We start from the raw sequence: 103,982 nt of genomic DNA, 5'->3' as shown, positions 1-103,982 counted from the left end.
AGAAATCATGTAAACATTTATAGCAGCTATAATACGCTCTAAGGATTGCTATGGAAAACAATTGAGAAGAACTGAATATGTAAGAAAAAATTTCAATGTTTAATATTTCTTATGTATACTCTGATTTTCCTGCCACTAATCTCCCATTTGAGCAATAGATTCTTTTGACAGTAATTGGGGGATGAAAATGGTGAGGTCAATGAATGAAAATTGGCATCACTGCCACCCCAAATACTTTATAGTATTCATATCTGATTTCAGAATGGGCCAACAAAGGCCAAAATGTCCCATTCCTAATTCACCCTTGGTAGAAAAATGATTGGTAGGAAAAGATAGAAATTTTCAGAATGGGTGTATGGTACCTTGATTAAGTATCTTGATAAGCACTTTCCCAAAATAATGTTTTAAATTACTCTTTGGGGCCCTGGGAGGTTTATATACCCTAGGACAATGCACCAGAGTGAGATTTAGAATGTGTGATGGGTGGTGGGCTTTTCTTTTGAAAAGTGGGAGAAGAATGACAAAGGAGACCCTTGAAGAGGTAACAGATGAGACCCATGTGTTATTAGGAAGGACCACATATGAAAGTTGACACTCTAGAAATGCATTAAAAACTTCCATTTCCATATGGCACTTGGAAATCTTCACATACCCCTGGGTACATGTATTATGATTTTAAAACTACTACCCTAAATCATTAATGCTAGGCTAAGGAAGCTCCAAAAAGGAGGTTACATCTGAACGATATTAAAAGGGTGACTATATTTGCCTCCACTGGAGAGCGGCAAAGAACCTCTCCAACATCTGAAACATCCATAAAGATTGAAAGAAAGGATAATTTTTTTTTTCCCTTCCTGGAATGTGACTTAACATTTTGAATTCCTATTAAATCTCTGGGTACACCCAAAGACCTCAGAAAGCACTCTACAGAGACAGCAAACATCCTCCTGTACTTGGCAAACGAAGAAACGGATGCTTGGGCGGTTTACAGGCTCAGCTGCTCAAGGCTGCTCTGTGGAAGAGGACCAGTGAACCTAGGATGCCAGAAAAAATGTTAATGTTGCGTTGGAAATAAGCATTTGCACTTTGAAAGCGATCAACCGATCTGCAGGACACAAGGAAGTTCAACAGAACCGCTGAACTGCCCTGCAGAGATAAGGGAGAGGCAGTTACTGGCTTTGGGATCACCCAGCAGAAGCCTAAGAAAGGATAATATTTTGTAAACAATATTATTCAAGGAGGGATGGGTGTGAGGGGCTGTTGGGAACAGTGGCTGAAGATAAGGCTGGAAAAGCGGACAGTTCTCTAAGGACATTAAGGCATAGTTTTCCTTGTATTTATTTGCATATTCCAGGAATAGTTACAGAGCAGAAAACAAGGTCCTGAGGCACAGAAAGACTGTTGGATTGTATGGCGCAGTGGTTCTCAACCTCATCTGTACATTACATTAATTTGGGAAAACCAAAACAGATCACCCCTACCACATATCCTGGTTAAGTGATCTGGGGTGGGGTCCAGGCATGAATAACTAAAAAATGCATGCTTGGTGATTGTAAGGTGCACCCAGTTGAGATACAGGAATGGAACCTGTTGGGAAAGGTCCAGGTCAGGCAAAGGAAAAATTGCAGGCAATGAGAGGCCCTCTGAATTTTAGGGAAGCATGAAGTCCTAGAGCACTCAGGGGTGTAGAGGGTACTCAACTGAAGGAGAAGGTGAGGGTGCTTAACTATTTTAAATCTAATTTTGATAAGAGCTGCCCTTCTTAGTTTAGACTTATTGATCATCCAGCTAATTTCAAGATTATACTTAACTTTGAGATCATGATTAGATGATGACCATAATATAATTTCATTTTTATGAAGACACTAAGGTGTCTTCTCCATGCTGAGGATTCATGGAGTCTCTTTTCTTTTTTTCCTCTCTAACAACTATTTACAGGGTAATCTTTCTTTCATTTCTGGAAGCTTGCTTGAAAGGGCCTATCCTCATTGATTGTGTATCTGTGTATCTGCCACTGGGGTTTCCCAGAAGTTCACAGCCATGCAAAGGATTTGAAAATTTGCTTTAGTGGACTCTCAAGCATTTCTTCTGCTCATCCTGTTTTACCAGTGGGGAAATTTGAACTACTGTAGAGATAACTTCTAAAACCCTTAAAAGACTAATAAAGGCGATGGTGGAATCCAGGATGAATGGCTTCTCACTGACAGTTCACAACAACCTCCAGCCCACAGCTTTAAAAGAAAAATGGTCCATTAGTTGTTTAAGGACTGATTTAGTAATCAATTCTAAAAAGAAAAAAGTGCCTCCTTCTCTGCTGATTCTATCTGAAATATGAAAATGCCTCAGATAAGACAAACCACTGCATGGGCTCCTGGGTAACTGAGAGAGCTCAAGTACGCAGTTGGGCACACTCAATGTCATCTTGCCACATCATCCAAGGGAACTGTGGGTGAATCTCTGTCAGCTTTGCAACAACTAGCATCTTCACAAAATACACGTTTCTGGCTTTATATAGTTGCTATTTGTTTTCTTTCACGTAAGGGCTGTAAAGAACTCACCTCCAGAACCTTATTTCATGAACATGTATGAATCAGGTATCCAGAAAAGAATAACAAGCCAAATGCACCAATCTAAAACCAGGAGATGTTAAGTTTGTCTCACCATTCATATTGTCCTACCATTAATCTTTTAATAGGGATTCTTCTAATTTGTGGTTGTTTTAGATTTTTCAGTTACTAATAGCACTCTCCTTACCGTTTAATCTAGTTGTTCTCAACTGGGGGTTGAACCTCCCATGGAGCTTTAAAAAAATACAGATGTCCAGTCTGTAACCCAGACCTTCACAACTTGAAATCTTGGGTTGGTGCTGGGTACCCATACATTTTTTAATATCTACTCAGGATTCTGAAGTGATTTCCTGGTTAAAACTTCCTTCCTAATGCTAATCATTTAGCTTCCTAATTCATTTATCACTTGTGCTTGTTTGAAAGGATTTTATATCCTGGAAAAACCATGTTTTAAATCCTGATCCATCTTGTGGAGGCAGTCATTTCTTTTCTATTCAGCACTATAGGTTGGAACCTTTAGTAGATTATCTCCACGGAGATGTGACACACCCAATTGTGGGTATTAATCTTTGATTAGAGGGAAATGTGACTCCACCCATTCAAGGTGGGTCTTGATTAGTTTACTGGAAACCTTTGAAAGAGGAAACATTTTGGAAAAAGCTTGAGAGCCACGAGAACCACCAGAGCCCATGCAGCCAGAGACCTTTGGAGATGAAGAAGAAAAATGCCTGGGGGAGCTTCATGAAACAGGAAGCCTGGAGAGAAAGCTAGCCGACCTTGCCATGTTCACCATGTCCCTTTCCAGTTGAGAGAGAGACCCTGAACTTCATTGGCCTTCTTGAACCAATGTATCTTTCCCTGGATGCCTTAGATTGGACATTTTCACAGCTTAGAACTGTAAACTTGCAGCTTAATAAATTTCCCTTTTTAAAAGCCATTCATTCTGTTTCTGGTATATCAAATTCTGGCAGCTAACAAACTTGAACTTACCTCTAAGTGGTCAATGCAGATTCACCCATCTCAAATTTACTTTCTACCAAACAATACTAGACTTTAATTCTTTAGGAGGGGCAAATATTAACCCAAATGAGACTTTTTAAAGATGATGAAAATTTTAAGTGAGAATATTTGTTTGTGGTTAAGCAAAGAAACTGGTTATTCTTTGAAATAATGAAAACAGGGTTTCTTTTTCTTTTGCAATTTAAGTTTAATTGATAATTCAGCTTCAGAAATAAAAATAACTGCTAAAATGAGAGTATAAACATGTTTATTAAATGTTTTCAGAGTTTATTTCTTTTGTTTATTTATTAGCAAATAGTATTGATCCATTCTCTTGCCTGAATATTGTAAAGAACTTAAAATTTTAGGTGGATGACCTACCTATAGCCATCCTAAAAACACCACAAATCCCCCAAGTATCCTCAAAGGAAGAACAACTTCCAACTTTTTTTTCCTTAATGTTTATGGCTGGAATATAGCACCTGCTCGAAATAAAATAGAGTTCATCTAAACACCACCCCAAAAGTGTTTGGCATTAAACTCAAGGACTCAAATATTTCAGAAATTTAGCAACTATCAACTACTTAATAATGAAGCAAATTAAATGAAATTTATAAAGGTCAAAGATTGTAAATGGGCCAATGTAGTAACAATATTAAATTTCCAGACAGTTAAGAATGAAAAATATCATATTTCACCAGCACTATAAAAATGTAAGGAAACAGACTGTAGGTAATAGGCACAGTACTGCTTTTCTAGTAACACTTTAATTGCTGTTTGCAACTGTTTTTGTTTGTTTATAATCCATTTCCTAATCATTAAGGACTCGGATATAAAAAGAATTCCTGCTTTACTCTCTACAAGCTGTCAACAAGATGGAAAAACAAAGGAAGGAGTTATAGCATATGGTAGCATAAGCAGAAGAATTAATGAACACTCAACAAATCAGGACGATGGCTAAGTGTACATGTACTATCTTCTAGAATGGAGCATGGCTTTAGACACTGCCAGAACCAGACTCAGCATTTGTTAGGATGCACTGTCAGGTCACAGTGGTGGGCACAAATTGAATGTTACTAAAAATATCTAGTATTTTATATCGCACAAAAAGAATTCACCCAAAAGGCATATAAAGTTCTAGAATGAAAGAACTTACCTCTCCTGTTGAAAATTAGGCCTTTCCTACTAACTCTCATTTATGTAAGTTCTCCTTTGGCTTCTCCTTAATAGGTCATAAAATTAAAGGCATAAAGGAGGTCTGTTTGGGAGCGCTCTAAGAGTACAGGTTTCTGACTTGTCTCTTGTTATAAATTATTATTACAGAAACCCGTTTATTTACACACACAGACGATATAGGGTCATCTCTTGAGAACCTGTACTAACAAGCTCTATAAAAAGCATGAAAACTTGTAATAAATAATTCTAAAAATCACTTTACCTAGCAACTTCATCTTCCTCTATGGCAATTAAACTGACTGCAGTGTTTCTGCATCCTTTGAAGGATAAATAAGGCATCACAACTCCAATAATTGGTCTATGTCATCCTAAATAATGAAAAGCTGACTATAATCTCTATTTTTAAAAATCTAAGTATTAAAGATCTTTTGGGTAGTCTGTTCTCTTCCCTGGAAATGCTATCTCACAATATTAAATTCAGCTGAAGAAACTATAGTACCATTTATATAGTACCATTTATGGCTTTATACTTTATACTTAAATATAGCTAATCTTTGGATAAGCAAGTAAATAAAAACACTAACATCCCAAACATATTCCCCTATTGTTAAGGACATAGGCGCATTAGATATGAAGAACTTTTTAAAAATATCAAGCATTTGCCACTTTGTGATTCCTCCTCTCCCCTTCTCCATCTTCAATCATGGGTATTTTGATATTCACATTTTTTCACTCTCTTTCTCCCTAGATCTTCCTAATTTCATTCTCAAGCAATTTACATTGTGTTAATCAAAGAAACCTGATATTTCATTGCATTTAGCTAAAAATTAGGAAATAAAACTATTTATTAAGCACACTGTCATATACTATAGAAACTTCATATCGGACGGACAGATTACATTGCTGGCAATTAATGAGCTTAGATTTTTTTTCCCTGTTAATAAACCTTATCAAAGTTTCCAGGAAACAAACTGTGACTTCAGCTTTTATTGTATTCTAAAGAGATCAATGACTATAGAGCCTCAGAATCACAGATCACTTTCCCCATAGAGTGCCGAGGAGAATGCGGTATAATCCAGGGCACCAGGCACACTGCCAGGGCCCGAGTAGGCAGGCATTCTCTTGATGCAGTACTGGGCCTGATCTGGGGGCAGCTCTCGACGCAGCTCTTCCGCCAGGATGTAGGGCTGGAAAAAAATACAGAAATGTTGCAAAATAAATCACAGAAAACAATGGAACATAATATTTACATATTTCTTACATTTGTCTAATTTTCAAAAAAGGATTAAAGGGAGGGAGTCCAATGGGCATAGTACCAGACAACCAACAAAAGGATGAGTTTTACTTGTAGGAGCATCTCCATATTCACCACAAAGAAATTTGCCACAAAGAAATTTACTATGGTTTATAAAGGCAAATACAGCTTTATCATCAATATTTCTCAAACTGAACCATAATATGAATAAAAAAGAAAACTCTGATCTAAAATTCATACCAAAAAGGTAAACAGACAGGGACAAAAATCAAAATCTGATGAAAACATAGGGATATTTAACATGGCATGATTTATTTTTTTTTAAAAATGGATATGCTATGTGCTTTTAGAAAATGAAACTGTTCTCCTACTGAGTTTATTAAAACCTAGACATATATTGCTACTGGAGAAAACCTCTCTCTAAGACAAAATAAAATGGACATTTAACAAAGGGGCATTTTTTTTTTAAATGGCCAATAGGAAACAGGACAATTCTGGTAAAACAGACTGGCTTGGAAGAAAAGTCAAAATAATTAGATCATAAATAACATAATTTATAGTTGGAAGTTTTCAAGGGGTTGGATGGTTTATTACCTTCTAAATCAGTTGGCTTCTGTCTCCTCCACCCCCATTCCCATGACAAATGACTCATTTTAGAACAAACTTTTAAATTATTGTTCAGATAGTTTACCTTGTCTGACTTTTTTAGGGGTGTAACTATGGCTCTGCCGATGCGTGCTAGTGTACTAACTTCTTTGTGATAATGTTCTTTCCCCTCTCGGCTAGAACTCAGGATAAAAGAATCATGTCCCAAAGTGAATTTATACATAGTGAGAGGCTGTTACTGTTCTGGAAAAAGAGTAAAACTTCTGAACTTAAATTAAGCCCCTACTTAATTTCTAGGCTATGTGTAATGAAGAGCTTGCCAAATTTTTCAATGATTGAATGTCTACATTTAACTTTGTTCCAGAGGCTGGGCGTGATGCCAGGAACACTGGTCTAGCTCCATAACTTCTAAATTGCAAGGTTTCTTCCTTCTGAGTCAAATCTACCACCCACAATATAAAATGGGGTTGAGCCAGTAAAATAGGAAAAAAGAAGACAAAACTACAAATCACACCCTATTGATTCCTTCTGTAAAATTCAATGTGAGGCTCATACACAAATGCCAGGAACACAATGTCTGTTTTCTCCGTTCTGGGGACATGTCTGTTATGTTTATGGGCTACTTTCTGAATTCAGTGCTGATTTTGTACAAAATGCACTAGTTTGAAAATGGTTTTTATTTGCAGCACTGTTTCTTTTTTGTCAGGATAATACAATGGACTGTTGCTTTAAAAACAGGAGAAAAACCTGTTAATGCAGACCTTGTCTGAAGCTAGGATTCGGAAGGAGGCGATGACCTGCTCAGCAGTGTCGGTGTCAGCGGTCTCTCTCGTCATGAAGTCAATGAAGGATTGGAAGGTGACTGTGCCTTGTCCGTTGGGGTCAACCAGGGTCATAATGCGGGCAAATTCAGCTTCACCCTGAGGCAAGTTACGGAGAAACATTTACTTTGACCATTCACAACTCTCAACAGTGTGATTCTTATTTTTTTTACCTACCAACCTGTAAATTCCTTCTGTTTGAAAATTTAAATATTCCCTATTTCCCTGCAGTCTTTGGGTGGCATAGGTTTATTGGTATCAGATAATTTTTAAAGTTGCTGCAGCATTAAGCTGGAACTCTTGAATATCAGAATTCTTTCTTCTCTGAGACCCAGGCTGCCCAGACCTCAGCATAATTATGGAAGAGTAATGCAAAGACAGAGTTGAGCTTTTCCTCAGATTAAAGCCGAGAAGAATGCTATTGCTAAACAAAAGAAGTCAGTTAAGAAGATGGCTCTAAAGATTTTATTTTAAAGGTCTGAAAGGGCTCAAAGCCACTTAATGTTCAAAATATGCCTTAGTGGGCAGTGGAGAAGTATGGGTATACCGGGACCCATAAATCTTATAAATCTTAGCTGATTTATAACTCAAAACTTTTTAATCTTCTAAAATATTAGAGGAAAAAAAACACCTTAAAAGCATCAGTGGTATTAGGGACACCCAAATCAATAAGCCAAGCCCTTGATCTTGAAGTTTGCTCTTGTGAAGCTTATGTATGTAGTAGAGAAAGCTAACTTATCTATAAGGTATGCCTAAGATTCACCTTCAGAGGATCTCTTTTATTGCTCAGACATGGCCTCGCTCTCTCTAAGCTCAACTCTGCAAGTGAAACCATTGCCCTCCCCGATACGTGGGACATGACATCCAGGGGTGAAAGTCTCCTTGGAAGCATGGGAGATGACTCCTAGGGATAAGTCAGGCCTTGGCACTGTGGGATCAACAATGCCACCTGACAAATAGGGGGGAAAGAAGTGTAACAAATAACATATCAGTGGCTGAGAGAGTTCAAATAGCATTAAGAGGCTACACTGGAGGTTACTCTTATGCAAGCTTCAGCTAGACATTGCCAGCTATCATAACTTGGCAAACCCCAACCAAAACCATTCCTGCCAATCCTAAAGAACACCTAGGGCATTATATAAGATTCTACAAAGGTAGAATCATGCACAAGGGTAACTTTCCAAAACCTACAATCTCCAGATGAGTCCCTGGACCAGATAAGTCCTGAAATGCAGAGGGGCCAGCCTTTCTAGAACATCAACTAGTCCATCGCCCTATCCTATATTATTGACAGCCCCTTCCAACCTGAAAAAGTTAGAATGGGCATAGCCCAAATACCCCTAAAGAGTGGGAGAAAGATTAAAAAGGTGATAGTGGAGTTATACAGAGAAGGTTGGGTTTAACAAATGAGTATGAGTGCTGAATCATTATACTGATATTTCTTTTAGCCTCCCATACCTTAGAGCAGCTAGAAATAAAAACCTAAAATGGTGGAATTGTAAACCATACCAAACTCAGAAATCTGTTCTACAACTAATTGTTGTAATGTACTTTGAAATTTATTGCTTATATATATATATATATATATATATGTTTTTTAAAAAGAAGGAGTGTAACAGAGAAGATAGGATTTAACAAATGAGTATGACTGCTGAATCATTATATTGATATTTCTGTTGGTCTCCAGTGTCTTGGAGCAGCTAGAAGGAAAAACAAAAATTGTGGAACTGTAACATATACCAAACTTTAAAATCTGTTCTATAACTACCTGTTAAAATGTACTTGGGAATTTATTGCTTTTATGTATATGTGTAATGTTTCACAATAAAAAAAAATCACATACACAAAAAGTCATCAGTGGTTACATAAGGGATTATCTTTGCTCTCAAAAATGTACATGGAAATACTGAGTGTCCAAGGAGAATGACTCCACAACCTACTGTCAAATGTTTAGAACATACCCAGCTAGCCAGCTAGATGGATAGAGGGATACAGGGATGGACATACAGAATGAGATAGCAAAGTGGTGAAATGTTAAAAGCTGGTGGGTCTGGTTGTTTTGTGGGGTATATGTTGGAGTTCTTCTTATGGGTTTCACATTATTTATTTATTTTTTTACATGGGCAGGCACCGGGAATCGAACCCGGGTCCTCTGGCATGGCAGGCGAGCATTCTTGCCTGCTAAGCCACTGTGACCCACCCTTGCATTATTTTTTAAACTGACCTGTAAATGTGAAATTGTTTCGAAACAAAATTTTTAAAAAAATCATCAGGATACTAAAATCCATTGAACTGTGTACTTTAAGTGGGTGAATTGTATGGTGTGTAAATTAGATCTCAGTAAAGCTATTAAAACGAGAAATGATCAGGAAGTCTTATTATGTTCTCTCTTCCTTCATTGGGAAAGATCTGACCAATTACTGAATAAAAATACATGTTTGATTCGGTGCAGTTATTTTTATATACTAGCAGACAGATGTTTTAAAAACAATTTTTCCTGCACAATGAAAACTAACCAATCACAAATGTGCTATATACTATAAAAAGAGCTTTATGCTATTCATCTCTTACAATATAAATCCAATCTCAATAACATAGCAAATCTTAGTTAAATTTCTGTTTCTGCCCTACCAGGTCATATCCCATGGAAATCAGGCAAGCTCTGAAATCTTCATGATCCATCAGTCCGTTCTTCCTCTGTAGACAAATACAAAAAGCAGAGTAGGTGGAAATGAGAGGTGAGATGACAATACTAATTGGTAAAGTGAGAATATTACTATGAACAAAATCCAATAAGAGGAGGGTATCCTAAAGTTCTGCCAAGGAGATCATCAAGTCACCAGTGACTCACTTGAAGGAGGGATGGAGCCAACACAGGGTTGTTACAAAATAATTTCTTGAAAAAGAAAAAACAGGAGGTGTTAGAGGGAGGTAAAGACCAGACAAAAATGAAAGGAGACCATTCAAGAAAAAGCAGCAAAAGGAACTAACTACAGCCATGTACAGTGTTGATGGCAGAACATATCATAAATGTTCTGAGACTTTATAATGCTCTTATTGCCCTGAGTTGTCATCATTTGTAAAATTCCCCCAAAGATGCCAACATTCCTAGAACACCTGGAACGTTGGTCCTCAAATTCTCTCAGGCCTTGGATCAGTATGGAGCGGGCCCTCAGTCTGGTAAACTCAGCCCCACCCAAAAATCAAATGAGGGTCAACACAAACCAGCGTGCAAAAATGCCCAAATGGACACCAGCTTTCAGAGCTGAGAAAAGGCCAGTTCAGGACACACAGCAGCCCAAACTCTACGGAAACAGAAGTCTTAACATAAAGCCCTAAATGTGATAAGGAGAGTATAGCGGTTCTTGAGGCTTTGGAAGGGATAGCTAAGGTTCGGGCATTGATATAAATTTGAAGATGAGAAAACACTTTTATTGGTCAACTCCAATACTAAATAGAAGATATTTTCAGTAGAGAAGGCCCAGGAACCCACTGAAGCAAATAGACCCTGGGTAGTTATAAGTACAGTTCTAATGCTTCAGGCTGTAGCCCGTGGGAGTCACAACACAACGGTGATGATTTGCCAGAGAGAGTCTGAAAGTGAGGGGCCTGAGTCCTAGGGAATTATTGCACTTAAAGGAGGTATATGAGCTAGAGAAGAAATGCCAAGGGAAGTCAGCATAGAACAGACTGTCAGTCAGGTAGGGAGGCATCCGCTTTATTAACTGCTGCTGAGAGGGGAGGGGATAGTGACGAGAACTAGACACGTAGGTATGTCAAGAGGCACACAAAGTTTAGGTTCCACGGGGAAGAGACCTTCTGATGTTAGCTTTGGATTGGCTCTTTCATAGGCAAAAAAAGACAGTTTCATTACCCTGGATTCAAATAAATGTGGTTTTCTACAAGGTGGCTAAAATAAGTAAGAAATGTCCTCCAGCAAGCCCAGATGGATTTAAGCATGGGTGATGATCAAGTATTTCCCTCCACAGGAGAAAAATGAATTGAACTTCAATAGCTGAAATCAAGTGAGATAATTATAGCATGTTTCACATAATTAAGTTGTGTTGAAGCCATGCTAACTTTAATATCTACCTCTGTATATAATTCTTTATGCATCGGTTTTCCTCCCTGAATTATTTAGTAGTCCCAAATCTGGCTGTCCTAATCAGGAAGCATTTGAGGAACTATTTACTGATATTTGCAAATCAAAACAGATCCTTGTACAAAATAATGGAATGTCCATTTTAGTAATCCTTAAAATTGGAATGTGACCTTAAAAGTAACCTTTAGCTATATGATTAGTAAATGGGAAATTTTCTTATAAAGAAGTGGTTTTACTCAATATTGTTCAAATCAAACTACTAATATTTGAAAAGCAACACTTAGCTTTTTATACCTATTTACTGTGAAAATTACCATGATTTTGTTGATACATTTTCTTTAACACATATCATGAGTCAATTTTGTTAGTTAAAAAAGAAATTTAAGTTTTATATGTTGAAAAAGTAGGTTAAATTTTCATCAGGTGCTTTACCTATAATAGTTACATAGGAAAAGTACATCAGAGTTTTGTCTAAACCTTTAAAAGGACTTAAATCCATCAACCACAGTTTGTTAGGATACACTTTCATTTAAAACAAAGCTAGTTTTGATATCAACTATAAATGTGTTCATTAAGTGATATGTATAAAAACGCAAACTTAGATTTCGGGTCATCTCAAGCAATATCAGAGTTTTAAAACTAACGGTTCATTTTAATACCATTTTTCTTTGGCCTGAATCATTGCTTCCTTGTCAACTTTTTAAAGCATTAAGAGTTAAAATGATAGCATGAAGGTATTAATAGGGAAGATGGCCGACTAGAGTGGCTCGAGATTAGCCTTGCTCCACGGCAAGGTTGGAGAGGGGACAGGCGGGTGACTGAGGTGGTGATTCGGGAGTGCGGCTGACCTGGGAGAGCCTTCTGCACCACATGCAGCAGCCCTGGTTGCGGAGGCCAGGGCACTAAGAGGCAGAAGGCTGGAGCCTGGCACAGAGGCACGGAGCTCTGCAGCCGGCAGAAGTGCACAGATGGGAGTGCACGACTAGGGAATAAACCAGGCTGCGTTCCTTGGGCGTGCTACCCTCATCAGTGCAGCCCTGTGACTGGCAACTCACCCCATACCCCACACACCTGAACCCCATCACCCTCTCCTGTTCCCCGTGCTCCAGGCACCTCCATGCCACCAGCCCCCAGTGCACGTACCTGCCCCCCACCCTCACCCCAAGTGCAGCCCAACCCACCTCTCCTGCACACTTCCCGAGCACTACCTTCCCTTCCTTGTTCCCTGTAGGCTGTTGCTAGCATATAAAGGTTGCAGGCAGTAACCTCCATACCTAGGCTACCTTCACCCCATGCCCATAGCATTGCACAGTCTCAGCACTCCCTGCCTGAGCTCAGCGCATCCCTTTACGGCACTCCTAGGCCCACACATGCGCACAGGCCCCAAATCAAGTCATTCAGCTCTGGTAAATGCACTTTACAGCAGTCCTAGAACTGCACATGCACACAGTCTTCAGCCTCACTTCCCAGCTCTGAGAAAGTGCTGACCTGTGCAGCCAGGTCACATCTGCCCACAATCCATGAAGGCATAATGCCGACCTGCTGTCACAGCTCTATGCATGCACACAAAGGGCCTCATGCCTTAGACCAGCATCCACCAGGGTTACACCCCCCAGACCTGTGCACCTGCACAACTACATCCTCCCTGACCTCTGGGCACCCACTTTCACAAGCATCAGCTTAACATCCCCATCCTGCGCCCAAACCTGCCATGAAACAAATCACTGTGCTGAGTGCTCCACCCTGTGCCCTTCTCCCTGCTGCACAACCATCCCGAAAACACAAGACCTTAGACTACTGAAAAAAATCAACTCTGAAAGTAATCTACCAAGATATTTACATCTGATGAAGACAGCAGATCACTAAGCATATCACAATGCAGACAGATAAAGCCCTGCCTAATGACCAAACTAAAACACCAGAGGAGACACAGACGTTGGAACAACTAATCAAAGATGTTCATACAACTCTACTTAATAAAATAAGTGGGATAGCAAATGACATAAAGGAGACCAAGAAGACAGTAGAAGAGCACAAAGAGGAATTTGAAAGAATAAATAGAAAAATAGCAGAAACACAGAGATTAGAGATTCTGTTGACCAAATTAAAAACATACTAGAGGCACACAACACCAGATTTGAAGAGACAGAAGAAAGAATTCCTAGGCTACCCCCGCCCCATGGCTACAGCGTTGCACAGCCTAGCACACCCTCTCTGAACTCAGCACATCCCTGATATAGAGGGCAGAATGATTGAATTCGAAGACTCAAAACAGCAAATGGCAAAAAAGATGGAAAAAATTGAATGGGAAATCATAGAAGAAAAGTGCACAAATATAAGAATCACTGGTGTCCCAGAAGGAGAAAAGAGGAGTAAAGAGTTAGGAAGAGTAGTTGAGGATATGATGGGGAAACTTCCCAACCCTTATAAAGGATATAAATATACAAGTCAAAGAAGCCCAAAGAACCCCAAACAGAATAAAATCCCAATAGGCCTTCCCCAAGGCACATACTCACCAGTCTGTCAAATGTTGAAGAGAAGCAGAAAATCCTGAGAGCAGCAAGAGAAAAACAATCTACTCCAAACAAGGGAAACCTGATAAGACTGAGTTCAGACTACTCAACTAGCACCCTGGAGGTGAGAAGGCAGTGGTATGATATATTCAAGATCCTGAAAGAGGAAAGACTTCTAGCCAAGAATTCTGTACCCAGCCAAACTGTCCTTCAAAATTGAGGAAGAGACTAAAGTTTTCACAGAAAAAGAAACCCTGAAAGAATTTGTCAACAAGAGACCAGCCCTACAAGAAATACTAAAAGGAGTTCTGCTGGCTGAGAAAAATAAAAGACAGGAGAGGGAGGTCTGGATGAGGGCACAAAAGTGAAGAGTACCACTAAGGGCAATTTAAAGAATACAAAAAGAAAGAGGGATAAGAATATATAGATCTGACAAATAAAATAAAAAAGATAAGAGGGTGGAATCAAGAAACACCTTTTCAGTAATAACATTGAATGTTAACGGACTAAACTTACCAATTAAAAGATACAAATTGGCAGAATGGACTAAGAAACATAATCTAGCTATATGCTGCTTACTAGAGACTCACCTTAGACACAAAGTACAAATAGATTGAAAGTGAGAGGATGGAAAAAGATTTACCATGCAAGTTGTAACCAAAAGAAATCAGGAGTACCTATGCTATTACTATATTGGACAAAATAGACTTTAAATGTAAAGACATCATAAGAGACAAAGAAGGACACTATATACTAGTTAAAGGGTCAATTCACCAAGAAGATATAACAGTTATAAATGTTTATGCTCCCAATTAAGGGGCTCCAAAGTACATGAGACAGACATTGACAAAACTGAAGGGAGTGATAGATGTTTCAACATAATAATAGGAGACTTCAATACACCACTCTCCTCTGTAGATAGAACAACCAGACATAAGATCTACAAGGAAACAGAGAAGTAAATTAACTTGAAAAATGAATTAGACCTAATAGACATATATAGGCCATTGTACCCCAAAGCACAAGGTTACACATTCTTCTCTAGTGCTCATGGAACATTCTCCAGGATAGATCATATGCTGGGGCACAAAAAAGGTCTCAATAAATTTAAAAATATTGAAATTATTCAAAGCACTTTCTCTGATCACAATGGGATGAAGCTGGATCCCAATAACTATCAAAGGACGAGAACATTCGCAAATATATGGAGATTAAATAACATACTCTTAAACAACCAGTGAGGCAAAGAAGAAATTGCTAGAGAAATCAGTAACTATCTGGAGATGAATGAAAATGAGAATACAACTTATCAGAATGTATGGGATGTGGCAAAGGCTGTGCTGAGAGGGAAATTTATTGCCTTAAATACCTATATTAAAAAAATAAAAAGAGTAAAAATCAAGGATTAACAGCACACCTGGAGGAACTTAAGAAAGAACAGCAAACGAACCCCAAAGCAAATTGGAGAAGAGAAATAACAAAGATTAGAGCAGAAATAAATGAATAGGCGAACAAGATAACAACAGAAAGATCAATAAAACCAAAAGTTGGTTTCTTGAGAAAATCAATAAAATTGATGGACCACTAGCAAGAAAAAAAGACAAAGGGAAAAAGAGAGAGGATGCAAATAAACAAAAGCAGAGATGAGAAGGGGTGTGTTACCACAGAGCCTGAAGAAATAAAAGAAATCATAAGAGGATGCTATGAACAACTATACGCCAACAAATTAGACATCTTAGATGAAATGGACGAACTCCTGGAGACACACAAACAAGCTACACTGACTCAGGAAGAAATAGAAGATCTCAACAAACCAATCACAAGTAAAGAGATTCAATCAGTCATCAAAAATCTTCCTACGAAGAAAAGCCCAGGGTCAGATGGCTTCACAGGGGATTTTATCAAACATTCCAGAAAGAATCAATACCAATCCTGCTCAAACTTTTCCAAAAAGTTGAGGAAAAAGGAACTCTGCCTAGCTCATTTTATGAAGTTAATATTATTTTGATACCAAAACTGGGTAAAGATTCTATAAGAAAGGAAAACTACAGGCCAATCTCCCTAATGAACATAGATGCAAAAATTCTTAATAAAATATTAGCAAATAGAATCCAACAGCACATTAAAAGAGTTATACACCACGACCAAGTGGGGTTTATACCAGGAATGAAAAGATGGTTCAACCAAGAAAATCAATTAATGTAATATAGCATATTAACAAATCAAAAGGGAAAAATCACAGGATCGTCTCAATTGATGCTGAAAAAGCAATCGACAAAATTCAGCATCCTTTTCTGATAAAAACACTCGAAAAGATAGGAATCAAAGGTAATTACCTCACTGTAATAGAGGGAATATATGAAAAACCAATAGCCAGCATTGTACTCAATGGAGAGAGACTGAAAGCCTTCCTCCTAAGATCAGGTACAAGACAAGGATACCCAGTGTCACCAACTATTATTCAACATTGTGCTAGAAGTTCTAGCTAGAGCAATCAGACAGGACAGAGAAATAAAAGGTATCCAAATTGGAAAGGAAGAAGTAAAACTCTCATTATTTGCAGATGATATGACACTATACTTGGGAGATCCTGAGAAATCTACAGCAAAGTTACTTGAGCTAATAAACAAATTCAGCAAGGTGGCAGGATATAAAAGTAATTGCAAAAATCAGAAAGATTTCTATACACAAGCAATGAGCTAGCTGAAGGGTCCGTTAAGGAAAAAATTCCATTCACAATAGCAACTAAAAGAATCAAATCCTTAGGAATGAACTTAACTAGGGCTGTAAAGGACTGATATACAGAAAACTATACAACGTTGCTAAAAGAAATCAAAGTAGATCTAAATAGGTGGAAAGACATTCTAAAATAAAGATAAGAAGGTGGAATCAAGAAATGCCTTTTCAGTAATACCTTTGAATGTTAATGGACTAAACTTACCAATTAAAAGATACAGATTGGCAGAATGGACTAAGAAACATAATCTACAACTAATTGTGGTGCTGTACTTTGAAATTCATAGCTTTTTTGTATATATGTCATTGTTCACAAAAAAAAAGAAGGAAAAAAAGTCGATTGTGATTATAAAAACGTATTTAAGCCCTCTAGCCTCCTATATTCTGGAGCAGCTAGAAGGAAAAATATGAGAGGATTATATAGTAGCCCATCACAAACTCTGGGTTCTGTCCTATAACTCCTTGCTGAAGAGTGCTTTGAAAACTATTGCTTTTTTCATTTCTTTGCTTTGTATATATGTTATACTACACAATAAAAAAAAGTTAAAAAAAATGAAGGGAAAAATGATAGCATGAATATTATCTCATAAATTTTTTTTTATGTCCCCAATACTGCCTTTGAAATAACTAGAAAAACAACTGTACCCTGTCAAAGTGGTTGAAAGAAGCTCTGAATTCATTCATTTGTTCCTGGGTGATGCCCTTGGCATCTCTTGTGAGGATCTGGGTCTCAACTTCATTGATGGTTCTGGCAATGGTTGTCAGCAGCAATTCCCATCCAACGCGAATGTGCTACCAAGGAAGAAAAGGAAACAATCAACTCCAGGCTTTTCAGCACATCAATCTTGCCTCTTCATTTTCATAATAAGAGAGTCAATCCAAAGGGATGAGCTTTCAAGAGACTCTTCTACAGTTTTTATTCTACTTTTCTACTTTTTGCATGATTCTGTAGTAGGAAGTACTCAGAAGTGAGGCCAGGGTTCTAACAGTGATGATTGGCACTAGATTAAATATACAATGTGCACCCTATTTGTCACCAAAAATATCTTTCCATGTACCAAGTAGCAGAATGGGCCTTGGATTACATCCACTGGCTTTCAGGGATTAAATTGGGCAAAATTGGAGGAAATGAAGCAGTCCAGTCTGTGGTACGTGTAATTCTGTAGAAGTGTAATTGGTTCATTGTGGTGACAAGACTAATATGTTGCTGCAGCTGTTGCTACTAACATTTAGATAGTGCTTGATAGAATTTGCAAAGCTTTTGCCTATATACTGAGAGGAACAGGCGTAAAGATCCCTAGCTTTTACACTTGTAAAACTTAGGAGAAAATAAGCAAGTGTGTGAAAAAAGCATCCTGAAAGGTGACATGGTCACAACCAGAAACAACAGAAGTAAACGCCGATTCGCCTGCTGTACCTCCATGGTGTAGTTAGTGTGCTTGTTGTCGAAGACTAGAGCCTCCTGGATAAGCTGGTGGTCTCCTTCCAGCTTGTCAATGTTGTTTTTGTAGTTGATGATGTTGTGCTCATATTGCTTCAGCTGGTTCATCTGGTCTTCCAGGGCTCCTGTGATCTGTATGGAGCTCCGGGCAATCTCCTGATGGGTGAAAAGGGACACGCAAGAATAGGGAGAAAAATAAAGTGAGTCAACTTCTAAGGTAACTTTGTGGGAGTCACTCCTTATTTACCTTCAGATACTAAGCGAGACTAGGCAGCAGCCAAAGTCGCTTGATTTTCTCAGATGAAGCGGAAAATAGAGGTGGGATACAGGATAAAATGCACTCTAATCCTACTCGGTCCAGAGAACGGGAAAAAAGTCAATCAAGACCCAAAAAAGAAAAGCCAGAGGGGTGAGAAATCAGTCATTCCCACCTCATTGCAGTGAGGATGAAAATCTCCCTTAGTTGGGCATGTCCTGCGGAGGTGGCTGGGGGATATGCTGCATGAGCAGAGTTGCCAGAGATTTAAGACCACTGGATGCCTTCTCTATCAGGAGAATATCTTATTTTTAGATGCTCTCTGCTTTAAGAAAAAAGTACAATGCTATCACTAAAAGAAATAGGTCAACCAATAAATGTCTCTTGGTTGTTCTTGGTGATAGGATAAACCCAGAAATCAGTGTCATTCAAAGACCACTTTTCCAAAATGCAAAGTGTGTGTGACTCTTCACATGTCCTCCTTAGGGATGGAGTAGCTTCAAGCCTAGGTCTTTATATAGATCGAAAAATCAAGATCACAAAATGAACAGATTGCAGCCAGAACAACTTATCCTCCTTTCATGGATCCTTTCATATGCTCTGAAGTACTGATGCCCAGATATGCACACTGTCTTCAAAAGCCCAGGGGTTGGAGATAGTAAAAATCAAAATGACAATAGAAAGTTGCTTTTACAGCACTGAGCGTGACTACCAGAAACTCTAGCAGAGGATGTATCATTTCTGCGATGATTGTGTCAGCTAATGGACTTATTTCAAGGTGTTTAAAAACCTCTCTGATGGGTGCAGACCCACCTCCATCTTGTTCTGGATCCAAGGCCCGATGGCATTGGCCTGTGCAGCAAACTGGCGCCGCAGGCGCTCATTAGCATGCTGGCGAGCCAGTTCCTCTTGCAGGGACTGATCCCGGACTGGCACAAGCTGCTTCACCTGTGAGGGCCCAACAACAGCAGGGGTTAGATTCTGGCTTGGGTCCAGTAGGAGTGACCACAAGATAATGTAGCAGTCCAAGGGGAGCAGAGAGGGAAGAAGGGAAAGAGGGTGGGGTGGGATAGAGATGAGTAGGTGGGGAGAAAAGGGAAGAGGGGACTAAAGGAGAGACTAAGAGAAGAGATGGCAAAGGCCAAAGGGGATACAGGAAAAAAAGGAAGGAAGAGATAAAAATGGAAGACAAGGAGGAAGAAAAGGAAGACGGCCGGAGGAGGAGGAGGGGACTAACATTTATTGACAGCCTACTCTGTAAGCCAGCACTTCACATGCATTTATGAAGCACAAAGCGTTGGGCTCTTTATTGCTCATTCCAGAATGTCCATTTTGCTGTCTGAGAGTCCAGCATCTAAAGGAGATGAATCTTGTTTCAAATTTACTAAGTGTCCCTACTCTAGAGGGAGAGCTCTATCCAGTGTGGACTGCAACCTAGTGACCCCTAGGGCCTGCTGAAAGAGTGAATAAGATGAAGAATAATCACAAGCTGGAATTTGGGACACGATCTGTCCCTCCAGCCAGGGGCTCTCAGCTTGCAGCACCAACCCCATGGGGTCTGGATCCCAAGTGCAGAGGATTTCTTAACTTGGATGAGGGAAAATGACATCTTTATTTTCTCAATCTTTTATTGAAATTTAACATTTCCTTCACTTAAGGACATGGGAAGCAAATCCACAGTAGTATCGAGCAGTAACTGCGACTATCACAATAGAAATTACATTCTCATATAACATTACAGCTATTGCCTGGATCTCAAAATATGTACACTCATCACTACTTCAAAATTATATTGAGATCTGCTGTTAGATATTCTTTTTAAATATGTTAATAAAGCACAAATTATATTCCAACTTTGTTTTTAAATATTTTAATAACCACATTTCAATGTAAATTGTTTCCTTTGTAATCTTTTTATGCATTTTATTTATTTTTAATGCATATTTTTATGCATTTTCAACCATTATTATCAGAAATGATCCATGACACAAAAAAATTAGGAACTTCTGCTATGTTTTATGAACTCAATTCCCATCTATCATGGACAGCTGGAAAAGACTGTACCTGGCTTACATCTTTTCCATTCAGTTTAGAAATGTGCCCTGTAAATTATATTTTAACTATATGCCTCATTTCTCTTTGAATCAACAAACAAAAGAGCTACTTAAGAAATCTTTTTTTATCTTCTGCAAAACTGCTACAAAGACATTATTATTCAGTGCCCCTTTTACAAAATATATGACCAAATTGTTTTATAACTTCGGGGGAAATTTTGTCTCACTTTAAGAATTGATGTGTTTCCCTTTTTTCGATGAAACTAATTAGCTCAACATGTTTCCCTTTTTACTTTGGCTGCCAGGAAGGCCAGAGCTAAATCTAAAGCTCAAATGCAATAACTAAGTACTCTCTCTCAGAAGAATGCTCTCTTTGTCCCCATAAATTTATATATATATATATTTAAATTTCTCTTCTTCATTGCTTATAACTAGCTTGCTGCATGTGTGTTTTTATAGTAAGCCACCTCAAATCCACAGGACAGACTTATTTCTTATAGACTATGTAGTAGCATACTGAGATGACTCTGCTAAAATTTAAACCCATGAAAATAAATTACTCTTCAGAATGAGATAAGACCCCAATTTTCACATTTTGATTGCAATTAAATGTGTGGATGTTTCCCAAAATTTAAAAGGCAGCAAATTAGTAGGAAAAATTTAGTTCCCCGGGCTGAGTATGGTTTTCTAAATGCTTTTCCACACTTAAATGTATGCCCATTTGGAATATTATCCATCCCATATTCTCTAACACTCTTTAATGAAGTATTGATTCCACCAAATTTTCAGTTGGGGGTTTCAAAAATTTCCCTTATGGTATTATGAACATAACCTGTCCTGTTTTGCAAACATTTGTAAGGTTGTTGTTTTTTTTTAAGAAAAATAACTGCTGTTGCTTTCTCCACAAACTGCAGAAGCTGCTGAATGGCATTTAAGAGTTTAACACATTTTGTCTGTGAAATCAGAAATACATTTGGATAAATAAAAGTCCTGATCATGACACAAGACCAGAAGGTTACTTTAATTGTTCAACATTTAAACCTCCTCCCTCAACTTAGGCTTTAAGAAATACCCCTATCCCCCCACACCCAATCCTCCAAATCACCCACCTTGTCCCACTTGGCCCGGAGTTCGTCCATGGTAACGGTGCTGTACGGATTGCTGGAGCTGATCCTGATGTTGTAGCTCTGAATCACCTTCTCCACCTCATTCTGGATGGCCATGATGGACTGCCTTTCCCCATCCGCCTCTGGCAACGTGGCCTTGAACTGCTCGTGGGCAGTGATTAGACTCTAATTCAGAGACAGAAGTAGGGAAAACCTGATCTTATTTAGTGTTACTTTTACAGGCTTCAATGTTCTCTTCTGCACACAAGTAAATGTCTTCGTAATTTCAGAAATCTTTGGAGGAAAACAAATTCTGGATGTTTTAGGAAAGCTATGTGATGTACAGAAATCAAGTTCCTTAGAAAAATGGACAAAAGTTATCACAGTGACTATTCAACAATCTAATGGCCACTTAACTGCTCCCGAGTCTTCTTTTCTTTTTTTAAACTATGCTTGCTTTTATTACTTTTGATCCCCAACTATTGTGTATATTTTACTCTCCACGGATAAGCAGAATTTGACTTAGCTGCCCTTTCCAAATACTAGTTTTGTATTTGTAGTGCCACAAGAGAACATAACATTTTGCTGTCTTTATACCTAAAGACAATAAGGAAGTACATCTTTACTCCTCAAAAAGAAAAGGTCACAGATTCCCATTAGGCTCTATAAGACCTACATTTATCAAACCTATACTTTAGCCCTACTATGTAAGACAGCAGCCCTTTAAACTCAACTGCACAAAGATCTCATGGCCATGTTGGACCACCTTCAAGTGAGATGCTAATGTTCACTTCAGGGCTGCAACAAGTCAGTTGCCTAACAGATCTTTCACCAAGCAAAGAAAAAACTTCGTGCATTGAGTATAGCTTTCAAGGTATACTCAGAAGTTTCATTTATTCCAAAACAAAAAATTTTAATCTGTTAATCTGTTCTTAAGAGTGCATGCAAGAAATACCACTGAAACCTCTTTTGAACTGTAAAACAATTGCCATGTTTAAGAAAGTAATATCCTTCCCCTTACATGCAGGTGAAAACCTTCCTAGACTGTTTCTTGGTAGGCAGTTATGGGTTCAAATCCCAACCTTCAAAATTCATTACTTTTTATTCTTTTTGATGACATCTATTTTAGACAAGGAAGAATAAGAAGTCATTTCTCTTGATATTCGATTATATATGTAATTCACTATACAATGGTCTCTAAATAAACTGGGTCCTGGCTATTTGAGAGCAGTAACTCTTCTTCCTATAAGATGACCATTTAGAAGGTCTCTTTACAACATTAAAGTTCCAGAAGAAATTCTAAGTAGGACATTTTGGACTGGTGAGAGGCAGAAGATGCTAATTCGTGATGATTTATGATCTGAAGAAACTTTTATGTCTTAATAAACAGGCATATGCATGCATTTAGAAAAGTAGTTAATTCAACAGCCAATAAACTCATATCTTTCCATGAATAACACCAAGAGTATATGCATATATGAATAGTTATATTTTGCTTAATGAATCACCATTTTTTAAATTAAAGAACAGACCCTTTTTAGATATGGTCACCAATATTTGATTGATGTTAACTTGGTTGCAGAAAATAGTAAAACACATTTTTAAGCTACGGATCAAAGAGTAATTTGGCTTTCCTGTCACATTTTCCTAGTAAAAAACAAATTACAAATAAGCAGAACTCCAAATTTAAATTACAATTCATTTCTGATGCAGTAAGAGTGCAGAGTTAGAGTTCAGTTACCTGGATTTCCTCAATGCTATGGACAATAAACATGTCTTGCAGATCCTCCATCGCTCCTTCCATCCAGTTGTTGAAAGGAGCAGCTCTCTTGGCAAATTCCAGGTGAAGCTGATCTATGGTTTCTAGCAATTTCTCAGTTCTCTGATGATTAAAAGAAGCATCATCAGAGACTAAATATTAAAAAATCCTTTGAAAATGTTAATATGTATTTCAGAACAGTAAACTAGTGTTTGGCATTTTGTTAATCACTACTTTCTCATCATTAACGTGTTTGCACAAGATTAACACATACTCAAACGATCAGGCTGTAGTTTTCTGAAATATCTTCTGAATCAAAGAAGGATTTAATAACATCCAGTGTAACCTTATTTTTAAAGTACTTAAAGTTCTCTACTATATGCTACTGTTTGGAAAACTGAGAATCCATACATAATATATACAGGAACTTGCTTTCAAATTAAGCAGTGCTTTATAAATTGGAGGGTCTGATTCCCTAACTGTGCTAGATAACAGAAAATTCCAAGTATCTTCCTCACTGCATAGTCAACAGTGTGCAGAGAAGCATCCCCAGATTCACCTACCTAGCAAAGACCAAGGAATTAGTTTAATGCTCTTAAAGCATCTTTCAGGATTTAACGCAGATTTCTAGGCTTCAAGCGACAGAGAATAGTGTGCTTATCTCATATAGCAAAGGTGATGGAGAACGGAAAGGGGAAGTATTTGTATCTATAAATCTTTCACACTTAATTTCAGTTTTTCTCCTGTTCTAAAATATTTGCGCTGTCTCTGTTTCATGCCTGGTCCTTTATCTCTCTCAACATTTCTTTCTTTACACAGATGTTCTTTTTGCCTTCAGTGATGAGATTAGCTACAGTTAAAGTATCAGCTACTCACTGCTATATATCCACGTCTTCTAATGGGAGAAGGCCACATTCAACTTGATTCTGTTTCCTATCAATTTTTCCTTACTTCAACATTTGTTGCCATTTTCCCCTTGCACATCTAAACAGGTTTTTCCTGATTTCCTGAATCAGTCACAGCTCAGTTTACTCTTATATAAGAACTTTTGGAAATTCACTATAATTATTATTTGATACAAAATGGGTTTATACCATAATCGAAATTTTTTTTTATTCGAAAGTATGCTTCACTACTGTATGGATAAACTATAGCATGAAGCTTAACAACTTTCCATCCCCTTCTTTCCCCCATTTTCATATTTTCTTTAGAGGCTCCTAAACTAAAATCTGTTTAGTTTTATATATATAAAGCCATAGAAGACCAAAGAATTAGTAACAGTGACTTAATTAAGAATGTCTATTAAAAGATTTCATGTCAACAGGTGTGTAAAGACTTAACCTCCAGGGCTTCTCTCCTTTTCTGAGTAAGCGTTCCCAATCTGTCCCACTGGTCACAAATTTTCTGGCACCGATCATTGACATTCACAGCGTCGTGATAATCCAGCTCACTATTAAAAGCAAAAATAAAGATTAATGTTCCAAGGTGATATGAGGAAAATTGGACACAGCCTCAAAGTAAACAGGTATGAATTTTGCTTGTTTTTAAAGATCTGAAAGTGAGAGAATTGTCATGGTATTGCAGGCTGTTTTTAATCATTGCCACTGCGAGAACTGTCATCATTGTCTGATAATGATGCCAGCCAAAAGACTTCTAAACAGAGAGAAACTGTCTTTTTGGCCAGGCCTCCAAAAAGCATTGTTTATAAATGGCAATGCATCTGTAAATTAAGCCAACTATCTGACCTGGAAGACAGTCCTTTGGGCTGTGCTGAAGCCACAGTGACTAGAACATCAAAATGAGTCAAGAGGTGCAGGAGGTATCAGCTTGCACTGCATTGTGTCCTTGGCTGCTCTCAAAGGGCACTGTGGTTGTGCAGCTCACGGCCAGCAGAGGCGCTGTGACTAATGTGGGAGTGATTTCTAAAGTGCAAGCAGAACGAAGCCCTTCTACTTATGGACAAAGAGAAAGGTTTTACACCACTAAGGAGAAAGGCAAAAAACAAAATGATCTCTTACTAAATATTTACTTTTCCTCATGAGACGTGTCTATACATCCTTTATGAGGTGAAATAATTTGAAATTAATATTAAAGTTTGAATAGAAGGTTAATTTAAGTATCTCAAGGAACAAGTTTGAATCCTATATAATATTCAGTCAACTTTTTATTTATAATTAAAAACGAGGCTCAGTAAATCTGCATCGAATATTCTAGCATAAAATAATACAAACGGGTAGATTGTCATCTGTCAGGAGGTTTAAAGATCTCTTCAGGAGACAGTCCAAGATAAGACAACTTTCAGGAAATTCCCCCTTAGGTTACCAAATCTACTTCCCTGAGGCTTAAGTTAATTTATTTCTTCTTTCAACCTTAAATTTAAGGCAAAGGTGGTTTGTTGCTTTTTTCAAAAAATAATATTAAGCGTGTCCTTATTGAGTTTTACTATTTCTGTCACTGAATAAAGGGGATGCATATGTTGCATCTGATCCCTGTCACCTGATGCCTGTCACCTAATTAAAGCTTGTCTAGTCCCCAGAGCAAACAGTAGCTTTTTACACGGCTATGCTTTTCACTAGCTGAGAGCAACTAAGATGCATGTGCTTATGGTTACAGCCAAAAAACTAAAACAGACCAGTAGTTTGCACAAGACCTAACTCAGGGTTTTAAGTGTGCATAACAAGGTTTCTTTTTTTTTTTTTAATGCACTTTGAGAATTGCACAAAAACTTCAATTTGTTATTTCAGATAAGGTCTAAAGGAAAGCACCTTAATAAACAGCAGCATGATGTGCACAGATTTAAAGTCCATAAATGGTCATCTCTCGACTATATGGAAAAACAGGCACTGGGGATACCAGGAATAATAAAATAATAATAATAATAATATAAAATTATTACTTAAATTTTATGGGCAACACCTAAAACCATGCCAAATTCCTGTGGAAAATATTATAGAGTGATTAAATAGCTTGAGTCTCTTTTCAGCCCCTCATTTTATTTTCAAGTAGCTGTTAATGAGCAACTAAACAGCCAACATACAAGAGACACGAGAAAGAAGACACCACAGAAACCACGAATACTGTATACAAATCAGATACATACGAAGACATCAAATAATTAAGGGTTTCTTTGGATTAGACTAAAAATGCACTCAAAAATACATTTTAAGGAGCCCATGTCTGTTAATTAAGGGGTCTGCTCTAATCAGAAGTGAGGAACACGGGAGTTTTAAAATGTAATGTTTTAAAATGAATGTTTATTATTTATTTTTAAAAGTTCCCATCATGTGAAAGGATCCAAAAATTTTTCAGGTATACCAGTGATTATAACGAGGGGGGAAAGGAGTAGGATTTGAAAGTTTTTCTTTAAAAAAAGCCTGTGAGAAATAAATACAAACAAACAAACAAAAGGCTTGTGAAATACTGCCTGGAGGCCTCTCTCCGTGGCCACGCCTGGAGGGTGACATACAACAGGACTGGAGTCTCAGAACTTCCACTGGTTTAAAACCATCCTGGGCTCAATAATGCATAAGACTCATCCTGCTAGTTCTAATTCCTACCACAAAGCTGACTTCAGCTTAAAAGTCTATTTAGTAAAAAACAAAGCAAAACAAAAAAACCCACAATCACACAAAAACAAGAAAAGTTGTAGCCCAGAGTTCCCTGGTTTGGTTCTAAGTGAAGCGCAGGAAAAGAAAGGCAGGCCGCTTTAGTCCCTCCCAGATAACACTCTCAGGAAACTATCTGTGGAATCCTTACATTGTCCCTACGACCTGATGGGGTTCAGTGGAAAGAGTGGATCAGCTAAATGTCAGCAGCTGCTCGGCTGGAAATAGAACGTACTTGAGCTCCTGAGCGATGGCTGCAATCTGTTCCACCCGGTCCTGGTGAGCTGCCAGGTCGCTCTCAAATGCCTCGTGTTTCCGCAGCAAAGCCCGGACTTCGGTGAGAGATGCGGACTCATAATCCTTCTGCAGCAAGATCTGTTCTTTGCCTGAAAAGGTTGGAGCCAGTGATTATTAATACTCTGATTCCACACATCAGCTGCTTCTTATCAGCAAAGTTCTTGGTGATCATTAAAATTCCAAAGACCCAAGAGAAGGGGTATGGGTGTGTGTGTGTGTGTGTGTGTGTGTGTGTGTGTGTGTGTGTGTGTGTGTGTGTGGAATGACAGTACTGAAGAGGCAGGCAACTATTTCAATTGGAATTCAGGCTGTCACACCCACTAACCATGCACCAGCTCCCTTTGGGTCCTGAAAGCTCACGTCTACAAAGAAAGGCAGGAGGAGCATGATTAGTGCATGCTAAAAAACAAATTTGTATTTTTCATAAGTTTGAGAAACAAGTATCTGATTTTCCGGTGTGATGCTCAGTTAGATTAGTAAGTATTACCTCACAAAAGCTACCTGGTATGGTTTGACAAGCCATTTGTACCCTATTTGCCCAGCCGCTGGTTCCACCCCTATCCCAATTGTTTTTGTTTGAATTCTACACTTTCAGTGGTTAAATGCATGTTGCATTTTTTATTAGAGATTTTCCCTTTCTGAACCTCCACCTATTTCCCTGTAAATATTTAATAAATCCAGATACTGTCTTGGTCGTCATAACTGAACCCAAATTTAATTCCTGTCTAATAGCCTTTACGAAATGAATTCTGTAAAGCTAGAAATGGAAAGCAAATGTTCATAGATTTAACACTCAAAACATAGCTCTATGTGCCAGATACTGATTTAAATACTTTGTAAATATGAACTCATTAAATCTTCATAAAAAACCCTATGAGGTAAGTATTATTGTTATCCCTGTTTTGAAGAGGACACAGGCACAGAGAGGTTAAGAATTGGTCCAAGGCACACAGCCGCTAGGTATCAGAGCTGTCAGAATCCTGTCTGGCTCCAGGGTTCCTGATCTTACCTACCTTTCCATGCAATGCAAACAACTGAGCAACAATAAAACAAAAAGCAAACAAAGAAGGAGGGGAAAGCTCCCAGACTGTTCCTCAAAATAAATGATTATGCGATGGGGAGAAGGATGTGCTCTTCCACTCCAACAAGAAGGTCATTACTACTTAGTCCAGCAGATAACCAAAACACATCATGAGCATATCATCACAGCTATGGAAACAGGTATGTTTGCAAGGCCTGAAAGAAATAGAGGGATCTAAGTGAAATAAGGAAGTTAGACTACTTAAAAAAAATGATCCTTCTTTTCCAAGAAGATTTTCTAAGTGAGAAATTATATTGCTTTGTGGAATTTAATAACCATTAAATTATCAGAAGCTTGTATATGGGCCAGAGCCAGACCTACACTTCAGGAATAAAAAGATGCTTGTTGAAGCAAATAGTAAGTACAGGAAGAGCACTTTCTGGATATCATTTTATGCAGAGATACATCATCTGCTCAACTAGAATATGAATTTTCATGTCTTTACCTCTCAAAGAAATTTAATACTGAGGGAACAACGCAGAAAAAGGTGAGGACAACAGCCCACAGGGTCACAGATGTTAGGGATAGTATTAGTAATTACACATTATGGCTTCTGTTCACAGCACAAGTCTGACTTTTGAAAACCAAATCGGGGTGCAGTCTACTTACCATAAGCCCAAGTTTCATGTGTTGATGCCTTCTGCCTAAATTTCTCAGCCAGATGTTCCAAGCGCTCCAGTCTCCGTATCTCATTGAGCAACCATTCCTCATAACCCTTCTCTGCCTGCTCCAGCCTCTGCCAAGCACCAGCAATATCCTGGGAGATTTGAGGACAAAGGGAAAGGACATTAATTTACACCCTGGCCTTGTGGGCTTCACATTATAAATGCCCTAAATGTTTCACAGTGTTTTCCTTTTTTATTTTCTTTTTTATTTCCCCCAAACAACCATTAAACTATTTTGGTTTCCAAACGTCTTAATTATTCCTGGGGGATTTTAAAACCAGTACAGCTAATAAATACCTGGCATTTCTCCAGATTTGGACAAAGACTTACGGGATTTTAATTTTCTGGCTAGAAGAAGCAAAAGCTTCAGAGTGACTCAATTCAAACAATTTACTCAGGACAGGGATCATCCATTCATCCACCCACCCACAGCTACTTACTGAGCATCCAGCATGTGCCGGGATATGGTGTGGCAGTGAGAAATCTCGTAAGAGTAAACGGCACCTATAAAGTGCCTCGTGTAGCTTTCAAGATGGGGGGCGAGGGGAGACAATAAATGCATAAGTAATTAACTAAATGTTAATTTCAGGTGGTGATAAATGTTATGAAGGAAAACCAAAACAGGATCAAGTGGCACTGGTAGCCTGGTAGGGGTTGGCTCCTTTAGACAGATCAGAGAATACTCTTTTAAAGGACGTGGCATTTGAGCTGAGACCTCAATGAGATGAAAAGCCTGCAGTATGAAGGACTGGGGAATGAGAGCTCCAGGCCAAGGGGACAAGTTCAAAGGCCAAAGGAGGGGATCAGCTTGGGCTGCTGGAAGAATTCAATGAAGTCCATAGTAGCTGTAGTGCGATGAATGAGCGGCAGAGTGGTAGGAGAGAAGATCAGCAAGGTTGGGAGAGATGGGTTGTAGGAGATCAGATCACGTTCAACCTCATGGACCAGGATAACGAATTGGGGTTTTAATTTAAATAACTCGGGAAGTCATTGGAAGTTTTGAAAAGGAAGGAGACAATCTCACGATTTTGAAAGACTACTGTGGCTGTTGCCTGGAGAATGAATTTTCGAAGGCAAAAGGAAAAAAGAGAGCTAATTAAGAGATTATTGCAAGTGTGCTGGTCTGAAAGTGTTATGTACCCCAGAAAATCCATGTTCTTCTAATCCATTCTTACAGATGCAGACCTGTTGGGGGTTGGACCTTTTGATTAGGTTATTTCCATGGAGATGACCCACTCAATTCGATGTGGGTCTTAATCCTCTTTACTGGGGTCCTTTGTGAGAGGATAAAAAGACAGTAAAAGCTGAGAGAGCCCAGAGACATTTAGAAAGCGAAAAGAATTGTCCAGAGACATTTTGGAGACAGCCAATACAGAGCCCCGAGAGAGAAAAAGGCCCTGGAGACACAAAGAGTGTATCTGCAGGACACAGATTGCTCAGAGAGGTGTCCCTGAGGAGCAAGCAAGGGCCTACAGAAGCTCAGAGAGAAAACCACTGGAATCAGAAGCTGCGAGCAATGCAATCCAGGAGCAAAGGACGAGCAGATGCCAGCCACAGGCCTTCCCAAGTGACAGAGGAACCCTGAACATCATCGGCCTTTCTTGAGAGTCAACATGTCTTTCTTTGGATGCCTTAATTTGGATATTTTCATGACCTTGGAACTGTAAATTTGTAACCTAATAACTCCCCTTTGTAAAAGCCAATCCATTTCTGGCATATTGCATTCCAGCAGCTTTAGCAAACAGAAACCGCAAGGTCCAAGGAGAGATAGTGAATGGTGGCTTAAAATAGTGCAATGGACGTAGAGGTAGAGAGAAGGGCACAGATTTAAGATGACATCTGGAAATAGACCCAATAAGACTTGCTGAGAAATCAGATGCAAGAAAGTGACAGAAAGGGAAGAATGGAGGGTAACATCTGGGTTTGGGGCTTCAGCAACTTAAAGGATGGTGATATCATTTGCTAAGGGAGAGAAAACTGTGGGAGGACTATTGTGGATCTGTTAGGGGTGAAATGCTTTTGAGACAACCAAGTGGGTATATGAGCCTGAAACAGAGAAGTCAGAGCTAGAGATGTAAATTTGGGAGGCATCAGCTTTACAGGTGGTAATTGAAGCCATGGGCATGGATGAGACCACCTGGAAAAAGAAAGAGAAGAGTGGTCAGGACCAAGAAGAGCGGTCAGGACCGAGCCTGGGAGCCATGGAACATGCAGAGACTGGGTAGAGGAGATAAATCCTTCCAAAGAGATTGAGAAGCACTTGCTGGTGAGGTAGAAAGCCAGGACTGTCAAGAGTGGAAAGAGTTTCAAGAAGGAGGCAATGGTCAACTGGGTCAAAAGCTACTGAGAGACCCAGGAATATGAAAAGTGATTGTCACGGAAGCTACTGACTTTGAAAGAACAGTTTCAGTGGAGGAGAGGACTGAAGATTGAAGAGTAATAGTAAATGGGAGGTAAGGGGCTGGGTATCATTATCACTAAGAGTTCTTTCAAGATGTTTTGCTGCAAAGGTGAACAGAGAAATGGGGCAATAGCCATAAGGAGATGTGGAATCACTGGAGGTTTTTACTTTTGTTTGGCAGATTCTTTTTTTAAAAAATATATGATCATTTCATTCTACATATATAATCACTAATTCACAATATCATCACATACTTGCATATTCATCAGCATGATCATTTCTTAGAACATTTGCATCAGTTCAGAAAAAGAAAGAAAAAGATAACAGAAAAAAATTTGTACATAACATACCCCTTACCCCTCCCTTTCTTTTTTAAATTTATTTATTTTTTATTTATGATACATAACCACATACAAACACAAACATTCTTATCATATGATCATTCCGTTCTTTTTATATAATCAATAACTCACACTGTCGTCACATGGTTGTATATCGATTATCATGAGCATTTCTTAGAACATCTGCATCAATTCAGAAAAAGCAATAAAAAGACAGAAAAAAAAAATTCATACATTCCATACCCCTTACTTCTCCCCTTCACCAATCACCCGTATTCCAATCTACTAAATTTATTTTAACATTTGTTCCCCCTATTATTTATTTATTTTTAATCCATATGTTTTACTTGTCTATTGATAAAGTAGACAAAAGGAGCATCAGACACAAGGCTCTCACAACCACCCAGTCACAGCCATATCATCATACAATTATCTTCAAGAAACATGGCCACCAGAGCACAGCTCCACATTTTCAGAGAGTTCCCTCCTGTCTCTCCATTACATCTTGACCAACAAGGTGATATCTATTTAATGCATAAGAATAACCTCCAAGATAACCTCTCGACTCTGTTTGGAATCTCTCAGCCACCGACACTTCATTTTGTCTCATTTCGCTCTTCCCCCTTTTGGTCAAGAAGATTTTCTCAATTCCTTGATGCTGAGTTCCAGCTCATTCTAGGATTTCTGTCCCATGTTGCCAGAAAGGTCCACATTCCTGGGAGTCATGCTCCATGTAGAGAGAGGGAGGGCAATGAGTTTGCTTGCTGTGTCGGCTGAGAGAGAGAGGCCATATCTGAGCAACAGAAGAGGTTCTCTTGGGGGTGACTCTTAGGCCTAATTTTAAGTAGGCTTAGCCTGTCCTTTGCAGGATTAAGTTTCCTATGAGCAAACCCAAGATCAGAGGCTTGGCCTATTGCTTTGGCTGTCCCCACTGCCCGAGAGAATATCAAGAATTCTCCACTTGGCGAAGTTGAATTTTCCCCCTTTCTCGCCATTCCCCCTAGGGGACTCTGTTTGGCAGATTCTTGAGCATTTTTACATTGTCACGAGAATGATTCAGTGCAAAGAGAGATAAATATAGGAATAAGAGCTTGAGAAAGCCTAATGGAATAGGTCATAACAGAAGGGAACAGAGAATACATGATCTAGATGCTGATAGGTCTGATAGAGGAAAATGAGGCAAGGTCATGAGGAGGGGGAGAAGAGAAGGCTTTAATCAATACTTTAATCAAGTATTGATTAATCAATCAAGTATTGATTAAAGGCCTGCTCTTTGCAAGGTACCGTATCAATCATAGTTAGTAGTCAAGAACTGCATTATTGTAGGAGGAAATGAAGAATGAAGCAGTTACATGGCCAAAATTAATTTCATGGAGTTGGAAAGATTTAAGAAAGCTGGCTCCATCTCAGTGGCACATGAGTGAAGGGACCCAGGTCCAAGCCTTTATGGATGAAAGAGGGCTTCCCCCAGCCACTCACCGACACCATCTTGCCCTCGGAAGGCATGAAGGCCGGCCGGTTGCTGATCCGCAGCTTGGTCTGCAGGGTGTTGAAATTGATCTCCAGCTGGCACTTCTCCTGCACCTTGGGGGGCTTGTGCTTCCGACGGTAATCGCGGAAGTCCTCCAGCTTCTTCTGCATGGCATGCATGGTCTTCTCAGGGGTGCGGTTCTCGAGCCAGGGGATGGTGCGACGAATCCATTCCAAAAGCTGCTCCCCAAACACAAAGATGCTGCTGAAAACACTTCCCTCACACACTTCCCCCAACTGAAAAAACAGAGGCACCTAACAATGCGCAATGGATGAACCTAATTTTCCTAAAATCACAGAAGTGTGATCGCAAATACCCCTGACTAAAAGGAGGGGAAAGGCACCTCAATGCGCTATAGCATGAATGAAATCTTTGGTGTCTTCAGACAGGGCATTTACGTGGCCAATCTACAATTCACTCATGGCCACGGGTAATCACCCAACAATATCGCACGCAGGTAGAAAACTTAAAGTCAGCACGAGTCATGTTTTACAAAAATGTGACATTTACAGGAAACTCAGGGACCAGACAATAGCAGACAAATGCTGGATGGAGCTTTCAAATTTAGAAAAGACCTAGTGTGTTAGAGATGCAGTGTAATAAAATCAGCAGAGAGTTGGGTTTAACTTAAGATACAGTTGTATTTTAAATAAGCTCAAGTGTAATGAATTTATTTACTACATCAATGTCTTGTAAACCTGAGACTGACTCAATTCCAAAGTATATTTTAGCATCTAGCTTTTCAGAAAATCCACATGATTTAAGTGAAAATGGCAGTGATTAAGGATGAAGCAGACATCCTATCTCTTGAATTACTACCTTGGCCTTAGAAAGAACCCACTGAAAACCCACTTATTCACACTTATGCCTTTTGATCCCTTGGAAAATATCATCAGATTATACAAAAAAAAATTAGTTAAAACAGAGAAGTACCCATAGTTTAAGAGTTTGAAGAGGATAAGTAAAGAACCAAGTAAGAAAAAGAAGGATATAATTATAAAGGACTGTCTATCCTTCAGTCCTTGTCATGCTTTAATGCCAAAGTTTATCTCCAGCATTAAAACAATGCAGCAAAACTGAACTTTTCCATAGTAGTTTATGAAAATATAAACTCAACATCATCATATTGGATTAATATAAACAATTTGGTTAGATTTATTCTAAGTGTCCTGATACTTTTACCCAGACAGACCAAATATCAGCTAAATTAAGTCAGAGCAAAAATTACTTGGTCTCAAATAGGTGTTACTGTGTTGAGTTCAATTTAGATACAGTGTGGCTATGGACCTCATTTAGCCCATAGAGTATATTAGGGAAACAATGTGGTGGTAGTGACAAGACTGTTTGATGCTATTTATGCTATATAAGAAAAAAAAGGAGAACAACACGAAAAGTACTATGCTAACCAAGAATCTAGCTGCAGAGCTGTGGAAAGGCACCATAGAAATTCATGCTCAAACATCGTGGTCAGAGGGCTCTGTCTTTCCCAGATTTCCCTCTAGGTATTTATTTATATACACACACAAAGCTGAGCCTCAGAACAGGCTAAGCAGACTCTTTGACACTGGCTCACTGTGTGGAGCAAGGCTTCTGAATATGCACAGCATTGTACGTGAAGTCAGTAGCCAATGAAGGAGGCGAAAAAACAAAAAACAAAAAACAAGTAATACAATGTCCTCTGGGGGCGTCCAACCCTGGAGGTACAGAGCTGAGAATGGAATCACAGTCTACTATCTTATAACATGCAAGCTATCTGTACACTTTGGGGTTGCTAGAAAGGCCATTGGGGTTACATTCGTGCCAATGATTAATTCGCTACGAGATGAACAATCTCTGAGATCAAGTATATTTTCCTACTTGTATACTATCAGAGATGAAAAATGTGAAAAACTAACAGTGACAATCTGTTTTCACCCTCTGTGCCTCATCCTCTGGGTGAGTATGGACAGGACCACAGGTCACCAGTTTCCTTTACCTCACTTGCTAGCCTCTCATATTCTTCCATCAGCCTCTCATTCTCTTGATTCACAGCAAGAACCTTACATATCCTGTTAGCTGCTGTCTCGGCCTGTAAAACACAATAGGTAAACAGGACAGCTCTAACGACAGGGATGTGCATACACAACACTGAACGTGGCAGGGATGAGAGGTAATGAGGACAATGGCGTGCTGTCAATGGTGCAGATTCCAGGCTAGGGTGTAATAAGATTGAGGGTATGGCTTTTTAATATTATGAATCAATTCACACCTTTTTTTACAGTTTTCACACAGACTCACACGGCAGGCTGAATATACTGTAGGGGAATAATGGGGAGATACCATTAGTCTAAAACAAAAGCTTTGTAAAACAACAAGTTAGTAACAGAAATATGTATGGGTTAAGGCAAACAGGCTCATTAGTCCCTGTGCATCTACTTGAATACTCCATTGAACTCATGACCATGGAGTAGAAAACTCTCTGAATAACATGAGCATACTTGATCAAAGCAAAAATCGCTGGATCCTGAACATATATGTCATCATACTGGAGCTCAATGAAGACCTATTCTGCTGAAAAGAACACTTAGAACTTACTAAATGGTATCCTTCCACTGAGTTTGCTTTTAAGACTTTGTTTACTCTACATAAGAAGTCGTCGAGGTAATAAGCAATTCTGTATCCTTGTTTTGTGGAAAGAGAACTTGGGCTAGGAAAGGCCAGGTGCCCTGAACACAATCGAATGATGAATTAAGAAGCGAAGTGTGACAATCTCAGCTTCTGGGCCTACATAGCTTGGCCCAAAACCCTGCCTTGAAAGTCTAACATGGGCCAATTTCCAGTTATCACTTCCTGGTGGCAGCCTTAAGAAGATCACATAAATAATACCTACTTGGTCCACCCAGTCTAGAAGGAATCTCTAAGGAGAGCTATGCAAAGGCATAAGAAACAGAAACAGTGACTATGAAAGCTGAAGGACATTCTCCTACAATGTCCTCAGACTCTCTGTCTTGAGCACTGTGCTTTTTTTTTTTTTAGGTTTTAACAGTGTTATCCATTTTACTATTTCTTTTGAAATAAGATTAACCTATACAGATGTTAGAACAAACCACTGAACAGTGAAGGCAATTTGTAGGCAGAGAACAAGGGGCATTGAAAAGGCATTCATTGTCCTTGTCAAATATTCCCTTTACCGCTCAATGAATGTGGCTCAATTTTCAAAGCACTTGTTTTTTTCCCAAAGCAAAAATGTTTTCCACCATTTGCTAATGAAATAAAAGAAATATCTTAAAGGGAAGGGATTAAAACCCTTGAGGAACTATTTGTTAAGGCTGTTTAAAACTTCAGAGTTTGGAATTTGCCATATTAGGTCATTATAAAACACTTAGATTCAAGGTAAGATGGGAAGCGCACAAACACACACCCAAGTACACACACCCAAGTACACACACACACACACACACACAATTAAAACCGATGCAGAAGAGCAGCACAGCAACCCGGATGGATGAGTGTTGAATACCTGCTCTGCTCCCGCAAAAGCATGGTAGAAGCAGGAAACGTATGTCATGATAGCTCTTTCATCGGGTTTAGGAGTGTTCACAATGTCTGAAGGGGGGAAAAATAACACAGAAAACACACACACACACACACACAAATGAAGAGGAAAAACCAGGGTGAACAACGGGAAGAACAATTTGGCTTACACTGATCAATTTTCTGGGTGTTCCCTGGGCCCACGGTTCTGAACTTCAGGAAGGTCACTGACACGGTTCATGAACAGAACAACCGGAACTAACTTTTTTTTTTTTTAATGATCAAACTAATGGTTTCTTTTCTCGCCGCCCTTTGATGGGTTTTAGAAACTATCCCATGAAGATGGGAACCCACCGGCTGCATTTTAGAGTTGTTACTGCTTCCTAGTGACTGCTGGGGCCCACACTCTCTTTGTCTTTAGACCGTATCGCATCTGGTGCTTTGCTCCGAGGAATGGGTGTCGTTCTGCAAAATGCTGAGGATACTAGCAGAGCTCTCTTGCCCCATCTCTCCTGCCACCTTCCCACCCCCACCCTCATAATTTGTTAGCTATCTGCCCTGTAAACCGCGCTGGCTTATGTGAGGATGAAATACACTAGAAAGGGCACATCTTTCAATCTTCTTTACATACTTACCTCGCCAGTTGTAGAAACTAACATTAACAAAACAGCTAAAGAGAAGGGTATATACAGCTTGTACCTACTATGACTTTTGCTACCATTTGTATTAACTGCTGAAATAAACAATAGGAAGAGAGAAAACAGCATCATGTGACCACACATCCTTTCCACCTCCACCTTGGCAATACCATTTTTGGGTGCATTGCTGTTTGACCTTGTTCCTAAGCTTGGTTCAGTCAATAGGCAGAATTAAGTTAAACCTTGTAATTCTCTAAGGTGAAACCTAGCCACTCGGTTTTCAAAGGATGTTATTACAAAGGATGTGGAGTTGTGTAACAGTACAGAATCTTCAGGAAAACACACATGAACAGCTTACTACTATGTGGATAAATAGTCGTGTTTCAAAGAAAACTAGACTAAACGAGACAAACGACTGCCTCCTCAGAACCAGACAGGTTTCCTTACTCAGAGGCGTGGGGGAAGAAAAAAAAAAAGAAAACAATTGAAAAAAAAATTAAGACACAGAAGGTGAAAGGTGAGAGGTGAGTCATGTTTTACATCCTCACCTTCTGTGCACCAGCAAAAGCATGATAGTAACAGGAAACATAAGTCATTATGGCTCTTTCATCAGGTCTGGCAGTGTATACTAAATCTGTGTGGAGAAAAGAAGGTTAACTCCTTGGATGCTCTAATTACATCAGGATTCTGCTTCTGCTAAGGGCTGTCTCAAGGGGCAGAGGAATCAAAGGAAGAATCTCTACCCCACCCTCCCAGTGTTGTTAAAATCTTGTTCACATCAAAGAAAGCGTGTCTCCTAAAAAATCAGAAACTGTCAAAGAGAAAAGGACATGACTAATCCAGAAGAGCCCTCAACTAGAAAGAAAGTCAAATCCATGGCTGGAATAAGACCTTAGAATATGAGAGAATGTACACACTGCACATTCCCACGGACCTCCCATGCCCTTCAAAGCCCAGGGGTCATCAAAAGTCCTGTTCCAAGTACACACAGAACACAGGCACCCACAAATCTAAACCTAGCACTCACCTAAAAAAGGCTTGGGGAGGAAAATAGGGAAATAATTTTCATAGCGTTTTAAAAGTATGGTAGAGAGTTAAGATAAGGAAGAGTTTTACTGCAAGTAATAGTTAATGGATGAGTGGGTCAATTAGCACTAGAAATCTCCATTTAGGATTCAGAGACCAGCACTAATGAAAGAAGGGAAGGTCAACAACAGCAGGCGGGAAAGCAAAGATCACCAAAGGGATAAGCGATCTGAGAGATGGACATGTGTACATGATATACATATGTATATAATTTTTGCATGGGCAGGCTCCTGGAATCGAACCCGGGTCTCCAGCACAGTAGGCAAGAACTCTGCCACTGAGCCCTGGACATGATATTACAATAAGAAAATTTTCATTGTAATGCTGTGCTGATGTTAAGTCCAAATGTATCTAGCAAAGATACAGAAGGCAACTCGTGGAGGGAAATCTATTTGGGGTCCAAAATACAATATGCTCCATACCCAAATCAGTCATGGTTTTAACTCTTGGCTAACAGATTTTTTATGAGGAATTACTATACTAAGATAATAAGAAAGTGTGTGAGCATTTTCCTGACCCATTCAAGAGGAAAGATGAAGCAACGTTAATAGGAGACTGGGATGTGTCACAAAGGAGGAGGAAATAAAAACAGTGCTATCCCTTCCCACCCATTGCAAGGGATAAAAAGAATAGATACATTCTGAGACCAGACTCAGAAATTAAGTGAAAACTTAAAAACTGAGAAGAATGTTAGCAGTGCCTGATTCTTATAACAAACGTAAATAAATTTTGAATATGAAACTCATCCTCAACTTTAGGAATAAGGGAGGCATTAATGAACTGGAAATGAATTCACAAAGCATCACTTATTTTCTCCTCTCTTTAGTATTCAGCTGGGTAAACTCTGAATAGAGTTTATACCATATGGCTAGTCAAAGGAGAGACAACACCAATGCAACCTAGCTTAGAGATGACAGATGGACAAAGAGGAAAAGGAAATTTTTTATGTTGCTTCTTCATTGTTTTATTTACTTTCTCCCCTGTGAGTTTCGGAGAAATGGTAAGTAGATTCTGAATAGTGATTCCAGTGTTAACACCCAATACGATAGTTTTTTGATTAAAGGGCAAAACTAATAAATAGGAAAAATTAGAGTCCTAATTGAAAGATCACCCAAGATAAGAAAGAATGGAAAGTTGATCTGAATCAAGTTCTTTGCTTTTCCCCAACAATGCTAATTAGAGAAAGCAACAAGCCTTTAGTGAGTACTAACATTAACAACAACAAACACGGAAATAGAAGAATATATGCTCCTTAAGGACAGGTTCCCATCTCATACACCTAATTATCCCCTGTAGTACCTAAAAGAGGGCTTTGCTTATGGGAGGCACTCAATAAATGTCTGTTGAGTGAAAAATGAATCATGAATAAATGAAATGAATGATCTTGACATATGTGTGCTTTAAATGGTGTGCAGTAGGTACAACTCACACATATTCCCCACAAAAGGTATTTGAAACTCGCCACAAGAATGAGTGATGCCAAGTTGAAAAAAAACATGGAAACTCTTTGAAATCTAATTAAATTAAAACTAATCAAAAATGAAATGGGAAAGTTTGGATGGCATGCTGTTGGCTAAATGCTCCATATCCTGTATTTCTTTTTTTTTTTTTTTTTTTTTTAAGGAAAGACAGAGAGAAGGAAGGAAGGATAGAAGGAAGGAAGGAAGGAAGAAAGGGAAACATTTTTAAACATTTTCTTGTTTTTTATTGTATTCTGTTTCTCCGTCATATCCTGTATTTCAATGCTATAACTTTTAGTTGGAAGGAAGGATTTTTACCTTGTGAAACCGTAACTACTTCATAAAGGGATTTATTTGCCAAACTTGTCTGAATATGGTAAGGAAAATACATTATGTTACTGAAAACATAAAACATAGGAAGTCTTTCTTTGAAAATCATAAACTGAAGCATTTTGTTTCTTAATGAAAGCTGTACTTTTAATTTTTTTTTATTATAAATCTTTTCCCTGTAGTTTTGTTGGCCTGCTTTTGGGCAGGATTTAAAAAAATAACTTATGAACAAACTACACATGAAATTGTCTAATACTCATGTGGCCAATGATAGAAACTTGTTGGGAATCATAAGTACTTCAGATGTAACTTGCCGTACAGTTTTACAAAGGTCTTCCTGTAAACATAAACAGTACATAGATTTTATATAAATCAATAAACATAATTTTGATCTCACCTTCAGCATCCAACATTTTAGGAATATCAAGATGCTTCTCTGCAATTTCCATGGCCAAGTTAATATTTCCTATTGGGTCATCCTGTACGAAAAACAAAACCCATTTGTTGTTGTTTTTTAAAATTTAAACAGGATTTATAAACAATGTATCTCACTTTTGGGAGAAGACCCTCCCATCCACCCACAAACATTACAGTCTAAATAACTTCACTTCTTATCTTTTCCCAACCACTTCCCAGGTTTAGAGAAGCATCAAAAATCATAAAAACCAAACAAACCATGCATAATCCAATTCATAAAATGTGAACAAAAGATTTGAGTACGAATGCTTTGAGGATAGGAGACAAACTGTTAAATATTTTCTCACTGACAAGAAAGAACACCCTGAACATTTCAGAGTTCATTTTCAACCCTATTAGTAAAAAAATTTAAATCACTCTAAAAGAGATTTTGCAGACCTGAAAAGGTATTTTGGAGATCATCTAGTCTAACACCCTTATTTTAAACACAAGAAAGCTAAAGCATATAGAAGTGAAGCAACATGCTACTAAGTGAAATTTTTAGATTAGAAAAGAATGCCACCAAGATAACTATAAAGAGAAAAGGTATTTATTTCTATGATGTTAAAGAGAAAAAAATTTTTAATTATAAGGGAAAATGGGGATGAAATTTTTGTTCATAAGATTATATTTATCTTCTACTATAAAACTAATTAAATATTTATGCATATCAAATTTAACCAGACAGCATGTAACTGAAATATTGAAAAATTAAAAGACATCATTTCTTGTTTTGATCTATTAAAGAAATTAATCATTATGAGTCTAAAATTGGATGGGGGTATACAAGATAGAAAAATAAAACTGAAAAGCAGTGTTAGTTCAGGGGTGAATTTAATGAAATTTTAACATCAAAATCATTAAAATATTTTAGAAGACTGCAATGTTATGCAATGAGCACAATCTTCTCAAAACTGTGAAGCATTTGGAAAGTGCAGTATTCACAATGCTAAATGAAGAAACCAAATTAGACTCCCTAGCCTCTCAGAGTAAACAATTATTTCAGGCAAAGCTTTTTTTTCAATTAGATGCTGTTTTAATAAAGTCTATAATAATTTTATTGAAAGCTGCTAAAGCTATATCAGTAAATGTATCTTAGATCTATATTTTATGTAAACGTTTGCAAAGCCAAATAGCTGAGTAAAAACTATATATATATACGAAAGAGGAAAGACTTGACATTAAAAACATAGAGTAATCAATGAATTTCAGATCGTGAAAGCTATCTTATTATAAACTTAAAAAGATAAAATGTGGCAATTAAATATTTCCTGGCTCAGTTACTAGCTGTGTGACCTTGGCAGATCACTAAACATCTCTGTGTCTCAGTTTCATCATCCGTAAAATTGGGATAATACGAGTACCTACTTTATAGGGTTACTGTGTATTGTGAAGACTGAATGAATATGTATACTTGTGTGTGTGTGATATAGATCTCATTTGTATGTATATATATGCATGCCCAATCACACACTTAGAACAATGTCTGGTATAACACTACATAAAATTATTAACTGCTACTGTTATTATTATCATTTTTCCACCCATTTTCAGTGGTCAATTACCATAGGGATATTGAGTTTTTGTAACAAAAACTGACCATTATAAACAGCTAATGAAGTTGGATCTGTCCAGTACGATCTTGTCATTTTGCAAATGAGATAAAGAGTAATTTTTTAAAAAAGGACTTTGTCTATATTTTTGAAACATTTCAAATTGACTCAAAGCATAAGAAAATAAATTCATTGAAAGGCAAATAAACGGTGGTTGCTCAATTCTCTTTTGCAATGTTATAGTATTATAATAGTCAACCTTCAGAATCGAGTAAATTCTTCATGTGATAGCCTGTAGTCAGTGGAGACAGGCCAGAAAGGAGATGATGGGTAATTAAAAATTTAAAAAAGTAGTAAACGCAGAAACATTCTTCTAACAACCATCATGCCACAAGGGTGAGGGGCAGCATGCAAGAGGATGGGATTCCATGCCAAAACACAGAAATTCAATACAAGCAGCCTGTTAAGCACACCAGCAACCAAAAAGAAATGTGACGTATTATCACTTGGAAGAATGTTTATCAGGGACATGCAATGTTTTCAGCTTTAAATCTTTAACTGTCATTTTTTTCAGGACAACATAAATCAGCCACCACAAGATTCAGAAGAGGTACTTATTTTTCTTTTACATTTTAAAACTACTTTTAAAGAAAGAATTCAAACACTGATTGGAGACTTAAGCACAACCTTAAAGGGAGAACTAAAGCTTTCTAAATTGAATTTTCTGCAGAAAAAAACATTTCTTTTCTAAGGCCGTGATTAATGTCTTATATCAATAGCAAGACAGTAATTACGTATCCCTTGTGTGAGAAAGAAGTTAATCAATTCTCAATAAATATGTCTGCACCTGAAAAGCCCCAAAAAAGATAAAGAGAAATTGTTACAGGTTTGGAGTATTTGAATCTTTCTTCCCCCAGAAAATAAATGCTTCACTTTTCTTATTTACAATCCAGGAGTGTAAAATTTCTCAGCAATATTACATAACCCTTCATATTAAATCAAGACAAATCAACAAACATGTCTTAATTTTGACAAAAAAAAGGGTGACATGGCTTTAGATCTTGTATTTGCTCTAACCAGAACAGATAAATAATTTCCTGGCTGCCTTGTCGTATTTTTCAATATGTGAAAACCTAGCTGGGAAAATATACGTTTTCCCTTTGACTTTTTCTGTAAGCCACTGGGTGTTTTGCTGTTAGTTCAGTGCTGATGTGCTCATTCTCAGGCATGCTACGGTGCACGAGTCAGAGCCCGCATGCTGGGCCACCCAGAACCACCTTATTAAGCTTTGAGTAGTCAATGAGGTCAGGTCGGTGTCTGTGGATAAGTGCACAGAGTCCAAGGCCGTCCTTCCAGCTTCACAACCATTGAAAAGAACAGGAATACATGTTAATCAAGATAAAGCAGCAGCAACGCTCTGCTATTGGTCAGATGTTTACCTGAAATTTGGAATGTGCAGTCCCTAACTTGCTTCCGTCTGATTCAATGCACAAAAGGCCCCGTGTACCTTCCTCCTGACCCCAGCCCCGAGACCCTGTGGCCCGGTTACCACTCTTCTCCCCTGGACCTGCTGGGGGCTTCCATCCCTTGTTCCTGCCCAAATCTGGTTCTGCGGTGGGAAAACTGGCAGTGACAGGAGGGAAGATGCTACTCTACTACTATCACGGCTCTGCTCCTTTGTCACTGCCGTTCCAGGCCTGGGATTTCTCCACTGTCTCTGCTTCAAGTCTCCTTCCTGATCCTTATCTGGGGTCTGCCCCTTAAGCACACACGAGGACGTCTACCCTGAAATGTCCAGAACAGACTTTCTTCCAAAAATTCTTAGCGTACTGAAAAAGCCATCATTAGCTCCCAGTATTCTTCTGTTTTTCTTCATAAGATTGTTTGATTAAAAAATAAAAGGCAGGGCGGGCCACGGTGGTTCAGCAGGCAAGAATGCTCGCCTGCCATGCCAGAGGACCCGGGTTTGTTCCCCGGTGCCTGCCCATGTAAAAAAAAAAAAATTAAAATTAAAAAAAAAAAAAAAAAAAGGCAAGGGCATGGAAGGGTAGAAACACAATTAAGCAGGGAGGATTTTTGTTTCCAGTCTGTTTCCCTGTAGTCACCAGCACTAAGAATCCCTTACAATAGCTCGAAACTGCGAGCCTACTGATGGTGACCGCGGGTCCAGGGAAAGCAGAAAGTGGAAATTCAGTTCCTCAGAGGGTCAGGGGAAGAAGGAAACCCTGGATGGAAGCATCAGGGCTGTCCTGTGGTCTCAAACTTGGACCAAAGGAAGAAAAGCAAGACGTAAGGAGAAAGTAAGTCTGGCACTTTTGAAGTTTACACTGGCGAAGGCCCCAGTCCTTCACAGCCCCTCCTACCTGCCAGGCAGTATGCCACAGGGACAAGAAGCCTTCCTTTTTGCCTTTGCAATTTCAAGCTTGGCTCAGTGCCTCACAATCGAGGCACTCAAAATTAGTAGATACTCTAATATTTGTTTCACTAGAAGGACCTCCCTGATTTTTCTTTTTGGCTCATCTTTATCCTTCATTTCTGTGATTATCCATGGGCGCCCACAGATCTGTTTATATTCATGGATAAGCCACCACCCAAAGAGGGAAAATAGAGTCAACTCTTTTACTTATACATAATATAACAAAAGATCTGCATGGAAAAGAAGACCAGAGCATACAACAAAATTATATCATGTTTGAATTTCTTTTGTCCAATATCCTATAATTTGTCAAAAACAACTTTCCTACTTCTCTTGAATTCTAGTGTAACAACACTGAATGATTAAGTCTCACTCTGTTTTCTGGAACTGCTGCTGGGGCAGAAGGATCAGGGTGTAATTAGTGCATGAGCGTGCCGACTCTGCTCAGGTCTTCCACCTCACTGCGGAGAAACAACAGCCATCCCTGTTTCCTTCGAACAACAGCTGAGAGTCAAAGTAAGGCACTTTCTTACCCCTCAAAATTCTGAGGAACCATCTGGCGCTGCATAATATTTACCCATAATACAACAGTTTTACCAGCATCCTAAACCTAATCACTTTTCCCAGGAGACCCTTAACATCAAACTATACTTAGCTCTCCTACATAGATTAAGTGCTTCTTAGAAGGAGAAAAAACAATAGTCAAAGCATTGTTCATGGATTCCAATGAGAATATAAAGATCCTGGTGGCTTACCTAGTATGGAAGTTCTGAATGTTGACATTTCTATAAGGGGCAGTTTTCCTTTGACACCAAAGCAGCAGCCCTTCTTTGGCAGAGGTTTCTGTAATGAAAGACAAGAAAAAATGTCCAGAGGAAAATACTCATGGTCTAGTCACCTTCTAAACACACATGGTTAGGTGTGTTTGGTGACTGGTAGCCAATCACCAAAAGCACTGTCTCTGCTTGGCAAATGGATGGTAGTTGAAATTCTGATCCCACTGAGTGATTTCTCCTGATGACATTTGAGGACTTTCAAAAGAACAATGCAGGAGCAACCACAAATTATAATGTTAAAAAAAAAATACTAAAACCAGATTTCTAGGTTATTGTTAACTTACCCTTGGTTTAGGAAAATTAAAAAAAAAAACAAACTGTGACATTTATGACTTAACTAACCTGCCATCCGTCTTATTTGTAACTTATGTTTTTTGGTAAATGGAATTCCTTATGTGAGTGAAGTCGTATGTCCTCAAATGTATTTCCTTACCCAGTGATTTTATAATACTTAAAGGATTTTATTGGTAAATTTCAAGTTTGGTCATGTGAGTTTTAACCAAATTAAAATACCACCACTCTGGTTGTCATGAAAAGGGGTATGTCAGCATTTCTGCTGCTGGGAGCACAGGTAACTAACTGGCTGTCCCAGCCTCTACACTCCTGAATCCACTACCACAATCCTGATGAGAGCAATCTCCCCAGGTCTGTTCCCAGCCCATGTCATGGGGGTACGAATGCTGGCTGATTCCTGCTCAAGACAGGACTCCTCAATCAAGCAACCTAGGCTTGAGGACTCCCCATTGGCCTAGCTGGAAGGACCGCAGAGCTGGATGGCAGTCTGAGAATCTTTTTCCCCAACCCTCCTCCCTTTCCCAGCTCAGGCACTGTCAGAGACTTCAATCTGACAGCTTTCCCAGCCACTCCTGCCCCCTGCCCTCTCTCCTTTATAAATGACAAATCTCCAGCACTTCTATCACCATCTTGGTAACTGCTTCTCAGAAGACCCAGACGTAGATACAGCCAAATGGTTCCTTAAGGCCACTTCTATAACCTATTATCCTGTCTATATTTAAAAGCTAACAATTTAGACAGTTCCCTATAAGAATGTGGACTTCTGTCTTAGGAGGACTTAAAGTTGATTTTTTTAAAACTCAAAATAAGTATTCTACAATTATTTATCTAATCTGTCCATTTTAGTTCAGACTTTTCTTTGAACGATCACTCAGTTGAAATGCACACCTGCCAAGTTTTATGTGCTGTTAAGAATAATCTGCATGACTCCTGTTCACGCCTCTTATCCAGAAACTTCTGTTAAGGAAAAAGATGGGAAGTTCTAAGACTTTATTAAGATATCAATTGGTATAGGTGAAGTAATATGGAAGTCCGTATCTAGTTGTTCTGCTTTAATGTGTTATATCCTGTAAAATTTAAATACTTACTAGGCAAAGGAGATCAAAATCTTAATACTACTTCTGAAGTTCAGATTTATAAGTCACTGAGTTTCACCTATTTCTATCTGAATATATCTGAATGCTCTTAGGCTATGAATGTCAAACAATGTCTCTTTACTCTAATCAAAGCTGAACCTCCCTCACTCCTAAGTCGATTTTTAGGCTGATTTCAGCAACAGGTTATTAAGTCTGGGTAAATTCTATGCCTGATTTTGGTATACTTTACTCCCTACAGGTGTAGGGTAAACCTGAAATGTCATCATTTGGCATAATACACCCACACACATAACTATAATCTTGGGTATAAAAAGTATGTCATAAATTGGTAGTGTCATTCCATTATGAAAAACTGGACAATGCACCAAGAAACCCCATCCATTTACTTATGGACTGCCCTCATCAACAGATATATTAATCTGACATTTTCTTTCTTAGAAAAGGCCCATCATTTTATTGAAGGCGACAATAGCTCCTCAAAGAATTCAGTTCTAATAACAATGTCTTTTTTTCTACAAAATATACATCATAAAAATGATTTTTCTGTAGACATATAGAAATTAAGCAAGATTGTTAAGAAATCATTCCATAAAGCTAAAACAAATGAAAATATAAGTTAAATTTATTATCTATTGCATTGGACACTGCTTGAAGGACGTCTCCCTGAAGAGATTTAGGTGCACTGCTAATGAAATTGCTCCTTTTTAACATTTATTTTCTTACTAGTTGTTTGTTTGTTTATTACTTAGATGGTAAAGGACACTCTCTCCAATAAACAACCTGGGAAACAATATCCCTATGAAATGAAAAAACTTGACCCCTATACCTCATACCACACCCCAAAATGTGAAAAATAATACAGCTTCTAGAAGATAATGTAGGAGAATTTTCTTATAGCCTTGAGGGCAGGAAAACAGTCTTATTGGTTTTTTGGAAAGCAGATTAATATATCCTTTTATTGTGGCATCCTTATAAAATCCTATGATCCAACCTTCTTATTTTGGGGAAAACTTTAATAATTTGGGGGAAAGCCTCTATTGGATAATACCATTCATAGTTACACTTGAAATAGAGAAAGTTTTAAATTCATATTATCACTAATTTGAAAATTTGTGATGAATCAGAAAAAGCTGAGGTCAATTTCAACTCTATAATATTTATGAAAAAAAGTATTTGCAAGTCCAGCTCAGGCACTAGTGTGAACAAAATTTTTTAAAATTGTATTTGTTATTTAAAGTGGGTTCAATTAAAAAATTTAAATTTAGAAGTATATAAAAAATGATAAAATTGCTGCAAATTAATCTTTTTAACAAAGCAGGAATCTTTACGAAACATCTCATTATTTTCATCAACAAAATTACATTTTAAAAAGGTTTCCAAGTTCACACTATTTACTAATTCAAGCTAGCTATCTGAGTCTGAATTTTTGAGGTTTTAATGTCATTATATCTTAATTTGATTTTAGGTGATATACATGGGTCTTCAATGTTAGAAGGGAATAAATTCAATACCTTTTAAACTCCTTAAGGATAAGTAGATAAAGTAAAAAAGGTTTTACGTCACATTGTACAAAGTCTGGAAAGCAGTAGGTTCTCAGTGTATAATGATTAATTAGTAACTAAAATCACTTTAAAAGTCCAGAGTTAGAAGGCAGTCTGGCCTGGGCAGAATTTAAAATAACACCCACATCTGTCACCAGCTTAGGAACATGATTAGAAAATTAAGGGAAGGTGACTAGTTGAACAATTCAGGTTGTCCTTAAACACATCCTGCAGCTATACTTCGTGTAATTTGGGAGCTAAATAGGCAATGTTCTAATTTTAAGAAAGTCAATTTGACACTTTTCAACAGGGCTGAATTCATCAAAATATTTGGGAATGCAGTGGGAGTAAAAGACTAACGATTTTTATCTTTAGTGGCAGTGTATGGACTAAGATTCCATTACAATGACGGAACAGTCATTAGGCAGAAAGACATAATGACAATAGATATTTAGAAATTTTGTTTTTTAAAAATGATTTCAATAGAGTTTTTCCTTAAAAAAAAGTGTTTCAGCTGTAAGCTCAAAGAATTGTCATAACTGTGAACTTACTAGTATCATAAGCAAAAAAGAAGCTCAATAAATGCTCATTTCAAAAAGTGACTTCTGTTCTGAACATGTGCTCATTATTTCCAAAGTGATTCCACCCCCAGTGTCTCTTTCCATACAAATAAAACACTTATGAAACCCCAACTCACATATCTTTCATTCAATCATCCAAGTGACTATCCAATCTTAATTTCTTATTGAAATTTTAAATTTATGAACTTAATTTTTAAATTGCTGTATATATCTTAATACCATCAGATTTGTAAGCATGTCTTTTACCTTCAACTGAAATATCCTGAATAGCAAAGCGAAGGATGATGGTCCAGATCATACCCAGGGTCATTTTCACATTGCCATCGACAATTTCTTCGGGTGAGAAACATAACAGCAAATTAATGTAAATACAACGTTATCGGTATATAACATTCTCCTATGTATAAGTTTTGACTTCAGAGCCATTGGAAAGTGTACATATGGAAAGATCAGTTTATTTTTTATATGCATCACAATGTGTCCCGTTATAAATATGGTACTTATAACCAAATGTCTCAAGTTTAAATGAATCCCGAGTTAATAATAAGCACAAAACTTGCATATGTATGATGACTGAAAACCACCCAGAAGTTTCCAAAGCTTTAAGACTGTGAGTGCAGGTTTTACATAATCAAATGCACAGTCTCAGTGCCATCTTTACCCCGACCTCCTGATAGGGCTCCCCAACTGGCAGTTATGCCGGAGTCAGTTGCACATAATGGGCTGTCCACATTCCTGCCATTTCCATGCTCCTGCCGAGCTGATCAGGATTCCTAACCTCCCACAGAGAAAGAAGGTGCCGCTTCCTTCCTATTAAGTAGTTTGTCTTAAGAGTCACCGTGATGTTTAAGCTCTTTCTGGTTCCTGCAATCAGTTTAAACAAGCATTATATATGTATACTTTTTTAACATGGGCAGGCACCGGGAATCGAACCCGGGTCCTCTAGAATGGCAGGCAAGCATTCTTGCCTGCTGAGCCACCGCGGCCTGCCCAACAAGCATTACATTTGACTCTATGCTTTACAAATAATCCTAGAACCTGGTTTCCCATTTGCTCTCAAGCCAGTGCTTAGCAGACAGCTTGACAACACACGCACAGTAAATAGCGTATGTCTGTGTGTTGCGGAGGGCAGGATCCATCAGTCCGGACCCTCCACCACCACTGTGAGTCAGCACGGTATCAGGGCTACTTCCACCAACCGCCTCTCTTACCTTCAGCGCCGATTGACACCAGCTTCACGCCCTTGCTGGCTATGTAATCCAAGGCTTTGTTGACATTAGCAATTTTGTGGAATCGCATTTTTCCTCGGTCAGGTTTGGGCAGCCTTTCCCCTGTCAGATCAAAAAAGAATAATGTAGTCATTGAACAGATGACCCTCTGAAGGAGGATCAAGATACGAAATTCAGAGTCCATGCTTTATGAACGCATCCATGGAAATAGTTATCTGTTTCTGAACTGCTCCTTGTTTCTCTGAATCAACACATGGAGGGAACACTGACCACAATCAAAACTTTCAAGAGCAAATGGATCATCAAGGAGCCATACTAATAAGGCCATATTCTTTGCAGATTTCCTGGATGAATCCAGTTCAGACCATGAGCCAATTTTACAAAAGAGAGAATCTAGTTAGTGGCCCTGGAGCATTCAGAGTTGTTGGCTCCTTTAAAGGAAGTCAGGATAGCCTATCTGATATCACAGAAGTTGCTGTCATGGTCCATCTCAGACACCTGATTTGAAGATCTGTGGATGAGAGGAGACATGCCATAATCCTTCCCAGTCACACGTCTTTGAGGATGACCCATCCTAGGTCTAAAGATTAAACCAACTGTGCTTGCTTATGTGTCCCAGAAATGCCACATTCTTTTTTTTTCTACTTTTTAAAAAAATTTTAATTTCTTTTTTATCAAACCAAAGCAACATACAAACATGAACATTCTTAACATACAAACATTCTATGTACGGTGTACAGTCAATGGCTCACAATATCATCACATAGAAGAATATTTATCACCATGATCATTCACTAGAACATTTGGATCACTCCAGAAAAAGGAAAAAGAAAAAACTCACGCGTACCATACCCCTTACTCCTCCCTCTCATTGACCACTAGCATTTCCATCCACTCAATAGATTTTAACCTTTGTTCCCCTATTTTTTTCTATATCCCTTACCATTCCCTTTCATTGTTCACTAACATTTCAATCTACTTAATTTATTTTAACATTTGTTCCCCTTATTATTTATTTATTTTTAATCCATAGTTTTTACTCATCTGTCAGTATCGTAGATAAAAGGAGCATCATACACAAGGTTTTCCAATCACATAGTCACATTGCAAAAGCTATATCATTATACATTCATCTTCAAGAAACATGGCTACTAGAACACAGCTCTACAGTTTCAGGCACTTCCCTCTAGCCTCTCTAATACATCTTAAACTAAAAAGGGGATATCTATAAAATGAATAACGTCCAAGATAACCTCTGGATGATGATTGAAACCTCTCAGCTACTGACACTTTATTTTGTCTAATTTCTCTCTTCCCCTTTTTGGTTGAGAAAGTTTTCTCAATCCCTTGATGCTGAGTCCCAGCTCATTCTAAGATTTCTGTCCCACGTTGCCAGGGAGGTTTAAACCCTGGGAGTCATGTCCCATGGAGAGATGGGGAGGGCAGTGAGTTTGCTTGCCGTGTTGGCTGAGAGAGAGATGGGCCACATCTGATCAACAAAAGAGGTGCTTTGGGGTGACTCTTAGACCTAATTTTAAGTAGGCTTAGCCTATCCTTTGCAGGGATAAGTTTTATGTGAACAAACCCCAAGATCGAGGGCTCAACCTATTAATTTGGTTATCCCCACTGCTTGCGAGAATATCAGGGATTCTCCAAAGGGGAAATTGAATTTTCCCCCCTTTTCGCCATTCCCCCAATGGGACTTTGCAAATACTTTTTTATTCACTGTTAAATCACTCTGGGATTTAGTGGGGCATCACTCTGGGCAAACCTACAAAATCTCATACCCAATTCAAGGTTCCATGTACTTATGATGTTCAATCAAACTGTCTATATAAGTTATATTAGGAAATGCACTAGTCAAGTTATAAATTTTGTACCAAATAAACATTTTTTGCTTTAGTCTCACACATCAATTTAAATTTTAAAATATGAATTACCATCTGTTTTCAATACCCTGCAATATTGACATTCCTTTGTTCTTCCTCATGCAAAAACATTTTTAATTTGTACATTTAGTCATTATCATTGTACATGGTAGATGGTAGATTATACCATCTCAGTCCTTATCATCTAATCAGAAGGAAACCAGAAGGAAAGATCGGCCATGTTCTTTTAATCCAATCTTGTAGAGGCAGACCTATCGTTGGGTGGGACATTTTGATTAGGTTATTTCCATGGAGATGTGACCCACCCAATTCAAGATGGATTTTAATCCACTTACTTAAGTCCTTTAAGAGGGAAACACTTTAGAGAAAGCATAGACACTCGGGGGAAAAAAATGCCCTCGGAGATGCTCAGCTAAGAGATGAAATGCAGAGTTTGCCCTGGAGAAGCTAAGAGAGGATCCACAGACCCCTAAAACCTAGAGAGAGAAAAATCCCAGGGACACTAAGAGAAAACCTGCAGGACACAGACAGGAAGCCACTGAAATCAGAAGCTGAAAGTAACAAACTAGATAAAAGCGAGGACCAGCAGATGCCAGTCACATGGCTTTTCAGCTGACAGGTATTCCAGATGCCAGTGGCCTCTCTTTCAGAGTTCAGGTATCATCTCATTGATCCTTAATTTGGACATTCTTATGGCCTCAGAACTGTAAATTCGTAACCTTTCTGAAGGCCAGTTCATTTCTGGTATATTGCTTTCTGGCAGTTTTAGCAAGCTGAAACACCAACTAATTGAAATTCAGGAACAAATATACCCTCTAACCCTGAAGTTTTAACTCGTGTTCTCAGAGTTATGTCAATACGCATACTGGCTTTTTGGGTGCAAGACAATTTCTGGGATACATACTAGCTGGCGAGGCCAGCAATGGTAAGTAGTCATGTAAATGTCATTTTTTTCTTTCTCTTATTTTATTTCAAGGTAAGGGGCGTAAACATATTAATAAGTCAATTCAAACAGACTTTACTTTGTTTTTAGAACAGGAATATAACTCCAGGAAGATTGTTCTTTAAAAGGGATTTCTTTGCCAATAATGCCATATTCTTGCTCAGTCGGGTTAACAGGGAACTTCTGATGCAATCATTGAATAGATCTGTACCTACTGATTGCACACAGGAGAACGGGAATGGGGTACAATAGTATGAAAGATGTTTTTCCACCAACCCGAGATGACTTCCAAAAGCAGCATGAGCTTAAGGCCATTCCTGAAGTCCTCCTCGATGTTCTCAATCTGGGTGCCGGCTTTTCTTAGATGGGAATTACACCAGGCAGTGAAAGTCTGCAACGAAAACCAAACGCTGCTTAGCTCAGGACCAATCCCCAGAGTCTCTCCTCATGAAAACATTCACCACCACACACATTCGGAGGAGTCCAAGTGGCTGGAGCTCCTCGGGCCTTCTAAAGAAAACAGAGGAAGTTTGACAGGAAGAACAATTTGATTCTCAAATGTGAGATGTTAGTAACATTTCCTCTTTGGAGATAAAACTCATTTATGTGATACACCAACCTGAGGAATTTCTGCTTTTAGTTTAAAAGGATACCACATTTATGCCCGTACCTCCACCTTCTGAAAGCCTCTTACTCTGTAGGAGAGACAGACTAAATTAGATTGTTCATTCCCTACTTACAACAAAAATAAGCTTGCTTGCAGAATGGATGAATAAATAATGTTTAAAGAATGTTCAAAATATCTTACTTTAAAGCAAAGATGGGTGATAATGTGTAGCACAAAGGAAAAGAGAAGAGGAATTCATAAGCACTGATTATCCCAAGTTTAAACTAGTAACTAAATCAATTAAACAAATTTGCAATGTAATCATTCATTTCAAAAATAGTAATACTAGTGACTTCCTACTGGTATGTCTCCAGGTTCTGAACTAGACCCTGGATTTCAAAGACCTCTGGATACAGCCCTGTCCTGGAAGAGCTCACAGCCCAGTCACGTTAACAACTTACTGGAACAATCTTCAGCAGAAAGATGGACTATGTATTAAGTGGCATCCAAAGTTATTCTGTTTATTTTTCAAGCTTCTTTTAACTTGGCCTCCACTTGTGCACTATTTCCTGCCCAAATCAGATTAGAAATGCAGCAGGCAGCTGCTGCCTAAGAATGCAAAGTGTCCCCTAGTCTCACAACAGCTGCTGGGCTTAAGAACAAAGTGCCTGCCTGACTCTTTAAAATGGGAAGAGGACACACAAATAGGGTCTGTGTTAAAAATTAGAAAATCATCCTTTCAAAAATAGGCTGTTTCCCAAGAAGACTCCAAAAGACGTGGGTTTCCATAAGAATGTTTTTCCTGGTAATAAAGAGGATTTTCGAAGCCTGAGGAATAGTCACTTATTTCAGAAAATATGTGATGACATTAAATTCTAGAACAAAAATAAAATGTAGGCAGTTTTTGGATTTTACTGTGATAAATTTTACCTGGAGAGCCCAAACGAATAATTGTTTCCTCTAAAACACATCTGAACTTTAGCCAGATCCAAATAGAAGAGGTGCTCCAAGTCATATAGACACTGGATCTGAGCTTTCCAATCACTATAGTGGTCATCGACCACATGCAGCTATTTAAATTTAAGTTAATTAAAATGAAATAAAAGTTAAAATTCAGCTCCTTCCTCAGTTGCACAAGCCATCTTTCAAGTGATCAATAACCACATATGGTTATACAGGACAGTGGAGATAGAGAACATTTCCATCATTGCAGAAAGTTCTATTGGACAGCTTTTCTCTAGAAAATTCAGTTTTCCTTTTTGAAACTAAGATTATTATGAGTCTATCATCCATTTATTTAAATATTAATGCTATTTCTTGCCTTTGAATAGGTAATACATTTCCCTGGTTCAAAGCTCAAGTGGTACAAAAGATAAGTGAAAAGCCTCCCTTTAACCCTTTCTCCCTTGTTACCACCTAGCTGCCCTCCCCAGAGGCAACACATGGGATTAGGCTCCTGTGTATCTTTTCAGTGATATTCTGTACATCTATAAATCCCCAGACACAAACACTTTTTTGATCTCTTTAATGTCAATCATGGTGTACATATGGTTTTGTGCCTTGCTTTTTTTTTAATTTTATTTTTTATTTTTGGCATGGCCAGGCACCAGGATTCAAACCTGGGTCTCCAGCATAACAGGCGAAAATTCTGCCACTGAGCCACCGTCGCGCTGCCCCCAAATTATTATTATTATTGTTTTACATGGGCAGACACTGGGAATAGAATCGAGGTCCCTGGCATGGCAGGTGAGAACTCTGCCACTGGGCCACCATCATACCACCCTGTGCCTTGCTTATTCACCCACTTAGAAATACCTAACCTAGATCATTCCCAGACCAGGACAGGCCATTCCTTTTTATAACTGAATTTTACTCCACTGTGTTGTACATACCATGGTTTATGTAACTGGCTTCCTACCAATGGACATTTAGGTTATTTCTGTATAATAAAGTCCTTCCAGTAAAGACATGCAAGATCCCTTTCAGCAAGCAAAACTATGTTAAAGGAGGTGTTGTTTCGTCTTGTTTTTTAACAATCAAAACCAATCATATACCTGGTTTGGGGGGGAAAGGGATAACAGAATAGCAGAGTTGTGTAATGATATAAAATATCTATAGATTTGTTTTTATTTAGATTCTTCTTAAAATGGGCAAATACTGCTGATGTAAATTACCTTACCATGTAACCTTATTATTTAAGTCCCTTCATAATAAAGGTGTCAGAGGCACTTCTGGATATAACCCTAAAGCTGCCTATTAAATCAATACAAGCTTCCTGACCCCCCACTATGAATTAGTGTGAAACTGTTTCATGCTACCTTTTTATAGGCATACATACAATGAAGGTAATTTACCGTAAGTAATTATTCAGCTGTGCAAATCCAGAGAATGAATTTAAACTAAAAAATCGATTGATTTAGTTGAGTTAAGCCTCATGAAGTTTCCTGTCTTTAATGAGTACTTCTAACAGCCAATAAAGGTGGTGACTAACCAACTTAAATTTAAAAAGCCTCCAACAGCTCTGAAATAATAGCTTGCAAAGGTGCCAGTATACTCTGAAAAGGAATTTTAAGCTTCATTAGGAAGTTTAACTTTCATTCTATTTGCAGTTTTAATTGCCACAGCCTAGAGAGACTGCTCCTATGCACTTCCCTTTGTCCTCTGTTTCTCTGAAAAGCCTATTCATCACGGAAGAGGTAAAAACAACAAAAGCAACAACAAAACCCCACACATTTTACCTGAAGACTTCTTTGTGGTTTCTCTTCCTCTCTGAATAGTAACATGCATCTTTAAAGTCCATAGGAGCTAAATTTTGGAGACCTAAGATGGGAATGAATACAGGTCCCCATGATTTTTGGAGGCAGGCTTTCTTGGTTCACAAACTCTCTGGGAAAGTCAAACCAGATTATCAAGCCAGAAGTCCATTTTTAAAAGAAACGGTTCTCTCTGAGTGAGACACAGACTATGAAGGGATGACACTAATGAATCCTCAACCCACAGCTCAACCCAGAGGCTGACTAGTGACTTCTGAGGTCCTCCAACCTCCTCTCTTGCTTCTAGCTCAAAGTTTCCTCTACTTCTCTCCTGGAGAACAGCTTATTCTCTACTCCCCTGCATCTAGTGATAAATACAAATCATCTTGAAAATAGGCACATAAAAAGTTCCAGGGTCAACATAGAGAACCAAGATGAGAAACCACAGAACCCTCTATCCCAGAAAGGAAAAAGATTTTCAAGCTCCCATAGCTCTCCAAAGAAGCTCAATACAAAGCTAAGGGGAAAGCGGACCCTCAGTAGAAGATACTGCCTCGCTTATGTATATTCCTTAGAAAACTATAACAAGCATTAGTAACTCTTTCCTAAACATAAGAAATCACAGCCTGTAAGACACTGGCCAGGGTGGGCAGTCCTGTAAGTGCAGACTGATCTGTTCTGCCCTCATCGGCTTTTTATGTACCCAACATGGAAACTCTCTAAGCACGAGATGCAGAAAGCACCATTGGTTAAGCTTGTATTCTGGCGACTTGTAGTTTTGTAGTGTCATGCGATAAAACAGAAGAATTTTCAAACTATCAGAAATCTCTGCCTCTTTTATATACCTGAACAGAATGTAGACACCCCTCCCCCCCCCAAAAAAAGTTTCCTTAACCACTGAAACACGGTGGAGAAAAATATCAGCTGAATATTTTACCATAAGTAATTATTCAGTTGTGCAAATCCAGAGAATGAATTTAAACTAAAAAATTGATTGATTTTGTTGCGTTAAGCCTCATGAAGTTCCCTGTCTCATGAATATTCCCTGAAAATTTTTCAGCTGATATTTTTAGTCCCATTCAATGGAAGGAGAGGCCATTCTTTCTTTCAGTGAAGGACTTACCAGGAAAGTCTCTAGACCATGGGAACTATTAGACTGCTGCCTCTCTCAAAGTTAACCTATATAATACAACAATCAGTACAATGTGTCTAATGGCAAAACAGTACTTGTTTATGTTGTTACTGAATTGCTGAGATAGCTTGTTTTACTGAACTGCTATTCCTTTGGTTTCTTTTTAAGTTAATTAAGCCTATAGCTATAAAACCTACATTGCGGACTATTCCATAGAGGAAAAGGTCTTTTAAACAAGACAAGTTGTATCTGTGGTAATTTGAGTTCATGCTCTTCTTTGGCTACACAAGTTCACAATTCTACCTGGAAGAGATTATCACCTGGAATACATTGTTAAAGAAAACAAAAAACAATCCCCAATCTGATGCAGTTTGATGAATATGAGTGAATTTCACGCAATCGGGTAATTTTTCTTTTAATAATAAGTTCTAAGGCTGGGCTGAATACTGAAAGATTATCTATTCAATCTTTACTATTCCATTTTCTCCACACAAAAATTCTCACAATACAAAACAGATAAATTTCCTTTTATGCCTCTTTAATCACCTTTCTTTAAATATAATTACATAACATGTCCCTTTCAGACTGCATTTCCTAAAATGGAGACTGATTACAGGCATGGGTCTTTTCTGAATAAAACCAAACAGGGGCTACCAAGAGCTGGGAAACATGCTCTCTACGGGGATATTCAGGCAGAGCCTGCATCTTAAAACTCTGGGGTAGGCAGGCATGAAATCTTTGTGCTTTTAAAACCATGTTATAAAACAGCATTGTCTAGCAGGTCAGCAATGTTTGGGGGTATTCTGAGAGTGTTCTACGATGTTAAGGTTTCATATTATGTAGTTTCTTCAGGTAAACTAAGATGCTAAGAGGTCCAACTTGTCCACTCCGAACCCTGCCCGACACTGGTTGTGGCTGGCAGCCGTGGGGTGGTAACCACAGCACCAAGGAGAGCAGCCCTGCTACCCAAGACGGTGCCAGGGGAGAGCAGCCCTGCTACCCAAGACGGTGCCAGGGGAGGGCAGGCAGGAGCTGGGCCCGATCTGCAATCCTGGCTCAGAACCGGGATTCTATTTCTGACTCTGACACCATGCAATTATTTGTCCTTTATGCCCTGACACCTTTCCAACTATAAAACAGGGACGACAGTTGTCATGAACAAGTTTATGAAATAGCTCAACTTATTATCCAGAGGGAAAGAAATATAGTAGGTCAGCCAACAATACCTGTGGCAATGGTTCTGAGCACTCTTTCACGGAAAACTACTGAAATGCACGAATCTATTAAGTCGATTTCCTAAAGGTGCTCCATTTATTTTTCTATTTACAATAATCACTTTAATGGTGTTTATTTCCACTTCACAAATTCCCAATTTACCAAGTTACTTCTAATACCTTTCCTGGTTCTATTTAAATATTTGAAAAGTAAGGGTGCTCTAGAAAGCTGCACAAATTTAAAGTATCTCCACTTATGATGGGAGAGGAGGGGGTCAGAGCTATTGGTCTGAAGTAAATGTGATTTCAACATGAGCATTAAAAAAGGAGATTCTGCCCTTATAAAGAGCAGGTGGCCCAATACTCTGGGAGGGTAGAAATTCCTGCAATCCATGAGTATGGCAAAAACAGAAAATTGTGGTTCACTACAAGATTTTATAATCCAGGTGAAAATGCACCTTCCCTAGGCCAGAAAGACCTGAAAAAGTACACTCATCCCACTAGGAACTGCAATGGTTGAACCTCCTGCCAAATGCTCAAATGCCCCAAGCAATGAACAGCTCAAGAATCAAGTCAGAAATCAGCAGTAAGATCTTAAGTTTAAATATCTGCGCACTCAAAGTATTTTTTAAAAACATTTTAAAAGTTTCCGCTGGAATTTATGTCAAATCCAGAAGTCACTCACAATGGGGACAAACTTTTCAGCCTGACAAAGGAATAGCCATTTGCTTCTGAAAAAAATGCAAACCTTCAGATTGCCAAGTGCCCAGGTACACCTTTCAACAGCTCACACAAAATACAAAATTAAATCAAAGCAAGACATGTATAAGTAAAAGACTTAATTCTAAAGAATCTGCATGTGCTATAACCAATTGCCAGAATGTCTTGGAAGTCCACTTGGGGCTCTAACTTTCTCATAATTTACATAACCAGGCATCTTAACTACGCAGAGGGCAGCCCTTTTATTCTCTGCCCACAAATCTCTATTTAGTCTCCAAGATCCCGTTAAATAACATGGTATGAGATAGTTCAGTTAAGCAATCCCTGAGAAACAGTAGCCCTTAAATTCCAAGCCTGGCTGTCTTACCGGCTTAGCGCCTAGAATGGGCAAATCATTTCCCCCCCAACTGTGGCTGGTTTCTTCCCCAAATATGTACTCTACCTAACTCAACTGGTTGTTGTGAAATGTGATGGATTATAAAAGTCTGAAAAATATTTTGCAAATGAAAGCGCGATAGATACACAAAAGAACAGTAATCAGTGACAACAATTCAAAGAAATGTGAGGTGCTTTGGGGTTTAAATTTAAAAGAGATCAAAGTCATGTGTCATCTTGCTTTGTTTGAGCAAGATCGTTAAATTCAGAAAAATAGAGGCAACCTATAGTCACGATTTAAGTCTATTTGAGCATATGAAATATTCCACCTCCAGTAACTATGCATAAACACGCGGTTGCTTAGCACAGTTCATGTTATTATAGCAGACAAAGGGAGAATTCAAGGTCTGTGATCCAAGAACACTGAAAACTTCTCGATCTTTGTCTTTTCCTGTTTCATCAGCAAGTACTCGCTTCACTATTCAAAGAACAAACAGCATCGCTTTCATATCTTTAGCTTCCTCAGGGTAGAAGATGTTCAGAACATCAGTTTAAGGGTATAAAAAATAGTTTGCAAGTGAATTTTAAAAAACTTACTGCTAAGGGGCAATCAAAACAATGGGCTGCATTTGAATCAGGATTCATTTCACAAAACATCAGATACAAGAGTTAAAATTAATTCTTATAAAAAGGCAAATTCCACTGAGTTCCATTATTAAAAACAAGGCCCTCACCGGCTTCCCAGGCTTTTAGGTGCCTGCAAGCATACATATTGTGAATCAAAGGCACAAAAGTGAACACAGAGCCTCTAATCCTACCTTATTAATTTTTTAATCACCCGGAAAACCCAGCACCCAGTAGGCATAAAACAGGTCTGGTGAATGAATGCACACCTGCATTCACACACATAGAGCTAATTCACACAATGTAGAGCTAGTACATGTTCAGACTGTCAATATTTCAAGTTTAAACTGTGGCAATTTCAGTCACAAATAAATTGGAATCTCAGTACCAACAAAATAAAGCCTTAACTTAAGTTCCAGGGATACTCAACAATGCAAATTTCATTACCCAAAGACAAAGTAAGAAAAAAAGGAGAGAGCCTTTTCCCATTGATTCACTTCAACAAATTTCCCACAAGCAGGATTCAAGATTTCTTTCTATACAACTTCTTAGTATACCTAAAAATCTCAAAACAAAGGGGTTGGAAAGCCCAAAAACAACTCGAGAGCTCTCATAATCACCACCACTTGGAACATTTTTAAGAAATGATGGTGAAAGTGACTGTACAAGCAGGCATCTTTGAGTTTTATTTTCCAAACAGTACCTGGAACATGGTAGCACTTAGTATTTGTTGAATTAAGATCTTGTTTGTCAGACCTTCTGGGTCAGATCAAAGGGGAAAGCAATCAGATTTTTTAAACTGAATAAATAAAAAGACCAAGGAGCTAAAATTCTGTATCTGTTAAAGTTCCAAGGTTTTGTTTTGCTTTAAATAAGCACTTCAAACTTAACTGCAGAATCCTTAAAGTATTAATATAGATTTGGCAATGTTGGAAAAAAAAATTGTAAAAAATAAAAGGCAACCTCACTGGTGAGGGTATCTAAGAATAGAATCAGGCTAATAAATGATACTAAGTGGGAAGGTTAAAGATGGCTCTCCCAGCTCTTGAGAAGAAAATCCTACCCGGTTCTGTTTTGATCAGAAATTTTGAAGCTTGAATTTTAGGCTTCAACTGCCAGTCTCCTAATGATGGCTTCTATTTAGCTCATGACTGGCTCAGAATATATAGGGAAAGGTGCTAAGCAAACACTGAGGCTGCCTCAGAGGAGGAAAAAAACAATGTTTTTCAGATTTTTAGCTAAGCCAAATCTAGCTCATTTCAGTTTAAGGAATGGCCTCTCTGATATGAGGAATCTCTCCAAAACTTCTAAAAAGGATGCAAAACATTAAAGCTATGGTATAAGGAAGGGAGAAATGGCTATTAAAGCTACCTTGCGCAGGGAAAAATCTGTGCTTCCATGGAAAACTTGGCTTCAATGGAAAATGTATGCATTGTCTACAGCATCCCTTCTATGTCATTGTCTCCTAAGTCATAGATAACTGATAAAATGTAAAAAAAAAAATTCTTATAGATAGACATGCAAATGCAACCCTCTTTCCTCCCACGGGCGGGTGGGGGACACCCCACCTCCATTTGGAAATTCATTTCAGTATTTCTGCTCTATAAAAGTCTCTATTCTTGGGATCCTCTTTTGAACTGATTGTAACACTTCATGAGTTTCCTCATTAATGAGTTAAATAACATTTTTAACACAATGTTCATTTAATATTGGTATGAAAATCTGACTTTACCTTTATTAGAGAATTATCTTTTAAAATATATATTTTTATTGTAAACAAACACACAAACATTCTTGATATACAAACAGTCTATACATGGTGTACAATCAATGGCCCACAATGTCATCACATAGTTGTGCATTCATCACCCCGATCATTTTTTTGAACATTTGCATCTATCCAGCAAAAGAAATAAAAAAAGAAAAAGAAAAAAATGCATACATGCCATACCCCTTACCGTTCCCTTTCACTGACCACTAGTATTTCAATCAACTCAATTTATTTTAACTTTTGATCCCCCTATTATTTATTTTTATCCATACTTTTTTACTCATCTGTACATACCATAGAGAAAAGGAACATGAGAATTATCTTTTAATACTTAGTTTTAGAGTTTTCTAAAAAGAGGTCAGCATTCAAAGGTTAAAATATTCACTATTCTGATCCAAATTTTATTGATTTCAATGAAGACAGTGCTGAATACACAAGAATATACACAGAACTAAGTGAAATATATCATTAGTTAATCTTAAATTACAATATACTTTCTTTATATTGTGAAAATGACATTAAATCTTGGCTTACTCTCATTGCATTCCTTTTCTATGTCAAATTCTCCTTTTAAAACCCAATATATATACCTACATTCCCTCTTATACCAATCATCATAAATAATACTGGGTTTGGTTTGAACTATTTAACACTTTTCTCTGTTTGATAAAGATCTCACATTTACCTAAAAACTAAAGTATTTCTATCTTTTAATTCCCTCCTTGCTCAATACAATTGCCTACAAACATTTTATTACCACTTACGGGAGTCCTTATTTCTCATTCTCTTAATTCTTGTTTTTCAGCTGAAATTACTCATTTCTATGCATCTGTAACTCCCAAGTGAGACCTAAGTAACACTGTAAAGGCATTAAGCATTTCTGAGCCATTTATTCCCCATGCTAGTTTGCAATCCAAGCTAGCTTTACACTAATTCCAAGGGGTATTTCACACTTCTTGGAAAAAAATTTTAATTATATATATAAATATATATAAAGATAAAACATTTTCTCATCAAAATGACAGTTCACAAATGATGCTTAATGAAACTGTTATAAAATCCAAAAAAGAGTTAAGAAATAGGCAAATTCTTCTCAAACTATTTCAGGACTGAAGCACAGGTTAAACCGAACCCAATCAAACAGCATTAGAAACAAAATCTAAGTTATTTTTACTCTGAAAGGTAAAAAAATAGCAAGTTCAACCATAATTACATGGAAGTTTGAGCAAGTGCGATCTTGTTGGTTTATACAGGATAATGTGATGCCCCAATATATCCTAGAGTAATTTGAGCAGAAGATAAAAATGTATTAACAAAGTCCCCTTGAGGGACTGGGGGAAAAGGTGAAAATATTAAATTTCCCCACCTGGGGAAGACCTGATATCCTTGCAAGCATTGGGGACTGCCAATTTGATGGGCCAGGGCCTCGATCTTGGGGTTGGCCCTTATGAGATGTATTCCTGCAAAGGAGAAGCTAAGCCTACTTATGATTATGCCTAAGAGTCACCCCCAGAGAACCTCTTATCTTGTTCAAATGTGGCCTGTCTCTCTCTCTCTAGGCCAACTCCATAGGTGAAGCCGTTGACTTTCCAACTACATAGGATGTGGTTCCCGGGGGTGTAAAACTCCCTGGTACTGCAGGACATGGCTCCAGGTTTGAGCCTGGCCCTAGCAATGTGGGGGTGAGAAAGCCTTCTTGACCAAAGGGGGAAAGAGAAACGAAACAAAATAAAGTTTCAGGGGCTGAGAGATGTCAAACAGAGTTGAAAGGTCATTCTGAAGGTTATTCCTAAGCAGTATACAGATATCCCTTTTATGTTTTTGGTGTGTTGGAGTAGCTAGAGGGAAATACCTGGAACTGTTGAACTGTAATCCAATAGCCTTGATACTTGAAGACAAGTGAACAACTGTAGAGCTTCTAAGGTCTGCCCATGGGATTGTGAAAACCTTGTAACTGACACTCCCTTTATCCAGAGTAAGGACAAATGAGTAAGAAAAAATAGACAAACAATACATAAACAATAAGGGGGATGGGAAGATGGGATGTTTTGGGTGTTCTTTTAACTTTTATTTTTATTTTCTTAAAAAAAAAAATGTACAAGTAGTTCAGTGTTAGAATGCTCGCCTTCCATGCGGGAGACCCGGGTTCGATTCCCACACCATGCACCCCCCCCCCCCCCAAAAAAATGTACAGAACTCCTATTTGGAATGGTGGAAATGTTTTAGTAATGGATGATGGTGATGGTAACACAACATTGTGAACACAATTAACAGCACTGAAATATATATCTGAATGTGGTTAAAGGGGCTTATGACATAATGTCTATATGGTAATAGGATAAAAAAATTTTAAATCCATGAAACCACACTATACAAACGATGAACCCTAATTTAAATCATGGACTATAGTTAATAGTACAATTATAAAAATGTGCTTTCAACAATTTTAACAAACGTATCACACCAATGAAATGTGTTAACAATAGGGAGGTATATGGGAATCCTGTATTTTATGCATGATTTTTCTGTAAACCCACAATTTCTCTAATAAAAATAATTTTTTAAAAAGGAGCGAGTTCAAAGAAGCACACCAAAGGTACCGAGGCACAGTCATCTATGCTTAAAGATTTCCTAAGGCCAGAAGGCTGACCTAAGTGCTACCTGGGTGTTCTGGGGAGTCGCACAAGCCTCCGAGCTGGCACAAGCCAGGTGAAGAATCCTCTGAGTACCTTCTGGTAAGCAAGCATTAACGCTTCCAACAACCAACCTTACATACGATTGATCCTACACTTTGCTTCCCAAAATGACTTGTTCCCTTGGAGCCTACATAATTATGTTCAAGATACGGATACGTGACAGGGCAGACCCAACTGTTGCTCGTTTTTAGGCACTATTAACATTTATTGTACTTCTATTATACTCTTCTTCAGGATGCATTCAAGCTTAAAGAGAAGTACACCGATGTTCCCTGCCCCCCACCCCCACCCCAGTCCATCCTGGCAACTGAGAAAGCAGCTTGTACTACACAGACAGCAAAACAAATATTCTTTAATTCAAGTTCACCATGCTGTTACTATTTTCAGGGACCCAAATAAATGGCTGCCTACACAAAAGGATTTAAGCATTCATTTGAGAATGAAACGGTTCTCTGTAATATACATATTCTCTGAATTGGTGTCCCTTGGATCAGAGCACAATTCTAAGTTAGGAACATCCCACAGACAGGTATGTATACAGATTTTCTCTACATATGGGGAAAACTCAGGTTAACATATGGAGTAAAAACAGGGAAGCCGATTTCCAAACTTCCTGCTGACTCCACATTGGTGAGAAGTAAAGACAGAATTTCATCCATTAAGAAGTTTCCCTAGGGCTGACTTATTTCAGCCACTGTTTCAGACCATTATATATTATAAAATAAATAATATATACTTTCACACTATAGCATAAAGTGATCTATTAGGCATTATGGCAAAATGTTAATACTGGTTTTCTCTGGGTTGTATCTTTTTAAAACTCCTTACAACTCACATGTATTATTATGCAATAATTTAAAACTATATCCTAAAAAAGTAATTCAGGTAGAATGCTCGTCTTCCATGTGGGAGACCCAGGTACGATTCCAGGACCATGCACCCCTACCCCACCCCACAAAAAAAAGTAATTCAGGAAAGCATATACAATTTGTTAGCTTAGATTCATAAACAATTTCCCTCGCTCCTCCAAGAGTTATCTTTAATCATGCTAGCTACATTTATTTCATGAATCCTCCATATTTATAAGTGAGAAACAAAAAAACTACTTAATTTGGTATAATCCAGCAACCCAACATTTTGAGGTTAATCACTCAAGGAAGTGCTACTTCAAGACTTCTTTCTAAGTTTCACATTAAAATCCCTGCTTCTACATTACATTTTAATATCCTAATGGAGAAAGTGAACACTGTCCAGGTTTTAGGCCTGCAGAATAGAAATCCTCTGGAGTTCTGAATATCCAGTTACTCGGATGCCAGTTACAGCAATAGAACTTACCATCACACACAAGTTATTTCTGACATGATCCTTCCTGCTTCCCTACCAAGGCCTTTAAGGGCTCTAATAGTGACAGTTCACCTTGTTTCTAAGTATAGAAATAAGTAGGAAAAATCTGAGAGGCTCTATGGTACATGACAAACTCTGGGATCTGTCCTGTAACTACTCGCTGAAGAGTGCTTTGAAAACTATCGCTTTTTTATTTCTTTGCTTTGTATATGTTATACTATACAATAAAAAAGTTTAAAAAAAGAAATAAGGAAAAATATCATAGTAAACATATCATACTATTGCACAGTAAAATAAGAATCATTTACTCCCATTTTTAAAATTTTCACCATTTCACTTCCAGATTTTCAAGTGGCTGAACATATAAATAAATTCTTATGATTTTTTAAAAAGACAAAACTCGGAAGAACAGAGCTAGACATCCGACTTTGGTTTAGAAAGTTAAATAATGTTTAACCGAGTTTTGCAGTTGTGCAAAATAAGTATTCTTTTCTTCTTTTTTTTTTTTTTTTTTTGCGTGGGCAGGCACCAGGAATCGAACCCGGGTCTCTGGTATGGCAGGCAAGAACTCAGCCTGCTGAGCCACTGTGGCCCGCCCAAGTATTCTTTTTTTAAAAAATATTTTTATTAATAAAACAACATACAAACACAAACATTCTTAACATACAAACATCCCATACGTGGTGTACAATCAATGGCTCAATATCATCACATAGTTGCACATCAAAATAAGCATTCTTAATACCTAGAATATATTAATAGTGTCAAATTGTCTGAAGTGTTTAAATATATATATAACATTCAAATTAAAAAACTAAGACCATATAATATAGCATATAAAATACCAAGAGTTTAACTGCACTGCACATTCATTTCACAGGGGGACCTTGCCCACTGGAAGCCTCCAGCAGGATCCATTGTCCTCATATCCCTGAGAGCTCATACCCTCAGTTCTCTGCAAAGTGTGATCATCTAAAAGATTCATAAATTAGAGGATTCACATGTTACTAGCTCCTAGTATATACATTTGTCAAAGTATTAGAGATCTTAACTGGTGTCACCAATATTTGCATTTTCTTAAAGTTCTGAAATAGACCAGTTCTTTTGAGAAAAGACATTATTATATCATATGTAAATTATTTGTTTGTCAATATTATTTTACCCTTCTATAAAACTGCCTTGTGTATCTCTTTGGAACAGTGTAATAATATAGTTTGTTGTCTAAACTGAGCCACTTTTGAGAGTCAAACAAGGTACTATTTATAATTACTCTGGGACTCTGGGACAATAGTCATAAACTGTGAGTATCTGGGCAAACCTGGAGTTTTGGTCACCCTACCTCTGAAGTTACTCCATTCTCCTTCGGTTCATGCTCTAAGAGGAATACAGGCCCCATGAGATGAAGGTCACGTGGCTATCTTGCTGCACCTCATGTAATCTCTCATCTTTTAGGGGTAAAATGGATCATATAAGGTATGAGGTGTCCTGGAACTGCTGCATGTATGCAGCCCCTCCAAAACTTCTGGGGCCTGAAAATTCACATATCTAAGAAGACGAGAGCCTGATTTGTGCCTAAATAAACCCACTCCTCTCTCTTTCAGGAAGAAGTCTTGACAAGCCTGCCCCTAAAAATAACCTTTCCCAAAGAACCCTTTAAGTGTCTGTGGAGCTCCTTCCTCTGGCTGTATTCCGGGGTGGTGGAGGAAATAGAGAAGCAGCAGTATCAAATTCAGCATCCTCAGACACTGTTCCCACCTCCTGTCTCAAACTCAATTTCTCCACTCAAAGCAATAAAAACACTGTTCGCAGGAGTCAGGAGAGGACAGTATCAATAGACCTTTCGACAGAGTTTATGGGGTCAGTTTGCAGCAAATATTTTGCCAGGAGGAGAGGAATGCTCCTTACACACAGCATATACCCTATTAGTGTTGACTTTACATATGGGCACAAATAGTGGTTAACCACCCGTAGTTAAAGGATATTAAAAGGCCTCATCTGTGCCGAAGTGCCTTCTTAGCACAGTTCCATCTTCTGTTGCCTGAAATTCACCATTAGGGTCCTTCCCGAAATTAGACAACAAGGGTATTGTCTCAGAAAGGTCGCTTGAAAAACTTTAGGGATCTCTGGATAGGTGACTCTTAGGAATCTTTAGTTTATGGGAACAATTAACAATATTAAGGACATGAGAAATCAGAGAGAATTTGAGAGTAGAGAGATGGGTAGAAGTACAGTAGGGAGAAGGCAAGAGGGGGATGCAGGAATTGCGGGATCTGGGGAAGGAGAGGAGTTCCAAAACGGCAGAAAGCAACAAGTACCAATCAGTCTATTTCAAGGTTTTGCTTCATGCCAGTTTCTCTCATAATCTTGTTCAGAGAACAAAGTATTTGTTAGACATAAATACGCTGTTTTCATATTACAATTTGACATTGCCTATTCATTGGCCTTAGTTTTCCCTATTTGAAAACTAAGTTGACTAATTGCCCTTGGTCAATTGGGTTCAGAGAAATTCATTATAGTGTCTCTGCTTCTGCATACGTTTGAAATCTTCCTTAATAAGAAGTTAAAGAAATAAAAGGAAGATTTCTTTAATGTTAAGTAGAACAAGTTCTTGTTACTGCCTTTGCAAAACATGCGCGGCTAAAACTCCGTAGACCGTAGAGCTCTAATCTAAGACATCACACCTATAGGAGGATAACTTCTCATTTACACCCCTGCCTCTTAAGGTCTCATTTTCCAGCTCCAAAAGGAAGTTGACTCAGATACTTAGGCATCCTGAACTCTGGCTTCTTTCAGAACTGAGTCAGACATGCCAGCAGTTAATTCCAAAAACATGCCCTTAATAGCCAGTCCTACAAAGCCATTTGAGAGATTGAGTTGGCTTTTCCTATGGTCCCTTTCCTCGTACTTTGGCATTTCTGCTGGGCAAAGCAACTGCAAGAGCCTGATTTGGAGAAACCTTTGAATGGCAATATTTACCATGTCTCTTATTTTATTTCTCTCATTCTCATCAGATGTTCCCATTCTATCAGTTTAGAAATTAAAATTTCATACACATACACATCCTTCCACAAAGGCAGCAGGGGTTGTTTGTGTGCGTTTGTGTGTGTGTGTGTGTGTGTGTGTGTTACTATTCCACTCGTAAGATTATTTGGCCAATGTGTTCAATTCCAATATTATAGTAGAAATGACTGAAGAACTGTCCTGGTGCAAGCACCGTCGGACGTCTCCCAGCCTGTAAATCATGATTCTTGTTTCGTGCTTCAAGTAGGTCTCAGGCTACCTCACACTCCGGAGTGGGGAAGGGAACGAAGTGTTCCTTCAGAGCATACACCCCAGGACAGACAGAGGGAGGAGGAACCCTGGAGTGAGGCCCTGGGCTGTTGGTCACAACACCTTCCCCTTCTTCCCACGTGGTGAAGGCTACCCTCCACCAGAGATCTGAAGTCTCCATTTAGCCAGAAAATGCCAGGGCCACGCTCAGTCACAGTACACCTGGCAGGAGGCAGGTAGTGACCATGTCCAGCCTGCTGTGTTCCCTCCCCCACATGGGACATCAGGAGCTTCCAGGGAGACCCTGCCATGGAAAGCTGTTTAAAAATCCAACAGAATTGTTAAAAAGCTATAAACGTCTCTAACAAGAAGACATTACCAGCGTGAGATTCCAAAACATTTTAGGGTGCACTATGGACAATACCACGTAAAACAGTACAAGTGGAAGGAAAAGAAAAGAAAACTCACAAAAAAACAGTCCACCAAGATAGAACTCCTTTCCAAAAATGTGTAAAGCACAAGGACAAGAGAGATTTAAATTCACATATATGTTAGGAAGGAGTGTTACTTTTAAAAAGTCTCCGGATTTCCGATGATGTTCCCTTCCACAGGCGAGGGTCTTGCAGGTGTCAGAGGCATATGCCACGGGTGGTGCAGCCCACTGAGAGGCATCATGATGACAAGTCCAGGTTGGTTTCTCTCTGCAGCTCATCTTTAAAAGCTTTCTGATCATCTTCCTCCATGTCAGGCTCTTTGGCTTCTTCGGGATCTTCTAGATCATCTAGATCATCATTGTCCCCCTCCCTGCCCACCACTGTCCAAAAACTTCTTGAAACCTTCCAGCGTCTACTCCCCAATATAATCAATGACCAGGCAACAGGTTTTTGGTAAATGAAAAATTAAGAGTAGTGAATCTCTGGCTTCTATTCTGTGTTGTTGGATTGAATATTCTCTTACAAATTAGAGCAGAAAGTAACAAAACGGAGGAAGTTTAGGAGCAAAGCAGAGCCTTTAGAGCTAAATAGCCTAGAGCTGAACCTCAGCTCTACCACTTACAGGCCAAAACATGCAGTAAAACAACAAGCATTTCTGCATTTTATAAACCCAAACTGTGGAACAAAACTGGCTTCTTAATTTTGACAAAATTATGTATTTTCCAGTTCCTGCTTCCCCACCCCCAACTATCCTTGGTCAAGTTACTTAATTCCCTAGCTTCAAAGTGCGGGTAATAATGCTCATCTCTCAAGACTGCAGTGAAGATCATAGAAAATAATATATTTGGTTAAACTAGTGCCTGGAAATTCTTGATAAATTGTTGATTCTCTGCCATATACAATGAATAGGGTTTGGGATGCTAAGAATGATATGCCAAATCACTCTTCCCAGTCTTTTTAAAAAATTTATTGGCAAAAAATCCATATAATAAAACATCACTTTCACTCTCTCATGGGAATTTTTTCTACTTTTGCATTATATTGTAAAACACAGAAACATTCTTCTGTTTTCCAAAATTTAACATAAGGGACCTAAGTATGTGATAAAATCATTAGCCACATTATATTTAATAAAATTACAATAATGGAATACAGTTTGTAAAATATAAAATATATTGTTTGCATTTTTCCAACTAATATCACTTTCCTCATGCAGCAGTCCAACCTGAGCCCTGGCCCTGCCTCCCCTGAAAAATGTGTTTTCCAAAATAGGAAAATATTACCTCTAATCTGATAGCTCCATGTCTTACCTTTTCATGACTAATAATCTCCCATACCCAAAACATGTATAATTCTTTAAAAGCCCAAAAAGATCACTTTAATGAGGATAATATTTCATTTGCCTTAATTTTATACATGATAAAATACGTTAAATCCCATCTTAAAAGATGAAATAAATTTTACTCTTTTCAAAATTCTTACAAATTTTCAATCTAGTCTTTCTCAATAAAGGCTACCTTTCCAATTGCATAAGGAATTTTATGTCACAGACTTAAACAGAACACCATAAATAATTTTACAGTTTTTCACTTCCTTTGAAAATATAACTTGTCTCATGAGCTAAAAGATGCCCCATTCCACAATACCAAATCCCTGGATTTCTGTTCCAGTAGCTATACCTCAAATTCAAATGCCAGATTCAGACTGACAAGTTGCAATGAAATAGCAAGGTGACACTTCTCCAGAAAGAAAATCAAAGACACAGTAATAGTGAAGTGGTGTCAAGTTGTCTGGATTTCCAACTTCCTCCGTCATTCATGCATTTAACATATAGAAGCAATGCTTTCATTCAGTTGGAATACTTCGCCTAGGACTCACTGCTTTACCTAGGAGTCCTCTATTAGCTCACCTCAGCACCTTTCTTAGAATATCTTCCACTTTCCATTCCCACAGTGTCAACAACTGCCTGAATGCACCTAACTCCTAAACCTAAATCTCTCTCCTTGATCATTATCCACCTGATATTTCCATTGAATAGCAATCCCTCAATCCAAGCCCCACATTTTTCAACTTCTTCAAATCCGAAAGCCCCCTTGCCTTCACAAATCAATACCAAAGGTATCAGAGCTAAGAATGGAAACTGGTAGAATTCAGTTTAATGGCTTGGCTATTTTGTAGTGTTGATCAAGGATCTTGTATTCAGTGAGGCAGCAGTAGGAAAAGTAGTTTTACTGGGTTAAACCATATGAATGTGCAGGTTTTACAGGCCAAAATGGTCAATATTGAGAATTTCATATGGTTCAACCTAAAACATCAAAATCCTAATAAAGAACAATAAAATCACCTACCTTCTAAACAGTTATTTCCCTATCTTATTTGATTATAATAAAGTAACTTAAAGGTTCTGTATAACTCTAAAAGATAGGCTTTCTTGACTCTTAATCACAGTTTTACATTAACTACTGTTCCTCGTTCCCCCCAAACAATCTCAAATTCATCCACTTGATCATTTGGTTCTCACAATCATGAAAAAATGAAAGTCTTTTTCAAGATACCATACCTTTCAAGGAAAACACTGTAATGGTCACTAACATGAATCTATTCCCAAGACACAGTAACTCCTAGGGAGCACGCCTAGCACATTTATCCCTTAGTAGAAAGAAAAACCAAAATAAAAAAAGACTAATTAAAGCCATATAACTTCTTAATCTAGAGTATGTCATGTATCAATACTGCATACATGGATTCTTCTCTGTGTTTCAGACTCCCTTGCATCTATCTCTACCCGCACCATTACTCTGACGCATACTACATCTTCAACAAAATTTTCAAACCATGTTTTATATACAAAAACATAAATTTAAATTTATATTTTTCTGAATCATAAATGAATCTGAAGTTTACTTTATTAAGTGGGAAAAGGTTTTCAATCTGGGGAAAAAAGTCATTTCAAGTCAGATCTAGAATACCAGAACTTTTTTCATAAATAATGGTGACACATTTTGTTATGATTTAAATAAATCTACACGTGCAATTTTTTTAATTGTAAAATTCTAAATTGCAAATTGCTTTTCTTTTAAATGAGCAGCCTGTCTCTGAAGGCTCAACGGTCTTAAATAACATGAAATCAAGTCAGAGATTGTCATAATTTTGAAGAAGAGATAAAAACTTTAAGAAACTTTTTTTACAAAACATTAAACAAGTATGGGTTAGAGTTAGTCAATGTATAGTTCAAGGATTTATAGTATAACGGATGCCAAAATGCTTCGTTGTACTAAATTCCTTTAGAAATACGATTCCTCATTCATATTCAAGGGAACAGGGAACAGTAGTTAACATGAAGCTACAAGTGACGTTTATGCAGCCAATTATAACTGAGATTGGGAATCAAGAAATCCTATCTTCTAATCAAGAAATCCCATCTTTTAGCGTCATAAAGAACCTTTAAGCTACTTTATTATAGTAAAATAAGATGGGAAAATAATAATTACTTAGAAGGCAGGTGGTGTCATTGTTCTTTACTAGGAATGAGACATTTTATGTTTTAGGTTGAACCATATGAACTTCTCAAAGTGAGTGCAGACCATGCAGGCACAGTGGGGCCCTGAGATCTACAGAGACCAGAGCCTACTCACAGCTGTAGGGCAAAGACAGCACCAAGGGACACAGGTACTAAGACGACAGGCCTCAGTGTTGGGGCCCAGGTCAGGTTTTTCATGAAGCAAGGCCACGTTACAGTAACCTTGGAGGCAAGGCCCCTTGGTCTCCTGTGGAAAGAGGTCCGGCCTGGGCTGTGCCTTATTGAATCCGGCTTTACCGTGGGAAAGCTCTGCCTCTGCAGTTCTGAGTAGGCTAATTAATGTTCATTCTGTTCTCAAGAAAGTTCTGTATCCCTCTTCATTACGTCAAGCACATTCTCATGTATTGCATTGCCTTATCTAGAATTCTATTGTTAAGAAGTATAAAATAAACTTGCGCTGGCGTCCTGTGGTCATTATGTTCAGTCAGGTAAGGAACTACCTAGCCCCCGCTTTCTCTTAACTCTGTGTTGTGTTTTCTCAATCTCCCACTGCCCCTTCTGACCCTGCTTAGACACCTGGGGCTATGGGGCCTTGGAGGAGGGGAAAATGGGTAGAAGAGGTAGGAGTCAGATATAGGGCAAAAGAGCAAGTAAAACACACTGAGGGACACTGAGCAGAGCTAGATCTTAAAGTACTTGAGAGGGGAAGTAGACAGGGGTTAGTACTGTAACTGAAATACTAAGATGTTAATACAGCTTATTTTATATAAGGGCATAAGAAAGGGAAGAAAACGAAGATATTTTTTATATACATACACATACACAAAAACATTCATGTCAAAATAAGGAAAAATCCAATTACAGGTTCTCATTTCTGCAACTCAAACAAATCACTTTCAGAGGTCTCAACTCTCTTCTGAAGATGATGAAGAGTCGTAGATAAACTTTAAGCAGAAAATGCCATAACCACGCTTGTGTTGTGTAACGATCATTCTTGTCAGTATCATGGAGAAAAGCCTAGAAACAAGCATGATCCGTGGAAGGGTAACAAAATCTGAGGTTGCCACCATAATCTTGGCGGGAATGCAGAAAGACTGGGGACAGTGGCACATTAAAAGAAGAAAGGACAGCGTCCAGAGAGATTTGGGAGGTGGACTCCATAGGTGTTAGTGACTGGTATGGGTAAGAAGGGAAGTCTTCAAGAATGACTTACTGGTCTCTGGGTTGGGCACCAGGGTGGAAGATGCTTCCATTCACCATGGTAGAGAACATAGCAGGAGGGGTGCTGTGGAAATTTTCTAATTCCTTCTACCAACCTTGCTGCATTGAGTGTCCCTTCTCTGTGTGTCTCACTGACCCTTTCTGGCTCTCGAATTAAACTATAGGCTCCTTAAGGGTAGTGTCAACTCCATTCTCTATCCCTGGCCCCAAGCATGGACCATAATAAATGTTTGACAAATGAAAGAATGAATGATCATGATTATCCCATTTATATTTTGCTCCTCCAAAAGGGCTGCATGTAAAAACATCTAGTTCCCGATAAAAAAACCTGTGGGGACAGGGAGGAGTCTGTGTGTGTGTGTGTGTGTGTGTGTGTGTGTGTGTGTGTGTGTGTGTGTGTGTGCTTACTTGCATGCATGTGCTCAGACAGATATGTTTGTGTAAAAAAATTTCCGTCAACTTCTTCAGAAAGACTAAAATTTTGCACTTAAGATTTTCTTTCCTTTGAAATTTGTCTAGCACTGTCAGCAAGCTTTCCCCGTAATCTCTGCTCTCTGTTCTTTCTGGAAGAATTAGTACCGTTCCCAGGGAAACGGTGGTACAATTCTGACTGTCCTCCAACGTATTCTGTATCAACTCCTCTGCTCATCATGGTAGCTCCCCCTCCCATTCCAGAACTTGCCTTTTCTGTAGGTGTCTCCCAGCTGCAGCAACTGACTGCAGTGCTTTCTGACAGTTTTCTGAACTGCATTAATTAGTTATGCAGTTAAGAGTTACATTTCTCCTCCCACACTCATCAAAAATCTTACTCAGGGATCAAGTTTCTTACTTGATGAATCTGTGGCCAATGGGGTGGGGCAGACTCTAGAACACATTACACTGCCCAAGAGAGGATGGAAAGATAAAGAATGATTTTTTTTTCACCTTATAACTCCTATACCTGTGATTTCCGACAGCAAATCAAGTGCATATTTATAACAGTCCCTCTGGGTGCAGAGGTCTTTTAGGGTTCATACGAGAACCTTTCTTCCTCAGTGACTTAATCTTCCTTTACATTCCGGCCTGTCAACAACTTTCTCTGGACATCAAAAGCTATCTGGAGCACTAGCTCTCCACCCAGGCACTGGCCGTGTAGACACAAGACTTGCCACCTCAGCACTGTAGCTCATTTTCCCTGCACTGAATAATGACACATCCTGTAAATATTTAGCTTTCCATCTAGACACAAGCTACTAGTAGATAAACAGATTTTCCTCATTAGTTTGCTTGTTACTTGTCAATATCACTGTCTTGAGCTTTAAGTTTAGGAGCACTCATGGTGAGGATCACATCTGCTTAATTGGATTTATTTAACAGCCTACAGTGGGACAACATGTGCTTGTTTAATACTTTTTATAATCCCTCTGGATCACTCTCAAATTGAAGCCTTCCCCACCATCACTTCTGTTAGCTCCCTAGTTCTAATCTTCATTATGTCCTCTGGATTGCTCCAAAATGGGCTTTTCCCTTGGTTCCCCACCCCCAGTCTCAGGCCCTTACCCACTCCAATTTATTCTGACTGCAATATACCACTTTAATCAGAGCATTACTTTTAACATGTTCTTCCTAACTAAAGAACATCCTGAGCTCCACACTGCTTGCAGATCAAGTCCACACTCACCCTGGCATCCAAAGCCCTCTGCGATCTGGCTCCATTTTTATCTATCCAACGTTCTCTCTAAATGTGAATATGAGCCTTTAGCTTCAATTAAACCAATCTTCTCTTCACACTTCCCCAAACACATCATGAGCAAAAGAATCATACAAGAATATGGAACTGGGAGTCAGAAGACCTGAATCCTAGTCTGGCCATCTTAGTTACTCTCTCTTCTTATACCCTTAGCTCTCTGAGCTTGTTTCCTCATCTCTTTATCAGAGAGACATAATTCACACAGTGGGAGAGGGGATCCCATTCAAAAATGGATATGAGGATGCTCTGAAAGTGATACAAGGGGGTAGGCGAACATTTATTATTATGTTATACTTAACACTTTCCCCTCAAACACACAGACTTGTACAATAGGCTTTTCACTCTATTTCTCCAGCCAGGAACATTGGTCTCTTCTCTACTTAGGCAATACGTAGTTTATTCAAATTAAGGCCCAACACAAGTTCTGCTCCCTTATAAGCACTTCTCTCATTTTTCTCCATTCACAATGATTTTCCTTACTTGACCTTTTATCATTTTTATACTCTATACAACAGGCATTCTGGCACTTAATATTTGACAATTTCTTATGTTCTAAGTTTTCAAGTATGTTAATTCTATCTTTAAAAACAAACCAAATTCACCAAGGACCAAATTTTATGCTTCAGGGCGGGCCACGGTGGCTCAGCAGGTTGCCTGCCATGCCAGAGGACCCGGGTTCGATTCCGGGTGCCTGCCCATGTGAAAACAAAAAAAAAGAAAAAGAGAAAATTTTATGCTTCATTACCCTTTGGAAGACCAAGCATGTGCACTGTTATTAGACCACCCTATAAAATAAATATTTGCTATACAAGAAATTATATTTGAACCTTTACAGACTAGTTTATAAAGCCCCTTTAAATATAAATTAGTTTAATCATATGTTCCTGAAAAAACCCTCTGCGACACGAAAAGCAGGTATCATTTATCTTTATTTTATAGATGAAGAAGTTGAGGCTGAAAAAGGTGCAGTGACTTGACTGCCTTCACACAGAATGTACCAGGCAGAGCTGAGATTCACCTGGGTCTCCCGAAGCGAAGAAATTTCAAAAGCCTTTTGTTAACTGTACACCTTGTTAGAACAAAGGAATTAGTACCTTTTCTCCTGTGGAAAAAAAAAGTATGCAATAGTATGTTTCATTATCCAGGGGAAAAGAGGCTTTAACTTGAGGCCATAATCATGAGTCACTATCTACCGGAAAGTAGTAGGGGAAATCTCAGTTTCCTAGGCCTTCTATTTAATTTTGACCCTTATGGGCAGGTCCTGCCCATGTGTTCTTCTACGCAGCCTGATTCTATTTGGCCACACTTTAGCCTGGATAACAGAACTAACAGGTGGCACTCCAAGGTGAATTGGTATATCTCAGTTGTGAATATCAGAGAATGACTTAGTTTCTTTAGGGGACTATGAAAAGTAATCAGAACTCAGTGAGGTATAAATGAAGTACTCTCTTATGATCTCTAGAACCAGTAGAAAGATTTATTGGTCATCTAACCATATAGATATTAAGGATGCAAGAACCCTTTTTGTATGAAAACACATTTTATTTCCTTAAAAGGTCTGCTCTAGCCTCCCCAGAGTGGTTAAGGACAACACGTTGTGCTTATTCAGATAGCACACATATTCAGAATTGCTGCTCTGACAAGTCACCAACTGATTAGGCTTCAGTGAAGTTATAAGCTGAATGTGTTCCTTGGTTCTAGAAGCTTGCTTCCAGATACCAAAGCTCCAAAATTTCAAAGGGGTGAAGGGGTGCCCTAGTAGTTAAGGGGTAGATCTCTTGCTTACCATGCGAGAGACCTAGGCTTGATTCCCAGCCTAGCGAAACAAAAACAAAAAGCTTATGAGTACACTGAAGTGGGCCTGATTTAACTGTGTCCTGATTTAACACACACCTAAAAAATCAAGTTTAAAAGCTACAGAATCTGCTGTTCTACCTCTCCTCCCTGCCTTTACCTGGGGAAATCAAGGCAAGGATTTTCTCTAACTGCAGTAGCGAACCTCATCATTTTAGTCTTTCTAGCATGCCGTTACTATTTTAAATATTATATCTACAAGATTACACTTTTTCTTCTACCCATGAGTTGTATAAAGTAAAATAAAGTTTTATTTACAGAAAAGATAATCATCTCTACCCCTGTTAACTAAACACAGCCCTGGAAGATAAGGCGAAATGCATATACATACTCATGCCAAATTCAACATCTTCTGGATTACTTTCTTTTATAAAAAAGCATTACGCTTTTACTAAGTTCTTCTGCAACAAGGAATTCCACACCACAGCACAAGGATTATCAGAGCCGATGAAACTCTCTGAACTGTGGATATAATTAGGCACCATATCCATTAAAACACGCAAACGTCATCATGTGTTACCAGCATCTGTTGACAGATCTCATACCCAGCATATCACTGAAATGGCAAGAGTGGAGAAGGGAGCCCACAATAGAAACAATGGCATTTTATCCTTGTCTTGCTCCAACTGTTTGTCTCATAGGACATAAATAGAGGCTATTGCTCTGCCTGCACTGACCTCACAGTTCAATATGACTTTACTGACTTGAGCAGGTTCTATACCAAAAGTAGAAATAAAGCATCTTCTGGATCTTTTCAGGTCTGTTTCTTAATGCAGTTTTTTCCTTTTTTCTTTTTTTAACCCCCAGGGTCTACCATAGTCAACTTATGTTAGAGGAAAAAATCAAAAAAGGATTCTCACTTTAAACATTTTGGTATTACTTTAAAATGGGACTGTGAAGATGTCTGTTTTCATAGCACTTCAAGTGCTACACAGCTATAATAATACATTCATATAGGATTCCCAAACTTAAAAATTACAGTACCCTTGTATCAGAAAATATTGTGAACAGATCAAAAAATTAAATAAAGCAGAAGACACATGCCAATGTGACCTTTAAAAACTCACATTAGATCTCCCCTGCCATTCTACAGTACTTCTTAAAAATGATTTTTAAAAACCACATTATTAAATCGTTACCTTAAAAATCACACCCATGCCTATTTTATGGTTTGTCATAAGGAAAAAAAAAACAACAAACTTTAAAACAAAAACTTGGGAGTTTAAAACTATATATATGACATATTGAAAAAATACATATATGAAAAACACAATAATCCAAATTGTAGAAGTAAAAATAGGAAAAGCTGCAAATAATTTGTCATTAAAAAAAAAACTACATCTTATGAACTTCTTGCAGATTGATGATACACCCACCTTTGGGAAGACACATTAATATTCCTCAGGTGAGGTGTTTCCCTCACAATAAATCATTTAAAGAATTTAGAAGGCTTGCCATTTTGTTGTGCCTTTACTGACTTAACTTCTATTTATCACTCCCATTCTTCAATTTCCAAGAAAGGGAAGGATGGTGGAAGCCTTAGGAAACTGAGGCAGAGACTGAAATGAAGCTAAATTAGAGCTTTAAATTAATAGTAATAAATGATATTTTAAGACAGAGGTTAGGCAGAAAAAGAAATCTTGATATTTAAACAGCTCTTGGTTATTTGATAATTATTCAAACATACAACTTCTCTCCTTACTGCTAACACTATTTTTTGGGAGAGAAATATGGGATAAATGTGTTTTCCACCTCATATATTTATGCATATACTATCATGCAACCACCCACAGCTACGCAGAGCTTTTTCCACATACATGTATGATCAACACAGGTTATCCATTTAAAATCAGGTCCTTAGAAAGGAAATCCACCTTATCCCACCCTCAAAAAAAAATAGGGGGAAAAATCATTGAAGCATTTGCTTTTGCCATGACACTGTTATCACAAGACTGGGTTAGCAGATCTCTGTTGGCTGTCTGACCCACTCAGGCTCTGTGCCCAATCAGATAGATGGCGGGATTCAGCTGCCTGGGAGCATTACCTACTTGTTCTAGCCAAGAGGATCAAGAAGAAACCTTGAAATAGTGGTATGTTCCATTGAGCCCCCAAATAGTGCCAACCAGGATAGGCTGGGAGTTTTAAACCTGGCTGCCCTTGTCCCTGGGTGCTTACTTCAATGAACTATAAATAGAGTGTGAAATAATTATTACTTTATCAGTGAATAACTGGTATTCCTACAGCATCCCTCTCTATGAAGCTGTTCAAAACACTAAATTTTCAATTACTTTATTACACAACCAACCCCGTGAAAATCAGAAGGACGCCGATGTTAACTTGACTTTTTTTTTTTAATCTGGTAAATGGTAAACGAGAGTAAAACAAACATAAAGGATCCAGGAGAGTATAATTCTGTGCTCAAGGTCACGACTCAAGGGGTCAGAAACAAACCGGAGATCCTTTCAGTGTCTGGTCAAATGCAGGTTGGTACGTGAAAAAAGAAACACATAGCACTTTTCTTCCTTTAGTATCTTTCGTTTTGTAATTCTTATATTACTTATACACACACACCCCACACACACACGCGCGTCCACTCGCACGAACATGCACGACACCCAGTTTCGAGCTTGTCCCTGAACGTGTTCTTTGTAATGGGCCATCTGAGGTTACGACAACATGCGTCACCACCGCTGTAAAGAGCCCTTTAAGCTAGTCCACACCGTCGGTGATGCCCACAGGGCCAGAGCCCCGCGAGGGGACAAGGGACACACGGACACACAGGCCAAACCCGCAGACGGCGGGCACCAGGGCCCCTTCCTGACCTTCCGCTGCTGTTTCTCCCAGGCGGGGTCCAGGAGCAGGTCCCGGTCCCACTCCTCCTCCTGGATCATGTATTCGTCCTCATCGTAGACGTAGTTGTACTGCACGCCAGACTCTATCTGGTTCATGGCGCTCAGGTGGCCTGGGCCGCGGTCGGGGCGCGCGCGCGGTACGGACGGGTAGACGGACTGACTGGCAGACGGAGACGCAGCCCGGCCGGCGAAGAACCGCAGGCAAAAAAGGCTGTGTCCCAAGCGGGGCGCACAGAGGTCCGAAGAGACGACTGCAGAGGGGTGGGCCGGGCGCGGGAGCTGGCGGGCAGGCGATGGGCAGGCGGGCGCAGGGTGACCTTCGCGCGGGCTCCTCTCCGGGCAGTACGCCTGGGCGCTGGGTCTCGGGTGAAGCACCAGCTCGGGCTGCGAGCAGCTGCGGCGCCGCTTAATATCCCCGCCGCCTGTCACGTGGCGCCGCCAGGTCCGCGCCCCCCCCCCCCACCTCGGTCCCCTCCACCCTCCCCCAGCCGCTCCCGCCGCCCTCCCGGCCGCGCGCGCCTCCCTTGCTCCTTCCGCCCCGCCCGTCGGGCCTCCTCCTAGGTGCGCCCACTGGGAGCTCGGAGCCACGTGCCGGACGGCAAGGGGCACCCGGCAGGGCTCCAGGAGTCGTAGCTCTTGCTGCTGCGGGGATACCTCCTTTCTGCCGCCGGCTGATGCAGCGGAGAATGTGCAGAGGGGCGGAAAGCCAGAACCAGCCCACGCCTCCCACGGACACTACTCCCTTCTGGATCACAGCCCGGCATAACTTGCAGTGGGTGTACATGTACCAAGGGAGGGACACCCATGGTCCTGGCTCCCTGACGTGGCCTCTTGGGTGAAGTACCGCGACCACTCCCAACACATCCAAGTTTTCCATATGTTATTTGCATATTCAAGTTTTCCATATATATCCACGTATTCCTTAGATATAACACACACACACACACACACCCCTAAAAAAAATCAAGTTTACAGAATCTGCTGTTCTACCTCTCCTCCCTGCCTTTACCTGGGGAAATCAAGGCAAGGAACTTGGGCCAAATGTATCAAAATGTCAGGAACTAAACCAGTGGCAGGAAACGTCAGCGTTCACCTGCCGGCAATAAATTTAAGATAACTGACAATGAAGGACATGCAGCCAGTTTCATGTTACATTTCCATCTCACCCTTATTTAAGCCTTTTCATTCCAGTGGTTCTGGCTGCTTGTTCTTTTATGTCCCTGAAAGAAACAAAATGAGGTCCTTGGGGCCTTCTTAGCTGAAAAATTTCCATCAAATATTTATTAAGCAGCTACTGTATGTCAGACACTACCGTTAAGCACTGGGGACATAGAGGCAGCTGATAAACAGGGCGACCAATAAACGTTACCTATACAAGCAACAGGATTCATTTGATTGTGGTTCAGGACAAATAATTTGTTGGCATGTTTCAAGCTGAAAATACCCCTTGAATTAATGTTCCTTAGAATTTCTACATCATTTAGCGTTAATGTTTTGGGCTTTGAACAAAAGACATTAACAATCAGCAAATATGTTGTATTAACATTTTCTAAGATGTAAACTCCAGGAGGGCAGGGATTTCGTCTTTTTCAGCAACTAAAAGGATGCCAAACACATAAAAGGCTCTCAAATATAAGTGGAATGAGTAATTATCCCTGGAATGGGCTAATTTATTTGGTCAATTGTTATAAAAATTATATTTTGGATTAAAATAATACTTTCTGAACAAATTTATTAATATTAGCAATTTAGGAACTGTCAACAGTTAACAAAAAATACATCAGTGTTAATCTTAATCTTCAAAAATTAACAATGGGGACTCCAGTTCCCCAGTAATCCATCACTCCAGCTGTGATGGATTAAAAGGCACTGATTCACTGTCCTGCCTGAAACAACTAGAATCTGGAAAAAATGTATGAAACAAGAGTTTTGGTCATCAATCAAGGAAGGACAGTATTCCTAAGAGACAGGAAATGAATAATGATTTCCCCAACTTGCTGTTTGCAAAGAATTTCCAAAATGCAATATAGTAAAGGGTAATCCAAGGTTGGCCCAGTGGTCTCCTTGAGTTCATGGGATGGAACTGGGAGTTCAGAGTGACCAAGGCTGTTAGAATTTGCAGGGTCAATTACTGAACAGGAGAGAGCTGCAAGGAGAAAAAAAACCCTGGAGATTTGCAGCATTCTCAGTGAATACTCAAATACAGAAGAAAATTACCTAAAGCCAGAGAAAGACACACCCAAAATAAATATAAGGAACAATTCTTGGAGTTCATAAAGTGCAAGGACTCTAGTAGAAAAACTCAAATTCAGAAAGCATCAGGTTGAATACTATTAGAAGAGTTGAGCCGCAAAGTAGGGGAAAATTAGCCCTAGACTAAATGTTGTACATGTTCTCCCCGAAGAAGTTCAAAAGCAAAACTGGAAAAGATCAAACTATCTCCAAGTAGCCTAACTTTGTCCTAGAACAAAGCTCAAGAATATCTATAGGAATACAAAAATATGCATCATCCAGCAAAGTAAAATTTGTAATCTCTGATGCTCATTTAAAAATCACCAAGTTTGTAAAGAAGCAGAAAATATAATTGATAATAAGGAGAATACCAATCACTCAAAACTGACCTAGAAATGACACAGATAAAAGAATTAGTAGAAATGAATATGAAAAGAGTAATTATAACTGTTTCATATAGTCAAGAAACTAGAAGAAGGATTGAGCATGCTAAGAAGAGATATGGAAAATATAAAAAAAGACATAGATTGAATTTCTAGAGATGAAAACTATGATTTCTGAGATGAAAAATACACAGAATGGTTTTAATTGCGCTCAAGACATTGCAGAAGAAAAGCAGTCTGAACTTGAAGATATAGCAATAGAAACGATACACCATGAAAAAAGAGAGAGAAAACAAAAACGAATACAGGATCAGTGATGTGGAAGAACTTCAGGAGGACTAATAATCCCATAACTGGAACCCCTGAAGGGGATGAATGTGTAAATAAGATGTGGTACCTTCATACAATGGAATATTATTCAGCTGGAAAAAAGGAACGAAATCATGATACCTGGCGTGGCATGGATGAAAACTGAAGACATCATGTTGAGGGAAAAGAAGCCAAACACGAAAGTCAAATACTGTGTGATCTAACTGATATGAAGTAATCAGAATAATCAAGTTCATAGAGTCATACTACAGAGACTGGGATGGGGAGAGGAAATGGGGAGTTAATGCTTAAATTGTACTGAATTTCTCTTTGAGGTGATGGAAAAATTTGGTTATGAATGGTGGTGATGGTTGTACACTATAAATGTAATCAACAGCACTGAATTTTATATTTGAATATTAGCAGGGAAAATTTTAGGTTGAATACATGCTACTAGAACAAAAGTTTTAAAAAGAAACATAGGATTGGGCGGGCAATGGTGGCTCAGTGGCAGAGTTCTCGTCTACATGCCAGAGACCCAGGTTTAGTTCCTGGTGCCTGCCCATGTAAATAAATAAATAAATAAATAAATATACATAGGATCGTGCAATACAAACAGTGAATCCTAATTTAAACCATGGAGTATAGTTAATAGTACAGTTATTAAAATATTCTTTATAAATTGTAACAAATGAAACATACTAACACAAAGTGTTAATAATAAGGTGGTATATGGGAACTCTATATTTTATGCATGACTTTTCTATAAACCTATAACCTGTTTGATGAAAGACAAAAAATTTTAAAAAGAAGAAACAGATAACCTGAATAGCCCCTTGTTTTAGTTTCCTTAACTGCTCAAGCAAATACCATGAAATGGGTAGGGTTAAACATTGGGAATTTATTTGCTTATAGTTTTGAGGCTAACAGAAAGTCCAAATCAAAGTGTCACCAAGGTGATGCTTTCTTCCCAAAAGACTGTGGCATTCTGGGGCTGGCTTCAAGCAGTCCTTGGTCCTCAGCTTGTCACGTGGCAAGGCACATGTTGGCATCTCCTGGTCTCCTCCTTCGCTTCTGGGTTCCACTGATGTTCAGCTTCTGGCTGCTCCCTCTGTGACTTTTTTTCTCTATCTGAATTTCATTCTACTTATAAAAGACTCCAGTACAATGAATGAGATCCACCTTAACTGAGGTAGGCCGCACCTTAACTGAAGTAACCTCATCAGAAAAAGTCCTACTTATAATGGGTTCACCACAGGAAATGGATTAAGCTTAAGAACAGGTTTGTTTGTCTCTTTGTTTGTTTTGGGAGAGCATATACAGCTAAAACCACCACACCCCATATCTATTCATGAAGGTAAATTTGTAGTTAAACTTTCCTGCACAACAAATAAAACAGAGAGAAGATACAAATAAATGAAGTCAGAAATGAGAAGGGTGTCATTACCATGGACACTGAAGAAATAGAAAAGGTCATAAGAGGATACTATGAAGAACTGTACGCCAACAAACTAGATGACTTAGATGAAAAGGACAATTTCCTAGAAGCACACAAGTGACCTATACTGACTCTAGAAGAAATAGAAGACCTCAACAAACCAATCCCAAGTGAAGAGGTTGAACTGGTTATAGAAAATCTCCCTACAAAGGAAAGCCCAGGAACAGATGACTTCACAGGGGACTTTTACCAAACATTACAAGAAGAATTAATTATCATTCCTGCTCAAACTTTTCCAAAAAGCTGAAGAAAAAGGAACACTGCATAACTTAATCTATAAGGCTAATGTCACTCCAATACTAAAACCTGACAAAGATACTACAAGAAATGGAAACTACAAACCAATCTTTCTAAAGAATATAGATGCCAAAATTCTTTTTTTTTTTTACATGGGCAGGCACCGGGAATCAAACCCGGGTCCTCGGGCTTGGCAGACAAGCATTCTTACCTGCTGAGCCACCGTGGCCCACCCAATGCAAAAATTCTTAACAAAATACTTGCAAATCCAATCCAATGGCACATTAAAAGCATTATACGCCACTACCAAGTGGGTTTTATTACAGGTATGCAAGGATGGTACAACACAAAAAATTCAATTAATGTAATACAAAACATTAACAAATTGAAAAGGAAAAATCATGGTCATCTCAATTGATGAAGAAAAGGCATTTGACAAAATTCAGCAACTTTTCTTGCCTAATACAATTCAAAAGGTAAGAATCAAAGGAAACTTCCTCAGTACCATAAAGGGCGTATATGAAAAACCCACAGCTAACATCAAACTCAATGATGAGAGAATGAAAGCCTTCCCTCTAAGACTGTGAATGAGACAGGATGCCTACTGTCACCACTGTTAATCAACATTGTGCTAGAAGTTCTAGCTCAAACAATTAGGCAATAAATAAATAAATGGCATCCAAATTAGAAAGGAAGAAGTAAAATTCTCCGTATTTGCAGATGACATGATCTTATATTTGGAAACTCCCTAGAAAACTATGACAAAGCTACTTGAGTTAATAAACAAATTCAGCAAAGTGGTGAGATACAAGAACAACACACAAAAATCAGTAGTGTTTCTATACACTAGTAATGAGATATCTGAGGAAGAAGCTAAGAAAAAAATTCCATTTATAATAAAAATGAAAAGAATCAAATATTTAGGAATAAACTTAACCAAGACTGTTAAGGACCTGTACAAATCATTGCTATAAGAAATCAAAGAAGATCTAAATAGGTGGGAAAATGTTCTGTGTTCATGGATAGGAAGTCTAAATGTCATTAAGACGCCAATTCTACCCAAACTGATCTACAGATTCAATGCAGTATCAATCAAAATTCTAACAACCGATTTTGCAGAGGTGGAAAAGTTAGTTATCAAATTTGGAAGGGAAAGTGTCCTTAATTAGCCAAAAAGATCCTGAAAATGAAGAATGAAGTGGAAGGACTCACACTTTCTGATTTTAAAACTTATTATAAAGCCACAGTGGTCAAAATAGTATGGTACTGGCATAAAGATAGACATACTGTTCAATGGAGTCAAATTGAAAGTTAAGAAATAGACCCTCAGATCTATGGTCAATTGATTTTTTTTTTTTTTTTTTTTTTTTTAAAGGAAAGACAGAGAGAAGGAAGGAAGGAAGGAAGAAAGGGAAACATCTTTTAAACATTTGCTTGTTTTATTGTATTCTGTTTCTCCGTTTTTGGTACATGGGCTGGGGCCGGGAATCGAACCGAGGTCCTCCGGCATAGCAGGCAAGCACTTTGCCCGCTGAGCCACCGCGGCCCGCCCGGTCAATTGATTTTTGACAAGATCCTCAAATCCACGGAACTGGGGATAGAATAGTCTTTTCAATAATGGTGCTGGGGGGAGAACTGGATATCCATAAGCAAAGGAATAGGAGAGGACTCCTACCTCACATCCTACGCAAAAATTAACTCAAAGGGGAGCAAAGATCTAAATATAAGAGCCAATACCATAAAACTCCTAGAAGAAAATATAAGGAAACATCTTCAGGACCTAGTGAAAGGAGTTAGCATTTTAGACCTTACAAGCAAAGCAAAGCAATGAAAGAAAAAAATCAATAAATGGGAACCCCTCAAGAATGAATACTTTTGTGCTTCAAAGGACTTTGTTGAAAGGGTGAAAAGGCAACCAACTCAATGGGAGAAAATATTTGGTAGCCACATGTCTAATAAGGGTTTGATATCTAGTATATATGAAGAAATCCTATAACTCAATAATAAAAAGAGTATCAACCCAGTTATAAAATGGGCAAAAGACATGGACAGACATTTCTCCAAAGAGGAATTACAAATAGCTAAAAAGCACATGAAAAGATACTCATCTTCATTAGCTATTAGGGAAATGCAAATCAAAAGCACAATGAGACATCATCTCACACCCATAAGAATGGCTACTACTAAACAAACAGGAAACTACAAATGTTGGAAAGGATATAGAGAAATAGCAATACTTATCACTGCTGGTAAGAATGTAAAATGGTGTAGCTGCTGTGGATGACAATTTGGCAAGTTTCTAAGAAAATTAAATATTGAGTTGCCCTATGACTCAGCAATTCGGCTACTCAATATACTGAGAAGATCTGGAAGTGAGGACATGAACAGACATTTGCACACCTGATTTTCATAGCAGCATTATTCACAATTGCCAAAAGATGGAAACAATCTCAGTGTCTGTCCACCAATGAATGAATGAACAAAATGTGGTATATATACACATGATGGAATATTACTAAGCAGTAAGATGAAATGAAGTCCTGAAGCATGCAACAACATGGATGAACTTTGAGGACATAATGCTGAGTGAAATAAATCAGACACAAAAGGACAGATGTTATATGATTTCACTAATTTGAACTAACCAGAATGTGTAAACTCATAGTCATAAAATGTAAAATATAGATTATAAGAGATAGGTTGAAAGTAGAGAATGGAAAATGGTTGCCTATTATGTACAGAATTTTTATTGAATTTGAACTTAAATGTTTGGAAATGGATAGAAGTGAGGGTAGCTTGTTATTGGGATTATAAGTAATAGTGTTGAATTGTTCATGAATTTGGTTGAAAGGGGTTGTTTAGAGTCATATATGTCACCAGAAGGAAAGCTAGAGGTTTAAATATGGGATTGTATAACACAATGAACCTTAAGGTGGACATTGCTTAAGATTAACACTACAAATATGAATAAGTTCTTTCACGAGCTAACATAAATGTATGACTTGGTCATGGAGTTAATAATAGATTAGTATTGGGGGAAGGTACCTATTGCAAGCTACAGACTATAGTTAACATTAATATCTTAATATCCTTTCATCAACAATAACAAGTTGTGGTAGTTAGATTCAGTTGTCAACTTGGCCAGGTGAAGGCACCTACGTCTGTTGCTGTGGACATGAGCTAATGGTACATGAACCTCATTTGCTGCTGATTACATCTGCTAGGAGGCATGCCTGCTGCAATGAATGATGTTTGACTTATTTGGCTGGTGCTTAAATGAGAGAGTTCAACGTAGCACAGCCCAAGCAGCTCGGCATACCTCATCTCGGCACTGACAGCTCAGCCCAGGCCTTTGGAGATGCAGAAAGGAATCACCCCGGGGAAAGTTGTTGGAACCCAGAGGCCTGGAGAGAAGGCCAGCAGAGATTACCATGTAAGAAAGAACCTCAGGTGAAAGCTGCCTTTCCTCTGAAGAACTAACAAAATAAATCCCCTTTTATTAAAAGCCAATCCATCTCTGGTGTGTTGCATTCCAGCAGCTAGCAAACTAGAACACAAGTACACCTCACCAATACTAGGGGTCAGTAAAAGGGGAGATAAGAGGTATGGGGTGTATGGGTTTACTTTTTTTATTTCTATCTGGATTTTGTTCGTTTGCTTTTTTTGGGACAATGAGAATTGTTTAAAGTTGAATGTGATGATGATTGCACAAGTAGGTGATAACACTGTGAGACACTGATTGAATACTTTGGGAGGATTATATGGTATGTGAATATATCTCAATAAAATTTGCAGAAAAAAAAACCCAGGGCAAAACAAAACAAAACTCAAGCCCAGATGGCTTCAGTGGTGAATTCCACTAAGCATTTAAGAGAGAATTAATACCAATTATACACAATGAGGCAATTCAAGAAAAGGAAATTCTTCCCAACTCATTCTAAAATGCCAGCATAGTCCAATATCAAAGGCAAACAAAGACGATTATAAGAAAAGAAAACCACAGATCAATATCCCTCATGGACAAGATTGTGACATAGGGCTGGAGAGTTGATATACTCCTGAGGCAGGACAGTGAAGGTATACTGCTGGCCTTGCCAACTGAATGCAAACAGTTTCTGGTGGTCCTTACTGACAATTATTAAAATAAAAGCATTTGCCAGATCAGGGCGGGCCACAATAGCTCAGCAGGCAGAGTTCTTGCCTGCCATGCTGGAGACCCAGGTTTGGCTTTTGGTGCCTGTCCATGCAAAAAACAAAAAAACAAAAGCATTGGCCAGATCAAGAGTGGCATTCCAGGTACCAGGTATGTTGATTTGCCCGGTACAACATCTGAACAACACTGCAATTGGAGTCAGCACTTGGTTAAGTTTACGATAATCTACTGTCATCCTTCAAGACCCATCTGTTTTCTGCACAGGCCAAATAGGAGAGTTGAATGGGGATGTGGTGGAAATTAGCACTCCTGCATCTTTAAGTCTTTAAGAGTGGCAGTAATTTCTGCAAACCCTCCAGGAATATGGTATTGTTTCTCAATTACTATTTTGCTAGGTAGGGACAGTTCTAATGGATTCCACTTTGTCTTTCCTACCATAATAACCCTCACTCCACAGGTCAGATAATTAATGTGGGGATTCTGCCAGTTGTTGAGTACGTTGATTCAAATTATGTATTCTGGAACTGGGAAAATGACCACAGAATGGATCCGCCCACCTTGTCTATGGTGATTAACTGTTGCCACATGGGTTCTGCAAACTCAGGATCCAATCATCCCCATTGTATTTAAGGATAACAGCTCAGTGACAGCAGTTCCCAATGTAATATCTGACCTACAGAGAAGGGTGACTAAAGAGCTCTTCAGGGATGATGGGAGCTAGTCTCACAAATTTATTTCTCAAGGTTCTGTGAAAGATGTGTTCTCTGGACATTCCTGAGGTGTGTGAACAGGTCTTCCATGATAAATCCACTCTAACATTCCAACCTCTCTAAGTTTCTGGATCCCCTCATGTACGTTATCCCAGAGCAGTTCTGGCATTTCCACCTCAGGGCAGTTCTGGCATATTGACCTCAGGTCATGTCAGCCACCATTAACAGCCAACCATCCAAACAAGCTGTTAATGCCCTTTCTAATCCCTCAATCTACAACACTGAATGCAGACTCTCTGCTTAGTGGACCCATATCAATAAATTCAGCTTGATCCAACTTTATATTCCTTCCACCATTATCCCACACTCTTAATATCCATTCCCACACACATTCCCCTGATTTCTATCTATATAGATTGGAAAACTCATGCATATCTTTTGGCGTATAGTGTGCCTCCTCATGGATCACATTTTGTACCTCACCTTTTGTACCCTGTTGGGACTTTAGTCTAAGTTATAGGTCTTCCAGAAAATAGGGGTGGTGGATGTGGGTCAGGTAAAGAAATAGAAGTGTCTTTCAAGCCAATTACCTCAGGGCATTCCATTGCAGTTTCATCTGGTGAGACATGATTAGTCACTCCAGACAGAGGGAGGAAGGTTGTTTCCCCAGGAGAGATGGTTACAGGATTAGCAGGGACTGACGGGTTAATCTTGTTAGGTGGAGGTTGGATGGCAGATTCCTCTGGGCAAACTGGAGGCCAGGAAGCTGTTTCCTCAAGGCAGGCTGGAAGTCAGGATGCTCTTTCCTCAGGGCAGTCCATTAAAGGTCTATCTAGCAAAGTCTCAGCAGATTCCAGGGAGTCCATCTCCCCATCGCCATCATTATCAAGCCATTTATCTTCATTACACATTTCAGGATCCCACTTTTTTTCCAATCAAAGCCCTTACTTTAACAGTAGACATCCTGCAAGGTTGAGATTTTAGTTTATGCTCTAAATCTGCCACTCACACAATGAGGCTTTCTGTCTGTTTTTCAGAGATCTCAAGTCTGTGACCACAGGAAATAAGATTTTCTTTCAGGGCAAACATGGAAACTTTTACATCATTCATATGGCGCTTAAGTTGCAAATTTGAAGCCTTCAGCTCATCTCTTTCCCTCATCACTGAATCCAGTGTATCTAACAACAATCAGCCAACATCATTATAGCTCAATTCCACAAAACTCTATAAAGATGTCAGAAATACTCTCACTCAAACTGTGTGAATGTGAAACCTTGTTCTGATGTTCCTTTTATCTACAGTACGGACAGATAAGTAAAAAATATGGATTAAAAACAAGTAAATAATAGGGGGAACAAATGTTAAAATAAATTGGGTAGACGGAAATACTAGCAGTCAATGAGAGGGGGTAAGGGGTATGGTACGTATGAGTTTTTTCATTTTTCATTTCTTTTTCTAGAGTGATGCAAATGTTCTAAGAAATGATCATGGTGATGAATATATAACTATGTGATGATATTGTGGGCCATTGATTTCACTCCAAGTATGGAATGTTCATATATTAAGAATGTTTGTGTTTGTGTTGTTTGGTTTTACCAATAAAAATTTAAAAAAAAACACAAATTCTCACTCAGAGCCTTGCCTTAAATGAGCATATAATTAGTAGAACCTAATGGTGATATTTTAAGTATCTCTCTTGTCAACTCACACCAAGGACTGTCAGTGCCATCTAGATTATTGGAAACACAGCCATTAGTGCCTCTGAGCCTAATCAGAATAGAAAACCAATTAAACCAATTGTAAAAACCCATTTTTAAGATTCTGTTTCTCAAGAATCACTCCCTGTATGAAGCTGTATTAGTCAGAGTTCTCTAGAGAAACAAAAACAACAGGAGCTATCTGAAGATATGAGATTTATAAAGGTGTCTCATGCAACTGAGGGAATGGAAAAGCCCAAAATATACAGGGCAAGCTGTGACTGGCAACTGTAATGAAGGGGCTAGATGAACTCCATAGGAGAGGCTGGATGGTTAAAGAAGAAGTAAAAAAGTTTCTCTTCTTCCTTAAAAGTCTTCAACTGATTGGGTTATCTCATTGCTTGGAGATGCCTTAGTTGATTGCAGATGTGATGAGCCATAGACAAAATTTATTGACTGATGATTTAATACACCAGCCTTCTAGTTTATCAATCAGTCACAAAATATCCTTGCAGCAATGGTCAGGCCAGTGCTTGCCTGCCCAGACAACTGGGCATCATCACTTGGCTAGGGGACACCAGAACCTAACTATCACAGCCAATTAAAGAAAAAAGTATACAAATTCATGAACTCAAAATTTATTATGGAGTCTTGGAAGGGGCCATGCAAATGAGAGTCCACAAAATGTAAACCTAAGTAAATCAACTTCAGATGCATCACTATGTGAGGTGGCAAGCCTCTTAGATGAAAAAATTATATCAGTGTCCTACCAGGCATGTAATAATGCAAATGAGAATATAATTTCTTTATGGTTGTTCTTCAGTCAACTCTTATGCTAGGTGGGAGTTGGGATTAGATGACATCTAATAGCTCTTAAACTCCTCAGTTTCAATTAATCCAAATGTTGTTAGTATATATCAAAATGCCCTAAATAGGTGTACACCAAAGGAGAAGAAAGAATAGGTATCTCACAATATGAGTTTTTATTATCAAAATAAATGGTCCTTAATATTATTTTCTTTTAGGAACAAGAACTTCCTGATTATATTGCAGTGGAAAATTGGAAAGAGGACTGGGAGAGCCTAAGAAAAAAATGATATGATGGCACAGATACTAATAATATGGAAGGAGGAAGGCACATAGTTGGCCTTTTAAGTATTTATAAAACTCCCAAACTATTTTCCAAAGTGGTTTCCACCAAAATGGACATAAGACTCAAAGCAGCAGTCAAAATAATCTGACTCATACAGACTTGTGGCATTGGGGTCCCTAGAACTAAAATAGATGGGCAATCTACTAAATCCTTGCTCGAACTGTGTAAGCAGAAGAATTCTAGTCAAGTGAGCAGAGAAATCTAACGTGAGTTATAAAAACAGAGAGTCACGCCCCCTAATTAATTCTCAGACTTGGGACAGTTTATAGACCCAGAGCTCCTTGAATGAGAGGAGGGCCACATACCCTTGGCGAAGGACCCTTTAACACTGCCCCAAATTTACACTGTTAACATTCCTCCCAGCCTTCCCCAAGGAGACCTACAGCCTTTTACCAAGGTGACTGTACACTAGGGAAAAAGAAATGATCAGATATTTGGGATTATTAGACTCTGGCTTACAAGTAGCACTAATTGTAGGAGACCCAATATGTCACTCTGGTCCATCAATCAGAGTAGAGGCTTATGGAGGCCAGGTGATCGATGGAGTTTTAGTTCAGGTCTGTCTCACAGTGGGTCCAGTGGGTCTCTGGAGTTCATCCTCCAGTGTAGCTAGTAAACAGTCAGGAACTGAATGGAACAACCATTGGGGGGACATCAGTGACTGGACATCCATCATACACCAGTCTGGAACAGGTAGAATGGCTGAGATCCCACACAGGATGGTAAGTCTCCCAAGCTGCAAAGGCCAGCACCCCTCCCCCACAGGCACGACTTGCTGGTTCCCAAGGGAAAAAGAAACAGGAAGGTAGTTCGACCAATTTCCAATTGCAGAATTAATTAACAAATTCAGACTCCTGAAAACAGACCATGAGCACAGATAAATCTGGAGTAAGAACTAAAGGAACCAGAGTTTTCGCCTCAACAGAACAGAGACGAAAAAAACAAACAGCAACAACAACAAAAACAACCCAGTCTTTTTGAGTTGGACAGCATAAAATACTGGAAAAGTGCTGGGACCCAAGAAAAGGGGGCACATAGATTCTTGGGACACATAGAGACATATATCAATGCTAGCTCTGAAAAGGCTTTCTCTCTCTCTCTCTCTCTCTCTCTCTCTTTCTCTCTCTCTCTCTCCCTCCCTCCCTCTCCCTCTCCCTCTCCCCCTCCCCCTCCCTCCCTCTCCCTCTCCCTCCCCCTCTCCCTTCCCCTCCCTCTCCCTCTCTCTCTCCCTCTCCCTCTCCTTAAGAGCTCATTAGATAGAACTGCAAGCACTCTCAGGTTTCAGCACCGCCCCAGGCAAGGGTGGAATTAAATTATGTCTGAGAGAAAAAGTAACTAGCTAGGTGAATGAGGCTAATCTCCTAAATGGTGTATCTTCCTGAAGAAAAGGGAGATTAGACCCAGCTCAAGTGGTCCACCCTCCTTCAGGGAATTCAGGCCCCAGGAGCTGGAAAACAGAAGCAATTTAAGCCCATCTTCTACCTTAGCCTCTGTCTCAACCATAACAGTGTAACAGAGAAATTAGGATTTAAGGGATGGCAAACTGTTACTGAACCATTATATAGTTATTCCTTTCTGTTTTCTGGTATATTCTAGTAGACAGAGGGAAAAAACTGTAATCTCTAAATTGTAATCCAGCTGCTTTGATCACTGATTGTGATTGTATAGCTCTTATCATCTGCCCCAGTTATTGTAAAAACCTTTTGACTAACCTTCATTTGTATCCAGTTATCCAATTTTTCAAAATTAGAGTCTTGTAACCACTAAAGACAGCCCTTAATGTTTATTAATGAAGGATCTTGGGTCAACCCAGAACTAACCCACCCCAAATTCAAAGTTATCTTGATAACCAAGAGTGGATTTAACCAAAATGGGCCCACCTCACATGCTCAGTAGCTTAGATTTTAACCTACAAGTCACCTATACCTCATCCTGCCATTTTCTTACATGCATTCTGTGACTAAGCATGTAATTAATCTGTGCATGCTCAATAATTAGATCACCTCTAATTACATCACTTGAGGCCACTGTGCTCATTATCCTAAACCCTGCCCATATTTTTCTCTAATAAAACTATCAGAGTTACTGCAGTTCGGGGAGACAGATTTTGGGTCACTATGCCATCTGCTCCCCTGCTATGTACCTAGTAATAAACTCATTTTCTCTTTGAAAGCTCAGTGTTTCAGGAATTGGCTGTTGAGTGCATTCGCCAAAAGAATCCATGGCCTTTGTCTGGTAACAATTTGGTGACTTCCAGAAGGGATGAATACTGAGGCTCTGGAGCCCCAGCAGAGCAGTGTTCTGGTTTGCTCCCGGAATGCAATATACCAGAATCAGAATGGCTTCTAAAAAGCAAAATCTAATAAGTTACAAGTTTACACTTCTAAGAACATGAAAATGTCCAAATTAATGCAAGGCTAAAAAAATATCCAATCTAAGGCATTCAGGGAAAGACACCTTGGTTCAAGAAGGCCAATGACATTCAGTGTTTTTCTCTCAGTGGGAAGGCACATGGTGAGCTCTGCTGGCTTTTTCTTCATTGGCTTCCCCAAGGCTCTATCTGTTCTGTTGGCTCTGTTGGTTCTGGTGGCTCTGAAGCTTTTTCCAAAATGCTTCCCTCTTAAAGGGCTCCAGTAAGTGATCCCACCTTGAATGGGTGGAGACACATCTCCATGGAAAACATCTAATCAAAAGTTACCGCCCACAATTGGGCAGGACACATCTCCATGGAAACAACAAAAAAGCTCCCACTCAGCAATACTGAATAAGGATTAAAGGACATGGCTTTTCTGGGGTATGCAATAGATTCAAACCTGCACAAGTAAGTAAACCAGGTAATTGAGCCTTTTGTGGCCACTGGACTGAATTTAGTCTAAAGGCTCAGCAACTGGGGTTTCTTTGTTCTATGGGTACTCCAGAGAATTTTGGTGACTTAAAAATATTCAAAGAGAGAAACTGTTTCCAGTTCCAGGTCTGGACATCTGACTGGGTGGGTGTGTCAACAGCGTAAAAGTGGATCTGGGAGTAAATATGATGGCTCAAGTCCCCTTGAACTAAGCCTGGGTCATGCTTCCAGAACAATTTCCTTTGCTCTGACCTCTACACTTTCCTGTTTTCTAGGTACCATGCTGTATGGGGTTTGAAGCCCTGACCTAAATTTGCCTGTGGAGTATACTCCTAAGAAAATGAGTAATCCAACAATTAATTAGTATTTAATGAAATTAAGTAGGCCTGTTTAAGGGCTAGCCACTGTGTTACCTAGATATAATAAGAATTTGATATTTGTTTCATTGTTAATTGGTGTGTTAAATGTTTAATGCCTGCTAACTGTTAGTGTGTTGGGTCTCTTTATTAATTGGTGTGTTACTTAACTATAATAAGTGTTAAGTGTCTGTTTAAATTTGTTTATTGGCATGTTCTTGCATTTTTATTGGTCAAGTGTTCCTAATTGGTTCCTGACTAAAACGCTTTTTTTAAAAAGGGAAACTTTCTGAAAATTGAAAAGATTTTAGTTGTAATTCTACAAAAAAGGTTTATTTCTATAACATAATCTGGCCTCAAAATGATTTAAAATGAAAATACTACCATTACAGTTAAAATGAAAGATATTATACTTAAAATTTTTCTGCAAAAAAGGTAGAAATGGGATGAGATAATATATTCAATCCTTTAGTTGTCCCTATCAGAAGTATTTGTGTATTTCTATTTCTTGTGTAACTTTCCCTTTTTGTTTGTCTGTCTGCTCAATGTATATTCTCATATCTCTGGATGGTAATGACAAAGTAACAAAAATTCTTAGAAATAGCTCCATTGGAATTGCTTAAGAAATGAATAGGTGGTTTTATACAAATTTTATATAAAATTGGTACTTCTGAAGTTAAAAAAAAAAAAAAAGGAGAGAAAAAAACCTCTCTGAATGGCAAGATTCAAACCCGGGCAATAGAGAAAAGAAACCATCCCTGGAATTTCCCTAAGGCAGCAGAAAGTTACCAAAGGGCTGCCTCTGGAAAAGGCAAAGACATTTTCCAATGGTCCCAGTCACAGCTTTCAGTAAAATAAATCTAATAATTGGAAATAGTTAAAGAAGGGCACAGGAACTCTCAAAATTCCACAGCTCTCACCTAAAACTTTCAAATCCAAGCTTAACATGCTTGGTTTCTTTCTGTCCAACCTATCACTGCCCCAAGTCCTAACTACCTAAAGCAGCTATGGAGGGAGGGCTAGGCACGGAAAGATGGGGGAGTGTGGTTTAGAATTTTTTTGCTGTGGTTTAGAGTTTTTAAATTTTTTTTACATTTATTAGAAATGGTAAGTATAAAAACACTACAGAATAAAGTACTTGTTGAAAAGTGCTTTGAAAACTATTACTTTCTTCTTTCTTTGTTTTGTATATGGGTTATATTATACAATAAAAAAGTTTTAAAAATGCTACAGAATAGGCTATGTTTATTAATATTATTTTTTCCTGTAATATCTTTGTGATGGTAACTGTAGAAATCAGATCATTATTAGAATATAAATAGCCTTAGGATAAGAGTAGCTGAATCAAATCTCATTACCAGGGGGATGCAAAGCTAGTTCAGCTGCAGAATTCTTGCCTGCCATGCAGGAAACCTGGGTTTGATTTCCAGTCCATGAACTTCCTCAAAAAACAAACAAAAATTCAACAAATGGTGCTGCTCACATGAATATGGGATACTCACATGGAAAAACAATGACCGCCATACAGCATACAAAAAAAAAAAAAATCTAATTATACCGAATTTCAGTAAGGAAAATCAAAGATCTTTGAAGGTTATGGAAAAGTTTTCCTGGATTTAGGCTTGGAACAAATTAAGCAATTGCAGTATATTTTCCGGAACTTGATAGTCAATGTACTTTTAAAATTGTTTGTAATGCTAAGATATTAGGAAGACAAAGATTTTTTTCAATGTTTAATAAAAGGAATTTTATGATAAAATTTTGAATTGAACAAATGTAATTTTATTCTGCTTGAGTATGTTCTCCCTAAACCTTGAATGGATACAGAAAGTAGTAGAGAGTTGGAGAAAGTGTCTTTCATTTGTTATGGTTATTGTTGACAATAAGCTCTGAATGAATATACAGAGTTATAAAAAAAAGGAATTTATGAAAGTGAATTCTGTCATAGTGCTGACCAAAAATTTAATAAGTCTGTTAGTCATACATTTTTTTAAAAGAAGAAAGTCAGGTATTCACGCAAAACCAAAGTTTAGTTTTCTCTCTGTTAAAATAACATGGATTGTTCACCTGCTCTTAATATAAAGTTTTTTTAAATTTTCATTAATCATCTAAGTGCTCTGTCTAGAAAACAAAGATTTTTACATTGGAATAATATCTTTGTTAATGTTTATGTCGGTCCCATCATCCTTTATTTCAGAAGACAAGTCTTTGCACTGTTAAGGGAAAAAATTGTTACAAATAATTTGTTGTTTCACTTTGTTTAAGTGCTAAAAACAGTTCAACCTACTGCAGCAGTTAAAAGAGATTTTATATGCTGTTGCTGGTTAAATTCGTATAGGTAAAAATAATATTATTCATATATTTAGAGATTGTATAGAATTCCTAGAAATCTGATAATGTTCTCACTATCCTTATTATATCCTGATACTAAACTGTATGATGTTAAGCAGTTGTATGGTTTTAGTTATTCTTAAAAAGCTACAGATCACAGAAATCGCCAATTGTCAGGTGCACAGCTTTGCTCTGATACTTCCCAAAAAGTATATGTGGTCAGCTATAGGTCAGAGCTTTATCTATAACAAGGAAAATACTTAAAAAAAAAAAAAAAAAGACAGGAGAAACATATAAGTTATATTTTATCTGTTAATTAACATAATTCTGGTAAATGTATAAAAGTGAAACAGAATGAAAACTCTGCTATGGTTTGTTAATATAAAACAACTGTATAATGTTTTATTTCTGAAAGTAGCTTCATTTTAAATGCTTATAAAAATTAGAGCTTAGACTGTAAGCTTTAACTGCTATCTTTAAATTCTGAAATGCTCTTTGTATAACTTAGCTGTTCCCTGGAACTTTAAGTATCTCTGTAACAGCTGAGACTCAGATTTAGTTCTCCAGCTTTGAAAGTCATCATAAGCCCATACAGCAACTGTTAAAAAGAAAAATATCAAACTCCAATTAAAGGTGTGATGAAACTGATCTGGAAAAAAACTAAGTTAAATCAATATACAAGGTAAAAAATAATACTGTCTGTATTTCAAAGCTTTAACTATAGGGCAAGACAAAAAGAAAAATGTTTATTTTGTCCAAAATTTGGATTTTCTGTAGCACACTATCTAATTTAATATTTCTGGTCAGTTTATTTAAACAACTTAATTCAGCTTCATTTTATATAGAACCTGAAATAAGTAATGAACTCTTAATATGCTGTACAAGTTATATACACCACAGTGCATTTCAGAATATTTTGGGCAGAAAATGAAAAAGCATTTGCAAAGTCACTTGAGGGACTGGTAAAATAGAAGCTACTAAAAATCCTACATGGGGACGGGCCGCGGTGGCTCAGCGGGCAAAGTGCTTGCCTGCTATGCCGGAGGACCTCGGTTCGATTCCCGGCCCCAGCCCATGTAACAAAAACGGAGAAACAGAATACAATAAAAACAAGAAAATGTTTAAAAATGTTTCCCTTTCTTCCTTCCTTCCTTCCTTCTCTCTGTCTTTCCTTTAAAAAAAAAAAAAAAAAAAATCCTACATGGGTAATTCCTGATATTTTCTTAAGCAAAAGGGGCTTCCAATTTAATAAGCCAAGCCTCCATCTTGAGGCTGCCCTTATGAAACTTATTTCTCTAACAGCATACTGAACCTACTTATAATTAGTGCCTAAGAGTCATCTCCCAAAAATCTCTGCTATTGCTCAAATGTGGTCTCTCTCTAAGATAAACTCTGACCTTCCCTCCTACGTTGGACATAATTTCCAGGGTGTAACCCTGGCCCTGGCATCATGAAACATAACTGGATCTGGCATCATGGGACATAAGTTCTAAGGATGAACCTGACTCTGGTATCATAGATTTGACCAAAAGAGGGAAAAGAAATAGAGTTTCAATAGCTAAGAGATTTCAAATCAAGTTGAGAGGTGATTCTGGAGGTTACTGTCATGCAAGTTTCAGTCGGATATTCCAAACTGCCACAGTATGGCAAAGCCCAACCAACAATGTTCCTGGAAACCATGAAAGATAGCCTGAGCTCTATAAAATTTTACTTATTATGTTTGTTTTCAGAGACTTAAAACTTCCAGATTGTTCCAATACCAGAGAAGCTGTGAAATCCAAAAATATTGGATTCTCCAACAACAGCCAACAGTTCAATTGTATCATCCCTTTGCCACTTAATGACAGCACCTATTTTCAGCCTTGAAGCACTTAGAAGAGTCATTGCCCAGATATCCCTCAAGAATGAGAGATAATTATCAAATGAGAGGGAAGAATTGTAACTGAGAAATTAGGATTTAAGGGATGATTTTGATTACTGAATCATTATATAGTTGTTCCTTTTTGCTTTCTGGTATACTGGAGTAGACAGAGGGAAAAAAAACTGAATCTCTAAATGTAGCCCAGCTACCTTGGTCTCTGATATTGATTGTATAGCCCTATCTTCCGCCCCTGTGATTGTAAAAACCTAACCTTCATTTGTACCCAGTTACGCAGCTTTTCAACATTAAAGCTCGTAACCACTAAAGACAGCCCCTATTGTTTATAGATGACGGGTCCTGGGTCAGTCCAGAACTAACCCACCCCAAATTCAAAGTTATCCTGATAACCAAGACTGGATCTAACCAAAATGGGCCTACCTGACATGCTCTCAGTAGCTTAGATTTTAATCTACAAGTCACTATACCTTATTGGGTCATTTTCTTACATACATTCTGTGACTAAGGATGTAATCAATCTGTGCATGCTCAATAATTAGATCACCTCATTTTAGAACCACACCTACTCTTTGAGACCAAATGAAGAAATGTTTTTTTGTCTGGAACTTAAATTTTCTGTAGCACATAATCTAAATCAATCTGTCTGGATAGCTCATTTGAACAATTGAAACACAGGGAGCCCAGAGTAAGAATGAGGGCCTTTAATTCCATATAGTTTAATGTGATGCCTGGATATATCCTAGACTATAGTAAGCAGATAATTAAAAAGTATTGGCAAAGTCCCTGGAGGGATGGGAGAAAAAATATGGAGCTATTAAACTTTACCATCAGGGAATCCCCTGATACATTAGGGACACAGCCCTTGATCTTGAGGCTTGCTCTTGTGAAGCTTATGTAGGTAGTGGAGAAGCTTAGCCTACCTATAGGCATGTCTAAGAGTTACTTCTGCAGGAACTCTTTTGTTGCTCAGATGTGGCCTAACTCTCTCTAAGCCCAACTCTGCAAGTGAAACCATTGCCCTCCCACACACGGGACATGACATCCAGGGGTGAAAGTCTCCCTGGCAGCATGGGAGATGACTCCCAGGGATGAGCCTGGCCCTGGCACCATGGGATCAACACTGCCATCCTGACCAAAATAGGGGAAAGAAGTATAACTAATAAAGTATCAGTGGCTGAGAGAGTTTCAGTAGAGTAGAGAGGCTACTCTGGAGGTTGCTCTTATGCAAGTTTCGGTTAGACATTGCTACCTATCATAACTTGCCAAACCCCAACCAAAACCATTCCAGCTAATCCTAAAGAACACCTAGGGCAATAAATAAGATTCTACACAGGTTCCATGCACTAGGGTAATCTTCCAGAAACCTAAAATCTCTAGTTGGGTCCCTGGATCAGTTAAATACTAAAGCCTAGAGGGCGCAATCTCTCCAGAGCATCAGCTAGTTTCATATTATTGACAGCCCCTTCCACCATGAAAAAGTTAGAATGATCATAGCCCAAATACCCCTAAAGAGTGGAAGAAAGATCAAAAGTGTTGGTGGAGTTATACAGAGAAGGTAGGGCTTAACAAATGAACATGATTGCTCAATCATTAAATTAATATTTCTATTAGTCTCCAGTACCTTAGATCAGCTAGAAGTAAAAACCTAAAATTGTGGAATTCTAACCCATATCAAACTCTGAAATCTTTTCTACAACTAATTGTTGTGCTGTGCTTTAAAATTTATTGCTTTTTTGTATGTATGTTGTTTTTCACAAAAAAGGGGGAAAAATCATTGTTGTAAATCAGCACATATATGTTAAAAAATTAAATTATCACTATTTGAATACAGAATCCAACAGTGTCGTGAGGCTCTGCGTTTATTATTGAGATATAGTATGATTCCACAATGATCTGTGGGTTTTGTTTTTTAAAGATCATAATCAAATAGCTAACCATTTTATTTCAACCCCTGAGGACAGGTGAAAAGGAAAAAAGTCAAGAGCAGCAAAGAAAAAGAGTAAGTAGTTTTAGGAAAACATTGAAAAAAAATTTAGGAATGTGAGTGAGGCCAGATTTATGATTTACAGATACAATGTTTTTCACTTACTCTTAACCCCCTTTTCCCAGTTCTCTTTTTTTTGTGTTGACTTTGATAATTATTCCCTGGTCCACATTCTAGGCTTCAGGCATGAGACATCTGTCTTCTTTTCCAAACAGAGTAAAAAAAAAGGGGGGGGGGGGAAGTCTATTGTGATGATAAAAAAATATTTATTCCTTCTTGCCTCCTATATTCTGGAGCAGCTAGAATAAAAGATCTGAGAGGATCTGTGTAACTACTTGTTGAAGAGTGCTCTGAAAATCATTGCTTTTTTCTTTCTGTGCTTTGTATATATATTATATTATATACTAAAAAAGTTAAAAATAAAAATAAATTAATAAATAAATGAAAAAAATTAGATCACCTCTAATTATATCACCCCGGACTACTGTGCTTATTATCCTAAACCCTGCTCATCTTTTTCTATAATAAAACTATCAGAATTACTGCAGTTTGGGAAGACAGATTTTGGGCCAATAGGCCATCTGCTCTCCTACAACACACCTAGTAACAAACTCTTTCTCTCTTTGAAGCCCAGATGTCTTAGGAATTGGTTATTGAGCGTATTGGGCAAAGGAATCCACAGCCTTTGTCCAGTAAAACCAGTGGCAGGGAGAGGCTGCCTAAAATTAAAGGCATTACATCACTTTACCCTAGTGGGAAGCTGCAGGCTGACAAGCACCACAGGCTGGACAGGACAAGAAAAGCAGAGTCTGAGACCTACTGGGTCTCAACCTCATGGAAACTTGATACTGATTATACCCTTCTCCTGAGACAGGTACATGTCTGGTCTGGGAATATCTGACTGGGGTCAATCATATCTGAGGAG

At 38.5% G+C, this 103,982-nt stretch overlaps 1 protein-coding gene across 2 annotated transcripts; it reads right to left on the bottom strand.

Moving 5' to 3' along the window:
- Positions 1–5,698: 5,698 nt before the first annotated feature.
- On the bottom strand, positions 5,699–81,669 carry ACTN2 (actinin alpha 2). Of its 2 annotated transcripts, none has more exons than XM_077168431.1 (21): positions 81,261–81,669; positions 53,451–53,565; positions 50,325–50,444; positions 49,360–49,446; positions 45,520–45,607; positions 43,626–43,704; positions 40,737–40,818; positions 36,812–36,897; positions 35,288–35,380; positions 33,261–33,491; positions 28,984–29,131; positions 27,232–27,382; positions 24,733–24,841; positions 23,374–23,514; positions 21,636–21,818; positions 19,286–19,420; positions 18,193–18,372; positions 17,421–17,567; positions 10,056–10,121; positions 7,365–7,523; positions 5,699–5,929 (listed from the first exon to the last, which is right to left on the bottom strand). In XM_077168431.1, the coding sequence occupies exons 1-21, from the start codon at positions 81,384–81,386 to the stop codon at positions 5,771–5,773; spliced, it is 2,685 nt and encodes an 894-aa protein (XP_077024546.1). In that variant the 5' UTR covers positions 81,387–81,669; the 3' UTR covers positions 5,699–5,770. The 2 variants fall into 2 exon arrangements, with proteins under 2 accessions (XP_077024546.1, XP_077024545.1); XM_077168430.1 differs by having other exon boundaries at positions 49,360–49,452; positions 50,331–50,444; positions 81,261–81,491.
- Positions 81,670–103,982: the final 22,313 nt, after the last annotated feature.

The sequence above is a fragment of the Tamandua tetradactyla genome, chromosome 7 (assembly GCF_023851605.1).
Source record: "Tamandua tetradactyla isolate mTamTet1 chromosome 7, mTamTet1.pri, whole genome shotgun sequence".
NCBI lineage: Eukaryota > Metazoa > Chordata > Mammalia > Pilosa > Myrmecophagidae > Tamandua > Tamandua tetradactyla.
This window is presented reverse-complemented; position numbering and strand designations above follow the sequence as displayed.

What these genes read in the sequence shown, in the direction of transcription:
- ACTN2 (XM_077168431.1), bottom strand. Translation starts at nt 81,386, where the DNA reads ATGAACCAGATAGAGTCTGGCGTGCAGTACAACTACGTCTACGATGAG. An exon ending in GGGAGAAACAGCAGCGGAAG is followed by an intron (nt 53,566 to 81,260) that starts GTCAGGAAGGGG and finishes TTTTCGTTGCAG; the next exon opens with ACTTTCACTGCCTGGTGTAA. An exon ending in GGTGTCAATCGGCGCTGAAG is followed by an intron (nt 49,447 to 50,324) that starts GTAAGAGAGGCG and finishes TCTCACCCGAAG; the next exon opens with AAATTGTCGATGGCAATGTG.